Source organism: Astatotilapia calliptera, chromosome 17 (genome assembly GCF_964374335.1).
Source record: "Astatotilapia calliptera chromosome 17, fAstCal68.1, whole genome shotgun sequence".
NCBI lineage: Eukaryota > Metazoa > Chordata > Actinopteri > Cichliformes > Cichlidae > Astatotilapia > Astatotilapia calliptera.
The window spans coordinates 26,733,810-26,855,705 of NC_137438.1; the positions used below are offsets into that span (position 1 = coordinate 26,733,810).

A 121,896-nucleotide genomic window follows, 5' to 3' on the forward strand; every position below is an offset into this window, starting at 1 on the left:
GCCAAGGGACTCAACTGTTCGCTGACAGCCACGCTTAATCTAAGTCGGAGAATTTCATGCATCATGCCTGTACTGAGTGCTTGGATCGTAAGATTACCAAGTTTTGGATTAGTTTGCACTTTTTTCCTTGAACGTCCAGACGGCTTCAAATAAGACGGGCAAACTTACATGACCTTATAAATGATGGCGTGCACTACCAGGGTAGATGTGCCATCATAATGCCATTTTTACAGTTCATCAGTGTGCACTAGGAGATGTTGTAAACTGTAAAGACATACAACTGTGTGTATCTGTGGGCAAGATGTACAGTGGGGCAAAAAAGTATTTAGTCAGCCACCGATTGTGCAAGTTCCCCCACTTAAAATGATGACAGAGGTCAGTAATTTGCACCAGAGGTACACTTCAACTGTGAGAGACACCTGTCCACAGCTGCAAACAGTCAGACTCCAAACTCCGCCATGGCCAAGACCAAAGAGCTTTCGAAGGACACCAGGAAAAGTATTGTAGACCTGCACCAGACTGGGAAGAGTGAATCTACAATAGGCAAGCAGCTTGGTGTGAAAAAATCAACTGTGGGAGCAATCATCAGAAAATGGAAGACATACAAGACCACTGATAATCTCCCTCGATCTGGGGCTCCACGCAAGATCTCATCCCGTGGGGTCAAAATGATCATGAGAACGGTGAGCAAAGATCCCAGAACCACACGGGGGGACCTGGTGAATGACCTGCAGAGAGCTGGGACCAAAGTAACAAAGGTCACCATCAGTAACACACTACAACGGCAGGGAATCAAATCCCGCAGTGCCAGACGTGTTCCGCTGCTGAAGCCAGTGCATGTCCAGGCCCGTCTGAAGTTTGCCAGAGAGCACATGGATGATACAGCAGAGGATTGGGAGAATGTCATGTGGTCAGATGAAACCAAAGTAGAACTTTTTGGTATAAACTCAACTCGTCGTGTTTGGAGGAAGAAGAATACTGAGTTGCATCCCAAGAACACCATACCTACTGTGAAGCATGGGGGTGGAAACATCATGCTATGGGGCTGTTTTTCTGCCAAGGGGACAGGACGACTGATCCGTGTTAAGGACAGAATGAATGGGGCCATGTATCGTGAGATTTTGAGCCAAAACCTCCTTCCATCAGTGAGAACTTTGAAGATGAAACGAGGCTGGGTCTTCCAACATGACAATGATCCAAAACACACCGCCCGGGCAACAAAGGAGTGGCTCCGTAAGAAGCATTTGAAAGTCCTGGAGTGGCCTAGCCAGTCTCCAGACCTCAACCCCATAGAAAATCTGTGGCGGGAGTTGAAAGTCCGTGTTGCTCGGCGACAGCCCCAAAACATCACTGCTCTCGAGAAGATCTGCATGGAGGAATGGGCCAAAATACCAGCTACTGTGTGTGCAAACCTGGTAAAGACCTATAGTAAACGTTTGACCTCTGTTATTGCCAACAAAGGTTATGTTACAAAGTATTGAGTTGTATTTTTGTTATTGACCAAATACTTATTTTCCACCCTGATTTACGAATAAATTCTTTACAAATCCTACCATGTGGATTCATGGATTTTTTTTTTCACATTCTGTCTCTCACAGTTGAAGTGTACCTCTGGTGCAAATTACTGACCTCTGTCATCATTTTAGGTGGGGGAACTTGCACAATCGGTGGCTGACTAAATACTTTTTTGCCCCACTGTATATAGAGATAGATATATTAGTCATAGTCACTGGTATATCTTTTCTTTAAATATTGATTACTGAGGAAAAAGTACTCTCAGAGGGCATCTATACTGGGTAGGTAGTTTTTTGCTGCAGCACAACAGTCACACAGATTTCAGGATAGAAATCCATAACGGCCTTAGAAACGGCACTCTTAGCTTGTGGTTGCGCTGCCATGGTGATGTGGGCCCCGCGACCCAGCCGGCCGTCACAACAGGCACTCCGTCTGCAGCCCATCAGGTTCCAATTATTCGTGCATTTTAAAGGAATGTTGGCCCCTCCGCAAGTTCTGCTCATTCCTTAAGAGTCCTGCAGCCGGCTCAGAGAGGCAGACCTCCCACATCTTTCGCACAGACCTGCAGGGGGGACGGAGACTGAGGGAGACGAAGAGAGGATCCCTTTTAATAAGAAAAGCCGTCCAAAAACATCCGGTCCCACTGTCCTATATTCTGTTTTACACCCTAACTCAGAGGGTTAGGGTGCAGCAGGTCAAAGCCATTTCCTCTAAGACCTCCACATGGGATTGACCGTGAAGTAAACCCAAGGGAGGGTGGAGGAAGGGAGTCCAGAGTTCCCTGACACTCCCCAGAGCTCGTGTGGGAGTCCTTCAGCTTGTACCACAGACATGCACATGTCCGGTGCCCGCTGTGCAGCTCGCTGCTCCGTGCCACTGGTATCGGAGTGTGCTGGCACCCATTGTTCTGGTCATGATGCAGACAGGACCACCTACCGCAGCAGAACATAATTCCCCGCTGGTATGCCATGCATGTGACCAAAGCTGTTAAACAACTCGCATGTCAAATGCAGCTGAAATTCCAACATTTTGCACACTAGTGTCTGCTACAGGTGCACAGATTAAGTGAGCAGACTGCCGGGGAATGGGGGGTGTATTTACAGTAACACGGCTATAGTAGAGCAGAGAGAGCCAGTTAAAGGGCATGTGTATGCCGTCAACTTTTGCTGTGGAAGCCATAAAAATAACTTAAATGTAACATTTCTGTACTTTTATTTCTTTTTGCTTTATGTGCATGAATAGTGATACATTTTAAATCCTTGAACAGATTTTGAGTGATAACTCAAAAAAGGATTTTTCCTAAATCAAAGGCTTGACTTCAGTTGCCACACAATATAGTGCTAAACATTGCAAACCTGCAAAAATGAATCTTGGATGGAGGGGATTATGTGTCTTTAAAGCACCCAGACGCTAGCAGAGGTTTGATGGAAGGGTGTGTTTAACCGCTGCTGACCCTTTTTAAAATTGTTCCAGGATTGTTTGAAGGCCTGCCAGGAACAAATAGAGCGTGTGCTGACCACCAGCCTGCAGCAGGGGCAGCAGTACCGGCAGGAGACCAGCGTCCGGGCCGGCAGCAAGGCAAGGGAGCAGCAAGACCAGTCCAGCACCCCGACAGACGTGCGCGACATCAACTTATGAGCTCCCGACGCCACCGGACTCGCACAACACTCATGTTTGCCAGCCAATGAACTGACAGGAGTGAGGGCTTGTGAGCTGCCAGTAGATCTGCATCAAGTCACCACCTACACCCCCACCCCCTGTTGAGTGATGGTGTGACAATCGATGAACTTTTAGAAGTTTCTAGTTTTTCTTTTTCCTTTTTTTTTCCTGTTTTTTTTCTTTCTTTTTTTTTTTGTTGCCCCATTCACACCTGGTTTGGGTGTACTTTCACCTTTTTTGTACGGGCCACATGTAATCAAACAGCTACTTTAAAAAAAAAGGAAAAAAAGAAAGGATTAATTCTTGAAAACTTGATAGTGCCTTAGGTTTCGAGAAAGGAAACCTGAATATATTTTCATACTTGAAAAAAAAACAACATAATTTTATGAAATATACATATTCCTTTTGATAATACCTAGCAAAGTGAATTTAATACTGTATATTTAGTATTTAGTTATGTTACTCTTTAAATATCTCTTAGCAGTTATCAATTAATAGTTTTAATGGGATGTTTCCTTTTCTGGAAATCCATATAGTAGTGATTCAAATGCTGATAATAAATACAAGGCATTTAAACCAAGCTGATATCCAACCAGAGGAGCTCTACTGCAGCTAGCTGCTCTGCCTACCATACTGTGCACCTGTAGTACTGCTTACTATTTATGCAGAAGCGTGCTGGCTAGGAGTGGGCTGGGCCTGCTCAACATAGGGAAGGACATGAAGATGGTTTCAGGCGTGCATTAGATGTGCTGACAGGACCGTATGTTCGTGTATTTGCATTCAGCAAAGATATGCCGTCGTTTGTGTGGTGTTTTTATAGGTGAAGCTTGTACATAGTGGAGGGCGCAGATGATGAAAGAGGAGATCTGGCAAGTGTCTTACCAAGTTTGAGAGAGGACTGGAGTAAGTGAAGGGTGTGTTGGTAGGTTTTTAGAATAAAAGAGAGCATGAGGAAAGTGGGTTAAAATGCAACAAGTGTGGATTGATGATTATTTTAAGCTTTATGATGTTCATGCAGCTGCACGACACTTGAGTGACACGCAGGAGGAGGAATAATAATAATCCCTGGTGATGTCCGGTTGGGTGGGGGTCGGTTCGGTGCACTGCAGTTTCTCGTGTTCAGCAGTTATACCATTTTTATTCTTTTATCCTTATTTTTTGCAGAGAGGGCGATTTGGAACAATATCGATGCACTTTTAAAAACACTCCTTAAGATCGGTAGGGGGGATCGTGGTTGAGGAGAGTTCAGAGAGGGTTTTAGGGGTCTTTTTTTCTTTTTTGGTTTTATTAGTTTTTCTTTTAAGTTATTAGGATTTTTTTTCCTGGGCTGGATTCCCATGGGGGTAACACACGTTTATCTTGAAAGCTCGACCCCTACAGGTGAGTAGTCATAGGATAATAATCGGTGTTATAGTGTAATTGTTTATAAACCAAGAAAAGCCAAGTCATGTTTAGACTTCAGTGCATTTATTTAACTCTTGAACTTGAATTTTTTTTTTCAAAGCAACTCCAACCCTTTTCCGCTAGTTCTTTAAAATAGTTACAGTCTGTATCCTAAATATTCTTGTTCGTGTTTTGTTTGTGTCTACACCGCTTTCTGAAGTTTTAAAACTGCCATGTGTGCGAGTTTTACATGTATTGAATTTCTCGTTAGACCAGAAATGTAGTTTCTAAATCGTACTCCTGCATGCTCAGTTTGTACAAAAAAAATCCACAAAAAATAAGCCAAATGCTCCCCCTCTGAAAGAATGCTTTAAGCTGAAAGATGTTTATGCTTTTAAAGGTTTTGTTCATGATTTTTAAAAGCAACAATTCCAAAGTAAGTAAAGATAGATTATATACGTCATTCTCTTGCTGCTACGAAGCTTTTCTTTTCTAGTCTTACACAAAGATGCCTTATTGTCATTCACACGTGTGCTGCTATATTATGAAATATTGTGTATGTAACAAGTCTTTTGCTTATTTTGTGTGTGTGTTTGTGTGTGTATGTATATGTGCGTGTGTGTGTGTGTGTCATCGTACATGTACCGGAGGGAACGTAACAGTTTGGTGCGTGACTGGAAGTAATCGTGTTTGCCAATCTCTTTTGATTAGCATGTTTTATTCCTCTATTGATTTGTAACTTTGTAATCTATCATATTCTTGCTGCTTCTGTGTAATGTTTGTGTACCTCAGGTTAATTTGGACGGACAGAGCGAGAACCCATCTCATTACCTCATCACACACACTCACTTCACATCACACACGTCTTTCACTCTTAATTCATCGGACGGGTTTTACTTTTAGGGGGGGGGTTTTCACCCCCTCTACCTTCCCTCCTTTCCCTCCATTCTGGGTAAGACAAATATCCACCACCAGGTGTCCCTGAGCAGTTACAAGTGCCTATAGCCTACTTTAAAACCATTTCATATATCTGGTGCTAAACTAAGAACAGCCTATACTGTATGTGATGCACGTGCCAGAAAGAGTTTTGATCAGTTCATTGGAATATTTTTGTTTTCCTGAGGTACCCATTTATTCAGAGTTTAAACCATCAGAATGTTTTATCTTTGTTTGGTGTGGTTGTTATTCCCAACTGCTCTCCCACTATCCCCCCTCCCCTCAAGTTCAGCCACACAATGTACCTCAACAATTTGTCCTCAATAAATTGGCTAAAAATCAACCAGCTTTTTTTGTCTTTATTTCCACTTCCACAATCTTAATTATGTGTGATGATACCACTCTTATTGTCAGCAGAGGGCGACAAAACCACAAGCAACATGTAAGTAGGTGAAAATTATGGACAACAGGTAGCAGAATGTTTCTGTGTGGCATTAAAGCTAAACATGGAAACGGGAGTAAAAAATACTGCATGTTATATGAATATCATCATATCCTGCTACCTAAAATAAGATTTTTTTTTTATCAAAGCCAAATATAAAATGTGTAATTCACATAAAGAATAAAGTACAATTTGTTTGCTCAGGCAGTATCTTGTTTATATTCCAGAGTTTTCTTCTACCTCATCAGAAAGGTAACACTAAGTCCTGTCACCAGGTAAATTTCAAAATAATATATTCTAGACTGTTTTGTATGTTCTAACATAGAAACACCACACATGATTTTAAAAACGTACTTAAAAAAATGGTCTCGCTATTATTTTTCTTTGTTTTGTTTTAGCAACAGGGTGGATATGTGTATAGGAAAGGGTTACAAAAAGACTTTATAAAATAATCTCGCACAGACACACACTCACAAGCCACTAGGTTTTGGTCAGAAAACAGAAAATATCCAGTGAGTAGCAGTTCTGGAAACTGCACAAGCACAGGAACTGCAGGACCTAGGATTGAGCAGCTCTCTCTGCAGCTGGATCCTTAACTTCCTGTCTGACATTTCACTCACGTGTGCTGGACCAGTGTACCAGCACATGTGATGTGACAATAAAAGTGAATTTATTTGATGTGATTTGACTTCTCTAGTTGAAAATACTTTATTGATGCTAGACGTCAGAGGTGATGGCTTTGAGCTGATAGGAAGGCAACCGCGAGTCTAATAACCACTTGTAGCAACCAAGGTATGCAGAAGAGCATCTCTGAGAACATTGAAACATCTTGAAGCAGATGGGCCACAGCAGTGGAAAACTACTGTGAGCTAACAGGAAATGGAGGCTACAGTTCACTTGCTGAGCCTCGTTCTGCCGGAGGTTTCTTCCTGTTAAAAAGGAGCTTTTTCCTTCCTGCTGTCACCAAGTGCTTGTTGATAGTGCTTGCTCATATATCAATATCAATGAGAAAAAAATAATTAAATATGTATGTGTGTGTACATATGTCCGCACAAATACATGTTACTTATGGAGCGATTGATGATTGTCATATTTCACGAGAGTAATTGATGGTGACTAATTATGTTGAATGTTTTAAAGCACAGGATCACAGTTAGACGGCGAAGGTCAGCTAGTGATACAAGGCTGAACCAGCTCTACCTACACAAGCATCTTCTGAGACTTCCATTCAGCAAAATATGTCCAGGTTTGGATGTTATTTAAAGAATATGCATTTGAGTGGTATAGTTATTCTAACTTGTTAAACTTTGAGATTAATTAAATATTTATACATTACACATTTGGCTTTGTCTGCAAAGGACAAGGAGGAAATTATCAACAGAGATGCTTCATTTCTTCAACTAGTTGTTTGCACTTCTTCTACAGCCTTTTTCTTTTTCCCTTTTCCTCCTCTGGACTATTTAAAAACAGAAACACAGACCTCTCTCATGGTTGTCCAAAATAGGTCAAGCACCAAAACAACACCACTTTAAACCCTCTGAGGAACTAATGGTTTTACGGACAGGTTTGGGAAGGATGACACAATGTTTCGGAGGATGCTGGCCATTAGGCGTTGTGAGACTTGCTATGAAATTTTTCATGAGGTAATAAGTGGGGTTATGTTTAGATATTTTATATTTATTTGCACAAAAGAATAGCAATGCATACAAATATAGTTTGTATGAGATGATGGCAGAATTGAATTTATTCCAGAAATGCTGTGGTTCTTGTTAATCTGATAAATGTTGGTGAATCAAACCTGGACATACTAGTATGATCCATAATTCAATTAAAACTATACAGATCCTTTTTAGATTATTGATCCATCAGGTAAGTCTGTGTACATGTCTATTTTGAATCTCCTGGCAGCTTTTGGACTCCACAAAACAGCTCTTGTAATCACACACTAAGAAAAGAGAAGAATAATCAAAAACAATTCATGGCTAAGTTCTTCCCTCAAAATTGAAGTGTTCAGTCCTAGTTCAGGCTTGCCGCTGAATTGTGGTAATCTGCACTGCAAAAACATTAATTTAAATGAATGATGAAATTCTGCCTTTGTATTATTATTATTCCTCACCTAACGATTTATAACTGGAACTGGTTGTGATAACAATTAACACTGTGTTCTTAATATCTCTGAAGATCGGTAACGATAACACATAAATTCAAGTTGAGTCAACAACTTCCCTATAGGACTTATTGTTGGTGCAACTTAGCTGAATCAACGGGTGATATTGCACTCTTACAATCTTGGAATCTAAATTATGAATGAACACGTAAGTTAAGCCAGCTATTTACTTACAACCAGATGTTTGCCTCAATCATTTTGTCAAGAGGAAAAATGAAGTAATAAAGTGGCCTTTGGTAAGTAAATACTTTAACCCTTTAAAAATAAATAAATAAATAAATAAAAGCAGCACTTTTAGGTGAGTTTAGTCCTTTATTTTTGTAGTCTTTAGTTTTAACTTTGTAGGAAGAAGTACAGAGTCTGTTCTGATTTCAAGATCAAATCCATGGTGAAGAAGAAGAACTTAAATCCTTGGTGAGACAGTTCCTCCTGGCATATTTCAGAGTGAATGGAGTTGGACTTTTGATCCTTCCAAGATGTAAGTCAGTATGTGAAGGCCACAAGTTGTACAAGTTTTAGGTTGTATGGAGAAATGATGATCTGAGAGAACACTAACAATGGGGGGTTTTGGCAGGTGGATGTCTACTCGATTTTACAGAGGTGAACCATCTTAAAACAACACGCACACTTCCTGGGAGTCTGACACTCATTGTATTTGGGAAGTATACACCAAGATACACTGTAAACACTTTTGAGCTAGCAGAACACAGTAAACCCTCTTGTACAATGTAATTAATTGATGTTTTGGTCATCTTAGAACATCGCTGATGGTATTTCCATTTACATAAAATGAGAGAAGTTCTCCAGCTTTTTATTGGAATACAGTTGAGTGCACAGATGTTAGTGTGAATGGCTGTCTGTCTCTGTGTTTGTCCTGGAACCGACTGGCGACCTCTCCAGAGTGTACCCTGCCTCTCGCCCCATGGCAGTTAGGTTAGGCCCCAGCCCCCTGTGACCCTGCACTGGATGATCTGAGGAGGATGGATAAATAGGTATAAGTCCCTGTTCTAAAAACCTCTTCTCTTTTTTTGTTTTGTTTCTTAAATCATAAAAAATTTCCATGATAAACTTCCAAATGCACAGTGAAGTCTGCCTGGCTGCGTATTTAACCTCAAGTACCAGGATGGGACAACATGCACATTAGAGTAGGGCTGGGCGATATGAGAAAAATCTAATATTATATTTTTCTGTTATATCACGATACACAATATATCACACAATATATCATAAAATGTTTAAATAACCTCCAAAAACAAATGTTATTTTCAACCATATAGTGAGTAAAATTGCGCTGGACTCATTCAAATTGGCCATTATATTTTTTAATGTGTATATATATATATATATATATATATATATATATATATATTACATTGAATAAAAAATCTAAATTAATTGAATATTTTATTTAAACCACCAGTGTCACACAGAACTTTTCACAAATATGAATACTGTCACAGGAAGTCTCTTTTGGTGGTCAATGAGAGATGATAGCTACAAAAAGTACATCTAAAAAGTACATCATCTCACAGGACAAAATTAAACAAGTGAAATAAAACAGCTGCTCTTGTGTGCTTATAACATATAAAAATTGTAAAATGAAAAATGTGATGACCTCAAATTACAGAAACAACAGTCTAGTGACTTTTTATTTTCTTTTAATCAAATTAATAACAAAATATATTTTTTATTTTTATATTACTGTTTAAATCCAGTTTTTAAAAGTATGTAATCCATAGTATGTTACTAAAACCGTTGTTAATACATCTACAAACTCTGTGACATCATGTTGAATTTATAACACAGTGTAACTTAAAAATATGTAGAAGTAATTTCTATTTGATGTAGAGATCTGACAGAACATGTCTGTTCACTCATAAACTTTTTTGAAAACTTGAGTGACACTGATGGAATACACTGTAATTTAGCTTCAAACAATGTTCGAGGACAGGACTAGTGATGGCCAAATGAAGCATTCTGAAGCACTGAGGCTTGTATTGAAAAAGGGTTTGGGGGGGGGGGGGGGGGTGAAAAAATTGTTGTTCATTTGTTTAATAAATAATTTAGATCAATAAACTTTCCTTGTTTAAACATGCACAACGGTTTGGTCTTTCTTTACTTGTGACTTTTTGATGTTGTTAAATACAATAAGTGAAAAATACACATTATATACATATAATGCTGTACAACGCATTATTGAGTATGCTTCTGCTCTGAGGTCCTGTCTCCATGTATTTATGCAATTTATCACTGGACAGCTATGTTTATAAATACCGTAATACTATATTAGGCTGTGACGGAGTTACACCGTCCCGAGCCGCAGACAGCCGATCTGGGCGCATACACGCACCACCATTAGTTTCTACAATCACCGTGGCCGCGCGTCTTTTCGTCGACCGGGCAGATAAACAAAAGGGGTGAGGGGTATATGGTGAGCAGCGCAGAGGGTGGCCAACATATTTTCCCACTTACCTTTTAATAAAGCCGGTCGCAGAGACGCGCTGTGATCGCCGATTATGCGGGGTTATGGAAGCCGATGGCATAGTGTTCCGGGGTTTAAATAATGGGTTCGCGCGCGCTTGGAGGGTCACGTGAACTGCATTATTTTTTGGTTTGTTTTGTGTTATTGTGAAACACTGTAGGCTGCCTGGAAATAAATGTCTGTATATACATATATGTATTGTATGAATACAGCAGGAAATAAGCTGAGGGGGAAAGACTGTTTGATAAAAGAAATAATAAAGAGATGACCATTACGCCTAGTGGGAGGGGCTATGGGGTATAAGAGAAGGCGGTCAGGGCCTACCTGTGTTCTTCTCTCCAGAGAGCTGTTACCGAGAGGGTAACATGCAGACTGTGTTTTGTATATAGATGTTTGTTTGTGATGACTTAAGTCAGTTCTATTTTCTTTGTAAATAACTTTTTGTGCACCTGGGAGGCCGGCAGAATAAATTATCCTCACTGAATGCTTTCTGACTACGCCTGGATTTGTTCGGGAGAAGCTTAGGAGAGGACCCCGCGACATAGGCAAATTTTCTTACAGCCACCCGTGACTCTGGCCAAACGGATCAAGCCTCAACACAGTGCTTTTGAAGCAGTGTGTTGTTTTTTGTTTTTTTTTTTGACACACGCATCGAAACGGGCCATCACTAGACAGGACCAAAAATAATTTTAAAAGAAGTCAATGTCTAAAGTACAGCTTTGAAACACCTTCATAGAGCCCGCAGAGCACTTAAAAAAGAAAAACCTGGCATCTGTTCTGCAAAATATGGGGAAATTATAAGACCATTACTGAAACCTTTGCACCATATAAGAGTTTAAAGAAATGCAAAGAATAAATTAAAATATTAAGTTGCAACATAAAAGAAAAAAAATGAGGGACGTCCTTATAATTCAAACAATTCTGAAGAAGTCTGAAAAGCCCAGCAAACAATAGGCTAAATGACAAATTAAGTTCTATCAGTCTCGTGGTTTGGGATCCATGAGCAAGCTCATCAGAATCGCGTTTATTGGCCATGTATATGCGCATACACATACAAGGAATTTGGTTCCAGTAGATGGTGACTCTCAAGCACAGCAATGTAAATCTCAACAATGTAAGCAACACAATACACACACACACACACACACACACACACACACACACACACACACACACACACACACACACACACACACAAAAGCAGTGTAAGGGGCATGAGCCTTCTCCTGAATTCACTAACTTCCTCTTTAGGAATGACATCATTTCCTATTATGGACTATACTTACTTTATGGTGGTACCAGTGAGTCGCAATTACATTTACGTCTAAGAAATTTAAGATAGCATTAAAGTGACTACTGTTGATATCCGAACAGTGGTTATCTTAAATTACTCTAGTAAATGGTAAATGGCCTGTATTTATATAGCGCTTTACATATCCAGTCATCCACCCATTCACACACGGGTGATGGCCGGACAGGACAGGTTACCGATTAAGAATTGTCAAATGAAAGAGTAGGGGAAAGGAATTGGCCTGATGTCTGTGAAGGTTCTCAGTCATCCAGGTCATCGTAGTCAAAGGAGCTTGCAAAGAAAAGCGTCTGGACTTCTTTAAGTTGCTTGAAGACGTTTCACCTCTCATCCGAGAAGCTTCTTCAGTTCTAAGGTCAAATGGTGGAGAGTCCCAGATATAACCCTAGTGGGAGTAACCCCCCACAGAGGGACAAAAGGACCCCCTGATGATCCTCTAATCGCCTGAGCCAAGGTGTGAAACTGGGTGTGGGTCCCAATCAGATGGTCGCTCACAGTGGACATAGATGAGTGAGCGACCATCTTTGAACAGAGGCGGGGGTTTACGACACCAACTCTCTGCCATCTATAATCCAGTTTTGAGATCCCTTCCCAGACGCCTTAACGCCCATCCTGGGCCATCTGACCTCAGGAATTCGCATGATAAGGTAGGGCCAGGTTTCACAATGAACTCACCCGAAACTCTGGCTGATTGGGACCCACACCCAGTTTCACACCTTGGCTCAGGCGATTAGAGGATCATCAGGGGGTCCTTTTGTCCCTCTGTGGGGGGTTACTCCCACTAGGGTTATATCTGGGACTCTCCACCATTTGACCTTAGAACTGAAGAAGCTTCTCGGATGAGAGGTGAAACGTCTTCAAGCAACTTAAAGAAGTCCAGACGCTTTTCTTTGCAAGCTCAATTGGCCTGATGGTAAAGATGTCAGAGAGAGAACCCTAACAATCAGGTGACCCCCTCTGAGCAAGCACTAGGCGACAGTGGGGAGGAAAAACTCTCTTTTAACGGAGAGAAACCTCCAGCAAAACCAGGCTCAGGAGGGGCAGCCATTTGCTGGTTGGGTTGTCTCTTTCCACAACAGGCACTTACTTGATGGATGTAATTTTTCTAACAAAGCATGTATTTTATTATTTTTTTGTGTTGCATGTTATTCTTTTTATCTTATTTTAGTCCATTCTTTTTCTTAATTTCTGCTGCTTTTTACTTTGCACTGTCCACTTTCTCTTCCGTGACCCAACAAATGTCCTATGTGTGGGACTAATAAAGGTTTATCTTTTCTTAATTGGTGGAAGGACAGTAGTTGTTTTTTTTTTTGTGTTTTTTTTGGCCTGTCCCATTTGGCTCTTTTGCCATCAGAATTATTGTCTAAAGGCAAAGAAAGATGCCCAACGGATTTACTTTACCAAACTGACCATCCCAGCCTTGCTGTAATGGTCCATTTGATTCACCTTTTATTGTTTATTTTATTTTCACTTACTGAATACGGGACAGACTTGACTGGGGGAAAGAAGGGGAGAAAGAAAGAGGGAAAGAGAAACAGCTGAGAAGAGGGACGGGGGAGAAGGGCAAAAGACAAAAACCAACAGAACGGGCAGAGAGAAAAAAAATGCATATATCAATCACCTGGATAAGCTGCTGAGAAAGAAAAAAGAAAGCAAGCAGAAGAGAACAAGAGTAATAGAATAAACAACATCACAATGATATATGGGAATATGACAGTAAATACTAAATGTTAAACATTATTGTGCAGCACATAAGATCAACAGAACACAGTGTGCTTTGAGGTAGGAGCCAAAAAGGGTGTAGTTTGTGGGTGTGATCACCCGTGTGTACACCTGTGAGCATGGACGCGCTTGTTTTTTGTTTTTTAAAAGGTTCCTTCATGTAATAATCTGCTAGAGGGTGTGGGGGGGCCACAGCCCCGTCCTCCAGGGCGTGAAGCAGGTGTGGAGGAGATCAAAACTCCAGACATCCAGAGGCCCCCAGAACACAAGAGACCAAGGAAGACCAACAGAGGGGCAGCTGCGCCACTGTCCCGGAAAGAGCTGAGGAGAGTCCCAGATGAGGGCTCACTCAGCAGCCGCGGAGCAGAAGCCAGGGGGAGTTGCAGTGACGCGCCCGTGAGCTCCGCCGGCAGCCAGCTGCGCCTGAGTGACCGAGCCCCAGGCCGAGATGCCGGGGGCACCCCACCTCCGAAGTGGCCCGAGCGAGCCCCAGGCTCCAGGCCCCGATAAGCGGCCGCCAAGGAGTGAGCCGGTGTGTACCTGGACGCCCATCCCCGGACACAAAGAACCACCAACGCACCGATGTCTGAGGGGGTCCGCCACTGGCAGGGGAAGTGGTGGTAGGGGGAGATAGGCCTCCAAACCTTGGAGGGCCTGAGATGTCCCCAGAGAGGTGGCGCCTGACACCCAACCTGACATATAGACACAGACATACAGGCACACACAGATACAAACATCCATTCCCACCCTCATGCTCTCATATGCACTTACTCCACACTCAACCAACGTGGAGACAGACATAAAGAGACGTTGTACACACGATCACACTCCCCAAGCGTACTCTACAAACCGGGTCTAGGTGCCCCCGCCCCTGGAGGGGGGAACTGCACCCAGACCCAGGTGGTGTTTCCCTTTTCCCTGCGGTGGGGGGAGGCAGACCGCCCCGACTCCGCAGCAGCAGGAAGGCTCCACACTCCAGACCGCAGTCGGACGGCCAACTCCTCCTCCTAGTCCTAGCCCCCCTGCTCCAGCAGGTCGCAGAGAACGGGGGTGAGAGAAGACTCCAAACCTCCCTCCACCCGCTCATTGTAATGTTGATGCATGTGTGTTCTAAGGTGCATTTAAAACCCAGGAGGGCTTGGAGCTACCTGCCAGAGAGCAGCAGGTAAGCGCATGGTCCCTCCTGCTAGCCCTCAATGTCTACGTGTATTTAAAATTGAGAGGTGGGCAACGATGCCAGGGGTGGGGTGTACACCCTGATGGTACTTTGGACTCCGTGTATCGTGCCCACCCCCAAGATCCTATATGTATGTGTAATGAGAGTGTGAGTAATGTGAATGTCTAAGTTGTGGGATAAAATTGAGGCAGAAGCAGCCAGAAGGGGACAGAGGGGGGGGGGGGGTAGCCTCCTCTGCACACTGGTGACATACCCCTACTCCAAGGCCCTGCATGTGTGGGTGGTTGTGGTGGAGCGGGAAGAGGGAGGCAGCTGGAGATGGGGAGGGAAGGAAGGGAGGGGCAAGTGACCCCTCCCTGGGGCCAGCTCCCCCGCTGACCCCAGTAGGCACCCCCATACTCCGCGACCCGCCAGGGAAAGGGGGCCCAGGCCCATCCAGACCGGGCCCAGTGCAGCAGCGCCGCCTGGCCCCACAGAGCCCGGGACAGTCCACCCAACCCCACCACAGAGAAAACTGCACCCACCCCACCATTCACTCATCTTCCAGATTACATAAGACAATAAACACCCAGGCTGAGATCTTCCTCCACCTCTCCTGTATCTCCCCCTCCTGCAGAGGGAGCTCCTGAGGAGAGGAAAGCTCCTGCAAGATGTGACAATCTCCCCCACCAGTTGAAGAGCCCCCCAGGTGGCTCGACGCACCGGCGGCACCCTGCTCCAGGGCTGGGCCCCCATGCACCCACCCGCCCACAACCCCGGCAACACACCAACCAGGACCCAAGCCCCCGAGGCCCGGTCCGGGTCCCAGCCCAGAGACGGAGCGCCCCCAGAACCTCACGCCCATCCCGGACCCACCCAGGGGCAGCCAGGCTACCAGGTCAGTAACCCACGTCCGTCAGCACAGACCCTCCCCTAGCCCCGCTGCACGCAGCCGCGAGGAAACAGTCACCGGAGAGCCAACAGAGCCCCTAACCGGACATGGGTTGAGCCCCCCAAGGAAGATGCCTCCGGGGAACCCCCCGACGCCCTAAGCCTGTCCCTACCCCCACACCAATCACAACAGTGAAGGCGGGACCAAACTATGACCCCCCACCCCCACTAGGTGATGGAGCTGATCAAAGGAGCCCAGAGCAATTGATCTGATGTGGTGGCAGAGGCTGTATCAAGACTAATGTAATCTAATAGATAATTTCTATATTGGTTAGAATTAAGATTATTTTTATTTTTCCAGTTCATGAGGACTGTTTTCTTGGCTATGCATAGGGCAGTGAAAACCATATGGGCGATATTCTTTTCTGAAGTGACATTATCTAAGCTGCCCAACAAACACACTAAGGGGGAAGTTGGAATGTTACATTTCAGACACTTCGATAAGTCTTCACATATCTCGCGCCAAAACTTCTGAACTGGTGGACAGAACCAAAGAGCGTGGATATAATTGTCCGGTGAATTGGTTTGGCAGTGTGAGCAGTTGTTGGTAGACGTAAAGCCCATCTTGAACATCCGATGACCTGGGGCCTGTTCTTCGTACCGCGCTAAGTGAGTTAGCTGGATGAGATTGTTGACGATTTCGCGTGATCCTGGATCGTTCGGTTCCCCGAAGCCCATCCGGGACTTGCTGTCATAGCAACAGAGCCGTAAGCGTAAACCTGCTGGGGAGCAGGTTTACTTTATGTAAACAGGATTAGATCGCGGCCACGCAGGTATGTCCGCGTCATTCATACGAAAGCAACAGCGATATTCCACCACTGTTTCACCATAAATAAATAACATCAATGTAACTAAAGATAATGCAGCACTTGATCCTTTTATTGATTTCACACAGATACATACAGGTCATTTCCTAAAAAAGGGAAATGTACTATTAACATTCTATTACATGTATGTGATTATTACAGATGTAATTCATATTTCAGAGTAGTAATTGTAAATTACTTCGTGTAATCAAGATGAGAGACCACGGCTATAAAAGCGAAGGTGGATTTGGGAAGTCTGTCGCAGCCATGTCCTGTCCGTTTACGCGAGCAACCCATTGCGGAAGGTGCAAGATTGATAAGGAGAGTCCTCAGAATTCAGCGTATATTGCGGGACAGACAGGATCCTTTAGCTCAGCGCGACAGTGTGCTCATAGAGAGATATCGATTTTCCCGTGAGGGTATTATTCACTTAACCAACTTGTTGACGAGGGGGTGCAGGACCACCACCTGTCTTTTTTTTTGCTCTGCCCTTTTCTTGGTTGCTGTTATGAACAAACAAACAGAGTATTCCAGGGTCTCTTTCCAAGAGACGACAAGCAATATAGGTGATAAATATTACCATTCTGTAGAATATTCTTATATTTCACTTTTACTTGTTCCCATGTTCTAGTGGGTCCTGTTGTGGCTCTAATGTGAAAGGGGATATAATATAACATATTATAATATAATCTTCAAGCTTCAAGCTGCTGCCGTCGGGGAGGAGACTGCGGAGTCTCCAGGCCAGGACCAGCAGGCTGAAGGACAGCTTCATCCATCAGGCTGTCAGGAAGCTTAACTCCCTCCCGATTCTGCCCCCTCTCCCCTCTCTCCTCCACGGTCTCACTGAACTCTGTCACACACACACAAACACACACACTCTCTGACTCACTCACTGGCCTGCACCAGTTACCAGTCACTTTGTGGAGCATTGGACTGCCATTACCTCATAAGACTTTGTTGTTACACTTTCTCTTACCGTACATTACTAAATCTCCATTTGCACTATTTGCCTATTTGCACTACTCTGCCTGGTTTACACTCAATGTCACTTACCCATTATATTGTATATTGTATAGCTTTCTTGTTATATGTAAAATTGTATTTATTTAAATTTTTACTTTTTAATTATTTTACTTGCATTTTTAATCACTTTTATATTTAAATATATTTAAATGTTCATTTGCTATTTATCTAGGGATTGAGAGTAACGCAATTTCTATTCTCTGTATGTCCTGTACATGTGGCAGAATCGACAAATAAAGTTGACTTTGACTTTGACTTTGACTTTGATAATATAATGTAATATAATATTGGATAATATGGTGTGATATGATAAATCTACCCTATCGCCTACTGGTGTTGGCCAGAGGGGCCGATGGCGCAATATGGCAGCCTGGCTTCTGTCAGTCTGCCCCAGGGCAGCTGTGGCTACAACCGTAGCTGCCTCCACCAGTGTGTGAATGTGAGAGTGACTGAATAGTGGCATTGTAAAGCGCTTTGGGTGCCTTGAAAAGCGCTATATAAATCCACTTATTATTGTTATTATTGAATTACTTACGAGTTTGATTTGTCAGCAACTTTCTGCCAGCCCTCTCTCCTTGCTTTTGCAGCCTTTGCAGTGTTCCCTTGCGTTTTAATTAAACTCTGAAACTCCTGAAATCCCTCACTCAAGAGTTCTTGCTCTGCTGCCGAAAAATACCGAGCGCGCTCCTTCGACATTTTCGCCGACCAATCAAAGGGTTGCCGATCAATGTTTCTACTATCGATGCGTAGCCCCTGTTGGGCCACCCAGTGATCTCACATTACTTCATCCAGCTATACTAATCGTCAACAACAGGTGTGTTCGGGGAACCGGAATAGCGAGCTCAGAGTTAGTGCGATGATTTGGTCTTGGATGTTTCATTTGATCTTGGATGTAGTAAGCGACGTACGAAGCACAGGGCCCTGTATAGTGCACTCTATGTAATATTTTGTATTGAATTAATTGAAGACTGGGATTTCTAATTAGATGAAAGGTTTTTAAGCAAATCTGAGACCAGAAGTTTAGGTCTAAGTTAACTGATAAATCCGCTTCCCATTTTGCAATAGGAAGTGATATTGATTCATCTGTTTTAGAAAGCATTCTGTATATTTTGGATAGTAATTTGGGGGGTTTAAGAGTAAGAAATTGAACCACACTTGGTGGTGTTTGTAGTTCAACTTGACCCGGTTTAAATTTCTTTTTTTACTATGGATTTAATTTGTTGATATTCTAAAAATCTTTTCTTGTTGATCCCATATTGTGTAACTAGTCCGTCAAATGAAATAAATTCTGTTCCTTCTAGTATATGTTCTAAATATTTGATTCCTTTATCACTCCAATCTGAAAAGTTTATCATATTATTGTTTTGTAATATGTCAGGGTTGTTCCAGATAGGTGTACGTTTGCATGGGATTAATGAAGACGCCGTCAATTTTAGAAACTCCCACCATGCTGTCAGAGAAGAGCTGATGTTGATGCTTTTAAAGCATTCATGTCGTTGGATGTTTGAGCTGATAAATGGTAGGTCTGAGATCTCTAGATTATTGCAGAGTGCTTGTTCTACATCTAGCCAAGGTTCATCTAAGAGGGTGTGTTTTAGCCATCCTGAGATAAACTGAAGCCTGTTGGCTAAGAAGTAGTCCTGAAAGTTAGGCAGTTCTAGTCCTCCTTTATCCTTGGTCTTTTGTAGTGTTTTTAAGCTTATACGTGGGGGTTTATTTTTCCAAAGGAATTTGGACATACATGAATCTAGAGATCTGAACCAATCTTGTGATGGTTTAGTTGGGATCATTGAGAATAAATAATTTATTTTTGGTAAGACCATCATTTTTATAGCGGCAACCCTTCCCATGAGTGATATGGGTAGACATTTCCATCTAGCCAGATCATCTTCTACCTTCTTTAAAAGTGGGATATGGTTTAATTTAGTTAGATCTGCAAGCTTGGGAGAAACATTAATACCTAAATATTTTATATTTCCCGATTGCAGTGGTGTAGAAGAGGAATTATGGAAGGAGCAATTAATCGGTAGGACTGTAGATTTTGACCAGTTAATTGAGTAATCTGATATTCTTGCAAAAGAGTTTATCAATTCAATCACCCCAGAGATATTGGTTTGTGAATTTTGGAGAAAGAGTAACACATCATCCGCATAAAGGCTGATTTTATGTTCCACGTTCTTGCATTTTATGCCCTTAATTACTGAATTCTGTCTAATTGCTGCTGCTAGTGGTTCAATAAAAATTGCAAATAGTGAAGGGGAGAGTGGGCATCCCTGCCTGGTGCCCCTCAAGAGACAGAAGCTGGAGGATGTCTGGTCATTTGTTCTAACACAAGCTGTTGGGGAATTATATAATATTTTTAACCAGTTTATGAAAGAGGATCCAAAACCAAATTTGTGTAAAGTTGCAAATAGAAATTTCCAGTTAACTCTGTCAAATGCTTTTTCTGCGTCTAAAGAGAATATTGTAGTTTCTAGGTTTTTACTGTATGAGTAGTCTATCAAATTAAGTAATCTACGTGTATTTGTTGATGAGTGCCTACCTTTTATGAAACCAGTTTGGTCAGGATGAATTAAGAGGGGGGTTATTTTCTCCAGTCTCTTTGAGAGAGCTTTGCAGATTATTTTAAGGTCTACATTTATAAGGGATATTGGACGATAGCTTGAGGGATATACAGGGTCTTTGCCTGGTTTTAGCAGGAGATTAATGTTTGCAGAATTCATATTTGATGGAAGTCTGCCCTTTTCTTTAATTTCCAACAACGTTCTGTAGAAAACTGGTGCTAGAATCGACCAGAATTCTTTGTAGAATTCTGCAGGAAAGCCATCTGGACCTGGAGCCTTATTATTGGGCATACTTATCAGGGCTTCCTGGAGTTCACCTGGTGTCAGTGGTGAATCCAGTGCCATTGCTTGAGTGTCCAATAATTTTGGAAGAGTTATGTTGTCCAAAAACTGATCAATTTCTTTTTTAGATGGGTTTATTTGTGGTGAATACAACGTTTTATAGAAATCCCTGAAAATGTTGTTTATTTGTATCGGTTCATATAATGTGTTCCCAGATGAATCTTGAACAGCACATATAGTTGTTTTTTCTTTATTTATTTTTAGCTGGTTTGCTAGAAATTGACCGGATTTATTACCATGTTCATAATTTTGTAGGCGTAGTCTTTGTACTAAGAATTTTGTTTTTTTTATCAATTATCTCATTTAATTCTAGTTTTGTTTTGTGTATTTTGTTCAATGTTTCCTGATCTTGGTGGGACGCGTAGGCTTCTTCTAGTGATTTGATGTTTTTTTCTAATTCCTGACAGCTATAGGGTGAATCTCAGTGTCTGAAATGTCGTTCAGCAGTGAGCTGCTGACCAAAAAATAATCCAGACGAGAGTAGGAGTGATGGACATGTGAGAAAAAAGTATATTCCTTACTGGTGGGGTGAAGGGAGCGCCATGCATCGCAAAGACCAAAGTCGCTCATATACTGTTTGATTATATTTGTGGACTGCCAATTACGCTGAGTTCCCGCTGTATTGAGCCTATCCATGTCTTCATTTAGTCCAAGGTTGAGGTCACCTCCAAGAACAAGTGTGCCATCTAAGTGTTCAGAGAGTGCACTGAAAAAACCGTGAAAGAATGAGGGATCATCAACATTTGGACCATATACACTTGCAATACATAGCTTTTTATCACGTATAGATACTTTAATGATTAAGAATCTGCCCTCTGGATCTATAACTGTATCGAGTACTGTGAAATTAATATTTTTATGTATTAAAATTGCTGCTCCCCTTTGTCTAGAATTATAACAAGCTGAGAACACATTAGGAAACTCAGGTGTTTTAAGTTCATTCGAACCTTTAAGAGGTCTGTGGGTCTCTTGTAATAGGACAACATCTGCCTGTAGTTTTTTGAGTTGGTTAAATATTTTTAACCTCTTTTCTCTGGAGCCAGCTCCATTTATATTCCATGTAATGAAGGACAGTAGTTTTAAGCTGGTTAATATTTTTATAAAGAGGTTGTTGATTTTTCAATAGGTGGAAGTGGAGTGATATTGGGAAGTGGTATTTGGTGTCTGTTGGGAGGTACAGGCTTGAATTGAGTGACTATTTAACCAACAAACTCCTTTTGTCTTGTAGTCGGCCCTTGGAGTTTTGTAAGGTAAATATTTTCCATTCCTGCCGGTTTGCTGTCCAGACTGTCAAGCTCTTGCTTTAATTTGATCTGACGAGTCTGTGCAGTCGAGTAGCTGAGGAGCGGTTTTTCCATTTTGTATGGATATTGGGTGTATTCTTCTCCATCTAGGAAGAAGCCACGCCCTCCCAGACTTGTCATTAAAATAGCTGTAGCTGGATGATGTTTTTTATCAATTTTTGGCAGCTCTGCCATAATATACCGCTGAAGCCTTTCCTTTTTCAGCCTCTCGTTTTTTAAAACTTTAAACGCCTCCTCGGTCTCTGCCTGTTTCTTTTGTTCAGCAATTTTTTGGTTTTCCTGAACTAAAGAAAAGTTTTCATTTATGTTTTTAATTGCATCCTCCCTTCTCTTTCGCTGTGCAATTAAAATTTTATTTTCATTCATTTTCCACATCCTTGTCATCAAAATCTTTTTGTCTTTTTTCTTCTAAAAGACTTTGTTTGGCAGACTTTTCTTTGTTAATATCTGCCAGTTTTTTAAATAGCAATTTCTGATAACACCTGCTGTCTGATAACACCACCATTCTGTCTGTGTTTTTCCTCAGCTTGAAGTTTTTCTTCATGCATTTTTCTTTCTTTCTTTTGCGCTTCAAGCTGTTCATTCAGTTCTTTCAAGACTTTACTTTTTGCTTGTGACATTTTTACTGCCTGCTATTGTAAGTCTTGTTTATATTTTTCCTCCTGCTGCTGCCTTAATTCTTGCTCCTGACTTTTGAGTTGTTTTTCTAACTGCCTTCTCTGTTCATTATCTTTTATTTGGTCTCTTTGAGCTTTATTGAAAGCCCTCTTTATTAGAATTTTCTTTTGGGCTTTCTCTTGCTCCCTTTTCTGTGCTTCCTCAAGTCTATCTTCCACCTCGTTATTAATTTTTTTCTCTTGCTCTTTTCTCGCTTGCGCCATTTCTTTTTTTAACTCGATAAGCTTATCGTTTTCATTTGAAACCATACCGCCATAGATAACTTTGTGAAAGTTTTTAACACAGGCATTCCTGTTAAACTGCAACTTATCAGCCTTCTCCAGAATCTGGGCTTGAAGTTCCTTTCTTTTTTGCAGTTTAGCTGCCTTTTCTAATTTCGTTTCCTCTTTCATGTACTTTGTCGTCTTATTTTGCTCCCTTGCCTCCGCTTGAGGATAATTTATCTCGTAAGTTTCCTTAAATCTAACTTTTTTTTCTGGGAGCAAATGAGGCTTGATTTTATCCCAATGGTAGTTAACGCTATGTGTTGGGGTCTCTGTATTCTAGACATCATTTTCTTTTTAAAGATATAGCAATGCTAAGACGTTGTGCGTTTGTGAAATTGTTTGTGTCAGTGAAACTGAGTTTATGTCTGTTACAAGCCCTATTTAAGGGTTTTTGTAGCCTTTGATCTGAATTTTTTTTTTTAACTTTATTTAACAAACAATGAGTATACAACATACGAACAGATGCAGTATAGAAAACAACTGAACATGAACACAAAAAGCCAAGGGTAAAAGAAAAAGGTAACAATTATAAGAATACACGCAAAAATTCACATACATATACAACACATATTGTTTTGAGAGCCTTTGTGTTGGTGGAGTCTGATATTGATTGTATGTACATTTCCACATCCTTAAAATAATGACAGAAATATGGTGTTTTGTTAGTAAACTTACATTTATGGTTAAAAAATTTAGCTAAAAGTATTAACAAATTTATCATAAAAAAACATTTATCATACTTCTTGGGGAACTTAAAGAAACAGAATAAAACATTTTCCCATCGTAAAGAAAACTCCCTTAAAATGTGGACAATAACAAACCTGCTAAATTCCTTCCAGAATCTCTGTGTAAAAGAACAGTACCAAAAAAGATGTGTCACAGTTTCTGGATGATCCCCACAGAAAGTACAATTAGTATTTATGTCCCTTTAAAATTTTACCATGTAGTGACTGGCTGGATAACATTTATGTAGAATTTTAAATGAGACTTCTTTCACCTTATTTACAATCAAATATTTATGGGGGACCATCCAGACTGTCTTCCACTTGATATCTGGAACATATCGGTTCCAATAAGATATTATATATGGGAGAGAGACGATATCTTCTTGGAATAAACTACGTATTCTCTTATTGCTGTTACCAAGTTCCTGTGAAAAACAGATTTTCCCTATTGGTGACTCAGCTGGATCAGGGAGAGTGACTGAGGTAGATATTGAGCTGTCAGTGTTTTTATATAACATTAAAGTCCCTGAGGGTATGGCACCAAGCACCATTAAGAATTCCTGAAGACTGATTGGAAATGTTATATTGCTGCCTCTGTTCGGTGGTGTCGAGCCAAACGGACTTTAGCGTTTCTTTGAACAAGCTGACGGTTCACTCGTTAAGCTGAAAGAAAGATGCTTTAATCACTGGAGTCACGTGTCCATTGTACCATCTGGGAACTCTTCTTGTTTAGCACTCTTAATAACACAAACACTATATCCTCTGTCTCTTGTGCTGTTTTGTAGCAGTGTATACTTATTTATCATGTAGCTTGCCATCACCAGTGTGTGAATGTGTGCATGAATGGGCGGATGACTGGATATGTAAAGCGCTTTGGGGTCCTTAGGGACTAGTAAAGCGCTATATAAATACAGGCCAGGCCATTTATACACCTGAGACTGTCACCTGACTGTCTGTCCTGCACTCTCTCTCTCTTTTTCTTTCTCTGATTGTGTAATAAAATATGAGCATGTATTTATAAGTTACACTTGTGTTTGAATCCTGCAGCTTATCACACATGTGATTTCCATATGTGACAACTGCAAGTGTCCAGAGTGAGGACAGACTGAGAGACCCACTGCTGCACATCATCTGTGAGGCTTTGCACCCCTGATGATCCACCAGGACAAACTCAAATAATTTTACCATTCCAGTGTTTTCAGTGTGGGAGAAAGTACTCAGTTCAAGTTAAACACTATGAAAGGCAGTACCAAGTTTAATATTCAGAAACATAAACTATGTATCAGCAGCAGAATGGAGCTAAAATAAATGTCCATGTTTTTTTCAGTTCTATGAAGCTTTGAGTATTTTGGATTAGTAGCACTCCTGTGTTTGTTGCATCATATTGCTGTAATTGTTTATATGCTTTATATATCCTGAGGTAAGTTGATCTATAATGTTACATCATATTCTATAAGGATGTTATGTGTTTGTATATTTTCTGCCCAGTTTGACCCATTTAGCAGAAGTCAGCCTGTTTAAGGCTCTGATATCTATTCTGTATGACTTAAAGCAGTTATGACATGGTCTGATTTTGTCACCCAATAAAGGAATATTTAATATATCGGTCTACTCTTCGTTTTATCAGAAACAGTTATCACAGCTCGTAAATTTTCATTTTACACATATGTAAGCATTGAGCCAAATTTTGTAATGCCAACATAATGAAAGAACAATATTTGTCTCTTATATATGATACATCTATATACATACACTGTCAAAGATACCTGTCTTTGAGTGACGATTTAAGGTGATAGGACATAAATAACTGCAAAAGTTCAAGGGGGCTGAATACTTTTGCAAGCCACTGTATCTCTATCTGACTGACTTGGTTGAGTTGGTTCTTAATGCCATGCAGACACTCTGTGTTGAACCTACTCCTGACATTTGTGAAACCTTTCTTCACCTTTGTATTGATAAGGTCACTTCTAACAGGGCTCAGATCTCAGCTTTAATGACATGTTTGAGCCTTGGACTTTAAAGTAAATTGTTAGTCATTTGAAACCCTCATTATTTCATAAAATAATGATGCTGTCCCTCCTTCTCTACTTAGAGGTTCTTCCCACTGTAGGACCTTCTAATTTAGGAATTGTAGTAGTCTGTCTTCAGTCTCATAGGTTTTAAACATGGAGTAGATGAACCTTGACCACTTGAAATCTGCTTTGGTTCAGTCAGGGGAGGCATTTAGGTGAGGAAGAAGAGTGTTGATCCATAAAGGTCAGTGAGGTCATGTAAATGCTACTTCAGCTGTCAGATACAGAGATTAAAAAAATGTGCATGAATCATGCATGATTTTCATTTACACCCATCATCTTCAACACTGGGTACAGCGGGGTTGACTTGGTTTCTTCACGTATCGCCTTCAGTGCAATTAAAGGCCTGTTAGAGGTAGTGTTGGATGCTGCATGACAATTCTGTACGCAAGACCTTCCAGCTCCCTTGGCTCATGTTCACACATCATAAACTAGTTTGAAGCATTTGTGATTAAAGTGGTTAAATTCTAGAAATCATCTTTAGTCAAAACACGGCTAATGCTTTACTGATGTAAAGAAAGGCACTGACAAAATGATTAGCTTAAAGTAAAATCACAGGCCAAAATAAACTGAATAAGTATATCATGAAATAATTAATTAAATATGTGGAAAATTATTAAAATAGGGAACAATTAGTTTGTTTAATATGCAAATAATTATTGCATATCAATTAATTTCATTTAAAACATTTAAGAGATTGTTTATTTTTATTTCAAATTTTATTTAATTAATGACGCATTAACTATTTAATAATATATTTAATCCATTTTGTCACTCGTGGCCCTCCATAGAGCTCATCCTTAATGTCTTGCTAAATTATGTGCTGTGGGGGAAAATTCCGACTGGATAGGGTTTATTTTATTTTATTTTATTTTATTTTATTTGTGTCGCGCTTTTTAGAGGGGAAATGAAACGGGGACACCCATGCCCTCGCTGAGATTTTAAAAAAATTATTTACAGTTACGCAGCACTGCAATGCGTCATGACGTCAAACGTTACGCACAACTGCAGCCGAACCAAACAGGAAGTAGTGCGAGAGCGGCTGCTGAAAATGTTTACGTTCAGTTTAACGTTCGTACGACAGTAAGTAGTAATTTAGCGGCTTAATTGTTGTTTCATACTTTCACCTGACTTGAAGATGAGTGATTTGCTGATGTTGGTGTCTCCTATAGAGCCTGCGTGTCCTGTCAGGTGTTGCAGCATGCTGTGTGGCTACATGTGTGCCTGTGCGGCTGACTTTGAGCAATAGGAGACTTAGGCACCTTTAACGTTTGTGCTCTGTTTTAGTTTTTTTTGAGGAGATGTTTATATGAGTCGTCTAACTCGGATTTGTTGTTTTGTATCTACACAGTGGGGAAACGCAGTACAACAGGGAAAAGCTGCTGCAAGGTGATTCACGTTATAACAACAGATGTAATCACGTGTTTACCTTTCACATCTAACTGCACCTGTGTGTTTGGACGGTCTGTAATTTGTGATCTCAGGTCAAGGTGTGGACACGCTGCTGTCAGAGACAGGTGTGCAGCAGGCTGAGGCAGCAGGACAATACCTAAAAGACATCGCGTTTACCAAAGTGTTTGTCAGTAACCTGCAACGAGCTGTACAGGTGAGGCACTCAGGTGCACTTTTTGGGGCACCATGGGAGGAAAATGACTGTGACAGAGGTGGCACATATCTTGCTGTAGAGATGACATCAATGAAAAATAGTCCAACACTTTAGCTCCTTTTACTGATCTATTTACCATTAACTTTTAATCCACTTTGATCATTTTAACATGGCTCACAGTATTTATTTATAGCACTTTTTAAAATATAAGCCTATATTCTTTATGCAAAGAATCAAATGGATAAGAAGCAGATTTTATTACAGCAGCATAATGTTTATAGTTTAATCCATCAGCAGGTTATGGTATGAAATAGAAACTGTTCATTGACATCAATCTGTGACAGGTATGTTGAATTTTTTTTTAAGATGTTTGGATGGTGTGAATTTTTCGATGGAGTTATCATCTTTCCTTTTGTAACGGCTAAAGGAAGCACTGAAGCACCTTTGCTTAGCTTTTATTAAGGTTGCCAAACAGATATATCCAGGTCAGTTCACACACTTACAAACCTTATTAGGCAAATTTTACTATTCCACTACAGCACCTGCTTTCCTGCCACTTGCACTGTACTTTAAAATATTGCTGCTAGAATTATTGCAAAGCAAACAGTCCCACAGCATAGTGATATGCTGTGTTTGTTGTGCTGTTGCATTATGGCCAAAAATCTCCACATTGGTGTCATCTTTGGTTTGTTCCGATGTAACTTTTTATAGAGAGGCGCCTTTTCCCCTCACTTGTTCAGTCTTTTTTCAATTTACCGCCATGAACTTTAACCTTTAACATGCTAAGTGAGGCGTAGAGTCTGAGATGTAGCTCCTGGTTTTTTTTTTGGGGGGGGTTGCGGTTTCTCTGAGCATTGCATGGTCTGATTTTGGGGTGACTTTGCTGGGACGTCCACTCCTGGGAAGATTAACGCTGAACCAGCAACCTGCCAAAACTTGTGCTTTTGTACAGGAGAAGCATAGAAGCACCTGGCTTCTACTTACCATGTTAATTCATTTGGGACCAGTAAGGTTGTTTTTAGGGTGTATTGTCTTTCTTAAGACTGTAACTGGCACTGCTCAAGATTCAGGGGACACCAATGGATTGATTTCTTGACACAGGCAGCTATTCACGTTCCAAATAACTGGGATCTTTTGCAGATTCTAAGTCCTGCTGTGAAAATGAACCATTGTCTCCATAATGCTTATCAGCAGACACAAGCACGGAGTGCTCTGAAATCTCCTGGTAGACGCTGCATTGACTTTGGATTTGATAAAACGCAGCGGACCAACCACCACAAAGAAAAGCAGACGCCATGTAAACCCAAATCATCACAAAGTTCAGAAACTTCACACTGGACTTCAAAAACCTTTGATTCTGAGCCTCTGCTCTGCTTCCTCTAGACTCCAGGATCCTGATTTCCAAATGAAATTTATACATTTACTTAACGTTCATAAAGGTTCCAGTTATCTTTCTCCTTAGCTCAGGTAAGACTCCACTGATGTCATATCTGGTTCAGGAGTGCTTGATACTAGGACTGCGACAGTTGCAGCTCCTATCCTGAAAACATCTGTGCGTGCTCGCTCTCAATGCTCTGACACTAGCCTCAGTCCACTTCTCGTGAAGTCCATAAATGGATGTTTTCTTGACAATCCACTCATGAATGTAGTCTTGTAGTTTGTTGCTTTTGTACCTTTTCCTACCATGCTTTTCTCCTCCACTCAACTTGACATAAACATGCTTCAGTACAGCACTCTGATCAGACAGCAGTGACCTCCATGTGGAGGCTGTCATAGGTTATCATCTGGCCAACTGCCACTTCAGCGGTTTTCCTCACAGTTAAGGTAACTACAAAGCTGTAATAACTGATGTGAACAGTTACATGACTAAGTGATGCCACACGTACTTCCCATCAGCATCAAATGTTTAACTAATGAAATGTCATCTGGTTATGGAGAAATACAACACAGGATCTGTAGAAATGGCTATGCTGAGATTCATGTCTTTTTCATTAACAGTGTATGAGTGACTGATTGTGTTTCCTTCTTCAGACAGCAGAGATAATTCTGAGGAACAACAGTCATTGCTCTGGCATGGAAATGGTTTTGGAGCCGCTACTCAGAGAGCGAGTAAGATCTGTTTACGTTCTGCTGCTTCCACATGTTAAAGTGTTACACATAGCTGTACGGGAGCCCTAAACTGGGGCTCTTTGTGTTGGCACAGGGTTTTGGTGTCGCTGAAGGGCGTCACAAAGAGTATTTGAAGAACATGGCGAATGCTGCAGGCCAGTCGTGCCGTGACTACACACCACCGGGGGGAGAGACTTTAGATCAGGTTAGTCCAAACAGCTGGCCTAAAGACCATTACTTGTACAACAGTGCCATGCAGTGGTCATTTTAGGACATTGCAGGTTAAGTAATCCCTTCTGTTTCCAAACTGATCTTTTATAAAGCTTCTTCTTCAGACCAGGGTAATGTAGAAAAGAATGTAGAAAGACTGTTTTGACATTTTACATTCAGAATTTCCATTTAACTCCCTTTGTATAAGCCTCAGTGTTGTGGGTGTTGGGTCAGAGCCTATACTGGGACTCTTACTGGGGTATAAAAGAGACCAGTGTTAAGCAACATCTGTGGTTTTTCTATTGCTGCGTCTTCCTCCACTCAAATTCACACACTACCCTAATTCACTTTTTTGGGTGGTTATTTTACCCCTTTGTTAGTTTAAGTGCTCACAGGATGGGAGGGTAGAGAGTTTAATGAACATCCCTAACTCAACTTAAAATAGTAGACACTTAAATTTTCTCCTACACTTTAAAGGTAAACTTATTAACACACAAATTTATCCTCTAATTTCTCTCAAAGTTGTCCTCTTTTTGGAGGTTTAAATAATTTCTTGATCAATCAGTTGTTATTCATATTGAAATGAATGAAATAAGTGAAATGCTTGTACAGGGTGGGCCATTTATATGTATACACTGTAATAACATGGGAATGGTTGGTGATATTAAAGTCCTGTTTGTGGCGTATTAGTATATGTGAGGGGGCAAACTCCTCAAGATGGGTGGTGACCATGGTGGCTATTTAGAAGTCTGCCATCTTGGATACAACTTTTGTTTTTCCAATAGGAAGAGGGCCATGTGACACATCAAACTTATTGGTGATGTCACAAGGAAAACAATGGTGTGCTTGGTGCTCTAATATCGCCAACCATTCCCACGTTATTACGGTGCATCCATATAAAAGGCCCACCCTGTATTTTCTCTGACCAGCAGTCTAGAGCTTTTCAGGGGCCATTTTCATACATTAACCTAAAATTTATAGAGGACCGAAATGGCAACATCAGTGGTAATAGTAAAGAAATTGAGTTAATGATAACGGAGTTACTATTTTTTTCTGTTCTATTTATCTACCTTTGTCTTAATTTTCTAATTTATTTACTTTTGATTTAATTATTCATCCCCTTCAGTTATTTTTAGCTCATCCAATTGTAGAACTGATGAGCTTATCCCACAACTGTCCTGCTCTCTTACTATAGTATTTGGTCAGATTTTGGTGAAATGAACATGATCACCTAATTGGTCTTCAGCATAACTGTCCTTAAGGTTGAGGTCACATTTGTTGTTTTATGGGCAGTAACCTGTGAATGTGGTGGATGCATTTATTTCTGTTTCTTCATTCTCACTTTTTTCTATTCTTATGCTTTTCTGCTTCAGCATGAAAATGAGGGAGGCATCATTTAAAGTCTGTAATGACTTCTGTTTAAGCGTGGCTGGGTTTATAGAGAATGGCTGAACAAGAAATAAATATGTTTGAGGGCAAACTAGAAAGGATGAATGAATGAATCCATAAAAAAAATGTGAGTTCATGCTTTATACTGAGTTGAATTTAAGAACTTCCACAGACAAAGTTGGACTAGATTGATTGATAAATCAGTAGATAAATATATTATATTTTCTGCATAAACTCAGTTTGAGTTGGATAAATCAAAGTCTGACTTTTTAAACCAAAGATGAAAAAAGCAAATCTCTCCAGTGGAAATGCTGCAGTGATCAAATTTTTTTTTGGCCTTTTGGTTGAAGGTTGTTTTTTTTTTTTTTTTTTTTAAATCTAGTATTCACAGCAGCTCTGATGTTTTAATATACAGTAGGTACGAGGACTGAAAATTACATGGAAAAACGAATGGCTCTCTGAGCTTCCCTGTCATGTTGCTTTCAGGTGAAGCTTCGATTCAAAAAATTCCTCAAAGCTCTTTTCAAGCAAATGCTGGATGAGCACCTCTCATCAGGACCGGCTGCCTCTTCAGGAGCTTCAGCATCTGGAGATGTCGCCCAGGGGACCGCGGCCGTTGCCTCCAACACCCCCCCCTGCTGCTCAGCTGATGACGGCCTTCAGGGCGTGCTTGTCCACACTCTGGTGGTGAGCCACGGCGCTTACATTCGTGTGGCCATCTGGCACCTTGTGGAGGACTTAAATTGCGCTCTACCTGCAGGGGCGAAAATGCAGCAAGTGTTTTCACCCTGTCCGAACACGGGCATCAGCCGCTTCATTCTCACTCTGAGTGAGTCTGAGTCTGGGCCGGTCCTCTCCGCTGCTCGCTGTGTTTTTACCAACAGGAAGGACCACCTGGAGAACCTCGCAGATGGTGAATAGCACAAAAGAAAATAAAGAGGTAGATGTTCTCTGCTTGTGTGTGTATATGTACACACTATCTGATGGATGATGGAACTATTATAAGCACTAATCTAGCACAGGTAACTGAAGGCTACGTTGCACAGGGTAATTCATGTTTTCTCAGTCGCTGTGTTTCACTGTGGATCAACGCTCAGATTCGGTGTACAGTTCTGTTTCATCATGAAACCATGTCTGTCCAGCTGTAGGCCAGTAAGGTGACCTTTCATATTTAAATTGTTTAAAAACTGATCATTAAATTGCCTCTTTTATTGTGTTACACCAAAGTTTGAAGTATTTAATGTATTGTGGCATTTCCTGTGTGGCAGTTGTGCTGCTGCTCATTTTATTGTGTGCAATATTTCGTGAGAGCACTGATACTTTGAGTTTGTGTTTAACATTTCATACAATCACAAGTAATGAGGGAAAAAACAAGTTGCACAAATCACAGAATGCTGTGAAATTACTTGCAAGACATTTGTGGATGTATTGTCTTTTTTTCTGGGTGCTACATATTCATAAGATCTTTTTATGTTGTCTGACATTTTATCTCCAATAAATGGCTGATGCAGCTCATGATGACCTCAATCAATAAACCATGGTCTGATTTATTCCCAATAGCTGTGTATAACTGAAAAACTGATGAAAACCAATTTAACACAAAGGCATGTGTTATGAATAGAGCAGAAGAGCATCTCTTAATGGGCTACAGCAGTAGAAGACCACACTCCAGTTCAGAACAGGATACTGAGGCTACAATTTTCACAGTTCACCAAAATGAGCCCAGACAAGATTGGAGTCATCTGGTCTGATGAGTCCATTTCTGCTGCCACATTCAGATGGTGGGATCAGAATTTGATGAGAACTGCATGAAAGTATTGATCCATCTTGGCTTCTATCAACATTCAGGCTGGTGTAGGGTTAATAGTCACCCTACATAAGTATTTTTGCTGATCATCCGTTTATGAACACGGCATCTACTGATGGCTGCTTCCAGCAGGAAAACAAAGCATGTTTAGAGATATCATTCAATCTAATGCTAATGCTAAAAGTTAGTGCACTGGATTTTATAATGTTAGAATAATGAATAGGGGGAGTGTTATGTTTTTGGGAAACTTGTCGTATTTGAGGGCAGACACAAACGGCTGCTGTTGTTGTTTGCATTGAAGGATTTGTTGGCATTACTGGTGCTACATCCTCTGCTACGGTTACGGTGCTAAGTCAGCATTTTCAATTTCTTTTGAATCCATGTTGGATGTCTTTAAGTGCTGATGGGAGATCAGTTTTGCTGCTTCCACCTATTTTTAATATCCTGTTGTGAGTCTCTCGGTAGGTCAAAGTAACAGATATCCTTAAAAAAAACAACTTGCAAACTCTGACAGGGCGTCATGGATACCACTCTCATGCAGTTTCAGTTTATTCACAAATATATTAAAATACAAATTCCAGCATAATGATATATAAAATAGGTATTTGTGAAATGGAACTCCCCCAAAACTGTTTACGGCTTTTAAAAAGAAGTCCAAATGTCACATTATACACACCAAATACAACATGGAAATTCTTAACATACGTGATCATACTAACCTAAATCACTACAGGGATCCTAACATATAAATTACATCCAATACATCTACAGTATGAACCTCATATAGAGAGCTATTACAGTTTTTAACAGCTCATTGCCACTCAGCATTCAAAATCAAGCATAATTTAGTAGCAACTGTTGGATTAGAGTCTGTGTGAAGGAAGAAAAAGACATGTTTAAAGTGCTTTGAAGCTCCCCCCCAAAATTCTGGACCTCTTGAGGTCACACTAACACATCTACATTTAAGTTTTCTTTCCCCTGAGAAGTTTTTTTTTCTTGGTAGAGCTCACAAAGTCTTATGTTGACTCTAAATGTACAAGCATCATGAAAAATGTCACATTCAGTTAACTTCAGAAGCCTGAAAAGAAGATCTATAATCTCTCAAGATATGTGGGATAAGCATTGCACCATCTAACATTGCTTTACCTTAAGTGAGGTACAAACAAAGACTGGTCGATGGTCAGTAGTGCTTCACATGAAAGAAAATGGCTAGTTTTATAAATAAGCTAACATATTTGGATAATTTCTTCTTGATTAGATCATCAGTCTTGCATATTACATTTGCAGCTTTGCTTCAAAGATTATAAAAGAGTTAAACTGTTGTTTGCTGTTATCTAAAGTAACTGAACTTAATCAACACATATGGTATGAAAAATACCTTTAAAGTAAAACATTAACAGATTTACCAAAAAGAGAGCGCACAAAAACAACTCACAAACACAGAACGTATTTTCTTTTATTACTTTATTTTGTCCCAAATTCAAGCAACACTCCATCCAAGACCCCAGCTCATACATTCAAAGACAAACCAAGTTTCCCTTTATGTACATTTGAACTGTCTCACAAATAAATAAAACGAAGGAATGGATTTAAATAAATAAATACTCTTTGGGACTGTTTTTTGTGTTTGCTGGTGGCGCCCAGCACCTGTAAAAGTCACATAACTGGAGTTAGGAGTTGACATCTGTAAAGGTTATTTACCCTGTACATATATTCCTTCAAGTCATGTATTAAAGACTGGTGGAGGATACACAAATGAGTGATGGCAGTGAAAAGTTGTGGGATTTCCCTGTTTAATTCCAATTTAAGAAGTTAAAAACCGCACAGGACTTTCAAATATTTAATCTTAACCTACCAAATAAAAACTTTATAGTATGTTCGTCATATATATATCGCTTTCTTTTTGTTTTAAACCATTAAATGGTGCCTTCAGTATTCTAGATGCAGGCTAAGTTGAGCTTCTATCATGGGAAAAAACATCAGTGTCACTTTTGAAATGTGGGTTTCTCAGATCAGCTGTAAAAACCTCATTGAGAAGAAACCACAAAATCAAAGATTGCGCACACATGTACACTGATTTGGGGGTAATTAATTTGAAGGGCTCTGGTGATTTTGTGAGAGAAACCAAATAATATTCCGAAAGAAATCCTGATCAATGCTCAGCGTGAGAGCATGCCAGCTGGAACATCTGGACACCTAAGATATTATTTTAAAAGTGAATACAGGTTAAAACACACGTCCCTCGACTTAAAATCTATATTTACAACTGCGTGAAAACTAAATTAAAAGGAAAGAGAAGGCTGCAGGCGCAGGTGAATTTAAAGACAATATAAATTGTGCAAAAAGAGTTGCAAGTCAAGTTTGTACATTCAGTGTATAAACACACTGCATTGCTGAATGATTCGTGACTAAAAAAGTTTTTAAGTCAGTGTGAAAAAGAGGGAACGACCTTATTGTTCTGCTTTCATTTTTCCATGAAGTCTCATGTTAATATTTTTTCTCTTGTATGATCTAAACTAAAATGTTAAACTATAGACTCACATAGACTAACTGAAGGCTACCGTGGTCTTTCTCAGCCAACTGTCCCGGCGCTCCGGGGGCTGGCCGGGTTGGAGAAGTGCACGTTCCAGGGGTCTTGGCTGGATGGAGCCGCGAGTTTCTCCCGGGACACGTTGCGTCCGTCATCCCCGACCTCTGTTTCTATTTCCGTCTCAATTTCCACCTCCCTTTCCTCCAGCTCCTCGGGCACGGCCTGGGAGTCCGAACCCTCTTCTGTCTGCCCTCGGTTTCTCTTCTCCCTGTGCAGCAGGAGGCGCTCCAGTGGTACGGTGTTTTTCCTGGGCAAGAAGAGGGAGGTCTGCGGCAGGTTCTGACCCGCCGAGTACACCTGTCGGGAGCCCTCCAGGTTGAACAAGATGCCGGTCCGGCTGGAGTAGTACACGTCCCGGTTGTTCTCCAGGAGCTTGTGGTTGAACAGACAGTCATCCCGAAGGCAGACAGGCTGGAAAAGAGAGAGGTGAGAGGGGCAAAATGAAACAAACGGAAATAACCAACCAAATCTTTCTTTGATGCATGCCATGAAATAAATATTTTTTTGTTTTTAAAAAACTGTTTAAATTAAAAATAAATACATAAATAAATAAAAATCCCCGTTTAGAAATAAATCGGATCGCATGGAAAACAAAAGTGTTTTGCGGGATTATTAAATATAAAATACACGAAAAACAAACCACACACACACAAAAAAACCTCTCACATTAATTACTTCATAGCTCAGAGAAATACAAATAACTCGCTGTTTAGTCAAAGAAACGGTGAAAAACAAATGTGGACTATTGTTTGCATTATTTTGTGCAGAAAAACGTCATAAAAACCATAAATGTAATAAAAGTAACTGAAGGTTTGAGGTCTGAGTTTATTGACAGTGACCTTTATCGATGAATGAATATTTATTTTAGACACACTGTGCGTAAAAACTAAGTAGCACAAGGTTCCGACGAAATGCGTGGGGTCGATTAAATCACAAATAAACACTGAGTGAATTCAAATTAATTATTTGCTTACAGAGCTGAACGGGTTGCCCTCCAGGTCCATGCACAGGTAACGGCTGCTTTTGACGCCGAGGATGGCGATACGATCTCTTGCTTCAGATTTCAGTAGAATCACACCTGCAGGAGGAGAAAGGAATAATAATCATACGAGAATACAGACTTTCATTATACTACAGCATAAATATTAGAGTTATCTTACTATAGGTGCTCCTGGACGTAGTTTTGCGCACACTCCCATCTAATCTGATCTCCAAGTAGAAGTTATTGAGGTCTGTGGATGTCTGCAGGTGGACGTATCTCCTTGGGTTCCCCCAGGTGGATCCAACCAGAGGTGATGGGTTCGGGACCGTATCCCCGAGAGGAAATCCCTGCAAGACAGCGAGAAAGAGCGCCAGCACGGTGTCTCTCATCCCCATTCGCCTGTTGACCTCCATTCTGGTTCAAACTTCGAGCTCCTGGAAGTTTTCAGATGCTCTGTTGTCGCAAAGTTTGGAGACAGTTCCTATTTAAAGCCCCCCGAGCGCCACTCCTGCTCACATCCTTTGGGTAAAAAAAAGGAAAAAAAAAAAAAAACGAAACTCGCCCCCAAAGCAGATGTGCGGGTTTGCTGCAGCGGAAGGGCCACTTCCACCTCTGTCTGTTTACACCGATGCTGCTGGTCAAACAACAGAACTCTTATTTTTGGTTAGTCTTGACTCATCCACCTTAAATTAGACCTGTTACCGAATAATTCCTGCTTTAGTTTGGTGTAAAACGATGTACAGGGTAAATTAAAAGGAAAAAAACCCGGAACTTACATTTTATTTTTAATCAAACCAGACACGGGTCATAGTATAATTTAACTGATTATAATTAAGACGTACATTTTAAATTAAATAGCTTATTATATATATTTAACAGAACCGGTTAACCACGGTGGACTAGACTTGTGTGCTGGTTCAGTTTGCCTTTGCGCACCTGCAGAGCTCAACAGTCCCTGTGTTTGACCAGCAGAGGGAGACACTTCCTTATATAGAGCAGAGAAACGAAAGTCTGATAGCAAGACTGTGACAGAATAGTTTCCCCAGAACATCACTCTAAAGTAAACTCACGCTTCAGTTTTGTGAAAATCAGGACCATTAAGTGCAGCCAAATAGTTAAAAAAAAATTAACAGAAATGTTAAATACCAGTGGTGGAAAGTAAGCTTATTCATTCTGTACAGCCAACAAGCCTTTAGATTTAACATGTGGCCTTCAGAGGAGGCCTGACTCCTACACTTGGACCTGCTGTATGAATTACTACACTCTAAGGCAGATGTTTGTCTGGGGTTGAAAAGTGTATTATAGTTGAATTGCCTCAATTGTGCATTGTTTCCAATGGCCAGCAGGGGGCGACTCTTTAGACTGCAAAAAGGTGTGGAAGTCATCTAGAAAATACTGCTCACTTGCAGGGAAGAGGATTAGCGCATTTTTATAGTAGTATTTTTAATGAACTTTTTGTGATTATTATAGAAAAGTAAGAATTCTGGAAGAAATTTTTACAACTAATTCTGGCAACAATAACGTCTGAATTCTGATTAAATCAGAATACTGAGGAAAAAGGTCTATGCGAAAATATTGTTTCCCTCACAACCAACAGGCATGCTATATATATATATATTTCACTTCTGTTCACTTCACTTTCAAGTTTTGTTTTGCTGAATTCACTATGATTTTTTTATGGTTCAACTTAGAGTAACAAAGGAGGATTAGGGAGAGTTTGCTCTACCTTGTGAAAAGTGAGCAGTGACAGTTGATTTTCTTAGTCAGATTCACCTCCAGTTTGTCAGGTAAAAGAGTTTAAAGAGATAAAGAGTTTAACCAGTGCTACACAAAGAATCACACCTTTTCAAGCAGTTTTAAAAAAACCAAAACAAACTTTTATTGGTATCTCAGGAATACAGTAGACTGCTGTGCACAGCACATACGTACAAAAATAAAAGGAAAAAACTTTAATATCCTTACTTAGCATTGTCTGTTTTCAGAAACAAATAACTGAAGTTTGTTTCTTTTCATTTACAGTCATCAGCAAATCAAAACTAAGGCAGAAGGTGAGGTATATGAGAACAGAGGAGAGGAATAGAGAAGGATTTAAAAACAAAACAAAAAAAACAGAGAAAAAGCACACACCCTTAATCAGATTCAGAGCTCAGGCATGCTAAAGTATGTTAATCATTATTTTTTTTAAAAGAAATTCCTCACCTTGACTTAATTAAATTTGACCTATGATAAGAAAATGGAAGAAAAGAAAACAGATAAATCTGGATACATTTCTTTCTTTCTTTTTTTGGTCAAAGCTGATAGGTGAGTGTTTTGCTTTAGACACAAACTTTCCCTCTTTTAGAGATTGTTTTTCATGACCGATATTGTTTGAAAAGTTGCTTCCTTACACTTGTTTCTAATCAAGATGTCCTTGATAAGGGGCTGCCAGAGACTTTGGACATCTTTATTAGGGTGCTGGCTGAGAGAAGTGCTCTTTGCTTTCATGTCTTGCTCAGCTGAAAATACAGATTCACAACGGTTTACTCCCGAGGAGATCAGTGATATGACACGCAGCCTCATCAATGACAACAATGAGCCTTTTTTTCCCCTTTGTTTGTTTTGCTGACATTTTGAGCTACATTTGCTTTGCTGTATATAGCCTTGGCATTTGCAAAAAATGCCCTCAGAGCAGAAACAAGCCATTTAAGATTGGGGAAGAACACTGTTATGATTAAATGAGCAGCGTGGCGTGTTCAAATCTTGGGGTGCAGATGGAGCTCAGCAGCAGCAGCAGCAACAGCAGCAGAGGGCACGCCCTGAGGATGGCTGGGGAGCTGTCCTAAAGGACTGGAGTGCAGCAGGAGAGGTGAGGTGAGGCTTTGCGTGACTCTGCTCCCCACATACTGCATTAACTCTGCAGATGTCCCCTCCACAGAAATATCCCTACATGACTATTTAGAAAGGGGAGTTGACAGCAAGTTGCAGGGCTGTATTTTAAAGAGGTGGTGCTCTAGTTTCATAGGATGTAGTGCTGTTTCAGAAAATACTGCAGGTAAAAGGAACTATTAGAAATATGTTTTTGAGGGCTTAAGACAGTCCGACCCATATAGAAGACCACCCTGGTCATTGGGGTCGGGGTCCGTAACTCTGACCTTGAACTAAAAAAGGCTGAAAGGAGAGGAGGAAGCTCCTGGGTTACAGCTGGAATCCCAAGGTCTCTTGCTATAGCAAGTAAGCTGTGGGGTGAGGGACAGGCAGAGGTGGGAGGGTGGGATAGAGCTCAGGTATGTGGAAAGCTGCCTGTCATCCTGGCAGATCTGCATTCCTGCAGCAGGTTTGAAGAACAACAAAGACAGCAGGCCAGCTCTGTCACATACGTCTTTCCTGGATTTAAATAGTCCTGTTTCCTCTGTCACAGGCACAGACAGAGGCAGATGATCAAGCGTTCGTCAGTTCTGTTTTGTTTGTTTTTTTGTTTTTTTAAAGTAAACAGCTGCAGAAAGTACAGGGGTGAATGTACTTGGGAAGACTCTCAGGAATTCTCAGAATGAGGCAAGAGAAACATCTTTGGAATATATAACAAGATATTTGTGCACACTAACAGCGGGTCTGCAAAGCTTAATACACCTCTAATAAACTTTTCTTATTAAATAATCAGTTTTTGACTAGCTCAGCCATTCAGCTATAGCAAACTAAGATCAAAATCAACAGAAATACAGATGCAGAGTTAAGAAATCTAAGAATGTGGATCCAGTCCTCGAGCTGAACCGCGCTTTAGTCCTTAAAGTCATCTAGAATTGCATTTCAAAACATTTACCTCCAACACCTCACTGCCACTGCAGTGCTGCTGCTGCAGAAAGCAGATTCAAGCAGGGGAATTGCCCCAGGGCATGCACATCCTCTACCAAACTCACTGATGTGAGAAAAAAAAAACAAATGTGGAAGCAAAGAGAACATTGAGGCACCATCATCGATGGTCGACTGTGCAGCCTGAACTCTTAACGCCTCATCCAGGCAACTGTAACAAAGCAGCATTGTATGGTTTTTTTTGTTTTTAAAAAAAGAAGAAAGAAAAAAAGCTCCTGAATTCTTCTTCTTTTACATTTGCCAACTATTTACAAAGTTTTTTTTCATTGGTTTCATGGACAGTAGACATCATTTTCAATAGCAGCTATATCTTTGCCATTCAGAAAAAAAATGAAAATAAATAAATAAAAACCGCATCCCAGTTTACTGTGGGAGCCCTGTCCAAGACTATGTGCTGTAACATTTCTACTGTGCGCTCTATCTGCTCAAATAAAAATTTTCTCCATGCTGGGATAAATACATATTCCACCCTGTTTATATTTCGGCAATCCCACAAAGTCAAGCTCGTGGCCTTGTGCCAGTCTACATGGCTGACGGCTCTCTGGTCTCAACCACAGATTGTTTATTACTTAATCGATCTAATTACAGAAAATAAAATAAACCAGAGATAGTCAACCCCCTCCCCCTCCCCCTTCTGAGGCCCTGTTCGGTGTGTCAGCCCTATTTCTGACTCCAGCGGGTGTCTCTTACATGCAACTTTAAGGGGGCCACAAGTGGGAACACCAAGGCACCTTTAAATCGTGCAGCAAAGGTAGTGAATTTAACCACTGCCAGCTATCGATAATCAAGCGCTTAAAGGTTTGCGGAAAAAATAAATAACAAACTTAGCAGATATTTGAGCAGAACTCCATGCATCCCTTAATCGAGTAAAGTGGTTCTTTGAGGTAACAAAAAGTATTCATTTCACTCTCCAAAAGCACAGAATACAGCTCATCCTCCATCTCAACAAAAAACAAAAGGAAGTGACATTTAGTTTAGTTGCAGCAAGCACCAAGGTAAAGTGGGACAGGCAAAGTCTTCAACTTTCCCCTGTCCATAAAAACAATAAGCAGCACAGTATGGCATACATATACAAAGATAACTATCCAAATATACATATATATATATATATATCTATATATATATATATCTATATATCAGAATAAATATTTGTCTTTTCTTTTGCAGTCCATGGGTGTGTATATCATTACTATGCATTTCTATATTACCTGGAGGAACATCCACATGTGCAAATTGTTAAGTTATTGCCAGTTTGTCTCATAGTCGTGGGAGGAAATGTGTGACAGTCATGGCGGTGGTGGCCTTGTTGCCTCTCTTTACACGGCCATGCTTGCTGAGGGCGATGTAGAAGCCCTTGTAAACAAAAGACTCATAGGCGTTGTAGTTGTTGGGCAGCAAAGTCTCCTTGAACTTGCACTCGTCCTTGAAGACTCTCTAGAAAAAGAGAGAAGGACAGAGGGGTGGGAGCAGGGAGGGGGTGAGGGGTGTCAGTAAATCTCATGACAGACGCAGTACGAACATCACAACATATGCATGGTTTCCACATGACCTCTGCTTTGGAAAACAGCCTGCCTTAGACAGCATGCTTTGAGGGAAACAGGAGGAGCAGGCATGCTGTTGCAAAAGAAATGCCCTTTTCAAGTGCAGACACCGGCCTCCTGCTTTTACTGCTAAACTCATAAAAAAAGTCTCCCGACTGGGTTCACATCCTAACACTAATCAAAAGGAGAAGTGAACGAGCTGCAATCAAAGGCTGAATAACACAGGAACACATTACAGTGTTTACTAGGACACATTGTATTAGCATAAAAAAACCCTCTTTTGCTACAAGTGCAGATCTGTTGTACATATATATGTGTAGAAAACTCTGTTACATGTAGATATCCTGCTTGGTTAAAGAATTAACATTAAAGCACAGTCAAAGTACGGCAAGTAGAAGCAGTGGTGCTAATTCTGACTTTAATATTGTAATTTTCATCAACTAGTAGTTAGAAGCTGTCATACCATGGAGCAAAAAAGGCTAATACAATATTTTTACTGGCTTTGGCAATTACAGACATATTTTTATATATTATTAACTTCTTTTAAATTAACAAAAGAAACCAAACTTGTCAAAAACCTTGAATACGGACTTAACAATCTAAACAGGGCAAAATTATGACCACAAGTGATAAGTTTGATTTTCATATTCAGCCCAAAGCCCAACACAGCAAACTGTAAATTAAAAATCGAACTATCGTTTCCATTTTCCCTGTGAGATACACGCCAGTCTGAGCTTGCAGAGTCATTGCAGATACACACTATTAGGCATCAGCACTAAGTTGTAAGGTTGGATGGGACTCAGATTTATAAAATGTCCATGCTTCAAGGATTTTTATGAGACATAAACAGCTCAGAACAATATTGTAGAATCAAATTTTAGTGTAAGAAGAGAGACCTGCTGTGATATTTGACATCAACTGTAGCTAAAAATACAGAAATTACACACACACACACACACACACACACACACACACACACACACACACACACACACACACACACACACACACACACACACACACTTGCCTTTTATTTGGCATCTAAGGCATTAAACAGCATGTCATAACTGACCTACTTTTACAGACTGGCTATAATTTCCCTGTCATGATTTCACTGAAGATCGTTTGATTGTGCATAGCAGCTTCAGGAAAAATGAGAAAGAGACTCTTACACCAGGAATGTAACTAAGTACATTTACTCAAGTACTGGGGCACTTTAAATGGAAATAATGCACCTTTAGCTCTAGCTGCTTTGCAGGTTAAGCTGAAATATTATCACTGAGTGGGCCGTTCTGCTGCACAGCAACTTCATAAATCACTGTTTCCGATAACAGTTACTTTTGCTGAAATACAACTGTGAGTGTGGCATTTTTACTTGTAATGGAGTACTCTACGTGGCACCACTGCTTCTTTTACTTGAGAACAGGATACTTAAACCACTGACAGATTCTGACACAGCAAAAGATTTGAACATTGAAGCTTTCTTGGACCCTGCTGGGAAGCCCCCCTATCATCGCGGCATATTAATAACACAACAGCGCTCATAAAGTCGTGGATGCAGCAGCTATATGAACTCGTCTTACACTGAACAAGATATGTGTGTATGTGTGTGTGACAAGGAGAGAGAGAGAGAAAAAAGGGGGTGGGGGAGCCTCTGAAGTTGCGCACAAACGTACCGTTCCGTATAACCTTCCCCTGCTGTTCATTGCGACAAACAGCCCACTCCTCACTCCGAACAGGCTGATCACTCCTCGGTCCACGGTGGAGATCTCTATCAGACCTGAACGAAACATACTGTTAGGGAAGCAAAGACACAAGTCACACTGCGACTGGGGGTAAAGTCGAGTAACTGGCCTATGCAGCAGGGATGGGTGTAACCTTGCAGGTGCATTGCGACTGGATGATGCTCTCCCTGCTCAATTAGCCCCTTTGCAGTTATCAGCTATTTGCATGTTCGATGCGAGTGTAGTCGAGAGCGTGCTGAGAGGGACGGGAGGGTGCCCTGCTGTAGGGGACGGAGGGTAAAAATAAGTTAGCGTCTAAACTGGCTCAAGCATTCATGTCATGTTTTTGGTTTGGGAGGATATTTCGCACTGCACGGATGCAAAGCTCAGTACACTGGTTTTGCTTTCGGGAACTTTCAACCATGCCGACACCTCTTATTAAACATCATGCAAGATAAGTGAGCGGTTCTAACTTTTGCACAGCCCTGCGCATAGGGTTACACTCTTTTTCTGGGTCCAGTGCTTTGCCGGATGCAACTCACTGTATTGGTTCTCATTGTGTTCACCGCTTATCCTGCCATCCGGGAGCACCTGCAGGTGAAACCCAATGCCCACGTTGCAGTACAGTCGTCGCACTCTTTTGATGCCCTGCAAATAGTCACTCTCCCAGTTCAGCTCCGATTTCCCCCCAGTTATACCCAAGTAGGAGCGGGAGAAGAGGGTCTCCCACTTCTTTTCCAGTAAAGTCGCATTAGTCCTGCTCGGAATCGGATAAGATGAAACGATTCCCCAGAGAGAAGTCCACAGTACAATAACTGCCAGTAGCGTCCAGTGCGTCCGGGCCCCGCTGGACATACTGTAGTGGCACCTTTGCGCAATGGCCATCCAGTTTACCTTTGGGGCACGTGGTCAAAGTTACCTGCCCTAAAAATGCAACTCTTCTTGATTTCTGTCCTTTGGCATGGTGGTGGTAAAGGTTTATTTTGGGATCAAGATAGATCAAGGCCCCATAGCCCGAGATCTGAGCAGGAGGATTGGGACAGAGCGCGTCGGAGCTTGAATTGGTGCCGGTGGCGATGATCATCTTTCGCCGCTCCGCGCCTCTGATCAGGCAACGCTGGCCGTGGAGGGGGACACCACTCACCGCAAAACCAGCTCACCTTGCCCCCGACTCTCACATCCTAAAATGACATCACTGTGACTTCACCGCTGCACCCCCCATCAAAAAGTAGGAGATGGGAGGAGGAGGAGAAGAGTTACAGGACCCTGGCAGGAGCGGCAGCTCTGATAGGAGTAATGGGGGTGCTGCACCTTCAAATCAGCGTCAAATAAGCGAGACAGATTGAGAAGAAGAGCATCCTGTGGTGCATTTCAAAATAATAATTAAAAAAACTTCCCTGCATCAGCTTCTCTCCCTGGTTAAAAAAAAAGCTGCACAGTTATATGCTGTGGCCTTTACAAAAACGCAGTCTAGCTGAATACACAGGATATTTTTTATTACTAAAGTCAAACTTTGAGAAGCTAAAATTATTTCTAATTATCACTAAAATAAGTTTTATAATGCATCGCAGCGAAAATACAAGGTCACAAAAACAGGGGTGGATTCGCCATGTTTGTCATCATCTCGTCTTTATTGTGTTTAAGGTGACAGACGCTTGATAAAAGGCAGTGACAGCAAAAAAAACCCCCCCACAATCAATGCATTAATCTTGAGTTCATGCATTTAGGCATTATGAATGAAAAAGACATTTTTCCTCTTGGTGTTTTTCTTTAAATTGTCACCCGTAAAAAATGGAGTTGAAAGAAATATGTGAACAGAGGTACTCAGGTTTACTTCTGTTTTTGGATGACTCTGGATATGATTTCAAACACAGAATTGTACTTAAAAGTTCAGTGATTGAGTTTTTAAACGTATGAAGACAGCTTTGATTTATAAGTTGATCATTTTTCAACTAACTGAATACTTGTTTAGGGGAGACCGGGGATAGTTGTAACATTTTTGACATTTCTGTCTGTAAACTGGAGCTCTTTTAAGGTAGTGGATTCAAAATGTAATGCAAAGTATTTACATGTCTCGGCTATTAAATAGTGCAGCTATTTTCTCTGCAGCACAATTACCCATTGCATGATATGGTCTCAAACACAAAGAGTGAAATGTTACAATTAACCCCATAGTCTGGGTTAGTTGTAACATATCCTGGGGTAAAATGTAACACAATGAAATAAGGGTACTAACAAAATATTAACATGTAATCTTTGTTTATTCAACACATGAACGCACTTACATCCATTTATGTAGCTATGTGTGTGTGTGTGTGTGTGTGACAGAATGCAGAAATCTAACTTTTGAACATATTCCAACCCCCCCCCCCCCCCCCCCCCCAAAAAAAAAAGACAAATTATGGAATTTTCTGCAACTGAATATTTCATTAATTTTGGTTGGTCTTCCTTGAGTTTGGCCTCATTGGCTCAGTGGGCATTATAACCTACAACTCTTGCACCAATTTTGAACATAACAATGAAGCTGAAAAATGTAGTTGTTCACCAGCATCGCAATTCCATTACTTTTTATCATGGCTTACCTTGGTGTGGTTTGCAGAGTGCTTCAGAAAGGTGAGGAAATCTGTTTCTTGCACCCATCCTGATTTATTTCCATTACCAGTACTTCCTACTGGTCCATCTCTGACACAGAGGTCTGCATAATGTATGTGTGGGAACACAAACAGTGGAGGAATTGTGTTGCCAATGGCCTTAACCGCATATACAAATGCGACCAGTGAACCTCTCTCTGCTGATGTCGTTGCCCCAACTTGTTTAATATAAGTTAAAGTAATAGTGTGGTAAGTTGTAACATCTGCATTATTGTTACAACTAACCCAGACTGTTGCTGTTACAACTGACCCAGACTCCTATAGCCATGAACTAGCTAACATTACAGCCAACGGCTAAAACATTAGCACTAAAGACCTACACAGAATATATCCCCATAGACATACAAATAACATAATTCAAGTTTGATGAGTTTAACTGCAAAGCAGATAATGCTATTAGAAATTGAAATAAAGTAGAAAAACTTACTTTTTGGCATACAAATTACTTTTTTTCGTGTTAAATTGTCTGTGTTTGACAAAATGTGCTGATTTTTCACATGTGATAGCAGAACTGAGTTGGGCATGCACAGGATGAGTCACATCATTTGAAACTTAGCCCTGATTGGAGAAATTGGAAGTGTTACAACTGACCCACGTTACAACTATCCCCGGTCTCCCCTACATTAAGGATCACCAGAAAATGGTAAATAAATAAATAAACATTTCCTAGAACTTATTTTGGTCGTTTATTGTGGTACAAACAACATGCAGTGGGATGTTCATACATTCTTTTCTTATTTTATTATGTCACATAATTTGTGTACATGAAATACTTATAATGACATTCTCAGTAAATACAAGTGAAAATGTTTTGAAATTAAAAAAAAAACAAAAACATGCTTTAACTGCAGCAAGCACAAACACTTATGATAGTGTAAATGTTATTAGCAGTTATTTTGTGTTTAGATTTTTTGCTTGATGTGGATCTTTAATGTAGTTTACTGTTTGTGTGGCCCTTTACTGTGCAATGCAACGGTTATGGGCATTGTTGCAATAGTAATGCTGAGTGATTCTGGCTATTGTATTGAAGACATACTTTTATAGTAATAAACTACTTATAGTACTTAAAGTATGAATACTAAAATTGAAGAACAATGGCAACCAAACAGCTGACAGTATTATACTTTACTGTACACTGTAAAATAACAATTTAATAGTTGTAAATCTAGATGACAGTGCTTACAGTACAACCCCCCCCCCCCCCCCCCAAAAAAAATACATAAATAAAATAAAATTAAAATAAAAGGTTTATATAGAAAATTACAGTAGGATCTTCAAATGTATAACAGCATAAATGACAGTATTATACTTAAAAATGTACATGTCATATAGCAGGGAAATGTAATACTTTTTACAGTCGAATACTACTGTTATACTTTACATGAGGAGTTATAATGGTATAATGGGAAACATACATGTGGCCATATTACAGTGTAAATGCAGGACATTACTATTTGTTTTTACAGCAAATAACTGTTCTACATTACAGTATAAAATTTAAACAGTTAATAGTTAAATGCTGGCAAAATCATTTAAGTACTTTTTGATAGTTTCCAAGCAGCGACATTGTCTGATTTTATTTTGAAGGCAAGCTAACCTATTTTTCAGCCTTCCTCTAAATAATGGAGCTGACTTAACCCCGCTCTTGCTCACATGGGAGACATGTGGGAGGGGTGTGTGTGTGTGTGTGTGTGTGTGTGTGTGTGTGTGTGTGTGTGTGTGTGTTTGACTTTCATTGGCTTTAAGCAACCATGGGATGGATGGATGGATACTGTGTCCAGGGCCCAAATCGGGACAGTGGTCATATGTCCTGGCAGCCTGCTGCCTTATTTAGAAGGAAGGTGTAAAAACAGTCGCAGCCAGTCACAGCAGAGCAAATGGCAATCATGTCTGACACTTCCTTAGCTGTTTGTCCAGGAAGTTTACACAACCAAATATTCTGCCTGGTCAGATTGCGCGTTATTATTGTAAGTAACACACCCTGCAACTAACATAAAAATATAACTGGCATATATCAAATACTTGGCATTGTTTTGGGTAACCCATTAAATTCAGACCCAGAAAGTTGTACTGCTGATGGAAATAATTAGGCAAAAATAATCATTTTACTTTGGATAAATATCCACATTTTGTTCTATCATCATTTAAAAGACTTCATTTCAACAAATTGACATGGTTTGTTCAACGGAAACTATTTTCACAATGAAATAATTCTTATTTACTGCTTCTTAGCAGTACATAAAATCATTCTAGTGAATGATTTAGAGCATACTATAACGCCATTCTAAGCATTTACAACATTTACTACAAAAAAGCAAACACTGTCCCTGAATTATTCACAATCAATAAAAAGGTTTGGTTATAACATTGTGAAAATAAAAATAATTCTGAGTGCACTGGGTTCACCCCCTCCGCCTCGCTTTACATCCATGTTTGCATCCTGCTCTGCAGGGTGCTGGTAGGAGATGAAGGCTCAGGGGAATTCCCAGATTGCCACAGACCTCTGAGGCCCCGAGGTGGTATCTGCTGCCAGGGAGCCTCAGACCCACCTTAGCAACTGTGGAGGCCTCAGTGCAGATAAACAGCACTACCAAGAGACTCCACGATGGAAAAAAAGACAACAAATAAACAAACCGTTTTAATTTAGATTCTAAACTGGGAGGATACGTTTGAAAATGGCCCACAGCCAAGCTGCATTTAGACACACCAACACACTTAAAAAAAAACAATCAAAGCTAAGCAGGAAATGCTTGTATGTTATGAACACAACTGCACAAAAATAGTCTACATTTTCATAGTTTAAGATCCAAACATGCGATATCATAAATAGTCAAAGCAGATGCTGGGAGACATTTTCTGTGGAGCTCTAGAGATACATTTACTTTTGGTACTAGTTAAACCAGCTTATTGGTCACCTGGGAGACAGTGAAAAGAACTTCTGTCTCTATCTGCATCTCTTCTTCTTCAATTGTTGCATTGGTTGCATAGTGTGAATCTTTATAGACTCTAAAAGACAAGAACTGGGTGCACAAGTTTGACTTTATTTAGGATTGTCTCTAATCCACAAGGGGGCAAAAGTAAACATACAGGCATATATACATGAACCCCAAGTAATATTTGGTCAACTGTGCCTTAGCAAGTTGCACCTTGACCAGATGCTTCTGGCAGCCATCAACATGCTTCTGGGATAATTCTGGATATTTAAACACTCTTGGCAGAACTGATAGAGTTCATTTAAGCATAGTCCTGAAATTTCTAGTTGGTTTGAACTGAAAGATTTGGGAAGGCCATTCCAGAAGCTGTTATCCTGCTTCATCCATTTCAAAACCAGTTTTGATGGTGATGTTTGGGATCATTGCCTTGTTGGAACACACGACTTTGTCCAGGTTTCAATCATCTAGCAGTCTATTTGAGCTGAAGTTGAAGAATTTCGAGGTAGTCCTCCTCTGCCATTATTCCATTCACTTGCAATGTACCAGTACCACTGGCAACAAAACAGCCCCAGAGCATGATACCACCACCACCATGCTTGACAGCTAGTACAGTGTTCTTAGTCAAGTCATCTTTATTTATATAGCACATTTAAAAGACATCAAGTGTCGGCCAAAGTGCTGAACAGAGGGATAATATAATAAAATAATTAAAATAGAAAGAAAACATTTAAAAACTTTAGGCATTTGTCACTCAAGCCTGTCACGCCTGCAACTTGTTCAAAATGCAGCCGCAAGGCTCCTGACGGGTACTAGAAAGAGAGAGAATATTACTCTACATTGGCTGCCAGTTAAACATAGAATCGATTTTAAGGTTTTATTATTTGTTTTTAAAGCTCTCCATGGTTTGGCTCCAGGTTACATTTCAGATCTTCTTAGCCTGCACTTACCCACTTGATCTCTGCGCTCCTCCAGTCAGATGGTTTTATCAGTTCCACGCTCCCAGCTCAAATCTAGAGGTGACAGGGCTTTCTCCATTGCCGCCCTGAGACTCTGGAATAGTCTTCCCCCCTTCATAAAATTCTCTTCATCCTTGGAAGTCTTTAAATCGAATCTCAAGACCTACTTATTTTCCAAGGTTTTCGGATCTCTTTGATATCTTTTTTTATTCTGTCTATTTGGTCTTTTATCTTATTGGATGGTGTTGTATGTGTATAGTACAGTGTTCTTAGGCTTGAAAGCCTCAGTTTTACTCCTCCAAATATTCCCTTTGTCATTGTGGTCAAATTGCTCAATCTCTGTCTCATCTGGCCATAAAACCTTGGTCAAGCTTTTGGCTTTGGACAGCTGCAAATGTCTATCAGGATTGAAGGTGATGCTTTTAGACCAGGGGCTTCTTTCTTCTTTCTCAGTCCATAGAGACGTAAAGATGTCTTTACTGTGAACAAGAATGTTCCAGCAGTTTCTAATTCATGGCAGGCTTGAGCCTTTGTGGTTCCTGGGTTGTTCCTGAACATCCTAAAAAATCTTCTCTAATCAGACGGTGACAGTTTGGGTCGTCTTCCAAAGAAGACCCAAAGTGGTGATACATCTGAATAACAGTATTCAGACGCATTTGTTTGAACTGATGATCTTGGAATCTACAGATATTTAGAAATGTTTATTTAATGAATTAAATTAAATGTATTTAATATTTATTTAGGTCACTCATGATCAATAACTAGAAGTGAGTGGGCCTTGTCAAGTCAAAAAACGCTTATTAAAAGATTTAAGAGCACATATGTGTATATTTGACGTTATATTTAAACTTTTGACCTTGTGTGGATTAGAAAAAAACATACATTGAAATTTGCGCACCTAATTCTTATTTTTAAAGCGTTTAAAGATGCATGCATGTGTGAATTGTTTCATCACAGAATAAGAACACTTCAAAGAAATCTTTAAAAGCCCCAAACTTATCATGATCATGGTAATTCTAGGGAGCAATAAAAACACAATCATATTATCAGAATAAAATAACAAGAAACTGCACTTGAAAATATCCCAGAGGGTTTTTGGATATACTTAATTCGCTGAGTAAATTAACGCTGTGGGCAGAAAATTTGGAACCAGGATAACCTTCCATGAAAACCCCCTTGATGAATTGAAGTAAAGCAGAGAATTAGGATTTTTTTTAGTCCCAGTGGGACAGAAATACTGGATCAGGCTGAATAACAAATTAATGACACAGGCTCTTGATTTGCTTTGTAAGCACACGACTATGCAAACCAAGGCAACCAATACCCTGAATAGACAAAACTATTGACAGGGTGGAACTTTAATCAATGGAGAGTGGCCACCTTTAATGAGACGGTGCTGAGCTCCTGAGATTAATTCAGCTAATGCTGTTAAACTGGTGTGACGCTGAGCCTGCTCTTTAGTAAAGGCACCTCTCTGAAATCCTGAAAACTTACAAACAGATGCAGTTTTGAGCAAATTATGCTTTATACCACGTTTTTGCACAGCGGAAGATTACAGCAGACAGAGTGGGTAAGGGTAGTAAACATGTTTTAATCCTACCTACTTCACAGTCACTTAACATTAAGAGTGTAAATGCAGGAAAAGAGAAAAAAAATGATATTTTTATCAAGAAAAGTAGCTGATTATCATCTTTAAAAAGCACTTATTCATCAATAATGTAAAGTCATGCTGCTGTGATTTGTTATTGGAGTTTTGGGCCGCTAAAACGAAAAAATGACATCAAGCCGTGTAAGACAAGTGACACGTGCAGCAGCCTTAATTTCCTCTAACGCATACACACTGATTACTTTCGTTTAGTTCACGCTGTCTTTAAGATTATTATTCTTAAGTTTGGAAACTACCTCCAGGGCCATAAGAGACATGAAGATGCCTTTGTTGTTACAAGCATGTTGTCTACTATGTTGGCTGGCTAGTGAGAGAGTTGAATAATACTCACCAAACTGTGGGGCAACAGGAAGGCAGAAACTTGCACACATATTGGAGCAAATTGATTTCTCCTGTAGACTCGGCTTGACTGAATAAATTAGAGCTGAAGTAGATGACAAAGAAACTGGAGACTCACACAAACAAAAGTATCTGCATTTTACCGTCGTCATGTCAGCTGTCTTTTCTGCAATTATAGGATCTATTTAGTGCTCACACCCACACACACACACATGGATACACAGAGCTTAGTCGGAAAACCAGAAAGGAGCATAGGAAAGAGCTTTCCAAACAGGTTTTGTTCATATTACCAAAGTGTAAGTAACTGGATACAGGAGGACGCAAAGCTCTTTCAATCACTTTTTTATTAACAGGGGGTTTAAATGATGATATTGAAACAACAGCTGGGAGACCCTGAGACGGAGAGGGGATTTCTCTAGCATGACATCAGAGTCACTGGCAGGGATGGGAAATAATACTCAGTCCAACTGTGTGAGGACTGACAAAGCTGAAGAGGCCTTCACAGGAGTAAAACGTCACAATTGCAGCAGTTAATGTCACTAGATTTACAGGTATTTACTCATAAACCAAGGACATATTAAAACAGTGAGTGGATGATAGCGCATGGTGGAAAGTCACTGAGGAAAAAACAAAGTCATTAGGATCCTGAATGCTGGCGAAAACCTTTGTGCCAGTGCATGTTGCAGTATTTTGTCTGGTTAAATATGAGCCTTAAACTGTTGGTGGGACTATATAAACGAGTTACGGGTAAACTGTCATTGAAATCCATAAGTCTCCAACTCTACACTTAAAAGTTATAATTTACTTTGCTCGGGGAAGAAAAGCAAACTGGTGATCAATCTAAAACTACTGGCTACAATGGTAGCACCCTAAAGGAGCAAACGGGTTCAGCTTTTTGCTGAACCAGCTAATGTATAATTCAGTAGCTGGGTCACGCTTTTGTCTTTTGCAGCTTTGCCTATTTATGACACAGAGAGAAAGTGGAAATACTGTGAAAACCTTGCTAACTGACATAAAACGTATGCAGTGGCTTTAAACTATGGAATAAATCTGGTTCTTTCACTATTACTTTGTCAAGCTTAAAGCTCCACAGGGGACACAAAGAGCAGCCTGTCAGGATGGAGGGTTCCCAGTAAAAATATCTTTTCAAGGGTACAGCTTGTGCACCTTGCAGAGAAAGATGTGCCTGCTGCTAAATTAGGCGTACAGTGACTAAGGGAAAAAGAAGCCAGGCAGTGGTGACTTTTCAGGCGGTTTAAATCCCAAAGAAATGACACAGCAATTTTTATTTTCATGCCAGGAAGACATACACTGCACACAGTTGTTAAGTACATGTGTTCAACTATGCTTATTAATACAAATATCTAATTAGCCATCCACAGCGACTGGGTGTAGACAGGGTCAAGACGACCTGCTCAAGTTTAAACTCAGCATCAGAATGATGAGGAAAGATGATTTCAGTGACTTTGAATGTGACATGGTTGCTGTTCTGAGTATTTCAGAAACTGCTGATCAGCTGAGGTTTTCCCACACAACCATCTCTTGGGTTTGCAGAGAATCGTCAGAAAAAGATAAAATTCCCAGTAAGCAGCAGTTCCCGGGTAGAAAATGCCTTGCTGATGTCAGAGGTCAGTGGAATATGGCTTCCAAGTGATGGTGAAGCCACAGTCACTTGTTACAGGTATGTAGAAGAGTAACACAGTGCATCAATCCTTGAAGGAGATGGGCTACAGCAGGAGAAGACCACGCCAGATGCCATTCCTTTCAGATAAGAATAGGAAATTGAGACCGCAATTGACACAGTGTCACCAAAACTGGAGAACATGATTGGAAAAATGTTGCCTGGGCTGATGAGTCTCAATTTCTACTTTGAGATTTAGATAGTAAGAGCAGAATTTGGCGTAAACAGCATGAAAGCACGGAACGAACAGAAGATTTATCTCCACCAAATGTGTGATGCTACCATGTCAATGTGGACCAAAACCTCTGGGGAATGTTTCCAGCACCTTGTTGAATGTATGACATGAAGAACTACGGCAATTCTAAAGAAAAGGGTGGCCCAATCTGGCACTAATATGATGTACCCATTGCAGTGGCTGGTGAGTACAGTTTTCACACCCTTTGTAACATTAAAACTTTGCACTGTTTAACAGTTATTTCTGTAAACGTTCAAAGCAAAAATCTAACTTTTTACTGCCTCCAACTTCATAAAGGTGAGGATTTGTTGTTGTCCTTTGTTACATGTAAGGATAAATTTAATATAGTAGGATTTTTCACTGTGTTACACATCCATTGTGGGACAGGTGAATTTTAATTGGAGTATTTCATCAAGCAAAAACTGTGAGAACTGCATCTTATCGACAAAGGCCCCAGGATACCGTAGAACTGCTTGTGCACTGGGAAGAGTGATTGGCTCACATCATGATCATTGATCTCCCTTTAAGCTCAGTAATTGCGATCTTATCCCACGGAGCTCAAAGATGTGTAAAAATCCGCCCAACAAGCGTGCTATGTTCAGACAGTTTTGCAAGCATTACACTGGAGTAGTGTTAACCTGAAAAGTGCAAGCTCAGCAGGGCTGTCGACTCATAAAGCCTTTAGCATGTAGCACTAAGAATGTTTTACAGAGCAGTTAATATGGCATGTATCTCAATTTCTGTCATTCAATACCTACTGACTACATTTTAAATATGATAACACCTGCTGAAAAAGACAATATATCAAATAAAAGTGCAAGGATAAGTTGAGCAAAAAGTGTAATTTTTACTGGCATGACTGAGTACCTGATCCATTAAAGGATCAATCTATCTGTGGTGGTTTCTTTTAACCTCAACATTAATCTTGTCTCTTCTCAGCTCTGTACAAAATACCTGAGGTTGAAATTTGGTCACTGCCAAATCTTCGGCGTAATCAACTGATCCTTCGATGCAAAAGCTGGCAGTCTTAAAGAAGACCACGAGGAAGGCTATGTTTACGTGGCTACCATGCTGAAAAGTCAGACAGTTTGGTTTATGGCTGTAGGAAGAGATAGAGATCAGAGGAGGTGTCAGCTGCTGAGTCGGCTGCCGATTCCCCTGGCTCCTCTTCCCTCTCTCCCAGGAACCCAACACCAAACCAGGCCACCGGGACCGAGCAGGAGAATGCGAGGAATTCTCTCAGCACATTTGCTCACTGCTTTGCACGTTCTCACCCTTGCGGGATGAAAACCATGCCGCCAGCCCCGTGGATGCGACCGCCTTGCCCCTTTGTGAGCGAACTCGAGGGTGGGCAACAGGGCGGCAACGAGCGGAGGATCAAGGCAATTTTGCTGATGGGTAGAGGAGAGCGTCAGGAATGGCACACTGCTGAGAGAGTGAGTCATCCTGGATGGAGCTGCTGTCATCCTGCCAGCACAACAAAGATCAGATCATTTATTTTTGTCACGGCCCCCGCTGGATGAAATCTAAACCCATAAGGAATGGATCAAAGCTTCTGGCATGCTGCCAGTCCTGGAGAGCAGCTAATAACAAATGGCACTTGAGAAAGATCCAGAAAAATAAGTAGCCAACCAGTTTTTATTTCTTTTTAAAACAAAACCAAATCACAAACAAATTTAAGTCATTGAGTAAAACTTGGAAGCAAAGTAGCAGACCACTGATTACTAGTCTTTTCTAGTTCCAAAGATAAGTTGCTGGCAATTAAAAGCAGCGATCAGAAAAGAATGAGGAGGTAAAACACCACAGATGACCTCACGCAGAGGGAAAAGGAGCAACTGTATAAGCAGGTGAGGAGGTCAGGTGGTAATGGTGATGTCTGGTGGGCAGGTGTGGAATAATAAGCACAACAAGGAAGTCCTGAGAGGAAAAAATGGGTGTAAAATTTCATAGCGTATCTTTAGAATGATTTATTTCTCTCCTGTAAATGTTTATTAAGTAAATACTTTAACTATTTTAACTGTAGATTAATGTAAATAAAGACATTTCTGACAGAGCTGCCACAGCAGGTAGTGCTGCATATTCAATCTTACACCAGATACCCTTCCTGATGCAAAACCCAAGGAATTTGTGTCTCCCACAAATTCCACTTATGAATCACTTATGTGTTTAGGATGACCAATTAACCCAACCTCATGCAAGTCTTTGGACTGTGGAAGGAAGCAGGAGTACCAGAGAGAACATGCACCCTCCACACAGAAAGGTCCAAACCTGGATTTGAATCCCCAGCATAAGTTAAAAAAAAAAAAAGTATACAATAAAACCTGAATTATGGGGAACCAAAACTGCCCAAAGACAAACATACATTTTAAAACACATACAAATACAATACTATTTCTAATAAAAATAATAAATGTAAAATTTGTAATGAGAAAAAAAAAGATTTATCCCGTGACACATTTATAATAACAGCTTCTTCATTTGCTTAGTAAGGCATAAAAATATGCAGATGCAAAGATGCAGAAATAAACAACAGGGACAAATTTAAATATGGAAATAAATGGAAAAGCAAAATAAATAAATAAATAAAACCTGAGGATAATTAACACAGAAGCCAATAAATATAAAACTATTACTTTATGTGGCATTTATCAATGCCAACAATCATATTTCATTTTATTATATTATGGCTATTTAATACCCTATTAATCAGAGTCATTAATTTTTATTTTTTTATTTTGGCTTTTTTGGTCCTCCATAGATGACACCGCCTCAGAGTAAAGCCCAACAAAGACACATTAAAGAATGATATATAGTTAATAAAACATTGTGTGCTAATGAATAGAGGTACAACCTCTTAACAATTTCCTTTCTGTGTGGAAAAAATGCTCCGGCTGCACCCTCCACGTGTGCACATGTGGACATCGCCCTCTGGTGTCCGACAGATCTCTGAATGCACGGGGGTGGGGGGTGGAAGAACCTCCTCCCCCTGTCAGGCATGATAACTCTCTGCATTGCAGCATTGGGTCGCTGGCAAGAGGTCTGACTGGGATCACTGACACTTGAATAAACTTCTGTGAGCTTAACCGTTTGCAATATTAATTCTCTGCATTTCATGTAAGCACAGATCGACAGAGTGGGTGTTCACAAAAAGAAAATGAGTATCTCAAAATGCATAATGTGCACTTCAGGTGCTCAGCTAAACATAGTAAAAAGGAAACTGTGCCATCCCCTGCATTGCAGGTTGTGTACCTCAGTGGGATAATCAAAATAGAGTCAGGCTATAAACTACAGAGTCCAGTGAAGTTTTTTCCACTGTGTTTCAGGTCATAATTGATCACTAAAAAGTTTTTAAAAATTCCTTGTGAGCAAGCCAGTGTTCCTTTCCAGAGGCAGCCGGCTGCTTCCAGAAGTTTGTGGACACTTGCTGGCTCTTAAAGATAGCCGTGTGTTTTGGTTGGCACACAAGGAGCAGTGCACTTTGTAGGAAATGCATAACAGCGAATCTGAGATAGTCGATCTATCAGTCTTTCAACAATGAGACGGGAGTGAGAGCGCTGCATCCCAGGCACGACGACACATAAGTCACTGAGATCTCGTGTGCTTGTCTCCTTTTGCCTGTGACCCACCTGCTGAAAGGTCGCCCTAATGAGACTGCTCCCCGGGTGCCCTTCAAGTGCCACGCCAGAGTGCAGGAAACAATGCTGTGTTACAGATGCTATTTTGAATGCTGTCACGGTGTAAAACTGGCAGCGTTGAATTATTGCCGGCCCTTTGATGCTGTTTTTATCCCCACCATCTTGTCAGCACATGTAATCATACTGCAGATTCCTCCTCTGGGGCCTGATATCGTCAGTAACACTGCCCCAAAAACACAAGTGAAAACGTCTTGTCACAATGATTCAGCACATAAGAACTTGTAAAAAACTTTTTTTTTTTTAAAAGAAAAAGAAATCCGCTTTTGCTCTTCTCTCATGCAAGCACCCAGTGATTCGATACTCAGTATTAACAGAGCTGGACTCATGACATGAGCTTTTTAAAAGGTGAAAAATAAAGCGGGCTGGACAGGGATGTTTCTAGGAGTTTTTAAATGGGGTGGGACCAGGAGAAAGGGGGAGGGGGGCACAAATAAATACCAAAACACTTGTAAATAGGTTAAAGCGAGATAATGTAGCTAAGAAAATGTAGTCGATTTATAGTCATTAAAATGATTTATTGTCTTAAGTGGTGGAAGTAAAGAACAATGTCTCACACATCTTTTAAGTTAACCTTTCCAAAGTAAATTAGTTGGAGGCATGTGAAAAGGAGTTTGTTTTTCAAAACTTAAAAATTGCTTTACATCTGCAATGATTACAAGAATTTTCAGTTCATGTTATGAGATTATTTAACATTATATTACTCACTGGACACTTTATTAGGTACACATTGGTGGTAGCTGGAACGGGAAGAAGCTGGAACCATTCCTCAGAGATTTTGTTCCATATTGACATGACAGCATTATACACTGACCCGGTACCACCCTAAGGAAAACGCCCGTGGAAGTCAATTTATCTTACGCATTTCATAAGTTCAACTTCCTTGCAATAACCTGGAATCTGAATAAACCATGACTACCCATGGGTTGGAGATTTGAGCAGTAGTAGTAATGGCTAATGAGCAGAAATAAGAAAAAGCCCGGTTTGCTTTTCTTTCTCTAAGCTCATTTCTTTCTGCTACAGTCAGCTACATCCGTCAAGTCACCGATCTTTCAAAAATATTTCACCATTTTCTAACCCTCAAGTAGACAAATCTAAAAAAACAAAAGCCACACTGTCTGCGATTATGTCATCTCAGCGTAATTACCAGTTTCTAAACTGTCCAACTTATAATAAGTGTTCCCGTCAATATCCAAGTCATAATTACCACTATAAGTAGTTTTCCAAGAAGAGCCCAAAGAACAGACTCACATGCATGTTAGGTTAATTGGTGATTCCAAACTGGACATATAGGTGTGGATGTGAGTGTGACCAGTTTCTTTCTTGGCCTGTGCTGGACTAGTGACCATTCCAGAGTAATGAGAAATAGTCTCACAAGCATAGATGCACTGAAATATAAAAGATATGGTGTCAATTTGTGACCGGATAGTATGAAAATAAAGCTTCATAAAAGCCATAACCTTTGTGTAGATTACAAAGGATTTATGTTGGCTTTATTTCTTTAAAGGTTTGCAAGCCTTTAACATCCTCTAACCAACACTGCCTGATCCTTTAATCCTGCAATGCTTTAAACAATCATAACTTTTAACTGGACACACTGACATGTCAGTTTGCCGTGTCAGTGTGCGCAGCCTACATGTCCTAAAATCTCTTCACGATTGTACCTCGGCGGCCTCTCATCTCCCTTGCAATTAGCTTTGTGGCCGCCGCATGTGTACACCAAAAAAAGTGAAAATTCCCGTGAAAGCATGCAGTTCAGAAGACGAGGTCTAAGACAACAAACTCCGGAAGCCACTGATTGACAGATCTGTCTGCCCACTCTGATTCCCTGGCTAAAGCTGTGGCTGCTGTGGCAGTGCTGTGGTCGCCGCCGCTCCACGTCTGAAGATGCAAGGCCATTTCTAGGTTACAATAACAAACAGCACTCTGACACAACTGCAACGCCGGATATCCGAAACACTAAGAGCCCATCAAGACAAATTTAGTTTGAGGCTTGTAACTAATTGGTGCCCCCGACCTATGAATGTTCTCTCAGACAGAGCATTTTGTCCCCACGAGCAGCTAAAAATATGCCTGGTTTGCAGCATAATAACACAGCTTGGAAGGACAAATAACCTCCTATGGAGTACTTCTGTTACATTAACAGCAGTACTCAATCATATTCATGCGCAACACTATATTTTTTCAACGTTCCTAAAATATCTTAATAGTGCAGAAGCAGTCTAGTTTCTCGTTGCCCTGTGAGGAATGTAAATAACAACACTGCAGTCTCCACCTGCGGAACAACCATACAGGGGCATGGGTGCAGGGCTCAGAGAGCCCCACACAAACTACCACTCTGAGATGCTATAGAGCGCATAATGATGGCATTCACATCAGTGGTTGAGGGGGGGGGGAAACTGCCTCCTGACCACTTCCAACAAACAAGCTGAAATTAAGACCACTGATGACCTCACGGATGCCAACTAGGCTAGTAAACCCAACTGGATGCCTTGGTCCAAAATAGCCTAGTAATGCTGCCTAGTGTTGCCAGAGAAAGAAAAAAAACAATCTTTATGAATTTTTAAATATGTTACATAATCCACAAATTTAATCTAACAAGGATTAATTTGCATAAGTAAATTAGAGAAACAGTTACCCCAAATTTCCCTTGTCCCTCTGGACCTCATTACTCATGTCTTTCATGCATAGAGCCAACTGCTGTAAAATAGTTACTCAGTTTGGGCTTTGTTACAGGGTTTGTTATGAATTAGAGCGACTATAACTGCAGTCTAAAATGCAAAATAATTATCTTTATGTTTTACATTTTTGACATTTTAACCTTGAGATTAATTCACAGACTGTACACCACTAAAACATGCACAAATGTGGAGTATTACCTTTTTTAAAGACAAATTATCATCACATAGCTTAACAATATAAACCCATATAACTGCCACTAAACTCACTAACAGGATATTTCTACTTTTACTTTAGTTTATGTAACAGTCTTTCCCTCTTTAGCGGTCATGTGACTTTGTTTGGGAACATATAGGATTTAGACGTGGTAATTTTAACTGTAGCAGCATATATTCTAAACATTTCCTACAGTTATAAACGGATGTATACGTGTAGATGTGCCAGAGAAACGTGACTGTCGTTTCAGGATTAACTTCGGCATTTTATGAGAATGCAGGGGTGTGCTCAACCTGTCATTAGTAGCACCGGAATAAATATAATATAAGCATGTATATATGTGTGAATGGAAGCGTTATGTTGTGACCGCAGTGTTTGCATGACTGGATCTGATATTTTAGTCGTGGCTGTAGGCAGTGCTGGAGGAGTTTAGGAATGCGTGACCACAGGGCCTTTTGGCCCCGTGGATGCATGTTCTCCTCCCTTGTCTGGGTCCAAAGGAGTGGACCATCACATCCCTGGTTGTTCCTGAAGGTCCACTGTGTGACAAACCGCAGCCGACAGCCACCCACTCACAAACTAGAAAATGACAACCCTCGGGACAGCTGCCCTTCTCTTGAATGTGCAGTAAAAATGGAGGGATTTTACTTTCATTGCACTTTAGAGGGAGCCGTGATTGCTTCCGCCCTAAGTGTGGGCGACTGAGTAGCAGAGGACATGTCAGGTTCATGTCAATCAGCCAGTCAGAGTCTGTACCTCTGTGAACCAAGACCAGAAGGCATTATGCTGCCATCTGCTGGTAACTTGTCTGACACGACTGATACTGTCACTGCTTGCAAATGAAGAAGCAGAAATGACTCCTCAAAGTTAACTTTCATACAAGATGATGGCTAAGATGCAATCCAGAAACCACAAGTTTCCAGAGAGATGTATTTGATCTGAAATATATTTAGCACAGATGACAGTTTAAAAACACTTTTTTAGACCATTTAAAAGATATTAGTCACATATATTTTTAAGTAAGTGATGTTTATTTCTTCATTCTAGTCCCCCACACACACCTACATCTGCACTTGTGCAAACTTAGGCTTGGCAGCCTGGTACTGTAGGTGTGGAATGAATAACTACTTTAGACTAATTTGGCATATTAAGGGAAGCAAGACACAAGGTGGCAGGTAGCATATGTTACACCAAAGTCTCAAAAGCTAAAGTTTCAGATCCTAAAGTTTTTGCTTAATTAAGCGCTGATCTTCTGCATTAATCCCGGACTAGACTGAACCAGTTTCTTGTCTAAATGATTTATTAAAAAAAAAGACGTTTGTCAGCTCTCTGTAGCAGAATTCTTCAAATTGTTGCAAGTGCACTGAAAAAGAAAAACGTTAACCTAAGACTTCCTTTTCAGGGTAAAAATATGGCTTTTGTTTGCCTGTCTGTCTACTGGATTATAAAAGTCACACAAACTGATGGAAAAGTCCAGGTCACTATATTTACTGTAAACCTGGGTCATTTAGTCTTGGGCTTAGAGGGGCGATCGTGGCTCAAGAGTTGGGTGTTTGTCTTGTAATTGGAAGGTTGCCGGTTCGAGCCCCGGCTCAGACAGTCTCGGTCATTGTGTCCTTGGGCAAGACACTTCGCCTACTGGTGATGGCCAGAGGGGCCGATGGCACGATATGGCAGCCTCGCCTCTGTCAGTCTGCCCCAGGGCAGCTGTGGCTACAACTGTAGCTTGCCTTCACCAGTGAATGAATAGTGGTATTGTAAAGCACTTTGAGGGGTCCCAAAAAGCGCTATATAAATGCAATCCATTATTAACTGCAATCTTTGATTAGTTCTCGCATATCGAATTTTGGCTTAACTACACAATAGAACCACAACTGCAGTCTCTGAGTTCCTTTCTATTAATCATTCCTAAAGACATAACTCGATTCCTTATTTACTCTGTGTAGAAAGTAATTTGTTATATTACTTACTTGCTGTAGTTTGAGTTACACCCCAGTATCAGCTGTCATGTACATGCAAGAGCAAAGATCCACCTTGTAAAAAGAAGGAAATACAAAAAATCCTTCTTTTATCATTTATATTTCTTTCATACATTCTTATATAGTTCTATACTGTGTATTGTGTATTTTGTTGTACAGTTATTTTATTCTCAACTTTAATTTATATATTTTATCTTATTCTTTCCCAGTTAAATTTACCCTTCATTCTAATTTGTGTTGCACAGTTATTTCATTTTTAACTTTAATTTTTATATTTTATTCCTTCCTAGTTAAATATACCCTTTTTAATTTTTCATATTTATTTCCTATCTTATTCATAGCCTTTTCCTTTTTTTTCTTTAGATCACGAGCAGTTGTCTAAGCATTTCACTGCATATCGTACTGTGTATGACTGTGTACGTGACAAATAAAATTTGAATTTGAATTTGACATGATTCTTCCGATTCATTTAACTGGAGACAAACTGGTTGCATTTCAACCTGTATCTGAAAGTCTCGTACTTACAAAACAAGAAAAGAATCCAGCAAAGATGAGATACGCATCTGGCCCCTCATTTGATCCACCTACTGTTCACCGAAGCCTCATCAGAAATGGTCTCAGTGAAAGGGCAGCTGTATAAGGCTATTTTAAGGAAAGATGGAGAAAAGGCTGAGGTATGCCAAATTACAAATAAACTGCACTAAAAATCAGTGACAACAGGCCTGATTGAGTGATGAATGCAAATGTGAAATTTTTGTCTCAAATTTTTGGAACTGTTGTCAGGAGGTTAAGACTGAGGTTCAACAGTGAGTCTACAGCCATCTGTAAAACAGTGGAGGCTGTAATGGTTTAGGGCTGCATTTCAACCTGTTGGGGATCTTGTCAAAATTGATGGACTTATAATTGCAGAAAAATACTGTCAGATTTTGCAATATCATCTGGAAAGCATCTGATTGGCAACAGCTTAATGTTTCAGTATGGCAATAATCCCAATCTTACCTAGATAGAAAGGTCATGGATTCCCAGAGCCCGGGCTAAAACATTACTGAAACAGAGTGGGACCAACGAAAGATAGCCAACATCCAAAGAAGAGGTTTGAATGGCCTTCACAAAGCCTGGAGAACTATTCCCGAAGAATGAACAAGAAAGATTGTCTAAGAGAGTTCAGGCTGTGTTGAATAAAGGTGCTCATACCAAATATTGATTTTCAAACTCTGTTTTGCCTTATATACGGCATTTGCACGTGTGTTTGCACATGTTTTAATAAACTGATGTATCTATTCACATTTCACATCAAACTATAGAGAAAAATGAGGTGGCACAAGATTTTTGCACAGTACCAAGCCATTTATAAGCGTTAGACGGGCGAACTTAGCAAAGCTGCGCCAAGCTATTTGAGTGAAGCAGATTCGACACCTTAAAAAAAACGAGTTAAAAAGAAAAACAGTAAATTGTCTATTGCTTTCTGATTATTTCTGATTTTAAAGATTAAAACAGGTTGCCGCAAACTGACTCTTCTTCTGTATTCTTTTGTTTTGTTTAGAAATAAACGAATCTGCTTCCGGTTTCCGGTAGATTGGTAAACAATTGACGTCACTTCTGGTCCGTTCAGGCGGGCTGTTTGAGAGCTCGGGGGACCGACGTACCTCACGTTAAGCTTGTGTAACTAAAGTTTTATAGTTTACGGATAGTCCAGTTTACAGATAGTTCACGAAAAGTGACACTTTAACTTTGTTATTGTGTGGAGATCGAAAGCCTTCACGCAGCTGGAGGGAGTAGTAGTGTTGATTAGCCGTATCAATGCGGTTATTGTTAGCTGACTAAAAAGCGAGCTATGGACCGACCATCTAGGTAAGCTACTGCTTTTGTCGATGCCTGGGTAACCTAGATCTGGTGATGCTAAAAACTGTTTGTTTGTTGTTGTTTTTTAATTGTTGACACACAGGAAGACAAAGACTGTGAATTACTGTGAGACCAAGGACTTCGATGATGGTGAGTAAAATTGAAAATCTGTTATCCTGGCCCATTTGATCCACAGTGTGATAAAGAAATAGCAAAGCATAGCATATCATGTCATCATTTTATAATCTTACATAAAGCATTTACACAAGGACGTGTAGGTTCGTTCAAAAACGAAATTACACCGCTTTGAAATTAGTCTTTAGTATCAAAATGTGTGTAATATACTAAAGATATGACTGCTATTCTATATCAACAGAAAAATCGAGGCAAATTTACACAAGACAATTTAAAGTGCTTTACAGAGGATAGAAACAGAGAAACTGAATGTGAGGGTAGACGAGTTTAAATACCTGGGGTCAGTTTTCTAAAGCAAAGAGAGGTGAAGAAGAGAGTGCAGGTAGGGTGGAGTGGGTGGAGACGAGTGGCTGAAGGGTAGCAGCAAGAGTGAAAGGGAAGGTTTGCGAGATGCAAGTATGGTTTTGACAGGAGTTGGAGTTGATGATGCTCAGATTTTTGTTGGAGTTACAAGGATGGATACAATTAGAAATGAGTACATTGGAGGGACAGCTCAGGTTGAGGGTATGGAGACAAGATTGAGATGGTTTAGAAATGTGAAGGGAGGGGGTGGGGGCCACAGAGACGATTCGTGGATGTAGTGAAGGCAGACATGCAAGAGGGTTGGTGTGACAGAGGAGGATGCTGGGAATAGTGTGAGATGGGTCGGATCTGCTGTGGAGACCCTTAAAGGGAGCGACTGAAAGTAGAACTGCATACAAATTTAGATAAATAAATTAAAACTTTATGCAAGTTTTAATGACTTGCTTTATGATATATATTATTGATAAGCACAGAAATATTAACATCTTTATGACGGATCTGTTGGACGTTTTACTGTGATCTTTACATTTTGTTTACTATACATTGTATAAACTATAACAGCTATGCAGATGACACACAAATATATATCACAATGTCACCAGGAGACCGAGGCCCTGTACAGGCTCTTGGAAATGCATTGAGGAAATTAATGACTGGTTGTGCCACAATTTTCTCCAGCTAAACAAAAACAAAACTGAAGTAATAGTCTTTGGCGCCAAAGAAAAACGATTACAGGTCACCAGAGAACTTCAATCTATACACCTAAAAACCACCAACCAGAGAGAAATTTGGGTGTAGTGATGGATGCAGACCTAAACTTAGAAAAACACATTAAGACAATAACAAAGTCAGCTTACTATCACCTCAAGAATATATCAAGGATAAAAGATCTGATGTCTCAACAGGACCTGGAAAAACTAGTCCATGCATTCATCTTTAGTAGGCTTGATTACTGTAACAGCATCTTTACAGGTCTACCTAAAAAATCAGTCAGACAACTACAGCTCATTCAGAACTCTGACCAAAAAAGTGGACCACATCAGTCCAGCTCTGAGGTCTTTACACTGGCTGCCTGTCCGTCAGAGGATAGACTTTAAAGTTCTCATGCTGGTCTATAAAGCTCTGAATGGTTTATCACCAAAATACATCAGTGACCTCCTGACCCAGTATGAACCTAAATCCAGGTTGAAGACTCACCTGTTCTCAGCTGCATTTGAATAAAGCACCAAATCCGCACTATTTTACTTTTAAGCTTAAATTTCAAAACTTACATTTTAACTACTGATTTTATCTACTGTTCCCTTCTTCTTCTTCTTTTCCATTTTAAATCATCCTTTTTATTTGTTTTTTAATGTCTCTGTAAAGCACTTTGAATCACCTTGCTGTTGAATTGTGCTATATAAATAAACTTGCCTTGCCTTGCCTAGATGTCTCGTGTTAACTTGATAAATCGCAGTCACTGCAGTGGTGTGATCAGGAAAAAGACATTGCAACAAAAAACGTGTTATTAGATACTGTTGCTTTGCAGAAGACTCTTAAATTCCAGGAAACCTGTAGTACAGTAGGGTGCACATGTGTAATCCAAAGGACTCCCTTTCCAGTCTTAAAAATGGTATCTTTGTCCTCATTTTGTGATAGATGAGGATTTTGCCTGTGTGAAGGCCCCACCCAGCAAAAAGGTCAGGGAGGATGTGAAACAAGAACAGAAGAAATCATTAAGCAAGTCCTCCAGTCAAGAGGCCACCTCACAATTAAGCCAGAAGAACAGGTAGGTGGCGAGTTAATCTGACACTGGCTGTGACAATCAGGTAAGAGGGCTCATGAAACCTGCTGTGAATAAATGTTACCAGTTTTACTGCTGTTTAGTTTGTTTCCAGCAGAGGGCGCGCCACTTGTGTATATCCTGCAATATTGGGAAGTTTTGCTTCAGTCCGTTAGGCAGCTACAGGTTACCTATCTACCTGCAGGGGGCGGTGGTGCCACCACTCTGTGGGTTACTCTTGCTTGTGCTGCCCTTGGTTAATCCGCTATCTGCTAAGAATGAAGTTCTAAAGCACAAAAGAGCTGAAGTGAAGCTGAGCATTAAAAATAATCAAGTGTCCACTGCAGCCACTGTCTTTGCTTTTCATCTTGTACCTTTGCTTTTCTTTTTTTGCGTTCCTTTGTCGCTCCTTTCCCTGTTTTGGCCCACTTCTCAGCTCGTCAGCATTTGGTTGATACACACCTTGAGAAGCATGAAGTGGGCATGTATAGGAGTGCGTTTGCATTGGTTACTGTCAGTAGGCAAATATCTTTACAAACAGACACAAGCACAGTACCGTAAATGTATGATAATGGCTGCACAGGGAGAGTCTGTATTAATGTATTCGCGTATAAGAACTTTTTTTTTCATACCGGAGAGAGTTTAAAGATAGAGTTACAGGCAGCAATGTTGAGAACAGCATTTAAAGAGGATAGGTTTATGTAACGTTTTCATCGTAATCTGAGAGTGCTTCTGTGCTTCAAACAGCCTGTTTCAAACTAACCTGCACACCGACCAAATTCATAGTTTAACATAATTCATTTTGTGCGTCATTGTCTAATGCAGCCATTCCCAAGCTTACGATGGCCGCGGTCCATTTTGAAGCCCAAAAATGTTAAGCGGCCCACCCAAGCCTATGGTCATCACATGGCCCTGTGCAGTGTTTCCTTTTAGCTGATCCTCTGAAATTACAGCTGGTAACACTAGTATAGTTTTTGCTCACTAACAATGAACTATAAGATGCATTCAAGATCCAAAATGGGCCCAACATTTAAGAATAACGTAGTATTTAGGTCAGATTCTTGGCTTACCTGCACTACCTTCAAGGCCCACCAGGGGGCTGCAGGACACACTTTGAGAAACACTGGTCTTATGGTTTGAAATTCAATTCAATTCAGTTTTATTTATATAGCGCCAAATCACAACAACAGTCACCTCAAGGCGATTTATATTGTAAGGTAAAATACTAACAAGCTAATGTCCACATTTGCTTATTTTAATCTCAGTCATTGTGGCCCTAGCAATGACAATATTGCACCACATGATGATTAAAAGGATTAAACTCACAGATTTTTGGTCTTTTGTTGTAGGTGTAGATATGATATGTAAAGAAATACCAGTCCAAAAGTAAAGCTACTCGGGTCTAGCGCCAATGCATTAATAGATTTTCAAAATGGGTTCATATTTTGTTGAGATGAGTAGCTAAGCGCTGGAGATAAGCAGTGGAAATTATAACTTTGTTCAAAATTATGTGTTCATGTTGAGTTCATCACTGTTAGTTTAGATTGAGTAGGGGTGGGCGGTATAAATGGTATACGGTAGAAACGATATAAATTTGGCCAACAGTAGAGATTTTGACTATACCGCTCTACCGCGATAGCGCATGTTGGTGGTGTCATCAAGCTGCGCCTTTTTTGGTCGAAAGCATTGCAGCGGCTGCAAACAATATCATCTGCAAATTATGCCGAGCGATAGTAATAGCAAAGAGACGAAGCACTTTTGGAATATGGGGAAAGCCAAAAACTGCGCTTCCTCCACTTCTGTACCATTGATTCATTAATGCTGAATTCTCTCGCAGCTGCTCTGTTCCCATGTTGTTGCAGTATATGAATGACTAACTTCGTATTGTGGATCGATTATCTCAGTTGTTCTCCTGACTGAAGATTGCCGTGGGCACCTCACCCGTGCCAAAGCGCTCACAGGCGGAGGATAGTCCTCCCCCCGCTGCTATCAGGGCAGGAGATGTTCACACCTATGCGTCCAAACTGCAAATGAATCGCGCATGAGCGAAGCCGCTGCTCCCGCACTGACTGTAACGCAGTCAGTTCTTCTTTTACTGTTATGCAGTTTTGTGGATCACAAGGTTTAAAACTACTAATAAACACACACCCACACACACAAAGTAACTCCACCAGAGCGCCAATTTCGGGTCACTTTTGCTGGTCCAAGCCCGGATAAAGGAGCAGGGTTGGAATTGTGACATTAAAAAAACAATAATTCCTAAAAGAAATTTAATTTGTAGTTAATAAATTCTAAATGCATTTAGGACATTTTTTACTCACTTTCTCTTCCACAATGTTATTTCTCTCTCCAACAGCGTAGGTTGCAATTACATTAGCATGACCTATTATGCAAATTAGGCGATGACATCATTTAGCGACTTCTAGCGACTTTTCGGTCAGCCAATAGTGATTTTCCTTACTGAGGAGTTGGCAAAACTGCGTGAGGCTCCTGACTACGGCAGCCGTAATGCTCCAGCAATCCATCAAGCCATGTGCCTTCATACCTTACCAAAGTCGTACTAAAACATTTTTTGACAGATTTCTATGTGCCGTGTACTACATAAAATCGGTTCGAGGTCAGAATTCATACATAAGGCACACTGTCGATCTTTGAGAAAATTAAAGGATTTTAAGTGTGCCTTATAGTGTGTAAAATACGTTACACAGAAGAAAAGAATATATCGCGATATATATCGTTACCGCACATGCTTCAAATTATACCGTGATATGGATTTTAGGCCATATCGCCCAGCCCTAATTGAGAGGTGCACTGGGTGTGCAGTCAGCTTGAAAGTAAGCAGTCACTTTTAAAGAATATACTGCAGACTGCGTATAAATGTTTGGGTTGAAGCCTCGCTGTGATGCTTTAACTCATTAAGGTGGTTGAATAGTAAAGCCATTCAAAGTCACTGATAAAATGATGACTGGCTTATCAGTGGGGATAATCGCTAAATTAAAACAAAATGTTGATTATGCTGAGTTAAATAAAAAAATGTCACCAAAAAGTAGTCTTTTCTTTTACATTTTTATCAGTTGTATTCATTAGAAATGCTCAGAGGTGAAAATCTCTAACATGGCTTGAATCTTGATTCATTTGTGCAGAAAGCCACTGGACGAAAAGCTGTATGAGAGGGATCTCGAAGCAGCCATCACGCTCTCCATGCTCAATAATGCAGGTGAAGTGAAGGACCAGTCTCATGTCAGTAGAGGTATGATTTGTTCTTTAAAATGATCAATACATTTCATGTGATCAAAAGGATGTTGGCTTAATTTCTTGATAAATTTATCCAGGAGATGTCAAATTTCCAGTAGATGAAAACACAGATCCAGCTTCTCTGCTCCTGTCCAACTGCAGTGTGGATGGTGCAGTTATGGGTAAAGTCTAGCAGCTTTATTTATTTATGTAGTTGAAGATTTGATTTCCTTCCCTCTGTTTAATATCATTATGGGTTTTCTTCAGGTTTGGACAAAATCACATCAGAGAAAGGGTCGCCTGCCCCTGCCAGGCAGAGAAAGGCTGCCTACAAAGCTACTGAGGAGCTGAAAAACAAGGATGGTGATGATGATGATGACTATCAACCCAAACTGACACCAGGTTACTTTGCCATAACTTTTTAAGTAGTTGTATCCATTTTTCGTCTTTCTTTTTGTGTCTTTAAAGTAACAATAATGCTTTTGCAGATTCAGAAAGCGATGAAGATTTCAGTGAACCATCTGAGAGCGAAGATGACGAGTTCAAAGTAAAGAAAGCAAGCAAGACTAAAAAGAAAGAAAAAGCAACAAAGAGTGAAAAAAACAAACAGATTCTTGCTTCTAAAAAAGAAAAGCAACCATCAAAACCATCAAAGCCTAAATCGCAAGCAGCAGGTAAGCCCATGAGGATCATCAGCTTTTGTCTGCGAATCATAATTTCACATTTGAATGAGTGCTGTTCCTTCTCACAGCAGCTTCTACCTCAGTGACAACACCTCCAACGGCCAAACCTGCCTCTAAAAGACCTGCGTCATCCTCCACAGGCTGCACATCGAAGCATGCAGCCTCTCTGAGCCCAGCAGCCTCCCTGAGCCCAGCAGCGGGAAGAATGCCCAAGTGGAACCCACCAGGTGCTGAATGACTAAACAGCAGCACAGCTGGAACATGTTCCTGTAAAATTAACTCAATTGAACATATTTATCAATTTATTTCTGTTTTTTCCTCCCAGCTCAAATTGGAAAAAGTCCCTCCACGTCCCAGAGTCCAGCAGTGAAGTCTCCCGGTCAGGGTCTGCGGCTCGGGCTCTCCCGCCTCGTTCGAGTCAAACCTTTGCACCCTAGTGTTGCAAGCCACTGACTGAACTGACCTCAGAGGTCAGGTCATGTTGTGGTTTTTAAAGTTTTCAGTTATTTTTACGCAGAGACTTCTAAATATTAATTTCTCTTAGTGTGATACAAAATGCACAATACTGAGAGGGTCTTCACCTTGAAGCTGATGGAGCTTAAGGGTGTCCTCTTACCCCTGGATGCTGTTTGAGGTTAAATTCTGAAAGTGTGAGTTCATGTCTGAAGTGTCACTTTTCTTTTCTTTTCTTTTCTTTTTTTTTCGTTTTTTGGTCCTGAATTGTTACCTGACATGTTACCTCCACTCAAAGCACATTTTTTGTAAATCTTGTACATACATTTAAATAAACATATAAAAACAGGTTACATGCGTGTGCTATCTTTCCACACTTGTTAACTTTTTTTCTAAAACTGCACACATTTAGCCAAAAATGACTGACAGAGCGCCTCATAACCTTTTACATAATCCTCTAGAAATGCCTGTGCATCAGTCGTGCATCATTACAAGTTAGTACCACTGTATTATTTATGGCTACAGCAAGCTGGAATATCTTTTGAAAATCAATGTCATATATTTACGATAAACACTGCCTGCATTGTGATAAAAATGTTGTTTGTAATTCCTTAATTCCATTTGTAGTTATTTTGTTTCACTAGATGCATAAAAAGAAAGCACTTTATTGCTTTACAGGCTGCTGGATCAGCAAACTTCCAAAATCTCTTTTATAGAGGTGCTTACATTAATTAAGTGCAGCTTCTACTTTCCCTCTTACTTACTTTGAATAAATAAGAGTGTACTACTGTATGGTTTCACATGACTGTTGTTCCCAAACGGTGTATTTTATCCTCATCCTCTGCCATCCACTCACAAATGTGCTTGTTGATAATTGTCTGTGCACATGCATCATTGTTACAAAGGTCACCACAGAAAGAGCATAACTCTTCTGCTGCCAGCAAACTACTTACTAGTAGCATAAAAAGCAACACTTATCTCAAGGTTTAACCCTGAAACAAAGCACAGCACTATAGCTCTACTAATTGACCCAGGCCATTAAACTTTGGTGGCTGAGTGGAGCCTGGCTCCTTGGGGAAAATGAGTGGCAGCTGAGCTCAACAGCGAGGCAACACACACTCATACAATGTGCAGACCTGCTAGGGCCATAACAAACAGTCACGTGTCAGTGCCTCTGGGACTCTGAGAATTATGGCTGAAAAGTGAATACACAAAGGTGGATAAACTTAACACCTCCATAATCTACACACAGGATGCCTTTCCTAACCTTCCCTGTTCAATGTTTGCCAAATATATTAAGAAGTCTTTAACATCCAGTATACCAACCAAACAGAAGCAGTATTGGCTTAAGTTTGAATACCAGGAATTCAAAGGCACAGTTGTAATACTGCTATGACAACAATAATTTGTATTCTCTTGTGTGTGTGGCAGTTTTAACGATGAAAACTAAACCAAAAATAAAAAGAAGCAATGTGTCGATGAAGCTAGTCACGTGCACAAGTGTATGGACAAAATCTGCAGTGCAGTTAAAATGAATGAGAAAGCAGCCAATGATAATGAAATAAAAATATCCTTTTTTTCTTATTGGATGTGATATTTTTAGACATTGTTGGATAAATCATGGTCACACATAAAGAAATTGTAACTCCTTAGATTCCTAACTTGCTCCTGCTTGATTTTTTTTAACTCACTTATTAGCTGGCTTTTTGGTATTTTTTTCCTTATAACTTGCAGCAGCAAGCCAGAGGCATAACAGGATACGGGTGAAACACGACACGGATTACTCAAATCCTACCCCCTCTCCAAAATCTGACCCAGACCTGTGGAAGCTTGTTTTCACCACTGGAGAAAAAGGAAAGACATAAATTTTGCCATTTATGTGTCCAAATTTTAATTAGTAAGTTGAATTTTTTTGCTATAATAACCTGAAATTTCTAATTATTAATGACAATTTTTTTTGTTTTTTTCCTTTCAGTGGTGAAAATGGGCTGCCAAACAGACCAAACCCTAAATACTGACCTTTTCGATGTGTTTTTACTAAACAGGCTGGACTATAATGTTGCAGTGCCACAAGCAATTCAGTACTACTCTTTCAGCCCTGTTCCCCTTACCTGCAGAGTCCTCCTCTTTTTCTACCCTCCCAGGTAAGTGCAGTTAATAGTACACACCTGCACCTCAGGTGTAATGTAGACAGCAGAGTGGAGAATAATGCATGTCTCCAGCACACACTTCTTTGAATATGATGTAAATTTCAGGATATCAGATTACAGCTCTCGAGCAAGGGGTGGGGAGTAAAGGAAGGGAGAGCACACCTGAAGTAAAAGGCAGAGGAAATGTTTTCTCCACCTCTTTTCACTGTGAAGTAGAGGAGTGTACCTAGCATACACAGGAGCACCAGCATGAGAGCAAGCTGGATGAAAGCTTTGCTTACAGTCCTCATTGTGGCCTTCGCATTGCTATACCTCAGCTCTATTAAGAAGGAGGTCCACATTCATTCTGAGAGACTGCAGAGGGTCCATTACAATGACTCCATCAGGGGTCAGGGAATCGTCAAGAGGATGGAAAAGATGGAAACAGACATCAACAGGCTGCGTGAGTTAAAGTCTCAGTTTGGCAGCTGCTTATGTGTAAAGTCTGTACTTAGAGTTCAGTGAAGAAACAATGAAGGCTAGATCTGTTCATCTGAGGTGTTTCTCATCTGCTACACATGAGAATTTCTGAAGCGAAACAATTAAAGTAACAATTATTATACCCGCCTGCTTTACTACTCACTTATTTTCGCTTTTTAAGTCGACATTGCTAAAAAGTACCAAACTGCTCTTACCTGACTGTTACTGACTTGGTTTTCACAGACAAAAAACAAATTAGATGGACAATGCAAACACCATGTGGTCATTTCTGTCCGCAGTCAGTTTAATGAAAAAGCTTGAAAAGAGGGCACCAGCAGCTGAGAGGAAGGAAGAGGTGAAGGACAAGAGGAAGATGGTGAAGAAGCTGTACCCCAACTCTGATCTATTCAAGAAGTGGGGTGACGATCTGTCGGAGGAGGAGCAGAAGGAAGCCGAGCAGTTGTTTCAGAGATATGGATACAACGCCTTCCTCAGTGACAGGCTGCCCCTCAACAGAGAGATTCCCGACACCAGGCCTCCGAGGTGAGTGCAACACACGAAGCCGAAAGGAAATCTAAAAACACACACCGAGCTGCTTTGTGCGTGTTTTTGAGATCGATCAGCAACAATGACATTTTATTGTCTTTGTTGTCTTAGCATGAATGCATATGAATTTAGTACATATACACACTCAATGGCCACATTATTAGGTACATGATTGCTAATGCAGATATGTAATCGGTCAGTCATTAAGGCATGTATACACGGTCAAGATTATCTTCTGCAATTAATCTTGACCCTGAGGAAAAAAGGTGATTTAACTGATGTTGGCTGTGGCATGTTTGTTGGTCTAAGTATCTCAGAAACTGCTGATCTTCTGTGATTTCCTTAAATGACCATCTCTTGGGTTTTCAGAGAATGGTCAGAAAAAGAGAAAATACCCAGTGAGCGCCAGTTATCTGGGAGAAAATCCTTTGTTTGGGTAAAAGGTGAGGCTATTTTGAGTGGAAAGCAAGGAAACGGTAACTCAAATAACCACTTGCTACAACCAAAGTATGCAGAAGAGCATCTTTGAAAGCAGAGCATGTTAAACCTTGAGGCAGATGGGCTACAACACCAGAAGACAATATTTGAATGAATTTTGCATCAAGAACAAGAAAGCATGCCTTTCATCAACATTATTAAAATTTAAACAACAGAGGCAACTTCACTATTGATGCTGACCGTGTCCATCTCTTCATGATCACAGCGTACCCGTCTTCTGATGGATGCTTCCAGCAGCATAACACACCATCAGATCCTGTATGCTGGTTTCTTTAACATGAAAATAAGTTGAAATGGCCTCCACAGTCGCCAGATGTCAATCCAGTAGACAACTTTGTAATGTGGAGTGAACTCTAAAGGATACAATTTCAACTTAAAAACATTTAATTTATTACTTCTTCAGGCTGCCTGCTATTTTTCTGCTCACAGGTGTGCTGTGAAAAATTATCCGAAGGATCTGCCGACCATCAGTGTTGTGTTAATCTATTTGGATGAAGCTCTTTCAATCATTAAAAGAGCCATACGCAGCATCGTGGACAAGACACCAGCTCGGCTGCTGCAAGAAATCATCCTGGTGGACGATCACAGCAGCAACGGTGAGTCAGCATGCTTCCAAAATAATTTTCATATCATTTTCAGACTGTGGTGGATATCCTATGTACACAGGGACGGTACTCAGATATCTGACAAATCTGAAACCAAGCGAGAAAGGAAGGCGCTCACCGCAGCTTTAGTTTATAATGCAAATGATGGCAGAAACTACATCCTTTTATTACAGGCAATAAAAGACATCAGTGTAAAATATGAGATGTAGTTTGAGTAGCAAAGGCTGCACTGAAATTGGACACGGTTGCTTGCGTTTGTGGGTTGGAACTGAAAACATATATCAGGGAGTGTAATGTGTAATTGCGATGTTGCTGTCCACTGACAAAAGAACTGATAATCCTAAATAAACACGACCACGTGTGTAGAGTACTCGGAGTAGCAGAGTGGCTTTTACAGGGATAGTACTCTGTATGTTATTTTTAATTACTATGAGTATGGCAAATAAAAAAAAATCTTGTTTTATATTCAAAGAAGTGCCAAATCTATCAGCTGATTTGTGAAACAGTCTTTGAATTGTTTTTATTAACGATCAGAAAAAAAGTGATTGTTAGAGGCATGAGTAGATTTAATCTGCAGCTCATATTGCTGAAACAGTTCTTTATTTTCTGCAGAGGACTTAATGGAGAAGCTGGATGATTACATCAGCTTTATCCATGAGGAGCGTCCAGGCCTGGTGAAGAAAGTGCGGCACTCTGAGCAGCTGGGCCTCACCCAGGCCAGACTGTCGGGCTGGAAGGCAGCTGAGGGAGAGGTGATTGCAATCTTAGACGCTCACATAGAAGTCCACGTCCAATGGTTGGTTTAAGATCTGAGTGACTCTTTTCAGAGCTGTGGTGATAATCCTGTAATTGGCCCTCATGTTTCTTTTAAAACTGTTTGTGCGTGTCTAGGGCAGAGCCTTTACTGGCTCGGATTAAGGAGGACCGGACCGTTATACTGACGCCTGTTTTTGACAAGGTCAACTACGATGACCTGACACTGAGTTCCTACAATACTGCATCTCATGGCTTTGACTGGGCAATGTGGTGCATGTACGAGTCCTTCAGACCTGAGTGGTATGCCTTGGATGATGAGACGCAGCCTGGCAAGTAAGAGTCACATTTAAAGACATCACATTTTACGCATGAACTCCCAGCATGTCAGGACAACACAGTGTGGACGTTTCAGACTCTCCGCTGAACCACAGCTTAGAAAGCTATGAAGACTGTATACATGGAGCCAGTGTTGCCAAAACAAATATTCAAGGATAGTTGCTGACAAAATCTTTCGCATTAAGCAATCTGCAGAGTGTAACACAGCACCCATGTGGGTGTCTATAGGTTGCACAAAGAGCAGATTTAAGGTTTTTGCTGCTAGAATGAAAGCAGAACACCCTTGATCACACATCTTTTGTTTTTTTTTCAATCCTTGGTTGCTTTGGTGTTTCAGGCTTTGCGGTCATAATTCTTTATAATTAGGTTTGCTTTGCTCTCTTAGTTTGAGTGCTGTATGGTAAGATTTTTTGCTTATTCAGTTTTTCCTTTGTTAAACGGTGTCACCAGGAGCCCCTCAGTCATGGGGATACTTGTGGCTGATCACAAGTTCTTCGGAGAGATTGGAAGCCTTGATGGTGGAATGAAAATATACGGTGGGGAAAATGTGGAGCTGGGCATCCGGGTAAGTACTGACTGGATCAAGTCCTACTGGAGACTTGGAGATTTGAAATATGTTAGTCTACCTACCTTTTATTTAGCCCCACCATATGTGCCTTTACACACTTCTTTTTGCAACCAGGCTCTGTGGCTTTAGGTGGTTTGCAACGTTATGGTTCCTAAATGCTTCCACTTTGTAATAATACCACTTGGATTTAAAGTCTTATACAAATACTGACTCCAATGTAACTTTATTTGGTTATATTTGTGATCAGTTTTAATGGGTAATCCTTTTTATATTAGTTGCATTAAAAGCCTCTAAACCTACTTTTATATGTTTTCACAGGTGTGGCTGTGTGGAGGAAGCATTGAAGTTGTGCCTTGCTCTAAAATTGCCCACATTGAACGAGCAGTAAAGCCTTACCTCCCAGACTTGAGTGTCATGATGAAGCGTAATGCACTGAGGGTAGCAGAGGTGTGGCTAGATGAATACAAATACAATGTCAACATTGCTTGGAATCTTCCCCTTGAGGTTAGAAGAGAGGGCACTTTCCGAGTTGCATTTAAGATCTAAATTGCACAGTTGTGTGCTCTGCAGGTTGAGTAATGGTGTGCGCACTCAAACATGTCTCTGTGGTCCTATTGTTTTTCCTACAGAACCATGGGATAGACATCGGAGATGTGTCGGAGAGAAAGAAGCTCAGAGAGAGGCTTAATTGTAAGCCCTTTAAGTGGTATTTAGACAATGTTTACCCCAAGCTGGACCCCCTGCATGACCTGCTCAGTTATGGAGCTGTAAGTCAAAAATAACTGTTTTGTCGGAATACATATGAGAGGTTGGATATTAAAGTGTGACCATAAAGTCTTTTTAACTCTTTAATTCTCATTAATAATTAATTAATTAATTTAAAGGGCCTCTCTGTGGAATGTTTTTAATGCTTTTCAAGGGGTTTCCCCCCCTATAAATGTATTACAGCTTTAAAAATTTCAAAATGAGACCTTCCCCAAGTTCTGAGGTTGCCTCCAATGTCCTACATGTGGACTTTTTCTTTTTTTTTTCTTTTTTTAAATGTAACGGTTGTATGATGGATTCTCTGCAAAAACAAATTGGTGTGATTTATGTGATGTTTATTATCCTAAATCACAGGCTTAAAGGCCTCTTTTCTGCTGCCCCATAACATCACCCCAAAAAAAAAAAAAAACAGATAACAATATCTGTGAGTCAAATTTAGCCACTTACTTGCTATGTTGGATTGTAGCAAAAGAACTGACCAGGACTGTCTTCTTTTAGCTATTTTGCTAGTGATAGACTGTGCAACATATTGTCGTGAGTGGTTGAGGTTAGCTGGGCCTCCAGTGGCGTAGTGGTTAACACATTTGTTTTCGCTGGTTTGTCTCAGCTGGAGAGACACGTCGTCTCCAGGGTTGTATTAGGGAGTCCATCAAATATGTGGCCAAATTTGACAACAGAAGCCAAAAGTAGTTTAGATACAAACTCTTTTGTCATACCTTCCCTAGACTGTATATAAAAGATGGATGTAGTTATTGTGATGGTTGCGAGGTTCTGTTAAAAAACCTCGACATGAGCAGTTTTGTTATCGCCATCTTTGTGTTAGGGTGGTAACAGTAAAGTAAACAGGGCTTGAAACTTGTGACTGAGACCATAAACGTGTTTACTGAGGTCACAGAGTGAAGGAGCCAGTTTTCAGACTCAGAAGCAAAATCCATCTTTTTTATACAGTCTGTGATTGAGGTCGCTTGCTAATAATACTAACTTCATAGCAATGAAAATGCTACATAGATAGTCTAAAATGGTTCCAGCACACTATTAATCATGATCTGTGGTGGTAGTTTTAGCCATAAATAAATTATTTAACATTACAAAGTAAATTTTTAGTTAATATTTAATTGAGGATGATGCAAGGCAAGCTTCTCTGCCTTGTCAAGTCAGCTTTGTTGGCTTTATAAAAGGACTCAGGCTTATGCGCTGGCCTCTAAGGAGTCATATGTGACATAAAATGCTTACAAGATGCAGCAGCAAGTTCAAATTCACACACATGTTAGCCCTATTACACAATGAAGATCAGCACACAACATGGGCAGACGTCACCAGCAGCAAAGAACCTTTAAGCAGCTTTTGTTTTTTTTACGCTTATCATATTATTTTTTTATTTGAAGACTTTCCTGGGGATACATCAAGGTGTCTTACGGTTACAATAGATTCATTCACTGGAGAATATTATGTACTCTTACTTCGTTTTTATGCAGGGTGTGTTTCATAGTGAGAGCATCTGTAAAGCAAACTTTCCATGAATGCTCTCAAGGAACTCCCTCTTGGTGGTGCTTCTGCTAATATTTAATTGCACTGAATCTTGGTACAGTGACATTGCAGTATTAGCAAACTCCCCTTTCCCATCTTTTCTAATTGAGAATTAATTTAAAGTTAGAGTTTTGTTTTTGTTCCAGAGTCAATTTACTTAAAGGAAATACAGTGTTGGGAGTATTTTTATTGTAGTTTAGAAAAGATATTACAATACAAACACAATACTTCATGTTATAATTTGCCTCTTAATCCTTGTTTGGTTTGTGAATTTGGCCTCACTGACAAATACTTTTTGTTAGTTTTGCAAACTCATAATGTCGTTTCAGTTTGCATCTTTTTTATTTTTATATCAGTTAACTAAAATGTGTTTCTGCACCATAATAGCGTCTGGATTTGTCTGCTGGATACACATTGTGCTCTTTCTAATGAAAGCTGCTCCAGTTTATTTGTGCTTTTGTTGGCAGATGATAAATGATCTGAAGCCAGAACTCTGTGTTGACCAAGGCCCGATGCCAGGAAACACACCCATCTTGTATGGATGCCACTTCTATTCGACTCAAGTATGTTTAGATATTCAATGCTTACAAACAGGTGGTGATTTTGTTTTTGTAGGTAATTGTTGTTCTTTGATTTAGCACTGTTTTTATCGCTCTGATGGACAACTCTACATTGGCGGGATCAAATCTCATAAGTACAACAGCAACCGCTGTCTAGTGGACCCTTTCAGTGGTCTCTACCCGGGGCTGTATGACTGCAAAATAGCCAAACAGAAAGACTTTCACATGCTGTGGGATTTTAAACAGGTAAATATTTCAGTTTTTAAATATAGACTCAGTCAAACCTGAGGGAAGTTGCCACCCGAATCAGCTGATTTTTTTTTTTAAAAAAGCTTTTAAGCTTGTCCAGCCAAAGGACTGTTGAGCTTATGCTACACTAGGCATAAGCTCAACTAATGAAACTTGATCACCTAGTAGGTGATGTTTTGCAGTTTTTTTAACATGTTCATTGTGGTCCTCAGTTGCTCCCAAACACATAAAAAAAAAAAAAACCAAAAAAAAAAAACTTCACCCTCTGAGAAATAAAACAAGTCTGTATAATATTGATTAAGAATGCCTACAGTGCTGTGAGGCATCTAAATTTGATGAGACGCATTTGTTGGAGTCAACTAAATATCACGAGATTATAGCAGATTACTGGTAAATGGAGGAGGCCTCAGGGCAGAGAGGTCTGGGTGTCTCGGAGCAGACACATCCATACATCCAGTCCAGTGGATGTATGGATCATCATATTCAATGATACTGATGATCAATAGAGAAGTTTTTGCAGTTGATGTAAAATTAATTTGATGGTAGTCTGTTAACTTAGCTTAAATATGTTTTTCAGTCCTGAAAATCTTAGTTGGTTATTGGATATTCTTACGAAATATAAACATTGGGGGAAAAACCCCTAATTTCAACCAAGTATTAGACTTTGAGGGCCTGTACTGCAGACAATTTTCAAAGCATGAAGGTAAATTTACAAGGCAAATAACCTTGTGTTTATGTAGCACTTTTCTACTCTGCCTGAGCACTCAAAGTACTTTACACAACATGCCTCATTCACCCAGTCACACAGCACTTTTTCTATGCTTAAGTGCTTTCTATCTAACATTCACACTGATGGATGTATTCGAGAACCATTTGGGGTTGGTTCTGTACCTTCCCTAAGGATACTTTGGCATGCAGACTGGAGCAGCCAGGGCTCGAACCACCACCCTGCTGAGCCTTGCAAATATGGTGACGTTATTGTATAAATTAAAAAAAAAAAATCAGCCTAATCTGAGGTCACATGGAAGCCAGTCACAAATGTCTGGAGAAGAAAAGGAGACAATAAAATGTGTTTATTTGCAGGGAGGACCGATCCAGAACAGAAAAACAAAGCGATGTCTAGAAATTGCGAAGGATGACGTTGGCTTTTACCAACTCGTCGTCCAGCAGTGCACCGGTCAGAGCTGGAATATACAAAATCTCATCAAAGACCACTAAGAGACTGCTGGGCAGGTCTCAGAAGATAATGAGCTGTTTATTGCACAAAAAGTGAGCCTCGTGTCAAAGAAAGATCGTTAGTTGTCTTTCGTTACATCATTATTTAAAAAAGAAACAAGGTTTCTGAAGTGAGTCACTGAAAAAGTGAAACTTTTTTTCTTCTACTTTTTGTATTTAAATTAGATGTATGTGCATCAACTACAAAGAAACATTTTATTTTTCTTGTTTGTTTTGAATAGAGAAATTTCCTTGTGAACAGTTCCCCTGTACATGTTTGGTATTATGAAGACAAAAGACTAGCTGTGCATGACAAACTTGACCAAACCTCCCCCCCACTGTCAGCTGGTCTCTTGTAAAGCTTCTTCGTGATCGCTCAAGGGGTGAAAAAGCTACTAAGACACTTACAGTACCAACCTGCCAATCCCGTCAAACTGTTAGTCTTACTGTTAACAGAGACTCCAATAGCCTTAATCTTTTTTTTTTTTTAAATAAAGTCTGCTAAAGGCCTATGAATATTTACCTTTAGTGATATTACAAACATTCAGTCATTCATTCAAGTCAGTCAGGATCTAATATCACTCGGCTGTTATGAGTTGGCAGAAATGAAGGCGTCCCACTTTTTCTGCCACATGGCACGACCTGAATCCTTCAGATGAGCTGGGAGTGAGCTATACCTGCAGGCAGAAGAAGAAATATTTAATGAGAAGAAACATACTGCAACAGGGCTTAAAACCAAAGGTTTTCTTAAAATAATATAAACATTCATGTTTTTTTAATGTGAAAATCATCTTGGAGAGATTTATAAGTTGCTTCAAAAATGGAATTCCAACATGAATATTATTGTTGTCCTGACAAATAAATAAGGACATTATCTGAACGCTTGGCTCAATTTTTTACTTTTAAATTTTACTAAACATGAGTAACTCTGTGTTAGCATAGTGCTGAACATCATATTGGAGGATACTGTTACTGATAGCATGAGTTTAGTCATCCTCGTGCACTTAAAAACTGGTATGCTCGTAATGCTGACTTTAACTAATTATATCTACATTTTCTAAGGAAAATGTTAAATTTAATGGAATCTGGTCAGATGAAATGTACTTTATTTAAATAAATAAACCTTTGATTTGATATATTTCCAGTGCATTCCTGAGAATTGTTCTTCATGTTTATTGAGAGGTGAGAATCATTGAGTGTATGTTGGACTGAAATTCATTCACTTGTATAATTTAATTCATGCTCATTCAAAGATAGTATGATGAAAACTGGCATCAGCTGTTGGCCACCACATTTTGAGCCCATCTTGTTTTCTTTGAAGGCTTAACGTTAAAACATGAATGAAAGAAATAAAGTGAAATTATTCTGACGTGATGGAGTTTGCAGCCAGTTCTTTGAGCGTGCCCAGGTTTGCTTTCAACCCTCCGATGCCCACGAATGCTTGATAGAAGTCATAGGAGAGGCCTGTGGTGCCAAACAGGGACGGGTCATCGGCACTGATGACCATCGGGTGACCCTCTGACATCAGCACAGTAGCAGGGTGGTTCCTCAGGTCTGAAACCAGCTTCAGCACCTGCAGGTCAGAGGTGAAACAAACTCAGGTAAGTTATGTATAAACACATGTACATACTGTGTGTATTTTACGATGGCAGTGCTAACAGGTCATTAATGTGATGTGTATATTTCTGTTCACTTTTATTTAAAATAATGTCCTCAATTCCTGACTTTTAGGCATTTAAGCTTCTTCAAAAACACCTGATAGATTTAGATAATCTTACAATTTTAAATCATGTTAATTTAATCGACATTTCTTGCCATTGTACCAGCTGACTTTTAGTGGTTGCAGTTTAAATTTCAATTTAATCAGGCTTAATGTTTGACACCGGTATTACCTTTTGTCTTTGGTAGCAAGATATCATTTATAAATTAAAGATTTTTATGACAAGTTAAAATTTTTCTTAGTTTTACATTTGTTCTTGACTTGGAAAGTTTATCAACCTACGTATGAGATGAGTTGTTTTTAACCATATTTCAGAAAGTGCTACAAAACTACTACCAAAGACCATACTGATGACTCATCCTGGAGGCCACAAAAGAACCCAGAACAACATCTAAAGAACTGCAGACCTCACTCTCCTCAGTTAAGGTCAGGTCACGCTAAGAAAGAGACTGTGCATCCATGGGAGACTTCCAAAGAGAAAACGAGCAAGTCCACGTCTAAATGTCAACAAAAAAAAAAACCCCAATGTGAAGGATTTGGAGTGGCCTAGTCAAAGTCCGGACTTAATACGATGGAGGGGCTTTGGCATGATCATAAACCCTCCAGTGTGGCTGAGTTAAAGCAATTCTGCAAAGAAGAGTGAGCCAACATTCCTCCACAGCCATGTAAAAACACTCTTGTCAGTTATCGCAAACACTTGATTGCAGTTCTTGGTGCCAAAGGAGACACAAGTTATTAGGTTTCGGGGCAATTGGATAACTTTTCTCTTAATAAATGAAATCATCATTGAAAAGATATTTAGAATTTACTTAGGTTATTTTTGTCTAATATTTAAAAGTGTGACAAATATGCAAAAAGGGGGCAAATGCTTTTTCACAGCCTTCTACAGGTATATCACTTTGCATTGCCCATAACATTAAAGGTGGTCTCTTCTTAAAGTTAGATTGTTTTATAGTGTTAATCCTACATCACGAAGAAGCTACAAATCACAGCAGTGTCTTCTGCTCTGGTAGCTTTAAAGGTATTCAGCGCAACACAGTCAAGCTGTGGGTCGGAGGTTGTGTCATCCAAATATTTCTGTGAAGGTTCTCAGTCATCCAGGTCATCGTAGTCTAAGGAGCTTGGAAAGAAAAGCGTCTGGACTTCTTTAAGTTGCTTGAAGACGTTTCACCTCTCATCCGAGAAGCTTCTTCAGTTCTAAGGGTCAAATGGTGGAGAGTCCCAGATTTAAACCCTGTGGGAGTTTCCCCCCAAAGAGGGAACAAAGGACCCCCTGATGATCCTCGACCTAATCACATGAGTCAAGATGTGAAAACGGGTGTGGGTCCCAAGAGCCAGGGTTTCGGATGAGCTCATTGTGAAACCTGGCCCCACCCTATCATGTGGTTTGCTGAGGTCAGATGGCCCAGGCGCCTGGGAAGGGATCTCAAAACTGGATTATATATGGCAGACAGTTGGTGTCATAAACCACCGCCTCAGGAAACCACATGATAGGGTGGGGCCAGGTTTCACAATGAGCTCACCTGAAACCCTGGCTGATTGTGACCCACACCCGTTTTCACACCTTGGCTCAGGAATTAGGTCGAGGATCATCAGGGGGTCCTTTGTTCCCTCTTTGGGGGGAAACTCCCACTGGTTTTAAATCTGGGACTCTCCACCATTTGACCCTTAGAACTGAAGAAGCTTCTCGGATGAGAGGTGAAACGTCTTCAAACAACTTAAAGAAGTCCAGACGCTTTTCTTTCCAAGCTCCTTAGACTGTCATGTAATGAGCTTACCTGGTTTGAGATGGGACAAAGCTCCACAGCCACATTTCTTTTCCTAGAAAGTTCTTTGGCAAGCGGATGGTGCGCTAAAGCGTAGCCGTGGCCAATGCGCATGGTGTTGAATAGAAGGGCATCAAGAATATTTTGATCTGTGTCTGTGCCTTCGTCATCTGTACACATAGATACAAATACAGCGTACAGTACATTTCAAAATAATTTTTCAAATCTTACTCATGGTATAATGAGCTTTATGCTTTTTGATCCCCCCACCTGTCTCCCCTGCATGAAAGAAGTACGGCAATCTGACACCAAGTTCAGCTGGCAGAGAGAGGGCCTCTCTGAAGAACCAAAGACTCTTCCCGCTGTCCTCCCGTCCAACCTGCAAACCATAAGGTTAACTAGTAATGCTACGCTAGGGTACACCCTGCAAGAGCTGACAGTCAGTCGTATGAAGAGAGACAGAAAGCCATTCATGCTCATATCTAAGGTGAATTAGGAGTTAACTTGAATTTCTTAGGATTGTAGGCACAATACAAGAAGAGCAGAAAAGTCAGACAGACATGTAAATTCCACACCACATGGTCCCCAATAAGCAGATAAATGATCTCTGGACTCAGAGCTTATAAGAAGTTGAGGCTAAAGTACACGGGTCACTTCTTACCATGTCAAATCCTGCAACGACATCTGGGAAGTCCTTTTGCAGCTGAATGGCCTCTTTTACAGCAGCTTTGACCTCAGATATACTCAAAGCTCTGAAGAAAGGAACAACACACATAGATGACAGTACTTTCTAAGACTCACAAACAACAAAATGTTTAATTTTACATCAAGATATAGAAGTTAAGATGCCTGCCTGAGAAAAATCGGTTTCCAATGTTGAAAACAGGTGATAAACCTTATCAGCATTTAAGCGCAGGTTTTCCTAACAGAACTGTCCAGGAAAATAAACGGGGAACTTACAAGTAGATGGTCATAGCCGCTTACTCTAGTGGTACTTTGAGGCACATGCTGAATCTAAACCAGTAAAATTAAGACACATGCACATTTTAAGATTAAATTAAATGGTTACTTTAAAGTAAAATTTGACCTAAAAATGAATGTCTTAATAAAATTTTGTGGCAGTTGGTGCTATATTGAAAAAACAAAGTCAGCGTATCACCAAATCAGGAATCAGGTTTAATCCTTTTGGAGCCCCTGAGTATCTGTTCAAAGTTTAATATGTATATTTCAGTCTGCTGCCAGCAGAGCTAAAAAAAAATAAATTCAAAATCAACTTCACAGATGTTAGGATATCAGTCATGCTATCAAACTTGTCTCAGTGACTTCAGATTGCTCCCAAACTTTTCATCCCTAAATTGTAACGTGCTTTCTGTCGGATTAACACAACATCAGGATTTAACAGGACTCCATCACAGCTGCAGAAATCATTATACGTCCCTTTTTCATGTGTTTGGATTTATCAAATGAATGGACTGTCCTGTTCATAACTGGACTTTGTCGCTGCTTCCTTTGCAAGAAAACAGGAAGCCGAATGATTCGAGATAATATATTGAATTATCATTTAATTATTTTCCAAACTGAAACACAGTTCGACTTAAAGTAGAGCTTGGAGATCACAACATCTTGCCCCCATTTTATTTAACATGAGAAATGTGCTGCCAGCGGTTGGAAGTAAGTGGTGGGAAGTAATTTGGAGGTACATACATTGGTTACAAGGCTATTATCTAATAAGTTATTCATCTTTTCATGCCTAAAGATGAATAAAAATACTTTAAAAAAAATCCTGATTGAGGTTGTCATAATTCATGCATGAAAGGGTTAAGTAAAACTACATTTCCAGTGGAGTTACTTGAAAACCACTGAATTCTTTACATTTAACTGAAGACGGTTAAAAAAAACACACACACACACACAATATTTCAAAGAAAACATTATGTTGCAAAATAAAAGCTAATTTTCAACTTCCTTCCACGAGACAGGGTCCAAAAAAAACCCTGGACAAGTTACATAATGGTAAAACATATGCATAAAAGAGCTAGTGTGCTGTCTCACAACTCATGAGGGTAATTAGTAGCATAACTGTCTCTAAAAAGACTCATAGCTCCTTATCTCACTAGTTAAAAAGGAAAGGGGAGGGGTTCACCACTTGAAAAAAAGACTAGTGAAAGACTAAATGATCAAATATTCCAGTTGAAAAAAAAATAAAAAATGTGTAAATATTATTAAAAGATTCAGAGAATCCAGAGAAATCTCTGTATACAACGGATAAGGCCGAAAGCCTATCCTTGTCTCTCTGGGGGTAGTGCATCAACAACACTCATCACTGCTTCCACTGATCCAAAAGTCTATGATACAAGAAAAAGAAAACATTTATGAACAACATCCATAAACACAGCTGCCTTCTTTGAGCCCATGCTAATTTTAGATGGGCTAAAGGGGTGTAAAAACTGTGCTGCAGTCTGGATAATCTGAGCTTTTTTTGGAAATCACAAATGTGCCATCCTCTGGGCTGAAGAGGAAATGAACCATGTAACTACAGATCACTGTGGACCTAAAAAGCCTGCACTTTTGATACTTTTTTTTTTTTTTACGTGTAATCCAACAGCATGCCACCAAGTCCAGGTTTGTAAATCTGCCTTAGCATCTTCTTTTGTCACACCAGCTATGGCCTGGGAGCTCCAAGTTCAACATCCTTTGTCTAATATATCCACTCCTCTGCACACGTCCAAGTCATCTCGGCCTAACCTAACTTTGTCTCTAAACCACTGAGCTGTCCCTCTAATGTACTTTAATCTTTGCCATCCTCGTCACTCCCAATGAAAATTGCCTCCTTCAGCTTGGTTTCCTGTCTCCTGCTTCTCTTTCACTATTGCTTCTATTCTTCTCACACTCTTTTAAACCTCTAATAGCATAGCTGACTTCAGGTATATGAACTAATCCACCTTCACTACATCTATGCCTTGTCCGCCTTCCACCTGTCTCACTGACTTTCATTCCTCTTCTTTGCAGTGCATACCTGCACCTCTCCAGGGTCTCTTCAAACTGTTCCCTACTGTCAAAACAGAGCACAATGTCATCTGGAAACATGCCTGACCTTACGTTAACCTGTCCTTCACCACTGCAAACAAGAAGGGGTTCAGAGCAGACCGCCGATGCAATCTCTCTCCAACCTTGAATATCTGTCACTCCTGAGTTCCACATACAGTGTCACAGGTCCTCTCTTGGCACTCATCATCTGCTTTCTTTACACCCACAAAGAAACAGTGAAGCTGACCTTCAGCCTGCACTTCTGCATCAACACTCCAAGCGTCCGTAGTGCTCTTTCTCAGGGTGAAGCCATACTGCTGCTCACTGATCGTCTTTTCTTAACCCAGCTTCAACAGTTCTAGCGGGATAAAGCTTTTACAATACCAAACATTTATCCCTGTATTTAGTTCAATTCACTTTTCTTTATCTAGCACCAAATGACAACAGCCTGCCTCAAGGTTCTTTATTTTGTAAGATGAAGACCCTGAAATAATATAGAGACACCCCCAACAATCAATTGAGCCTCTATGAGTTATATACGGAAGAGGATTAGGGCCACTGGGAAAAAAAGGTGGGCACGTCTTTTTTTTTTTCTTCTTTTCCAGAACTCTGAGAAAAAAGTCAGAATTCTGACTTTAAGAAGGAAAAAAAAAGTCATGCCCACTTTTTTTTCTCCCAGTGGCCCTAATCCTCTTCCGTAGCAATCACTGGGTGACAATAGGAAGGAAAAACTCTTTAACAGGAAGATACCCCTGGCAGGACCAGGCTCAGGGACAGGCAGCCCAGATTGGGGGTCAAGGGAGGAAAACAAGACACAGAAAAGGCATACATAGGCTCTGTGAACTTTTCCACAATGAAGCTAATAATTTGTGGAGTGCTTAGACAGCCTTGGTTGTCACTTGAAATGGAGTGTAATTTGAGAGAAGCCCTCTCTACGATATATTTTACCTGTGGACAGAAATTATGATACGAGCCCCGAGAAAGTCTGGATGGTCTCCAATAAATTTCTTTGTAACCTCTTGAAATGTTTTCAGAGTCCAGAACTTATCGTGAATAGTTCCATCGAGCTCGTATGTCTGCAACACAGAAAGGTTTCAGTTAGAAAAGCAGAAATGTCGGATATACTGCTGCTGTAGCTGTTTAGCACAGGCTGACGCTGCAAGGATCAGGTGTAAACAAACAAACAAACCCTTGAGAGACCGCTCCTCAGTTCCAGATACAGGATGTTGTCGCGGTGAAGCTCCTCTAGGCCTTTATAAAAATAATCCTTCAGGACTGGAGCATGGGTGACTAAGCCCGCAGATGCGATGAAGGCTTTCTCAAACTTCCCCCACACAATGTCTTGGCTTGGGTATTGACCATCTGGATCCTCGGTGACCAGAGTGAGGTGCTGCATTAAACTGTAAACCACCCAAAAACGACCTTTCAGTGTTAAGTTCTCCCACTACAGCTTGACTTTACATGTTCAGGAGAGGGTTAGAGGTTAACTAACCTGTTATCAAAGCCAGTAGGATCTCCTATTTTGGCTCTCAAGGTCTCGAGCAGTTGCCAGTAGAAGCAGTCCCAGCGTGGGAAGGGCTGGCGAGCTGAGAACTGGAAGCGGACAGAGTTGTCCCAAGTGAAGCAGATGTAGCAGTTAGGTCTGTAGGTGACGTTTTTCACCAGCCACTCAACACTGACCAGAGAGGAGCTGTGGATGTGGAGGGCTGCGCCTGTCACCCAAACAGCAAGATGTAACCTCAAACTTAGGCAAATACTGAAAGTAATCATTGATGACTTGTAAGACAGGCCCTAGGGTTCAGGAATATTAAAGGCCTCCCACACCTGATAAATCTAAGAAAAACTAAACAACCTCACAGTTTCTAGGGATTTTGTTGAATATTTTTCAGTCTCTGTCTGCTCATCTTTGCTTTTCTGAAAACATCTAGTGGATTAGACATCAAGCACCACATCTGCATTCCTCTTAATTTTTTCCCCAAATCATATTTTTTTCTCTCCATTGCTAATACATACAGCTTTTACAGCACACTACAGTATATGAAATATCAGAGAAAGCAGCCTGGGCGTGCTGCGCAGCTGTGACGTAAAGGGGACCAGAAATATGACTTTTGAGAATTGCTGCAGTGCTTTACCTTTTTGTTCTTTCTCTGCCAAAATCTAATCACTTTATCCTTGAGTCCACATTTAGGATTAACCTGAGGTCACAATGACCATGACCTTTGAATGCCAAAATAAACAATAACAGCATTAGGTTTGGTTGGGTCCCCTTGACCTTCTAAGCTCCTGCATCTGTTTCTGGTGGACTGATGCAGTAGGCCAGACAAAGCTTTAACATCACCTTTAGGCATCTTTTGCAGCAGTTTGAAGACTGGGCTCTTTTCAATGAGAGGTTTTGCTTTGAAGAAATGCAAAGCAGGAGGAAAAGGTGTGGCAGACATCTCTTGCTCCTTCAATCGATGGAGGTAAGCATCCAGCTTCTGCTCGGCCGCTGTCAGCACCACTTGTCCTCCCGTTTGCCTGGATGCCTCCTGACGCATCAGCAGGTCCCTCTGAGCGGGGTCAGGCATCCCTTCAGTCACCCTCACAAACCACAGAAGGGGCACATAAGTGACCACAGCCCAGAGGAATGAGATCACCATGTCCTTGTGTGCCACCGGAGGGTGCTGTATCCCTACTAGAACAACATGTTCTCACTTTTGAAAGGAGCAGGCTGTATTTGGTGCTGGAAATGAGAAGATACTCCATGAAAGACATGAATACTGTCGTTAAAGGAGAAGTTTTTGTAGCTTTGATAGTAACTGAATAAATTTCAAGCTTGTTACAAGTTCTTTAGGATTATAACATGCTCACACAGTGCTGACAGATTCTAGGGTGAAGCCGCACTCAACTGATTTATTTTGAGACATGCTCAATAATCCAGGTAAGCAAATCCCAGAAAATTGATTCTGTTAATCCTGATGCTGAGAACGCTGTATCCAGATGAACAAATTCAACTTTCTAGCATAACCGTTTTACTTTCTGGACCACATTTATTATGCATAAGAGGTAACGAAAGTAGCACACAGCTCTCGGTAACAGTGACAAATGAAGACAAATCTTAAAAGGCAAATCTAACTCCTTTAAAAACAAGACCATACTTACAAGAACAGCAAGAAGCAGCGTCTTGTGTCTCTCTCCACAGTCTCCTTAAATGCTCGGCTTGTTTTCCACAAGAAACTCTTGAATGTCAGGAAAAATACTCGGAGCGACCGGATAATTGGGACATTTTTGTCTGACTAATACCATGTGATAAACTAATGAATGAAGCATGAATGGCCAGTGTTGCAAAATAAATGGGAAAGACTGGAGATCATTCAGCTGCGAGAACAATGTGCGAGTCAAAAAGAAGAGAGGAAATACTAATGGTTCAGATTTTATACTTTATACACATTCCCACAATAAAACATTTTGAATTTGAGACAATCAAAAAACAACAAAAAGAAAAAAGATGAGAAATCAAAACAAACAACCACCACACACATACATATAATTTAATCTGGAAACCTCATATACATACAGGGCACCCTCTGGAATGATATCAGCCACTCCTTTAATTCATGACAGGAGGAGAAGGTACAGTTGATGTAACAGGAATAAATTAACTCTAAGATCATATCCAACCTTCAGTTTTGTTTCTACGGATTCCATTTTTGCGTGTGTGCGCGAGCCTATATATGTATATATATGTGCGATTGGCTGGAGCAGACACCTATTATCAACACAATGCTCCATGCAACCAAAAATGTGGTGCAGAGGGTAATGAAACTGGGAAAACCGTGACACAGATGCTATGTTTGTCATGAAACTAATCCAGTTAGAGGACAACTTGTTTAACATCCAGCCAGTCACTCGATCCCGTCTTCCCTGACTGATCAGTGTAAACTGAGGCCCATGAATGGGAGCAGCAGAGCAAACCAGTGCTTACAGCTGTACACATCTGTAATGTTGAGTTGCAGCATCTATCATGTCCCTTAATGCACAGAAAAAAAAATACAGCAATACATCACACAACAACATCTTTTTTGCGTCAGAAATTTCACAGACAAAGGAATGACGTCTTTTATATGACAAAATAAAAAATTAAAAGGAGTGTTTCTCTCTCTCTCGTACAGCAGAGGTTCTCAGTCCATAAACTTGCGGTTTGGGTTGGCACCAAAGAGAGCCACTCGGATTTCAGGCATCATCTGCAAACAGAGTGACAGGATAAGCCAACAACCATCATCTCAGAGTAACTTTCTTTATAAAACCGAAACCCCGAGAGGAGACATTTACATTTTTATTGAATGACCAAACATCTAAAATGAGAAGACGTTCAATTTACTCCTCGTACATTTGAGAAAGTACAGCTAGAACTAACTACAGTACTGTGCAAAAATCTTGAGCCCCTCCTAATTTCTTTATATTGATCCAGAAAAAAAAAAAAAAAAAAGGTGGAAATACAGTAAATAAGGTAAAAACTGAGTTTGTACAACAAACTTGAAAGTCAGTATTTAGTGTGACAAGCTTTATTCTTCTTCACAGCCTCAACTCTCTTTAAAGAAGTCTTCAGGAACAGTTCTCCAGGCCTCTTGAAGGACACTTAAAGCTCTTTTCTGGATGTTGGCTGTTAAGATGATCCCACACTGCTTTAATAACGTTGAGGTCTGGACTCTGGAGTCTGATCCATGACTGAAAATGTTCCACTGTGTGCTTCTCTATCCAGGTTTGTTTTTGCTGTGTGTTTATGATCATTGTCATGTAGAAAAATGAAGCTGTTGCCGGTCAGATGCTTTCAGATGGTACTGGATGGTGGATCAAAATCTGATTCTACTTTTCTGCATTCATAATTGCATCAATTTTAAATAGAACTCCAACACCACTGACAGAACCTTCATTGTGCTTTACAGACGGCAGTAGACACTCTGTTGTACTTCTCTCCCGACCTCCTCCGGACATATTCGATACAATTTAAACCAAAAAGTTTAAATGTGGCTTCACCTCCATAAGACCTGTTGCCACTGGATTTTCAGTCCAGCTCTTGAGTAATTTGGCATAACTCAACCTTTTCTCAGTTTCTCTTTCTTAATATTAAGCACCTTGAGACTGTTATTTGGGACTATATAGTTTATCTGTTATATGCAGACAACACTGGTTCTTCCCTTGGGTTAGGTGTCCTTCTTATGTGTGATTCACAGATTCTTGTTAAGTGGCTTAACAAAAAAACAAAACGTTGTCAGGTGCAGGACTGAAAATGAGTGAAAAAGCTTCCAATGTCCAAAGCAAAGCTTTGACAGAACTTCAGAAAGCCTGGAGAACTGTGGCTCCTTAAAAGCAAAACATAAAGAAAAATGGGTGGCTCAAGACTTTTGCACAATCCTCAACTTTTCTGTCACCTAACAAGCTGATTCAGCAAATTACTAAAATCGAAGTTAGAATATATGGAATATTCTTGAACACCCACTACTGTACTGACTTAATATTCCATCTGTCATAACTCTGCTCTCTGCCACCTCTGTAAATGTGCAATACTAATGAAAAAGAAACACTACAAAACTTGTTTTCCTGTTTTATTTACAGTTAATAGCATAAAGTCACTAAATAAAAACAGAGTAAAAAGAAGTATGTTACTGGATGAAGTGCAAGACCATTTTCTGTGACTACAGTGTAGTTTTACTGAATTTTTAGAAAAAAAACAAAATATTGCTCACCTCTTTTAAACACACTGATATTAACTTCAAAATGAAAAACTAGCCTACAGCGAGATGGTAACTATCTTCATACTCTTTATATTGGTAAATATAGTGACATGTCTCAAAGTAGGTAATGTTTATTTATTAAAAGCCTCAAATTTCGTCGAACATAAGCATTGTGTATCTTTTTAAAGTTTAAAACAGAAACAGAAAAAATATTGCACTGAAAAATGAAGTTTGGTATTAAAACAAAGTCATTTTTTCAAATGCATGTTAAGAATACTGTTTTACTTTTTCTCTGTTGCGTACATTTTAAGAATTTAACACCATGCCACCAGTGTGACGATGATTTAAAATGCAAGTTTGTTATATATAAACAGAATAATGTGCAGTTAGAGTAAACTAGTGCATTTACAATGTGTGAAACAAGAAAGATAAAATGATAAGATATGCATTTCCTACCTGCTGAGCCATGAGGTCCAGTCTGCTCTCCAGAGTGTTGGACACCTTGATCTTCCCGTCTCCATTATAGATCTCAATACCTCCAGACCTGCATGCAGAAAAAGTTTGACATTTTGATCTCAAATTAAGAGGTGGCTAAGTTTTCAAGAGAACTTCCCCTTAGTGATCACTGGTTTGTCATTCAAATGTGATTCTGCTTACACGTCAGGGGAGAGGAAGTTATCCTGGTCAATGCGGACCTCAATGTTGTTCTTCACGGCTGCTTTATATATGGAAATGTTCTTCTGGATGGATGCCTGAAGGGTACAAGGAAGTTTGGGATGAGATTTCATCTGATACAAACAACTGGATCAGCACAAAATTTCCCTTCAGTAACTGAACACGTATCATTAAACATGATAACTTTGAAACTGGGTTTTCCCCACACTGCCCACAGCAGGGCAGGTGATACTGCACTGCAGGGTAAAAAGGGTAAAGAGACACCTTCTGTTTTACTCACCTGCACCAGCGGTATGTCCTGTTTACGACAGCGAATGGTGACTTTGGGCTCCAGCAGCTGGTAAAACCCCTGATGAGAGACGGTTATTATGTTATTTTAGTTTTTAAATATCTGCATAGAATGACAAATATTTTTATATCATGAAAACCTTTCTGTATCATACAATAAAGTTTAGGATCAGCACAATGTAAGCCCTCCAGAAAGTATATTTAAGGCGCTTCCACACTGGTTTATTAATACCTAGAGGCTACCTGAATGCTTTATAAATAGTCCTGTGTCTTGTGGTACCTCACAATTAAAAGATGGGATTTAACAAGAGCAGGGGCATTTCCAGGAGGGTTATAGAAGTTTGGGCTGTTTTTACAGAACAAATTAAACTGGAGACGGTGTTCTTAGGGGATTATCCAGAGGAACACAACCTAATTGCATCCACATCCATTGTATTAGTGAAATACCACCGCATATTTACTAAACAGAATATAATTAGCTTATCTGATTGGCCAGACAAGATTAATATGATCATAAAGTCTGGCTGGTCTTCTCTACAAGATCACCTCTTCAGGTATCATCCCAGCTTTCTGCACTGCTGGAATCAGAAGGAGGAGATGCTAAATCATTGTCTTTTATTTATCTATTTATTTTATGATAAATTAGCTGAAGTGACTCATTACATAAATTTGAAGTCACAAGGACAATAATTAAAAGGATCCACATGCATTGCAGTGGCAGGCAATCTGTCCAAAAATAACTGATGCAACTACGAGATATACAGTAACTAAGTAGCTGTGTTAGGCCCGTTTTTATTTAATAACTGCTGATATTATTGAATTTAAGCAAACGAAAACAACAACAACAACAACAACAAACAAAAAAAAAAAAGCTGAAAACTCGGTGAAATCAACTTAATATGTCATTAAAAGTTTTATTTTTCACGCCAGAGGTAAAACATATTTGGACTTTATGCTGAGAGTGTGTGTATCCTTGTGTTTACAGTGCAGTGATGTTATTATGGCAGGGTCACAGCCCCCCTCTCACATTCTGGGGACACAAATGAGGATCCTGCTGCTCTAAAATAGCTGAAATCTTTTAGTACAGATGGAACTTGTTTTACAGAGTAAATTTCATTGGTCAGAGGGATGTTAGCGGGCAGGCCTCGGAGTATAAACCAACCTGTAAGATCAGTCCATCCATAAGAGTTGAATACCTGGCCGGGTCTTTTGCAATGTTAGCGAGCCGCTGGCGAGCTTCATTCAGCATTTCCTGAGGGTACAAAAAACACACCTGATCTCTTCTGTTTGCACTCTCAGCTGTGATATTTAACCAGCCCATCTTTCGTATGTATATAAACTGATGACAGAGACTTACCGAGATCATATCATCACGGGCCTTCAGCACCTTCAGTCGAGCCTGGTTCATCAGGTTAGACATCTGACTGTTAAGCAGACAAATAACACACACATTGGTCCTGCTTATATCCCAAAGTGAGACTGTGTTTGCTCTTTTCTTAACCCTGGCACTGTTCGAGGCAGGTCACAGAGGAGGTACTGTTGGGTGAAGTGGCTAAATAAAATTACAGAAACTCTGTCACATTACAGCCGTTTCTTTGTTCTTAAAAAGGCCAGATTGAAAGGAGGAAGGAAAGAAGGGATAGGCACGATGTGTCCTGTGATGTCTCGCCACGACTCACATTTTCTTCTGTTGCTCAATCTGCTTCTCTTTCTTCTCATAGTACTCCATTATCTTCAGCCTCTGGGTCTGGACCAGGCGGCCCTTCTCAATGTTGAACTCTTCTTCTGCCTGCAGGAAGAGACACAGGTAGCTCAGAGGAATTCATGGCAAACAGAAATCTTTTTCACATAAAGAATGACATTTAAAAAGAATATTTTTCTCTAATAATGTAAGAGAAACATGAAAATATTTTGGGAACCTCACTAAACAACGAAGGTTACTATATGTACACACACACAACTCTTCTCATAATCAGCTTTCCTTGCTGTAAAATAGTGCCTGAGGCTGCTGGAACTTGTGGACCATCATATGTGACACAATGAGAGCAATCCATATCATCTTGTAATGCAAGCATGCAGCATCAGCACCACCTAATGGTGATTGACTGGTGTTGGAGTCTACAAGGGCTGCACTGATCACCCCTGAGGTGACCTCCAGCTTGCCCTGAAGTGGTTTACAGCAGGAACCTCCTAGCCTGGGCCATAGCTCTCATCCGGAAAAAGTTGGAGAACCCACTCTGGGTCGTTGGAGGAGTTGGAAGAATGTCACAGTAAAGATGACTGTTGTGACAATGCCGATTTCCCCTTCTGTTCACGTTTCTACCCTCAGCTACATGATGCAGGTGACTTGTATGGTCACGAGCTCTGGTAGCGACTGAAAATAGAAGTTTGTAGTTACAAACTGTGGAATGAGCTTCCTCCAATGGGTCTCTCAGTTCTCCCTTACAGATAGGGTTGGGGGGGGGGGGGGGGGCAACACCAACACCACAAGTAATGGGGGCTGGAAGACAGTGTGGCTGAGGAGAGCATCTGGAAAGCAGCAGAACATGGATGGATATTCTTCTACTTTGGACTTCTCCCATCATCCGCCCCCTTCTCCACCACCCTCTGTCACATCAACCCTCTACATGTCCTCCTTCACTACGTGCACTGTCCGCTGATGGACGTTGCAATTTTAAAAAATAATTGATTGCATATATTAGCTGGTTTGTTGCTTTTTTGTTCTCCTCTTAAGACAAAACAATTAAATAAATCTATGTAATGACACACAGTCTGATGGGGGCCAGGAGGCCTGATGCTTCTAAACATTAAGTTCATTAATTACATGAAGACAAAGTTACAGGTGACCTTTAATGTCTGTCCACATAGTCCAATTCCCTGTCTTTCCTCAGCTTTGACTCACGAATAAAGACATAAAATCTATCCAGCCTGATATCTGTGCACAGCACTGTGTGGTGATGTGTTTTCATACCTTTGCATCAATTTCCTCCGCCTTCTCGTTTGCCTCCTGCTCGATGAAGGCCATCATGTGCTTAATCTGTGGATGGGAACAAAATATAACTAAAAACAAGCATGTGTTGTATAAAAAAACCCATAAAATTTAGATCCCATAGAAACAGCTTCTTTGATTTTTATTTTCACTTCGCTCCAAATCCGATTTTTGGAAAATCTAATACACGTTAATCTTTAAACAACATTAGATCTGATCTTTGTTGATCTGAAGATATTTTCAGAGCCTTCAAAGACCCTCATGACAAATATACTTAGCTTATTTCACATTAAAAAAAAGATTTGCACCTAATGCAACTTGTGACTTTCCTTTCTAATGCAATACACTGGAAATGAAACTCATCATTAAACTTTTGGTAAAACGATAGCAAAGCATTAGTCTGGTAAACATCAAGATATCCCATAAAGATTAGTACATTTTACTGTGTGAGGTGTGTCATCTCTGGTTTGAGGTAGGAAAAAGACACCTTCAAAAAAAAACAAAAAAAACAAAAAAAAAAAACGTCTAACAAATACTTCAGGATATCAGTGAGTTTTGTTATTTTTCAGTGTACATGAAGCAAAATGTCAGCGATTTCTTATATCTTTCCTCCTTTGAATCCTATTAGGGATACCTCTTGTTTCCCTTTCCTGACCTGAGCGGTTTCTGTCTTATTTCAGGCCTGCTTACAAACAAAATGACTGGGTGTACATCAGCAGTTAGTGATGCAGCTACTCTTAGATAAACCCAGAAACTATTCTAATGGTTTTCCAATCACATCCTTACAGATATGTACTGAGGTATCAAAAATTCATCATTAAGGGTAGAGAGGGCATCTTAAAATCTTTACTGGGGTGGTAAAGATGAGATTAAGCCAGGGCGGTTTCCATCGCTTCAGTGAAAATGTTTGTGAATTTTGTTGCACATCGTCATTTTACCAACTGTGCAAAGAAACAGGTGATGAGCGAGGGATGGATCTCACTGAGGAAATTAAAACTATAATTTTAAACCACGGGCTCACTGTTCAGCAACTCTATTAATTCAGATAATGAACTTCATGTATTATTCGATGTAACCCGAAACTAGGAATTGAGCCCACGAAGTCATCAGGAAAGTGTCCACTGAGGTCACATAGGAGCTGTTTCCCCACAGATTTCTATACAACCATGAATCTTTTTGGGGGGTTTTGGCAGCCAGGAGAGTCGCCCTCTGATGGCCCACTACTAGAAATTCCACAATGGCTTCACACAAATTCTGTGTTTCATACAATCTAGTGCTTAAACTTTTATACTTATGGTTTTACACATTTCTAAGATATAGCGAGGGACACTCATGAGCATTTCATATTGGACGGTGTCAGTATTTACAGTGTTGACCCTCCTCTGATTGACAATGAGCCATTCTTGACTTATCAGAGCTCAAAGTTCCGCTCGTCCTCCTGCCTTTTAGGAATCAATCCTCGATGGGATTAAGAACAGGGGAGTTTCCCTGCCATAAGATCCAAAATGGTACTATGATGACCGCTGAGCCACATAATTATCACTTTTGCTTCATGACTTGGTACCCCATGATACACGGGAAAACATTGGCCTTTGAGAATGTGTTATCATATTTTCTGACACCAAATAAAAGTATAACATATAAAAACTTATTAACCCATAACCCTTTATTGCCACTTTAATTGCTGTTTCAAAACTATTTAAATAACAGCAAAAGTAGCTAATATTAAGATTTGTTGAAAATTAAATATATTATTAATGTGTGTCAAACAGCCAACTGATATAGAAATCCCTGGTCATGGCAGTGTACAGTGGGAACTTTTTATTAGACTTATTTTCCATATTTGAGGAGATTTCCAGTGAGAACACGGTGGCTCACTCACTCCAAGTTCCTCCTTCTTGGCATGTGTTCATCATGTGATCATGCAGAGATGCATGACCCTCAGTATCACATCCTTAAGTCTCAGCTGCAGAAATAGCGGCGTTTTTGGGTCCAAGTGTCAATTTTATGTAAAAAAAAAAAAAAAAAAAAAAAAAAGCACCCCTTTAAAGAACAAATATTGTCCTCTAGGTGCCGTTTGTGTTTAATTCAGTGCTAACCCTTATGCAGCTCTCTCAATGTCATTCTCCTTTGACACACCGACTTCCTGTAAATCCTACAGCGGCTGAAAGCATTTCTCAGGTTTGTAACAGGCTAACGAGTTGCTTCGTTAACGAGCGAAAACAAGCGTTAAAATGGTGTCTTTATATAGGTGAAAACGGTTCATTACCTGCTTCTGTACGTCGGCATCGCTCAGCGCCATGGCTGCAGTTGTCAAAGATCCGCCTGGGCCTGCCGGAGAAAGTAAGAATTAAAAAATCACGAATAATAAAAACCGCTAAATGGAAACAGAGACCGCGATTACTCAGAAAATGAAATTAATCCCAACATTTAAGCTTTAAAGCGGCATTTATGTACCCGAGAACAACAGAGAAGACGGTTTGAATTAATCGCCGCAGTCGTGACTCGTAAAGATGTCTACGGAGGATCAGCTGATTTTCAGAGTCACGTGATGTTTACTTCCGGCGGAAGAGGTCGTTAAGTGCGAGGAAGGAGCGAGACGAGTGAATAAAGAAAAAAGTGGCTGTTTACTCAGTTTTCAACGTGTCACGGACACAGTGAAGTATAAACGTAACTATAACTTATCAGTTTTTAAGTTAGAAAATATAAATATATTTATTTCTGTACATTATCTCTTAACAAAAATCTTTATTGCTACAGTTTAAAAAAAGGTTTAAGGTTGAGTTGATGTAACAATTAAAATGTTATATTTGTTATATTTTATTCATATAATAATGTTTATGTATTTCATAATAATATTGTTTGTAGTTGTTTTACTACATTTACTGTGTTAATAGTAGTTTCCCTTAGGATTTTCTCAGGATAAAGTTCTTATCTGTATTCTGGTTGTTTTTGTTTTTTATTTTATTAGCCTGCTACTACAGCTGTTTTAAATTATATGAAAAGGTTATTTAGAGTTGTTTATTTCTACAATATTACTGAATATTACTATAACTGTATTTGTCTATGCTGAAATGAGGAAAGTAAATACCTTTATATTCCCTGGGGGAAGTAAGAAAACACAAATCATATAATGATATATTCTTTATATTAGCTTTATTCGTATCTATATCACACTATGGCATCTTCAATATTCCAAAATAGGAGTTATGTTTTCGAATATACACTACCAGTCAAACGTTTGGACAAACCTTCTCATTTCTTTATTTTTACTACTTTCTAAACTGTAGACACATACCAAAGACATCAAATATATAAAACAAGATATATGGAACAATGTAGCAAAGAAAAAAAAATTGATAAGTAACTCTAAATATGTTTTATATTTGAGAATCCTCTAAGTAGCCACCATTTGCTTTGTTGCCAGTGCTGCAAACCCTTGGCCTTTTCTCAATGAATTGAATGAATTGAATGAATTCATGATGTAGTCACAGTTTTTACTTCACAGGTGTGCCTTGTCAGGGTTGATTTGTGGAATTTCTTGACCTTTTTAATGGGGTTGGGACAGAAGTCAGGTTGGTACACAGCTGGCAGCATTATTTGAAATTTGATTCTTGCTATAATATGAACTCTAAGCTTTAAAAAAAAAAAAAAAAAAAAAGGAAGAAAAATGACAGTCCATTGTTACTTTAAGAACTGAAGGTCAGTCAGTTTGGAAAATTGCTAAAACTCTGAATCTGTCCCCAAGTGCAGTCCCAAAGACCATCAAGTGCTACAACGAAACTGCCTAATTGCCTAATATGACAACAATTTTCTTCATGCATCTAAAATCCCACCCAGTCCCACGATGCAACTGACCCACAACCCAGGATGAATGTTCCTTATGTGTTCATGAGCAGGACAAAAATTCCTCTTCCAAAGCGGGGACCACGCCAGCCTTGTCCCAGGCAGACAAGGAGAAGCCTCCTATCCCCGTCTCGTCCCTCCACTTAGCTTGTCACATACCAGCCCAGCTCACACACTGTCGCTCGATGCCACCGCGGCTCCCCTCGTGGATTCGCCCTTTAAGTAAACATTTACTGGCCAGAACCATCGTCCCGGAAGCTGACCTGGCTAATGGCCATGGCGACCCTCTCCCAACACGACTGCACCTGGTGAACAGCAGTGGAGACACTATTGACAAATGCAGGCAGAGGTGTACCTCTGCCCTGCTGTCGGAACCGGTCCATCTCCAAATGAGCCGTCGCACGCTACGATCAGGCAGCTGGTCCCTCTTTTCCACACTCGCCTTCACGCATTCCTCTTCATATGTGGGGCCTCTCTCCATTAGTGGTCAGCCAGCTCACTTTTAATAGGTCCTTTAAACAGCTGATAGGCCACCTCGGGACACACCCATGCCTCAGCAAGTGATCGCTATCAGCCAATTTGCCTAGCCAGTCCACAGTGGATTAAAACAATGTCATATAAAAACATGGAATACAAACAGAATAAATCATGCAAATAAAAACTACACTCATAAATAAACACTAAAATCAGAATAAAACCAATTATAAAAGGCAAATACAAATTCCTACTCTGTGACATAAGGGCTATTGGACCAAGAAGGAGAGTGATGGAGTGCTGCACCAGATGACCTGGTCTCCTCAGTCAACTGACTTAAATCCAATTGAGATGGTTTGGGGTGAGATGGACCTCAGAGGGAAGGCAAAAGTGCTACCAAGTGCTCAGCATCTCTGGGAACTCCTTCAAGACTGTTGGAAAACCATCTCAGGTTTTAATTGTGGTCTTCTTTGTTGGCATTCTCCTGTGCCATACTAACCCGCTTTGTTTCCTCTTTCACTGCATTCTCTTTTCTTCTTGCCTGGCAGTTCCAACTTTAACATCCTATTTCCAAACCAACTCAAACATACCTCTGTAGAATAAAATTAAGACTTTATTGTGGTATTTTGCTTTCTTTGTATAAATGTTTAACAGCAGAGAGAAAGCAGAAGAAATGAGAGGATGAAACAAGATAATTATAAATACAGAGCTTGAGTTCCGTTTTAAAATGTAAAGCTATAGTTTTCAGATTTAGATAACTGTATTTATCCCCACAGGGTAGTTGAGAGTGCAGAGTGGCATATATACAGTTAAAAAGAATAAGTGCAAGGCAGATAAATAAATAAAACATGTTGGTGGAGTTGCTCCTTCTTTTATGAAGTGTCTTGCCAGCAGGGGGAACTAGAAGTTGGAAAGTTCTGGTTTAAAAATGGCTCTTCTCCCCATCTGACGTGCATTTTCCATTCTGTGCTCCTGCTGTGCACACTGTGAGCTGACTGATAATCTGCTGTTTGGACAGTGAACATAAAAAGTCCACAGACTGTTGACCTAAGCGAATGCTACTCACGCTAACATCTGCCAACCTTTAGAGACCGCAAACACGAAGATTCACACCTTGATTAATTCAGAGTCAGAGTCAGCTGACTTACAACATTTATCCTGCTTCACAGTGAAGTCACTGCTGACTCCTCTCCAGCCAGCTCTTATGTGATGGATTTGGGAAGTAGGGTGGCTCAGAGAGAGAGAGAAAAAAGAGAGAGAGAGCTAGACAAGGAGGGAGGGGGAGAGAGAGACTTTTGCACAGCTTGCCTACCTTGTTACTCCTGTGCCAGCTCCAGCATGCATGTCTGCCTATCTGTTGATTTGTGAATTTGTGTCTGAATGCACATCACACTTTGATCTCTCATCTAGCAGCTCATCGAGAGGACACAGGTATGCTTGGATCTTTCTCTCTCTCTCTCTCTCTCTCTTGTTTTTTTAAACTTGCAGAAAATAAATTTTGGACTCCTCTACAGGATCAAACGTGAAGGAGTACTGTGCTCTGAATTAAGACTGTGATTTGATTTTGGGGGCCGAGTGAGTCTTTTAATGCTGTGAGCGTTAGAAGGATGATTGCAGGAAGGACAAATACAAGACAGCGAAATGGACAGGAGGTGTGTCTTATCAGCTCACTCTTCAACTTTGACATTGAAAGCTGACCTTTTGTGAATATGCAATATCACTCTGCCCCCATTGTGCATTGTACAGAAAGAGTGCTTTAAATCTCCCTGAGCATTTGCTTTATCACAAGTCTGTTAGAGCTAGGATAGGATCAATGGGAATCCAATTACTCAGGTAGGACAGTAAGGAAAGGTGGAGCACACAGCAGCAAGTAAGGACACAAATGAGCTTTGCTGTCTGTTTGTGTGCATGCAGGGCTTAACATTTTTGTGTGGTCAACTTTAAGGCTGCACAGGCCCGCAGAGCCACAGTGTCTGTGTGAGGAAATATGGCAACTAGGACGTCTGGATGGCGTTTGCTCTCTAAGGAAGGGGTGGAGTTGAAGGGTTGAAAGCTCACTCTTTGAACTTTTTATTATTCTTTTTTGTTCTTTAGTTCTGACTCTAACTTTTGCAGTGTTTTGTTGGTTTAGGCAGCCTCAGCAAGGTTAATAAAAAAAGAATGGTGAGCTTTGCCACTGGCACCAGCTTGAATGATTATCAAGTTGGACCAAAAGAAGGAACAAAGGCCATTCCGACGAGCCCTTCACAACCTTCCTTCTGACCCCATCTAACGAAGAAGAGGTGTTGTTTCCAGAGGAGAGCCAAGTCAAATAGATATTTGCTATGAAATTTCCCCTTGTGGGACTAATAAAGGTATATCAATATCAATACCAATACACTTTATTAACAATAAACTGGTTGGCTTCTAATGTTTTTAAAGCTCACTGTAGCTTTTGTTATGATAAAAACTAATGTGTGTAATATATGAACTTACAATTTTATTCATTTTATGGTGTTTATTACTACAAAGCAGACTGTCCACAAGAACAAAAAAGACAATCCAGCCCAACATAAAGGATTTTAGTCCCCAAAACCTAATAAATGCCTCAAGAAATACATCAGCAGTGAGGGTACTCCTCTAAAATGAAAAAGTTTGTCCATTGCCTAAAAGGCTCCTATTGTTTTTACCCAGTCAGAGGTTTTATTGCACAAAAAAGTTACAAGCTGTTGCATAACAGACAGGAAAGGCCTTTCCTCTGTGAGGCAACACAAAAGAAACTGTCTTGTTTTTGAACTGCAGGTATGTGCGTTTAAAGCAGCAACAGTGAAGCAATCTTTAAATAAAACACATGTTCTTTACCAGATAGGAGGATTATTACTACAATAATACTATTTGCATTTGCAAGTTGTGTTAACCTTATTACTAATGATCATATTTGTATTTATGTTTATTTTTCATAATGTTATTCTTTTCAGCACCTTGTTTTTTAGCAGTTGAGGGGTTTTTTTTGTTGTTGTTTTTACTCTCTGTGACTCCACACTGTTCGTGTTTCTGCTCTTGGTTCTATTGTTATTGACTGTAAGAATTTCCCTCAGGATTGATACTTATCTTATCTTATAATTTTATTTCTTGTACTGTGGGAGATACGTTTTACCAGCTAATGGCTGAGAAACACAATGAGACAACAACACTCAGCTGAACCACTACACAATTTCCTTATTGAAGTCATATTACGGTATAATAAACATGACATTTGATAGGCCTCCTTTGTAAAGATATCAACTGAAGGAAATTCCTCAGCTTTTCTACTAAAACTGAATCAAATTTTAACTTCTGCATCGCTAATTACCTCTATTTGTTTTTCTCTACAGCGATCCGCAACATGTAATACTGTGTTAAGAACTAATATAACAAATTCAAGGTGTAGAGCGACTGTTAGAGGCTCATTAAGAGGTATGTTCTGAAATCAGCGAGACACGCAGACAGGCCACATGTTGTAAATGTGATACAACATCACACAGACGTGCTAAAAATATCTATTCTGGGACTGGCATGAGGGTGACAAATCTGTGCAGGCGAAGCTGAGCTGGGAACAGGGGGGTCACCTTCAGTCTATGTGGCACATTCGGGCTGAATGCATGCGTACACAACAGTGCTAACCATTATCAAAAATGTATATTTTCTCCAAAATTCTGATTTCATATGATTATATATTAACATTTCCTTTAAATTTAGAGGTAGACTGCGACATAATCGTTTCCATTTCGTGTCACTACTCTCGCCCTATTCTCATGCCATGTGAAATCACTAAAAGAGCTGCCACTCTCGGGTGACAGATGGAGATGTATACAGTGTCTAAACATAGTAAGATATGCAGGTCGAGGCTATAGATAGCCACAGACTGCTGCAATAACGACAAGCTAGTGAGCAACTTTTTCCAATCACAACCCTCACTCATGTCAATGAGAGCACAGACATGTAAAATCTGTAACAGTAGCAGCCATGAGGGGATTCTGTGGCTGTGCTGCAGAGTATCAGTAACTACATGTCTTTGTGAAGACATGAGGCTGTGTTTTCCAAAAAGTGGGACCCACTTGGAGCAGTGTGTGCTTTTCTGGCCTGTAGCAGCATGCACTGTAGTCTCTCTGTAGGTGTCCTTTATCGTACTACCACCACCACACAGACTTTTAAGGGTGCACACAGTGGAAGAATTGTGATTCTAAATTCTAAATAAAGGCATCCAGAACAGTGAGCACAAATTTTGTGATTTAAGCTGAGACACGAGGTGCTAATCTGAAAATAACTGAGGTAATATGTAATCAGCACAGTCCTCTTGGTAACATTTTGCATCACAGGCCTGGAAGTGGAGGTATTTTTGTCCTTTGAAGTAAAGAAAATAAAGTTATGTCTAACATTAGCACCTTCATGACTTGTTTACAACTCAAAAAGAAAAAACTACTGTCTTGATCTTGAGTATGACTTTTGGCATATTCAGAACAAGTAAAGCTGAATAAACGTAGGAATTACCACCACTTAAGACAAATATTGTAGACACAAGGGTTGTGCTGGATTTACGGTTTTATTAAAACACAAAGGTTTCCTAAGCAAAATGTACTTTAAGGTAAATACACTTCTGAAGAAGAGACCCTATCAGTGATTAACATGGGATTTCAATGCACTTATTTTAAGTCCTGTTTTATTTTCAATGCGTCATATACTCACCATCCACTTTATCAGGTACACCTTGTGGGAGCCTGTTTTCAGAGCTAACTTAATTCTTTGTGGTGCGGATCAAGCTAAGTGCTGTAAACACTCCTCACCAATTCTGCTCCATATTAACATGATAGCATCACACAGTTGCTGCAGATTTGTTGGCTACACCTCCATGATGTGGATCTCCTGTTCCACCGCATTCCCAACAGTGCTCGATTGGATTGAGATCTTATGATTGAATCATCAAGAAACCTGCTTGAGATCATTTGAACCTTGTAACATGGTATCTAAGCCTGCTGGAAGCACCCATCAGAAGATGGGTACGCTGCGGGTGTAATGGGTTGAACATGGTCACCATCAATACTCAGGCTTTTATGTTTAAATGATTCTCAGTTGGTACTTTGGGGCCCAAAGTTATACCATAAATAATATAAAAGATATAGAATATCCCTCTTTCCATGTTTATACAAAATTTTGACCCTGGTGTGATAGTTTGGTGAGTCTACCTGAATCTTTGTCCCACCTGCGATCTTCTCTGTCCCTTCTGCAGCCAGCCTTCATTCTGGAGGGAAAGGCCCCACTCGAGCCCACCAGGGGGGATGGAGGAGGCAGAGAGACCCTCATCCCTGCTTCTGCTGCACTGCTGACTCAGGCAGAAACTCCTGCACGCTGGCAGAGTGAGAGCCTGCTGGCAGAGTCCTGGTCCACAATGGGCGATGTAGACCCCGAGGACACCAAGAGCCTCGACAGCAGTGACGGGACACTTCTGACAGGGGAGGAGAACCACTCCTCCAACTCTGACATGGTCCACCTGGAGCGGGACGAGGCTGAGATGCTTGAGGAGGCAGAGAAGAAAGGGAAGCGAGCAGAGGAAGAGGAGGAAGAAGATGAGGAGATGCAAACAAGTATGTTAAGTGTGTTGGGTGGGGAGAGGGAGCTGGTGGCACTCAGGGAAGAGGAGCAGGACCTCCAGGCCCCAGAAACTCAGGAGCTCCTGGTGTCAGCAGAGGAGCCTTATATGGAGCGTGAGCCAGGAGAGTTCAGGCACGTGGTTCCCCCGATGGCCTTGCCTCCTCTGCCTATTGTTAAGCTCGACCCCCCCTCCACAACATCCACCCCAGTCCCTTCAACCACAACATCTGAAGTAGAGGAGCTGTATTCCATTCAGGGCCTCCACCCTCCTTCTATTCTAGCACCAATTGCACCGGAGCCTCCAGCAGCAAGTGTCGGGCAACAACAGTTTTCACAGATCCCCCTCACAGACGTGGATAAACATTCAGTTAAGGAGCCTGCAGAGAAGCTGCAGCCACGGCCAACTGCTCCCAAGACCAAACCTCTGAGCTCCACCGAGCTGCTTTATGGAGGCGCTGCATTAGTAGCAGTTGTGGGAGTGGTGGCATATAGTGCAGTGATGTACTGCAGAAAGTAGAAAACCTCTCTCTGAATCCCCCAAACCACCTTTCAGCACATTTTTTCTCTTGTTTTTAAATCTATTCCAAACTAAATATTCCACCACATCACTATCCAATTAATGGATTTTACTCTCTAACGCTGTTTGCTAATTAGACACACTGATCTGATGTTTTTTAATTCGTTTTGTGCTACCTCAGCTCACAGCAGAGCTTGTGGCCTTTGTTTTTCTGTTTGATCTCTGAGGAAATGTATCCAATAAAATGTAACCTGAAATACACAAATCACTTTAAGTGCAATTTTAAACTTCCCCATACTTGAAGGGTTTCTTTGTGCGTGTGTGTCATTACTTCACCATATTAGACAAAATGCCACTTCCTCTGTAAATAGTACTGTCATTGTTTTAGCAACACTGAAAAGCACATTATCATAAACATTACACACTAAATGGAAAGTTTCAGAGTACAGGGCAGCAGCGATTGGACTGAAAGCCCAAAAACTGCATCAGCATCTCACAAACGTTTTTGCCATAAAAGTTTTTCTGCACAACATCTATAAAGCCTGCAGTCAAAGCCCTTTTACTTATGTTTCTGCATGTTCCTGCATGCCATGTATCGCTCTGTCCAGGCATATGTCTATATTGAAGGCAGGTTATGATCACACCCACACCACCAGTACTCCCCACCAGAACAGTCCATGTAGAGTACTTGTCACGGTCTGCAGAGACAGACCATGCAGTGGTGTGTGTAATTGACCCAGGTGCGTACACAAGTGAGTAGACGGGAGTGAACTTAACAGAAAGCGAGCCTTTATTATGGCTGAAGACAAAGTGTATAAACAACGCAGGGATAGCGTGACTAGACTATAACTAAACTGGGAAAACTAATACTGTGACAAACTAAGAAAACTCAGAGACTAAGATGATCACTGAAAGGACTGACCGTGAAAACATGGAGGTGAGAACACAGACGACGCGACACAGACTAAATGAAACACAGAGACTAAATACACATGAGGGATGATCAGGGGACGTGGCCACACATGGGAGCACAGCTGACACACATGAACCTAACGACAGGACAGAAGAGGTGAAACTAAATACACTGACATTGAATACAGACTTTCAAAGTAAAACAGGAAACATGGAGATTAGACATGACATGAACTAAACATAACCATGCAGACATGACTCATGACAGGTAGACGCACAAACCAGGGAGACGGAGTACAGGGGAAGATGACAGAAGCGACAGCATGAACTTGACAACACAAGACACACAGACATAAACACATGAAGGGCAAGGGAGGCTTAATACAAGGGTAATATAATTACAAATGAGCTGGAATAACTTAATGAACCTAAACAAACAATAAACATCAAAATAGACTAAACACAAAACACTGGGTCGCACGACCCAGGACCATGACAGTACTGTTAATATTTCAATCCCCAACACCACTGAATGAGAGCATGGATACGACCTCACTGTGTATTTTTAAACTGTATATGGTTGAAGTGACAATAAAGTTGAACTTGAACTTGAAAAGAGATTCGTTGTATCTAAATATCACAATTTCAAGCTGTTACTCTGATAATTTTGTGTGAAAATATTGCATTTTGTACTCCGTATTATTTATTTTAAAGCTTTACCTACTAATATGCTAACTAGTAATGTGTAGGTAATGCACTGTAATGCACCGTATTGAAAAGCGTCTGGACTCTTCTGGTCCAGCCGCTTTTCTTTCCGAGGGCCTTATACTACCATAACCTGGATGACTGAGGACCTTCACAGACTTCATCATGTTCACTTCAGGTATTTTAAACAGTTTTTGATTCTCTAAAGCACTGGGAAAAGTTTGCCACCACACATTTACTTTATATGATGCTTACAATTAACTGAAACATGTGCAGGCACACATAGAAATACAGGATATACAGCAATTCTAACAGTTTGCACAATGTTAACCAGCTTCAAAGTCTATATTTGGCATGACCACTTTTATTCTTCAGTACATCTTGAGTGCTATTTTTTTTGTAATTTCTGTAAGTTGTCCACAGGAATAGTTCCCCGGGCTTCTTGAATTGTGACAATTTAGTCATAAAGTTTGTTTACTGTAGATTTAGAGTTATATGCGAGTTGTATGTATATACACATACATACGTATATACATACACGTATACACGTATACATACGTATATACATACACGTATACACACGTATACACGTATACACACGTACACACGTACACACGTGTACACACACACACACACACACACGTGTACACACACACACACACACACACACGTGTACACACACACACACACACACACACGTACACACACACACACACACACACACGTACACACACACACGTACACACACACACACATATATATACATACCTGCCACTTGGTTTTTTTTGTCCTACATTTGTCCAGTTACCTCAAATGCTTTAAGGAGAAACTGCACACCGTGCTGAGATATACCAAGTATATCTTGAGAATCACCTTGTTAGTGATATAATTGGAATTTTTTCATAGATTCAACTAAAAAAAAATGTAAATAGTCTCTGTGTTTCTGTGGCAAACTGTTTCTAACAAAATGTCTAAAAGGTACAATTTAAAATTTGTTCTTTGCAAAGTGGTCTGTTATGTGTAGACATACCGCTGGTTCATCCCTTTAGTTAGAGTTATATGTTAGTGTTAAGTTGCTTAACAAACAAAAAACAATGTCTGAAAATAGTCACGTACAAGGACTGAATGGAAAATGAATGAATGAGAAAACAACCAGTGTCCAAAGATTTTCAGAAAACCTGAAGAACTCAAGGCCACTTAAAAAATACAAGTTAGATGGAAATGAACTATAAAGAAAAGCGGGGCTCCTCAAGACTTTTGCAGTCTGTGATAGTGATAGATGTAGCGGTTCTGAATGACAAGAAGGAGGAACACGAGAAGGTTGAGAAATACTAGAAACCTCAGAAAAGAGTGTATGTATGTATGTACAGCAATAAAATATAATATTTATAATTTTATCCCAGTTTTGATCTTTTGACCCTCAAAGAGCATATCTATCACGTTTAAAACATTAAACCTCTTGAGTGCTGGATCAACAAACAAAAAGAGAGTTAGAAGTTTTCCAGTTCTCCTTATGTATTTAATTTACTGCTCTATTCTGCCATCTGCTGGCCTGTTCGCACCGATGCAGACCTTTAGAAAATAAGCCACGACACAAATACCAGCTTCATTTGAGGAGTAGATATTTACGTTTATTTATGACATTTTATTCCACATTAATTCAAAGGACAGACTGTCAGTATAGAAGTGTGATGTTTTGTGCTTACCCATGTAGAATCCACATGATATTAAGTCTTAAAGAGTTTTATCTAAACCATAATGAGCGAAAAGGTAAAGGTGCCTGTCAAAAAACAAACAAAAAGAAAAAAAACATGAACCCTGTTTAAACTTTAACACTAAAACACTAAAAGTATCACAACGAGCTTTGTCTCTCTGCTAATGTGTCACCCATTATACAAACATGATCGCAGTGCATAGATAATAATTACAACTCTGCGGTCACAGCAGCTTTCAGTCTAATAGTATAATTATGCATGCCTGGCTTTACCACTTCTTGATTTTCATGGAGTGCCAGTAAATAAAGAAGAACAATGGTACTGACTGTGTTGTGGTTAACCTGCCGTTCCCACACTGGTGCAGACATGCACGCAGCTATTGAATTGAGAAGGGGAAGGAAAGTGCTTCTTTGTTTGGAGAGATACCGCTGCAGCCTAGCTCTGCTCTGCCTAAAAACATACTGCAACACCTTCACAATCGAATCTCCATCTCCTTCTCCCTGCCTTTGTATGTCTTTCACACTCTTCCATCCAAAAACACAGGCAACACAACAATAACATCCACCGTTAACTACAATTGCACAACGATAAATACATGATAAAACATTTTGATCTGATAGAAGATTTCTGAACATCCTAAAATGGGAGCAAAATATCTACAAAACTGGTATCACATTAAGAAAAAGGTTTGCATCATAAAACTGAAACACTTTGTTCAGTTTAGTATATAATAAATATTTTTTCTTTCTTTCATTTACACAGGTAAGCTGTTGCTTACACTGTCACTGTGGAGTGATTTTGTTCTGTAGAACAGAACAGAAAAGATTGTGGTGGAGCGCTTTTAGCTATTTGAGAAAGAACAGAGAGTAGTGGAATAAATATTTAAATTGTTGCAAATTTTCAGGATTACTGAAGCTACAAGAATTCACAATATAAAGGGAACATTAAAAATGCACACAGATTAATCTGTAACGAGTAAAAGAAGAACAATTATTTAAGTATTATTGTGTCATTAGCACCATATTAGTATCTCACAATTCTCATGAATAACAATCTAAATATACAAATGTATGGAACAAAGCATAACAGCATATATGCACAAGTATAAAACAAGAACAAATGCTATATATGGATATAACTGACTAGTTGATAAAGAACGCAAGAAAACAATGTAAAAGACTACAGGCAGAATATAGACTAAGAAATATTGATAATAATAATGATGATAATGATGATACCTGGCAGATGACTATATAGAGAAGGTGCTGTGTTTTGGCTTAATGGACAGTCTGGAGAACTTACTTCTAACACTGGCGTTTGCAGTACTCTGCAGTGATTTAACCTCCTAGGACCTGGCGTCCACATTTGTAGACATCACATTTTGGGTTATTTAGACCAAAATACTCCATTTTGCTCTACAAGGGCCTGATATCCACTTATGAGTACATTACACTGCTACTGGTCTATCGAAATTTTAAACGAATATGTGGCTCTCATTTTTCTGAATCAGGTAAACAAAAAAATCAGGTAAAAAGAAAAAAATCTGGTAATTCTTTGTTTTTACGTTCATCGGGTCCCAATCAGCCCAAATATCAAAGAGAAATTAAAAATGCATGCCGTGGAAGAGTTTGGGTTTTAGGAAGTTAATGAAGTGTGCAGTCATATGTGGAATAACAGAATTTTTACAATTCTAACCAGCTGGAAAATTAACACAAGGTGTGACCGCCTTTGCCTAACAGAGTTCAACACAGCTTGAACTCTCTTAGTGAGCTTTCTTCTGATTTCTTTAAGTAGCCTTCAGGAACTGTTCTCCAGGCTTCTTGAAGGATATTCAAAGCTCTTCTTTGGATGTTGGCTGCCTTTTGTTCTATTCTCTGTCAGGATGATCCCACACTGCATTAATAATATTGGGATCTGGACTCTGAGGAGGCCAATCCGTGAATGAGACTTTACTGCAATGGCAGCGTATTTGGGATCATTGTCATTTTGAAATATGAAGCTGTTGCTAAACAGAGGCTTTCCAGATTATGTTGCATTCCCAAACCATGACAGAGCTTCCACCTTGTTTTACAGACCTTATTTTGTAGATGGATCAGCTGAAAGGTCAGATCCATCTCTCAGGCCCCGTGTCAGCACTTTTCTTCAAATGCAAAAACAAATGTTACAGCGCGGACACAAGTTTTGTTTTTTCACATTTTTTAAGGATACATGATGATGAGATATGGCAAGTGTTTAGCTAATGGCTCTTTGAGAATCACCTTATTGACACACAGAAAATATTTTAAGCCTGTCAACCTGTGTTGCATCTAGAATTCCTCGCAGATTCACAGCAAACTGCTGGTAACAAAGTGCCTAAAGATACATTTTAAAATTGGTTCTTTGCTAAGGTTTTTTCAGTTAGGTGTAAAAACCTTAAAAGAAAGTCTGACTCCTTGGAAAAAATATGCAGAGAAATGAGAGTTAGCTGAAGAGATTCGCACAGTGCTGTAGGTACATCTATTGTTTAAACTGTTTATGGTTCAGCATGATAACATGCCAGCATCATTTGCATGTATTTAAGCATAACAATAGACAGTTTTGATCTTATGATCAGACGATTTAAAAAAAACATCAAGAGACCAACAAAAGTGTTCCACATTGTTCTCTGGGGGATGTGTTCAGCAATTTTAGTCCAGACCATCTACTACTGCAGTTATTAGCAACCCTGGAGAGGGCAATCACGGAAATAGTGGACGAATCAGACTAGGGTAAAATGAGAGTAACACAATAGCCACCATGGTTTCAAAAAGCAGCCCATGCTACTTCCCTGTTGTTAGTGAGTGCAGTAACTGACCTCTTTAGTGATAAAGAAAGACCAAATACCAGTGTTGATATAATAATACAGGCTATACCACTAATGAAAAAGCCAGACGAGCAACTTAATGGAGCAAGCTCCTCATCCCACACAGTCCCACACAGTGCCACAACCAGCACACAGCTGTCAGGCCTTGGCTGCACCCCGACAGGTTGTGGTCTTTAATTTATGGAGTTTCACCCTGAATGGAAGCAGGGAAAGACAAAGTGGGAGCGGGGACAAGGTTTGTGGTTCTTTGTTTTTATCAGCCTGCTGCACAGGCAGGAAACACACATGTACCACGCACTCACACTGACATTTGCATGCTTGTTCACACACACACACACACACACACACACACACACACACACACACACACACACACACACACACACACACACACACACACACACACACACACACACACACACACACACACACACACACACACACACACACACACACACACACTATTAACTGTAATAAGGTAGTGTTTTTTTATTGGGGGAAAACTGTGTTAAAGAGTAAAAACATCTTAGAATTAAAATGCAAATCACATCATCTGAGTGAAGCTAACATAACCCTAACATAAGTTATAATCTCTGCAGGTCCACATCTTTGTTTCCATGACGTTTCCAGCTGTGCACCCAGGCCTGACTGCCTGCAAACTTTAACTGAGCTGAAAGGGGAACTTCAGGAACTAGTCAGTTGATATTTAAAACTCCACGCCTGTGAAAAAGAACTTCTCAAAAAGCCAATGTTTATTTGAACAGGGGGGTTAGCTCTGTGGTGCGGAAAAAAGAAGAAAGAAAAAGACTCAGGCTTACTTCGACAGTGATCGCATTATTAACCATTAACCTTTATAATCCCGTTTATCTGAAGCTGCATTAAAAGCATTCTGCTCGATTGAAAATTTATATGCTTGTGGCTTTTTTATTTGGCTTCAACTCCACACAGAGTCCTTGTACACCTGAATATGAAGCTTGTTTTCTTCTATTAATAAGTACATAACTGTAAACCGTGCCAGCTGTTTCTCTTTAATGATCATGTTTATTGTACAGAAAAAATAATGACTGTTTTTAGTGCTTTTCTTTCTGATTTTAACTTAATTTTTTTTTGTTTAATGCATCGGAAATTCTAGGATTGCACTTTTTGTGCGGCGTAGCGATAGAATTTCAGATTAAAGTTGCATTAGTAAACTTTGAATTGGCTAAATAAATGATCGAAAAATGACGCTACAGTGGATGTAAAAGTTACAGTGGAAGATAAGTTAAAATCCACTTTTTGGTTCTTTTAGTGTTCTGTGAATTTATTGTAATATCTTCTAACTTTTTAGGAAGATTCTAATTTATTTATCTGCAGAAGACGAAAGCCACAATGGAAAATTTCCTGCAGCTCCACTGACTCATATTTCATTCTTCCAAAAAGCGAATAACTGGACAGCCCAGATTATAGATATGTTAGTGACATCTCGCCCAGTATGCAAATTCTTAGGTAAGGCTGAGAATTGGTGTTATCCCTGGTTGGAGCACGCAATAAAAGAGGTTTTTGTTCTTGGTAGATTGTAATCTGCGTGATTAGAGAGAGAGAGAGAAAGTGATGCTTAGAAGTCTATCTGGTCTGTGCTTCCAAAAAAGAAGAAGTGCGGTACATTAAAACATTTAAATTGACCGGCCTCTCTTTCTATTATGTGGCTGAACGGCAAACGGGTATTGGAGGTCTCCTACATATATATACCTGTCCAAAGTGTGCACCTGCACTAGTGTAGCAGCGCTCACCGGTAGGGACAGAAATGGCCTCAAGTGAGGGAAACACATACAAATTGGTGAGTTAGAATAAATGCTAATTACAAATGTTTCGATTTTTAAATAAATATTAAATGCATTTCATGCTTTATTATTATTTTACCTCTTTATATTATTTTGTATAAAATGAGGCGGATTTGTATTTCAGACATCTTTGGACAGTGACATCAATCAGCACTTTCAGGATGCAATCGATGTGATTCAGCAGCATTCGAACAATTCATACTACGATTCAGGTGAACTTTACGGATCTGTTAGATTGATTGAATTGTTTTTATTTGGGGAGGGGTTCTTTGTGCTGAGGTAAAAAACACAATTTGAGTCTTTATTCTTAAAGTTTTACATGATTTTTGATGTACTAAAGTTGAAATTGTCTTTTCAGATTATTCATATTACGAGAATCTGGGAAGTCACCACCAATCACTGCAGTGTCAGATCTCCTGTTGCCTCGTCACACACCAGTCTGAAGTCCCAACTCCTGTTTATGACTGGAATGACATGGCTGTAAGTGTAAAGCATTGATAAGTTTGAGAACAGAGATTATAGAAATCTGGATATTTATATGAAATGTGTTTTTTACAGCAGCAGTCTTGGCCTCAGGTCATACCCGATGTTGCGTTGAGTCACTCAGTGCAAAATGAATCCCCACATTTTTACTCCATCTTACCACCACAAAGGAATGGCAAAGGTGATCAGTGTTTTAAAAACACCTGAAAATTAGTTGTTGTTACACTTTTTTGTGCAATCAAAACTGAAACGACGGTGTTGTCCGTCTCCTCAGGTCGGAAGAAGCTCAGACTTTATGAATACCTGCACGAGGCTCTGAATGACCCCAACATGGGCGACTCAATCCAGTGGACGGACAGCGGCAGCGGCACCTTCCACTTCATCTCCAAAAACAAGGAGAAGCTGGCTGAGTGCTGGGGCCAGCGTAAGGGCAACCGCAAGACTATGACCTATCAGAAAATGGCAAGAGCTCTGAGAAACTACAGCCGTACTGGGGAGATCATCAAAGTACGCCGCAAACTCACCTACCAGTTTAACCCAGACATCCTGCACAGGCTCGGCTCTGCACATGTGCCCATGCACCTGCCCCGTCACCCTCCACAGGAGGAGGTCCACACCCAGCAGCACAATCCGTCCGAGCAGAGCTACTGCGGCTCTGCGGCAGCAGACTGGCACAGCTGGTACGCTCACTATCAGCCGCACGAAGATTACGACCTGGCCGCAAGCTTCACCTCACACACCAAACTCTGAGGTGGCGGAGAGCTCTCAGGATGTCAAAGTTTTCAAAGACTCAAATATTTTCGTTACATGCTGGATCCTGGTTGTAAAATGTATTAATTTACAAAAAACCTTTAAAAATGTTTTTTTGTTTTCTTTTCTTTTGTTTTTTTTATTTCAATACCTTTACTGAACAACATACACATTTTCTGGCAGTTGCAACCAGTACTGTGTGGATTATTTAGCATACTGTTTGCTTACCAGATTGACTTCAAGGCAGCAGCAACAAAAGTTAAGAGTAAAATTAACCTCACAGAACCTAATCAAAGTGGTTTTCCTTAGAGGTTTTCTTTCTGGATCCCTATTTATTCAAAGCATGTCATTATTTGAGAATTTCGGACAGAAAAAGTAACAGACTTTGTAAATTGATTCTGTATGCTGTGATTTAGAAGTGTTTGTGTACATTATTTAAGTTGCTTTTAGTAGTATATGAAAGAGATTTCACTGTATATTACTTGTAAATAAGACTTTAATATTCTCATTTTGTAATTTATAACAAAATAAATTTAAACTGTATTGCTTTAGCAACACTTTAGTTGGATGATACAGGCACATACTTTTAAAGAAGGGGTAAAGTTAAAATGACGGATGATCCAAAGCCATCAGTTAAAATCAAGGATGTCACTAAAATTTTAATTTGTATACTTGTATTTCTTTTATTGCTAATATTAAAAAATTTTTTTAGCAATTAGTGAACTGAAATTCATGATTACAAATCTGTTAGCGTCTGTAGTGCCTCTTTTACTCTTCCTTTCTTTTCTTTTTTTTTTTTAAACCTATGTGGATCTCGTGCATTTAGCATATTGTTTTACTTTAATATGCTCCAGTTTTCCTTTTGCCTTTTGGATTGTTTTTATGTCACTGTAAGCATTCAACAACACTGTTGTAAACATTTTTACATGTCCAAATAAATCAGAGTAAATTAAATCAAATTCAGTTCAATTAATGTTGACAGGAACCAGTAGCTGGTTAATGTTTCTTTAAAAAGAAAGATTGACTGAAGGTCTGTATAGAGCCTGAAGTAAATAACTTTTTTTTTTTTTTTTTTTTACAGACAAAGTCACAGAATAAAACATGAAAATATAAAATCTTTTTTTTTTTTATTCTAATATAGCAAAAAATGAAAACCTGGAATTTAGTTACATTTTTTCAAACTATATTTTAATTTGATTAGTTTACAGCCTTCATAATTACCATCATATCACCACTATATTATTCAAGATTTACCACCAAACATGTTTGATATACTAATTAAAAAAAAGGTAATAATGTTTAAAATTCTAATGATCATTTTTATGTACATGTAAATAGTAAGTGGAAAATATATTTCATGGTTGCACTAATCTTTATCCATAAATACTAAGATATAATAATTTAAAATGTAAGAATTAAATCATTTTCTCAGTATTGTTCAGTTTTGCTGATATGAAAATATCATCTTTCAATGATTCAACATCTCTCCCAAAAAAAATAAAAACTCAAAATAAAGCTACACGCTGCTATTATCGTACAAAAGTATATTTTTTAAAAACATGTTGAAAGATTTGGCACCGTCTCCAATGCAGTGAAATATTACAACAGGCACACAAAATATGAAATTAAGACACATCCTGTGAGGAAAAATGTGTCAGCAAGTGTGTGTTTTCCTGAATCGAGAGCATTGTGTAGAAGCTGCCTCCAGGCCAGGTCTTATCTGGTTCAGCGGGGAGGATGTGGTCAGTGCTGGGAGGCTTTGTTGATGGGTTGACTGGTGCTTGTGTCGGGGGCTTTGTGGGATGGTGGTCATTGTTCCTGCGAGCCCAGGGTAGAAAACGTTTGGTTTTATGTATGCAGAAAGCCCGCTCCCGTGGGGGGTATAATAAGAGTCCCCGAACTTGAGTGTCTCAGTGTCAGTTGTGTGTAATTCTCCCATTCTGCAAGGACGGTACAGCATTCGACTCAACCTTATCAGTGATGGTAAAGAGAACTTCCAACATCTTTTCAATTCTGACATATTCAAGGCTGGTTTTATATTATTTACATCTATCAGAGTTTTTTCCAGGAGACTCAGTCTGATTTGGAGGTTATATTAGAGTTCCTCGAGGAGTATCACAGACAAAACAATGCAGAAAATGGTAAGTGGAAACTGGAAATCTATTAATTATTCACTGATTTTATTTGACTACAGCTTCTAAGTAATTTTCTGCTTTTTCTGACAGACAAGGTGCATTGGACGGCTATGGAGGAAAGAAATGTACCTGCAGACGAAACATGCAAGCATTGCTGGGCATACTATGAGCCACCTGTATGCATCAATAATTTGTATTTTAGCACTAGTTTTCTCTCACATATTTGAAGGCTGGTAAGCACTCTGCAATTGGAAATTCTGTTGATTCTCTTTATCTTTTTTCCCTAATTGAAGAACATCAAACCTACACTCCAGCCTTTCCTTGCACAAGATGCTCCAGCAGGACTCAGCCAAAACACAACAGCAACACTGTCTGAGCGTGGGCCAATGCCAAGCTTCACGACAACAAGAAAATCAACCAAACACCCAGCCGCAGCAAGGGGGAGTGGTGAGTTCTGCTTTTTTTGGTCACTGGATACTGTTATTGTCTCTGTTGCTATCAGTATGAGGGAAATAATACCAAGAGAGCAAATAAGAGACCTTCCCTTTACCGTAAAAAAACAATGGAGCCGTGCATCGCTTACCACAATAGCTGTTTTTACATATCTATCAGATAATCACACTGTTTACAGCTTTAGCCTCTCCACTAAATGGCATCCCATCACTGAAGAGATTTTCTGGGAATATGTGACAATTGAGGAAACGATTAACTGTAATCTGTAGTAACTGTTTTGGCACAGCTGCCATGATTTTCGATAAGTCTTTCTTTAAATCCACCTTCATCATACAGGCTACTTACTGTTTGCATAATGGCTGCAGGTAAAAGGGTGCGACTCTTTCACTTCCTTTTTGAGATGCTGGAGAATCCAAACATGGCCCACTGTTTGTCCTGGGTGCCAGCTGCCGCCGGTGTTTTCCGCTTTTCCTCCAGGAATAAGGATCAGGTGGCTGCACTGTGGGGACAGAGAAAAGGCAACAAGAGACTCATGACCTACCAGAAGATGTCCAGGGCGCTTAGAAACTACGCCCGGTCTGGAGAGATCTTCAAGGTGAAGAAGAAGCTCACCTATCAGTTTAGCCGAGACACCCTGATGTTGCTGCAGAAATGTCATCGAGATTTGTAATGTAGGCTCGGTTTTCTGTAGCTCACATCATGTCAAGTGAACTGTGCTTTTTTTTCTGTTTATCTCAACTTGCATTTCCTACATTTTTCCATTTTTACTCAGACTATTGATGGCTTGTGGTGTAAATATCAAAAGAATAAAGAAATATTTTACTGTTTCTATCATTATGGAGTTTGACTTTTAAACTTTTTTATTAGTAAATGTCCCAATCATGTCCCAATTATTCTGGTTTATGGAGGTAAGAACGGTGCGAGTGTTGAAACAAAGATGTGCTTATTAATGTTTTTAATTCAAATTTCCAGAGACTTTATCAGGGCTGAGACAAAATGTATACATACATATGAAGTTTTGGCTTTTTACTTTCTGCCGGACCACCTCCATTTTTAAATTTTTTTTGAAAACTTTTACATAAACATGGAAGTTTTACGATCCATGTGCCACATACAGAGCTGAAATCACTCACCATTCACCTAATTACACATTTGAAGCTTACATTTTATAAAGAACAGGTCCACATAATATTTGCATGTTTCTGATGCGGCTTCAGGAAATATTAAATGAATCAGCTGAAAGACTAGATATCTCTTTCAGGTCCTGTATCAGGGTTTTTCTGGATTTTTTTCCTATTTCTTAAAGAAATAACTTTGAGATAATTTTCACCTGCTACATAGCATGCTGAGACATGCCAAGTTTTTGGCTGAAAGCTCTTTGGGAATCACCTTTTTTGCTTGTCAAACTGTGTCATCTTAAGCATTTTTTGTAGGTTGAACTAAAGAAATGGACACAAATTATGTGTTTTTGCAATGCACGTGCAACTGTGAGTCACAAAGTTCATAAAGACAGAACTTAAAATTGACCCATTGTTAATTTTCTGTTATGTGTACACCCAATACTGGTTCATCCCTTGAGTTAGGTGGCTTTTATGGCCTTTTTTAGTAGCCTTAAGTAGCTTAAATGGTAAATGGTAAATGGCCTGCATTTGTATAGCGCTTTTCTAGTCCATAGGACCCCAAAGCGCTTTACACTACATTCAGTCATTCACCCATTCACACACACATTCACACACATTAAGTAGCCACTTGCAGAGTAATTTTTGTTCCTCAGGTACAAGGACTGGACTAAAAATGAGTGAAAAACGTTCAGAAAGCCTGGAGAAATGATACTTAAGACCACTTAAAAAAAACACAAGAAAGTCTGGCTGCTTGGAAGCAAAATACAAAGAAAGGAGGGGTGTCTTGAAACTTTTGCAGAGTACGGTATTTAATAAAAATGCGGTGAAAACCTTTTATAAGTTTTCACACTTGAGATTTTAAACTATGCGATGTGGTGAAAAAGCCACACAGAGGTGGGCTATTTGATGTTTATTTTTTATGTTATTTATTCAGCATGTTAATGGCCCGCTTTGCAAGACAGCTATATATTTCATAACTCGACATTATACTTGATGCCCAGCTACAGCATTGATTTAGCATGGAAAACACACTGTTATCCTAACTGTCTGTAATCTAACGATGCAATTGAGCATCACAGTTTCAAGCCCGGAGCATATGCATACAGGTGCAGTTAATTAACTCTGCTTAGGTTTCATGTGAATCCCCAGTCCTCAATATCTGTATACGATCTAGAATACAAAATAACCAACAGAGGGAGAGAAATGTGAATTAAGTTCCGTTCGTTGACCACTGAAGTCCTGAAATTTCAAATCCACATGGGTAAGGTCTTTACACGGGCCGATAGTTTGTAATTATT

At 40.0% G+C, this 121,896-nt stretch overlaps 10 protein-coding genes across 16 annotated transcripts in view; 6 read left to right on the forward strand and 4 right to left on the reverse strand.

The window, feature by feature from the left end:
• The window catches only part of LOC113009062 (G1/S-specific cyclin-D2-like), a 15,618-nt gene extending 12,049 nt beyond the window's left edge, over positions 1-3,569 (forward strand). The window contains exon 5 of the mRNA XM_026147127.2: positions 2,989-3,569. Coding sequence (XP_026002912.1) covers positions 2,989-3,153 — 165 coding nt within the window. The 3' untranslated portion in view covers positions 3,154-3,569. The remainder of the gene's footprint in view (positions 1-2,988) is intronic.
• A 22,656-nt stretch (positions 3,570-26,225) lies between these two features.
• Positions 26,226-32,343, forward strand: tigarb (TP53 induced glycolysis regulatory phosphatase b). Of its 3 annotated transcripts, XM_026148038.2 has the most exons (7): positions 26,226-26,585; positions 26,675-26,728; positions 26,854-26,891; positions 26,987-27,108; positions 29,140-29,217; positions 29,312-29,422; positions 31,303-32,343. In XM_026148038.2, exons 1-7 carry the CDS (start codon positions 26,485-26,487, stop codon positions 31,735-31,737), a joined length of 939 nt encoding a protein of 312 aa, XP_026003823.1. In that variant the 5' UTR covers positions 26,226-26,484; the 3' UTR covers positions 31,738-32,343. The 3 variants fall into 3 exon arrangements, with proteins under 3 accessions (XP_026003823.1, XP_026003824.1, XP_080147577.1); XM_026148039.2 differs by lacking the exon at positions 26,675-26,728 and having other exon boundaries at positions 26,233-26,585; XM_080291451.1 differs by lacking the exon at positions 26,226-26,585 and having other exon boundaries at positions 26,593-26,693.
• Positions 32,344-34,070: 1,727 nt separating this feature from the next.
• On the reverse strand, positions 34,071-37,903 carry fgf23 (fibroblast growth factor 23). The gene is made up of 3 exons (XM_026148205.2): positions 36,374-37,903; positions 36,188-36,291; positions 34,071-35,624 (listed from the first exon to the last, which is right to left on the reverse strand). The coding sequence occupies exons 1-3, from the start codon at positions 36,606-36,608 to the stop codon at positions 35,196-35,198; spliced, it is 768 nt and encodes a 255-aa protein (XP_026003990.1). The 5' UTR covers positions 36,609-37,903; the 3' UTR covers positions 34,071-35,195.
• Positions 37,904-38,049: 146 nt separating this feature from the next.
• Positions 38,050-44,991, reverse strand: LOC113009671 (fibroblast growth factor 6-like). The gene is made up of 3 exons (XM_026148131.2): positions 43,849-44,991; positions 43,259-43,362; positions 38,050-41,475 (listed from the first exon to the last, which is right to left on the reverse strand). Exons 1-3 carry the CDS (start codon positions 44,189-44,191, stop codon positions 41,299-41,301), a joined length of 624 nt encoding a protein of 207 aa, XP_026003916.1. The 5' UTR covers positions 44,192-44,991; the 3' UTR covers positions 38,050-41,298.
• Positions 44,992-63,909: 18,918 nt separating this feature from the next.
• rad51ap1 (RAD51 associated protein 1) lies at positions 63,910-71,158 on the forward strand. Of its 2 annotated transcripts, none has more exons than XM_026147590.2 (9): positions 63,910-64,184; positions 64,279-64,325; positions 66,312-66,441; positions 69,579-69,685; positions 69,768-69,851; positions 69,937-70,071; positions 70,158-70,343; positions 70,421-70,579; positions 70,678-71,158. In XM_026147590.2, exons 1-9 carry the CDS (start codon positions 64,168-64,170, stop codon positions 70,803-70,805), a joined length of 993 nt encoding a protein of 330 aa, XP_026003375.2. In that variant the 5' UTR covers positions 63,910-64,167; the 3' UTR covers positions 70,806-71,158. The 2 variants fall into 2 exon arrangements, with proteins under 2 accessions (XP_026003375.2, XP_026003376.2); XM_026147591.2 differs by having other exon boundaries at positions 63,912-64,184; positions 70,424-70,579.
• Positions 71,159-73,072: 1,914 nt separating this feature from the next.
• LOC113009341 (putative polypeptide N-acetylgalactosaminyltransferase 8) lies at positions 73,073-81,160 on the forward strand. The gene is made up of 11 exons (XM_026147587.2): positions 73,073-73,397; positions 73,714-73,957; positions 74,888-75,054; positions 75,676-75,859; positions 75,955-76,152; positions 76,606-76,720; positions 77,042-77,227; positions 77,353-77,490; positions 79,483-79,578; positions 79,654-79,821; positions 80,908-81,160. The coding sequence occupies exons 1-11, from the start codon at positions 73,205-73,207 to the stop codon at positions 81,040-81,042; spliced, it is 1,824 nt and encodes a 607-aa protein (XP_026003372.1). The 5' UTR covers positions 73,073-73,204; the 3' UTR covers positions 81,043-81,160.
• On the reverse strand, positions 80,883-90,828 carry ada2b (adenosine deaminase 2b). Its single transcript, XM_026147589.2, has 10 exons — positions 90,694-90,828; positions 89,891-90,274; positions 89,045-89,264; positions 88,742-88,952; positions 88,501-88,628; positions 85,187-85,277; positions 84,796-84,904; positions 84,538-84,695; positions 82,410-82,612; positions 80,883-81,716 (listed from the first exon to the last, which is right to left on the reverse strand). The coding sequence occupies exons 2-10, from the start codon at positions 90,189-90,191 to the stop codon at positions 81,629-81,631; spliced, it is 1,509 nt and encodes a 502-aa protein (XP_026003374.1). The 5' UTR covers positions 90,192-90,274; positions 90,694-90,828; the 3' UTR covers positions 80,883-81,628.
• Positions 90,829-90,957: 129 nt separating this feature from the next.
• Positions 90,958-120,308, reverse strand: atp6v1e1b (ATPase H+ transporting V1 subunit E1b). 2 transcript variants are annotated; one of them, XM_026147595.2, is made up of 10 exons: positions 119,823-120,308; positions 99,488-99,549; positions 97,201-97,266; positions 95,909-96,018; positions 95,587-95,653; positions 95,392-95,481; positions 94,222-94,290; positions 93,924-94,018; positions 93,723-93,810; positions 90,958-91,775 (listed from the first exon to the last, which is right to left on the reverse strand). In XM_026147595.2, the coding sequence occupies exons 1-10, from the start codon at positions 120,133-120,135 to the stop codon at positions 91,713-91,715; spliced, it is 1,023 nt and encodes a 340-aa protein (XP_026003380.2). In that variant the 5' UTR covers positions 120,136-120,308; the 3' UTR covers positions 90,958-91,712. The 2 variants fall into 2 exon arrangements, with proteins under 2 accessions (XP_026003380.2, XP_026003381.1); XM_026147596.2 differs by lacking the exon at positions 119,823-120,308 and adding an exon at positions 99,676-99,801.
• LOC113009344 (uncharacterized) lies at positions 102,836-107,927 on the forward strand. Of its 2 annotated transcripts, none has more exons than XM_026147592.2 (3): positions 102,836-102,969; positions 103,053-103,190; positions 106,784-107,927. In XM_026147592.2, exons 2-3 carry the CDS (start codon positions 103,146-103,148, stop codon positions 107,660-107,662), a joined length of 924 nt encoding a protein of 307 aa, XP_026003377.1. In that variant the 5' UTR covers positions 102,836-102,969; positions 103,053-103,145; the 3' UTR covers positions 107,663-107,927. The 2 variants fall into 2 exon arrangements, 1 of the variants encoding a protein (XP_026003377.1); XR_003270160.2 differs by lacking the exons at positions 102,836-102,969; positions 103,053-103,190 and adding exons at positions 103,750-103,892; positions 104,892-104,973 and having other exon boundaries at positions 106,784-106,922.
• LOC113009345 (transcription factor Spi-C) lies at positions 115,526-117,041 on the forward strand. 2 transcript variants are annotated; one of them, XM_026147593.2, is made up of 5 exons: positions 115,526-115,652; positions 115,781-115,868; positions 116,015-116,136; positions 116,215-116,320; positions 116,414-117,041. In XM_026147593.2, the coding sequence occupies exons 1-5, from the start codon at positions 115,620-115,622 to the stop codon at positions 116,887-116,889; spliced, it is 825 nt and encodes a 274-aa protein (XP_026003378.1). In that variant the 5' UTR covers positions 115,526-115,619; the 3' UTR covers positions 116,890-117,041. The 2 variants fall into 2 exon arrangements, with proteins under 2 accessions (XP_026003378.1, XP_026003379.1); XM_026147594.2 differs by having other exon boundaries at positions 116,218-116,320.
• Positions 120,309-121,896: the final 1,588 nt, after the last annotated feature.

Coding starts and splice junctions, on each gene's coding strand:
- LOC113009345 (XM_026147593.2), top strand. CDS start 115,620: ATGGCCTCAAGTGAGGGAAACACATACAAATTG. Junction 115,653..115,780: donor AGGGAAACACATACAAATTG/GTGAGTTAGAAT, acceptor TTTGTATTTCAG/ACATCTTTGGACAGTGACAT. Junction 116,137..116,214: donor ATGACTGGAATGACATGGCT/GTAAGTGTAAAG, acceptor TGTTTTTTACAG/CAGCAGTCTTGGCCTCAGGT.
- atp6v1e1b (XM_026147595.2), bottom strand. CDS start 120,135: ATGACATTTCTGCAGCAACATCAGGGTGTCTCGGCTAAACTGATAGGT. Junction 99,550..119,822: donor CTGCAGCCATTATGCAAACA/GTAAGTAGCCTG, acceptor TTTCTCCGGCAG/GCCCAGGCGGATCTTTGACA. Junction 95,654..95,908: donor ATTGAGCAACAGAAGAAAAT/GTGAGTCGTGGC, acceptor TCTGCTTAACAG/TCAGATGTCTAACCTGATGA.
- LOC113009341 (XM_026147587.2), top strand. CDS start 73,205: ATGAGAGCAAGCTGGATGAAAGCTTTGCTTACAGTCCTCATTGTGGCC. Junction 75,860..75,954: donor ATAGAAGTCCACGTCCAATG/GTTGGTTTAAGA, acceptor GTGCGTGTCTAG/GGCAGAGCCTTTACTGGCTC. Junction 79,579..79,653: donor GCCACTTCTATTCGACTCAA/GTATGTTTAGAT, acceptor TCTTTGATTTAG/CACTGTTTTTATCGCTCTGA.
- rad51ap1 (XM_026147590.2), top strand. Junction 66,442..69,578: donor CAATTAAGCCAGAAGAACAG/GTAGGTGGCGAG, acceptor TCATTTGTGCAG/AAAGCCACTGGACGAAAAGC. Junction 69,852..69,936: donor TGTGGATGGTGCAGTTATGG/GTAAAGTCTAGC, acceptor GGTTTTCTTCAG/GTTTGGACAAAATCACATCA.
- fgf23 (XM_026148205.2), bottom strand. CDS start 36,608: ATGGAGGTCAACAGGCGAATGGGGATGAGAGACACCGTGCTGGCGCTC. Junction 36,292..36,373: donor TACGTCCAGGAGCACCTATA/GTAAGATAACTC, acceptor CTCCTCCTGCAG/GTGTGATTCTACTGAAATCT. Junction 35,625..36,187: donor AGGGCAACCCGTTCAGCTCT/GTAAGCAAATAA, acceptor TCTCTTTTCCAG/CCTGTCTGCCTTCGGGATGA.
- tigarb (XM_026148038.2), top strand. CDS start 26,485: ATGACGTCAAACGTTACGCACAACTGCAGCCGAACCAAACAGGAAGTA. Junction 26,586..26,674: donor AGTTTAACGTTCGTACGACA/GTAAGTAGTAAT, acceptor TGTCTCCTATAG/AGCCTGCGTGTCCTGTCAGG. Junction 26,729..26,853: donor GTGTGGCTACATGTGTGCCT/GTGCGGCTGACT, acceptor GTATCTACACAG/TGGGGAAACGCAGTACAACA.
- LOC113009344 (XM_026147592.2), top strand. CDS start 103,146: ATGATTGCAGGAAGGACAAATACAAGACAGCGAAATGGACAGGAG. Junction 103,191..106,783: donor GACAGCGAAATGGACAGGAG/GTGTGTCTTATC, acceptor TCCCTTCTGCAG/CCAGCCTTCATTCTGGAGGG.
- LOC113009671 (XM_026148131.2), bottom strand. CDS start 44,191: ATGGCCATTGCGCAAAGGTGCCACTACAGTATGTCCAGCGGGGCCCGG. Junction 43,363..43,848: donor ACACAATGAGAACCAATACA/GTGAGTTGCATC, acceptor TGTTTCGTTCAG/GTCTGATAGAGATCTCCACC. Junction 41,476..43,258: donor GGGGAAGGTTATACGGAACG/GTACGTTTGTGC, acceptor CTCTTTTTCTAG/AGAGTCTTCAAGGACGAGTG.
- ada2b (XM_026147589.2), bottom strand. CDS start 90,191: ATGGTGATCTCATTCCTCTGGGCTGTGGTCACTTATGTGCCCCTTCTG. Junction 88,629..88,741: donor TGAGGAGCGGTCTCTCAAGG/GTTTGTTTGTTT, acceptor TCTGTGTTGCAG/ACATACGAGCTCGATGGAAC. Junction 84,696..84,795: donor CTTTCATGCAGGGGAGACAG/GTGGGGGGATCA, acceptor CTATGTGTACAG/ATGACGAAGGCACAGACACA.